This window comes from Oryctolagus cuniculus, chromosome 6 (genome assembly GCF_964237555.1).
Source record: "Oryctolagus cuniculus chromosome 6, mOryCun1.1, whole genome shotgun sequence".
NCBI lineage: Eukaryota > Metazoa > Chordata > Mammalia > Lagomorpha > Leporidae > Oryctolagus > Oryctolagus cuniculus.
In genome coordinates, this window is record NC_091437.1 from 72,824,579 (window position 1) to 72,968,757 (window position 144,179).

The window sequence follows — 144,179 nt, forward strand, 5'->3', positions numbered from 1 at the left end:
GAGTACTAGGGCTGGCAACTTATGGAGAGTGTGTGCTTTTAACAATCTTTCCTGTGCTCTACTGTTGAACACTGGTATTGCTTTTATCTTCTACAATGCACCATGCTGCCCTATACTTCCATTCTTTTGCTCTTGATAGCCTTTTCCATTGAAATATGCTCCTGTCCTTTTTTTCCTCTAAGTCATTCATTTTTCAAAATTGATTTACGTCACCCCCTCTTGGACCTTCCAGAATATACCTGCTTACTTAGCCTTTATAGTAGAGATGAGTTAGCATTGTTCATCTTCCCTGCTAACAGGTTTAGGAATGATGCTTTTTTTTTAAATCCCAAAAATATGTTGCATGCACATAATAGATATGCGACAAGTACTGCACAGCTAAAGTGTTGAGTAGGTATATTTAGATGTATGAGGGCACATCAGGAAGCCCATGGAATGGAATGAAAAGATGCATTTGATTCAGTTCAAAAGTGCTTTAAATTTTTATGGGGATTTTCCACGTACTTTCTGAAGACCCCTTGGTATGCATTTGTCATATTTCACAAAGGGTTAACATCCCTTCTGGTTGCAGTAACAGTGGGAGTTGATATGTTTTAGAAAAATGAAGAACAGTTTTCGACTGAAAACTTCAGTAATTAGACACATTGCCTTAATTCGGCGCTTTTCATCCTAATGGAAGTCCGGCAGCTGTGGCCAGGGAATGTTTCATTACGGGCTAATTGCTCTCACAAGTGCTATTTGAAGCAGAATTGCTCCACCAGCTCTGCAGACAGCAATCTAAGGGAAAGTCTCAGAAACCAAACTGTGTGGGTTGAAGAAAAGCAACACCCTTTCCAAAGTTGCTAAACTGCCCCTTTGTATTCAAGTGATTCATCTTGATAAAGCTAAGTAGGAATTCAGACTTTTCAAGATTTTCATGTTTTTATCTTTTGAGTGATTGGGAACATTCTAGAGTGTTGTGAAAATGTGTCTGGCTGTCCTGCACTTGGAAGGCTCCTGCCCTCTCGCTTATCTCCCTGGGAAATGTCAGCTGGATTTCTTACGGCTCTGGGATCCTTCACTGTCCAGCTGGGCACCGGTGGAATGTCCAGCTCTGCAACCCCAAGTGGTTCTGTTCTTAATCCCACGAGGCAGGGGCTCTGTGAAGACAGAGACGCTCACTCTGGGAGGCTGCGATAGCATTGCATGTGGCTCTGGGTCTCGCCGATATGTGGAACTGGAAGAAAGCCGAAAGAATCTCCTCGTTTGTAGATAAGGAAACCGAGGCCTGCCTGAGAAGGCTCCCTTATGCTGAAGTCATGCAGCCGCTGTGGGGGATGGCAGAGCAGGGCGGGAGCGAAGGTTCCGGGCAGTCAAGCCCATGAGCTTTCCCTTGCAAAGTTTTTCAGAGCAGTTCCTAATGAGCAGAAAATGAGGACAATCAAGAAAACACACAGGACGGCGTGAAAATTTTGGCAAAGAATAAGATGCATTTTTCAGATTTTAGAACAAGAGTTAAAAGCCATCGTTTTCTCTTAAGTCCACGTGGGGCAAGCTTTGATGCAACTTCTCTTGCTGGAATAGGAGATGCATCCTGTTTTGGTGGACATGGCACGTGGACCTGCCCGGACTGCAGATGGCCTACAAGACTCGCCAAGTTGTCGGAGTTTGGCATCGTTTTGTATGCAAGATGTGACTGGGTATCTAACTTCCGTGCACTTTGTGGTAAAAACAAATTCACTTAAATAGCGTCTGTTTCTCTGTGTTTTTAATATGTATCTATTTGGGGAGAAATCAAATTTCCTCAAGCTCTCAATTCCCTTGAACTATATGAAGAAAGTCTAGAACTAGAATGAGAATGAAGTTATAAAATTTTAATACTCTTATTTTTTTGAGAGGGAGGGAGGGAGGGAGAGAGGAAGGGAGAGTGGGAGGGAGGGAAGGAGGAAGGGAGAAAGAGAGAGAGAGATAGAGAGAGAGAGGGAGAGAGAGAGAGAGAAAAGATCCCATTTGCTAGTTTACTTCTCAAATGGCTGCAATGGATAGAGGTTGGCCAGACCAACGCCAGGAGCCATGAACTCAGTCCAGGCCTCTCACGTGGGCAACAAGGATCCGATGACTTGAGCCATTTCCTGCTGCCTCCCAGGATGTGTGTTAGCAGGGAGCTAGAATTGGGAGCAGAGCTGAGACTTGAACCCAGGCTCTAAAATGTAGGAGGTAAGTGTCTTAACCATTAGGCCAAATGCTGGCCCCAGAATTTTCATTTCTTAGGAGGAAACAGCAGAGCAAATGGGAACTGTCCTTCCGGTTGAATTCCTGAGAGTCAGAAACCAACTTAGGTCGGGTTGAAAAGTAACTCTGGTGACTTCCATGAGCAATGGAGTTCAGAGTTTAAATGAGCTGCAGTCGGCATGAGCTACCCCCAAGGACATGGTTTTTGCCCTTCTTCCTGCCAGGGAGGAGCTGCAGGAAGTGGAGGGAAGAACATGCTGGTCCCTCAAGCTGCAGCCCAGGTCCATTCAAGGTATAGGGGCTGTGGCCACTGTCAAGTGTGCTCTTGTCATTATCTATTTCAGACAAAACTAAAGACTGCAGAAACACAAGCCGTGTTGTAGTGGCCTCTGTGAGAGACACTCAGAGGTGTGTCATGTCAATGACACCAAACTTTTTTTTAAGAAGTTGCCTCATTTGCAAATTAGATTTTGAAATTCCACATAATTTCATGATTTCAGTTACTTGCGTTTGTGGCAGTCTATAATAACACAGGCCATTTTGGAAATAATCTGTGTTTAGGATGCTCTCTGATGTTGCTTCAAATTGGTACCTAGGATAAGATGAGTGAGAGAATGAGAACCTATGGGTTCCTTTTTCTCCCCACCTGCCCCTCACTCCCAGGTCCAGAGGCCCTAGAGAGCAGGGCCAGTCCCTTCTGAGCTTGGGGACCTGGATCCTGCAGGGCACCCATCTCTTGGTATCTGTTTTTTCCTTGCCTTCCTGGATCCCTGGGTAGGTGAGTGCAATTTTTTTAAAGATATATTTGCTTATTTGAAAGTCAGAGCTATAGCGAAAGAAGAATCCGAGAGAGATCTGCCATCTGCTGCTTTACTCCCTATATGATCTCAATGGCCAAGGCTATGTCAAGTCAAAGCTATGAGCTTGTGGGTAGCGGGGGCCCAAACACTTGGGCCATCTTCTGCTGCATTTCCCAGGGCATTAACAGGGGGCTGCATCAGAAGTGGAGGAAAAAATAGGGCCAGTGTTGTGGCATAACAGGTAAGCCTCTGCTGTGGTGCCAGCATCCCATTTGGGCACCAATTTGAGTCCTGACTGCTCCACTTCCGATCCAGCTCCCTGCTAATGTGCCTGGGAAAGCAGTGGAAGATGGCCCAAGTGCTTGGGCCCCTGCACCCCTGCGGGAGACCCAGAAGAAGCTCCTGGCTCCTGGCTTCAGCCCAGCCCAGCCCTGGCCATTGCAGCCATCTGGGGAGTGAACCAGTGAATGGAAGACTGACTCTCTCTCTCTCTAACTCTGCCTTTTGACCAAAAAATAAATATAAAAAAATAGGTGGAGCAGCTGGGACCTGAACAGGTGTCCAAATGGGATGCTGGAATCTCAGGTGGAGACTTTACCCACTATGCCACAGCACCAGCCCCGTGTGCAATTCTAAACACCCAGCTGTCAATAACATGACTGGCCCATAGCAGATGTTCAGTCAACTGTCGTGGAAAGTAGAAAAAAACACACTTGGGGCTGTTGTGGTGGTGCAGTGGGTTAAGTCACCACTGGAACTCTGGAATCCCATATTAGAGTGCCTTTTCAAGTCCTGGCTGCTCCACTTGCAATCTAGCTCCCTGCTAATATGTACCCTGGGAGAGATCAGATGATGGCCCAAATACTTGGGACATTATCACCCATATGGGAGATCAGGATGGAACTCCTGGCTCCTGGCTTCAGCCTGGCCTAGACCTGGCTATTGCAACCATTTGGGGAATGAACCGGTGGATGGAAGATCGCTATCTCTCTCTCTCCCTCTTGTCTATATTTTCTTTCCTCTCTGTCATATGCCTTTCAAATAAATAAATAAATCTTTTTTTTTTTTAAAAAAAGGAGTATGTCTCACAGCTATGAGAATGCATGGACAGGTAAGAAAAATGCCCATAAGTTCCAAAATAAATGACACCAGGGTGCTCAGAAATGAGTGGAAAGCTTTCTAGTCCAAGTGTGAAGCACGCAGTTGTGCAGGAATCAGGGACGGCTGGGCAGGACAGGGGCATGGGGTCCCAGCACAAAACAGTGAGTGTTGAGCCTGATACATGTGCAGTGCCCAGAAAACAGAGGGTCCTGCACACTATGCTGGGGAATGTTGCCTTTAGTCTGAAGATCATGAACGACAGGGCACTTTACGACACTCTCAGATTCCTTAGCGCAGTGATCATTCTGGGGCCGGTGTTGTGGTATGGAAACTGGGCAGAGGCCTTGGTAGCAGGTGCATGGGGTGATGAATGCCCACTGGAAGTGTGAGGAGATGCTGAGACCGGGAGGAGGGAGGAAGCCCAGGTCAGGGTATGGAGAGACTGACTGTGCTAGCAGCAGGTGACACAGGGTTCAGGTGTGAAAAAGCAAGTGGGTGGTGGGTCTGCTCCTGAGGGTGGGGAGCTCAAGAGAGGAGCACATTTGAAGTGAGGAGTCAGGGGAAGTTGTGGGTTTGTGCTCCAGCTGAGGGGCTTGGGGGACTCCAGTGGCTCTGGGGAGCAAGCCGAGCCTGAGGTGGTCTGAATCAGGAGCCAGCAAGTGTGGAGTGGCCTCTGTGGCAGGAGAGCTGGGAACTGGGCAGAGGACAGAGTGGCATCCTAGAGGGAGACCAGGACACCTGCCAAGGGAGGGCACTTCCGTGTGACAGAAGCACCAGGGCCAGAGGGGCTTGGCTTGACCTTTGAGATGTGAGATGCTAATTGGCAACTTTGAGCATAGGTTCTAAGATTCCGGTAGCTTGGGGGCTGCACAATGCAACCGAGTGGAGGCTGATTTTGTGTGTAACTCTATGCCACGCTTTCCTCATTTCTGAAATGGGCAAACAGAGTGGACTCCAGGATTCAGTGGGGAAATTATATGCCAAGGGCTTTGTTGATATCCTGGTATTAGGTGAGCACTCAGTGAGAGCTGCCATCCAGGTTATACTCCTAAATGTCAGTAAGGATTTCTGCATGGGGCGGGGAAGATTCTGCCAGTGAGCCAGAAGCTGGGGATCAGCCGAGAAAGGAGAGGAACGATGGGGACAGGGGAGGCTTGACTGGGCGAGGCGGGGTCCTCAGCTTTGGTGAGGGTGAGCACCTCCCCATAAAAGATGTGAGAAGGGAAGGCAGACAGATGCTTATATATATTTTTAAATTTTTATTTATTTATTTGAGAGGTAGAGTTATAGACAGTGAGAGGCGGAGACAGAAAGGTCTTCCTTCCACTGGTTCACTCCTCAAATGGCCACAACGGCCAGAGCTGGGCCGATCTGAAGCCAGGATCCAGGAGCTTCTTCCTGTTCTTCCACGTGGGTGCAGGGTCCCAAGGACTTGGGCCCTCTTCTACTGCTTTCCCAGGCCATAGCAGAGAGCTGGATTGGAAGATGAGCAGCCAGGACTAGAACGGCTGCTCATATGGGATGCCGGTGCCGCAGGCAGAGGATTAACCTACTGCACCACAGCACTGGCCCCGCTTATGTCTTAAGGCACCCTTCTGCCTCCCTGTAGCACCCCTCAAATGTTCTTCATCCCCAAACCCTCTGTGATGAAGTGAGAAATTTCATGGCCATCCTGGGAATCAGCTCCCAGGATTGCATCTGGGCCTGTGTGAAGTGACATTGGTGTGTGTTTATGCAAGGGGGTGGGCGTGAGTCAATGGTTCAGAAGACAACCAGAGTGCTTGCAGAACCACTGGGTTTCCCTCTTCCAGGCCATCTTCAGGCTGCTTTCCTCTCAGATTCTAGGAGGATTGTTCATGCTTTGGCACAGGGAACCTGCCTCAGAGGGCCTGTGACTCACAAGCGCTGCGAGTCAGGTGTTTTGTTGACCCTGCCTGAGCCATGCCTGGCTCTGAACTGGTGACACCAGGTGGTTTGTGGGGCCAGAGCTTGAACACAAGTGTCAGGTGGGAGAGCCACTTCTCCGTTCTCTCTGCCAGAGTTGGTGTGTCTGCCACATGTGTGATGTAGCAAACAAAAGCTGGGCACTGTAAACAGCTTGACATGTGGCACACATTTACACAGGAATTCACATGAAGTCACGGGGAGAGAAGACGTCTTGGCTTCGCATTTGGCCTGCTCTGCCTGTGATGCGTGCAAGTGTCTGTGCATCGGTTTTATGTTTAGATGGTGACTTCATGTGAGCTATGTGTTTGTGGAAAAGCTGTGGTTGTGTTGAGAGATTTCTGTTTGAAATATTAATTAAACAGGTGGGAAGGGCTTGGTGCACGTGTAAGGAAAGAGGGATACATAAATTGTGGTCTTGAGGAATGGCTTCTTGCACCCCTGTCGCAATGAGATGGCCCTTTACTGTGGACACTTTGTTCATTTCCCTCCATTTTCAACTTCCTCTTTTTCTTGCTACCTTCAGGTTGTCAATAGCTGACCCAAGAGTCATCTTAGAACTTCTTAAAAAAACAAAACAAAACAAACAAACAAAAAAACAGGACTCAGGGACTGGTGGTGTGATGTACTAAATAAGCCATAGCCTGTGACACCGGCATTGCGAATCTGAGTTCCAGTTCAAGTCCTGGCTGTTGTGCTTTCAATTCAGTTCCCTGCTAATATGCCTGGGAAGGCAGTGGAAGAGGGCCCAACTGCTTGGGCCCTTATCACTGACATGGGAGTCTCAGATGGAGTTCCAGGCCCCTGGATTTGTCTTCGCCCAGCCCCAGTTGTTGTGGCCATTTTGGGGTTGAACGAGCAGATGGAAGATTCTCTCTCTCTCTCTCTCTCTCCACTTTTAAAATATAAGGTAAATCTGAAAAAAGAGCCCAGAATGAACCATCCAATGCATCTCTTGCTTTTCTTGGCCAAGAAGTGCATCAGGGACCATTCCGGTGCTAACCTTTTTGGACTCTTTCAGGCTTCAGAGTCCCTCAACAATTTTAAAATTGCACACACACACACACACAACAACACCCAAAGCAAAATTCTGTGAAGTGTTGAAGTTTTTGTTCAAGCCAGGCAAGGTTTTCCCAAGAATAACAGAGCAGCCTTATAGCGGAGGTGAGAAGTCCAGTCAAAGCTGTTACTTTTGGCATTTCAGCGAATCTTTTATCCATACGTCTGAAGGGGAGGTCCTGATGGCTTTGCTTTCGGAAAGGCATTCAGACTGGTGTGTCACTGTTGTGATTTTTCTATGGGGAAGAGGACACCGCACAGACCTTTAAGCCTGTAAAACACTGAATTGTGTTCACCGGCCTGAGATCCTGGGGTTGGGGGCGGGACGTGTAATCCTCATTCCGGGGGCGAAATTCCACAACTTGTGATGACTTACATAGCTGGGGTCCTCTATGGGGAACGCAAAGGATCTTGCCCACTCTGTAGCCCCAAAGGTGTGGCCCGTAAGTGGGCAAGCGTGCGGCCAGCTGCAGGCTTAATTCTCCCAGGCCCCCGAGCAGGTGGTTTGAATTCCACTGACAGGTGTTATCTACTTCCTGTGTCAAGGACAGCAGGCTCTCTCCCTCTTGCACTGGAACCAAAATATTTCTTTTTAAGGAAAACTTTTCAAAGCCGAGTAGATTTATTTCTGCCACAATCTGGCCGCTAATTCCCTGTGTAATGTTTGTTACAGCCTTCGTTACACAATATCCAAAGTGCTAGCTCTGCACCTCACAATGTGCCTGTGGAATCACTTGGTTTGTTCTGGCTCAACACTTCTCTCTTGCTCAATCATACGAATCTTGGCAAAGAGAAGGCAGCCGGAGGCCAAGTCCATATGACTTCAAGTTTGCAACGCAAGGAGATGTGGGTGCACGTGTGTGCATGTATGTGTGTGAGCATGTGCTGCCCATAAACTGCCTTTACAAAGCTCTGAGAATTGAAGTAGAAAAACATTTATTGTGTGTAATTATTAAAAAAAAGAGAGAGAGAAGGGAAGGGATGAGAAATGCCCAGGTGTCTTAACCGGGCTTTGCAAAGAGCACTTTCTGGAGATCATAACACGAGTGACCCTGCACTCAGGCAGGAGCCGGTGGGGGCTGTCCTAGCATCAACAAGAAGGACCCAGGGGTCAGAGGAGAGAGCAGGGTCCAGGTGCTCCAGTGTCTGTCCTCCGCTTGTCGTCAACTCTTGGAAGCTCTTGCCAGCCACCTGCTGAACCCTGTGGGGTGTTGGACACCTACAGGAGCCCCGCTGACAGGGGAACTAGGGAGGTTTCAGGAGAATTCATGATAAGAGCCGTGGCAGAGCAGACGATAAGAGCACAGAGCAGCACGGGGCATGACGCTCACCCCCCAGGCCTGAAGCATGACCGACCTTCACCTGGAGCAAACATCCTTAGGGTTCAGGGCCACAGCTGGACTCAGCTGTGGAGGTGACACATTAGAGAGGTTTGGTAAGTGCAGAGTGTATGCCTGAAAATGATGGTTTCTGGAGAGTGTTGACCCAAGTTATCAAAGACTTTTTTATTATCTGGACTGTTTGTACATTTTAAAATACGTCGGAGGGAACAAAACAACTTCCGGAGAACTGGAGTTTGGTGCCAAATTTCTTAAAAGGAAAAAGTGCACAGGGATTTTTATTTTATTTTGGGGGCAGAAGGTGGTTCTGTAGCTTTTTTGTTTTAGAAACTACTTATGACCAGCAATGGGTAAGTATGCAGACATCTTGACCAAAAAATTCATCGTCTTGAAATAATTTGTGCTTTTCATACCTATTTCAAAAGTGTAAACAAAGACAGGAAATGATGTTCTGAGGGGATATGGAGGGATGAGAAAAGTTTACAAAACACACAGGAGTCAGTGGATTCACAAAAAAAATCAAAGTACAGATCGAATAATAAAATAACTAATATTTGTATGCTGCTTCAAAGCTTAAGGATTTTAACATGCAAGTAGACCTGATTAAATGGTGGATAAACTTGTCTGCAGTACTTTTTGATGATGCCTTTTTTTTTTTTTTTTTAAAGATTTACTTATTTATCTGAAAGAGAGAGAGAGAGAGAGAGAACTTCTATCCACTGGCTCACTCCCCAAATGCCTTATGATATCCTGGCTCAGGCCAAGCTGAACAGAAGCCAGAACTCCATCTGGGTTTCCCACATTGGTGGCAAGAACCCAAGCTCTTGGACTACCACCTCCCAAGTGTGTTAGCAGGGAGCTGGATCTGAAGCATGGAGTAGCTGGGACTAGAACCAGGCACTCTGTGATGTGGGACAGGGTGAGAGGCGGCAGCTTCATGCGCTGCCCCTATTTTCTCTTTTTAATTGTAAAAGGGACACACCTGAGGGTACTTCAAAATGTTATTGGAAAATCCAATTGAAAGAAGATTTTAGGGGCCAGCTCTGTGGTGCAGCAGGTTAACGCCTTGGCTTGAAGTGCCAGCATCCCATATGGGCGCCGGTTCGAGACCTTGCTGCTCCACTTCCAATCCAGCTCTCTGATATGGCCTGCGAAAGCAGTGGAAGACAGCCTAAGTCCATGGGCCCCTACACCCATGTGGGAGACCTAGAAGAAGCTCCTGGCTCCTGGCTTAAGATCGGCGAAGTTCCTGCCATTGCAGCCAATTGGGGAGTAAACCATCAGATGGAAGACCTCTCTCTCTTCTCCGCCTCGCCTCTCTCTGTGTAACTCTGACTTTCAAATAAATAAATAAATCTTTAAAAGAAAAATAAAGAGGATTTTATTTTTGGTGCAAATTAAAAAAAATCCATGTGTACTAGGGATCTTTACAAAGTTTATGAAAAATATGCTATGGAAAAACCACAGGGATTTAAAAACTTTTTGTGTCAAAATAAACTCATTTTTTAATCACATCCACAAATCTTTTGAAGTACACTTTCACTATGGAAAGTTTAAGAAAGCATGCATAAAAATTCATTCAGGAATCGCTTCCTTTTTTTAAAAAAATTTTATTTATTTGAAAGAGTTATACAGAGAGAGGAGAGGCAGAGGGAGGGAGGGAGGGAGGGAGAGAGAGAGAGAGAGAGAGATCTTCCATCCACTGGTTCACTCCCCAAATGGCCACAATGGCTGAAGCTGAGCTGATCCGAAGCCAGGAGTCAGGAGCCTCCTCTGGGTCTCCCACATGGTCACAGGGGTCCAAGGACTTGGGCCATCTTCTATTGCTTTCCCAGGCCGTAGCGGAGAGCTGGATTGGAAGTGGAGCAGCCGGGATGCAAACCAGTACCCATATGGAATGCCTGCACTGTAGGCGGCGGCTTTACCTGCTATTCCACAGCGCTGGCCCCTCAAGAATCATTTCTCATGAGGGACAGAGGTAAAGCACTACTGTCAACATTGGGAGGTGATTACTTCTGGGCACAGAAATGTTCACGGAGGATATAGCAGTCTGCTTTTTCCATGTACATCGCGGTGGAAGCCTTCCCCATGCCATCAGCTATCATTTACACAGCATGGCAGGAGGCAGGGGAGCCGTCAGGTCTCTGGTTCCATAGCCAAATGCACCCTTATCTCCGGCTCTAGCATCTGCGCATCTATGTTCCCTCCTTCTGTGTCCTCTGGCGAAGGGTGGACTGAGTAACAAAACCCTTCTCCTCTGACTGTCGTGAAGACTCAACACAACAGCTTGTTGCCCAGAAGTGCTCAGTGCTTTTCAGAAACGGGCATGGACTGTGTGAGCAGACCATTAGGTACTGCTTTCCTCTTGACACTACCTGTCAGGTGCTCACTTTTCCGCCTGTAAACAACGTTCTCTTGAGCACTGTCACGCTGAAGGCTCGGGGGACACCTCTGTGTTCTTTAGGAGCCGGCGAGAATGGATGTCTGGAAGTGCAATTGCTGCATCATCCTCCATGGCTATTTTAGCGGTTCAGTATTTGTGGAAATAAACAACTTTCTAGAGAATTCCCCTCTCCCACTGCTTGTCTGGCTACCCCACGATGGCAAGTGTGTGACTGAATTTCTGAGGACGCGCAAGTCTGTGCAGAAGGAGGTCACGTCCGTTGTAGGCACGTGGCACCGCAAGACTTCCGATTGGCTGGAGTACTCGGCGCTGTTGAACGAACAGGTTGAATCCACAGTTCCCAAGTGCCCATTTCTAAAACAGGTGCGATTGAATCCATTCAGAAACTGCCCCGATTATTGTGGTGCTCTTGGGGGTCTGGGCTGCTCACCCTTCCTCCCTCCATGGTTCCTTCTCTTTGTTGACCCCTCAGCCATTTGCTTCTTCCTTGAGTCCTCCCCTGATTCCACTCCCACCTGGTTGCTTTTCATTCTGCAGGTGCCTAGAGACCTGCTGTGTTCAACCAAATTCCACTGCCAACCATTTTGATTCCTTAGGCACATCGATTGCATCCCATTCTCAGTCGTGCTGCCTGGGATGATGTTGAGGAGGGCTGGCTTGCAGGCACTGTGGTGGGGCAGTCCCAGGGTACCCCAGTATCTCTTCCCCCAGGAGGGCTGTCCCGTCCTTTAGGAAATGTACAACAGTTTTGATTAATTAGTTAGCTCATACTCTCCTTAAGAAATTTACTTATTTGTGTGGGGCAGGGGTAGGGGGGTGAGGAAACCAGCCTTCAAATACCTGCAATGGGTGGGGCTGGGCCAATCTGATGTGGGAGCTGAGAATTCTATCGGGCTTAACTGCCAGTCCCAACAGCCACCACTACCTGACCATCTTCTTGTGAGTCCTTCTGTAGAACTTAAACTCCCTAAGTACAAGGGGTGCGCTCCTTTGCGTGGTGGCTGCATCTCTGCAGCTAACCCCCTACCTGGCATGTGGAAAGCTCAGAGCCATGGGAAGGAAGAGGGGCTGTGTAGGGAGAGGGGGCAGGAAGGGCACGAGGACATGGAGAACACAGTTTCCACAAGCCCTGTGTGGAAGCTGGCTCAGGGAGGGCCTTGTTTCCTTGTGGTTCTGCAGTTGTGGTGGCTCATAGGAGCTGAGGGTGATTGGCAGGTGCTCAGCAAGGAGAGACCCGCCCCCAAGTTGCCTTCTTTTTTGACTCCCCAAGAAGCTGAAACCGGAACTGAAGGAGGAAGCTGGAGAGGTCTGGGTTGGATGGGAATCTCTGCTCTCTCTACAGCAGTCTTTGGAGGTGTCATGCAGAAATACATGTGCTACATCCTTTTTTTCTAGGCTGTGAAACTCCTCAAGTAAGACAGGGGAGGGGATTTGCTAAACATGTGCAATGTCTGAAGCTACTGGCAGCTCTGGTGAGAAAAGGATGGATCCTAAGATTCCATCTGACGTTTGTTACTGTCTACCCCTGAGACCCACTCTAAGTGGCTATGTTTGCCTCTTTGGAAATCATACTATGAAATGGGAAGTAAAATGAAAACACAAAAGGGAAGTGTTCTGAAGAAACACAGTGTCTCATGTATAGCCCTTTACAGAAATTCAACATATTCTATACACATATGTATGGCTGAAGTGTTTTTCTCTCTCTATATATGGCAGTATTGAAACACTTGCAATATACTTGTTCTATATAAATATGGCCTCTCAGAAATGCTGAGACTTCCATGACCCATCTTTATTGATAAACTACATAGTGTTTCTTTAATGTATCTTTTTTTAAAAAAAGATTTATTTATTTACTTGAAAAGCAGAGTTACAGAGAGGCAGAGAGAGCAAGAGATAGGCCTTCCATCCATTGGTTCACTCCCCAATTGGCCACAATGGCTAGAGCTGCACTGATCCAAAGCCAGGAGCCAGGAGCTTCTTCTGGGTCTCCCACATGGGTGCAGAGGCCCAGTGATGTGGGCCATCTTCTACTGCTCTCCCAGGCCATAGCAGCGAGCTGGATCAGAAGTGGAGGCAGCCGGGACTCGAACCGGCACCCACATGGGATGCTAGCACTGCAGATGATGGCTTTACCCATTATGCTACAGCGCCAGCCACTCTTTAAAATATCTTAAAATTCAGGCTTGGGACTCCCCTGAGCCCTTCCTGGAAGAGTGTGGAAACCACAAGGACACAATCGCATCACTGAATGACTGCCTTCAGTTCCCGGGAGTGCTCAGCTGAGGCTGTGCTGCTGGGGACCTGCGAGTTATAGAATTCAGACACCAGATTGTCCTGACACTGTTGCTGCTTGTGCAGCAAGAGCTGTGCAGAGAGGCAGGGGCAGGGGCAGCGGCCGCTCCTGGCACTTCCTGGGGTGAGGGCAGCAGGAGGGCCCTGTACTGGCCAGGGGAGGGCACTAGGACCCTCTGAGCATGTGTATGGCCAGGGCGAGTCCTACCTGTGCTCACACTCCCTCTCTTGTCCTGGGCCGGTGAGACCATCTGGAATGTCTCACATCTCCTGAAATTGTTGCGAACCCAAACAGTTTGCTGGTTAGCAGCTCCACAAACAGCCCGCTTGCATCATCGAATCTGTCACAAGTATATTAAAATAGCACCCAGTTTCCTACATACTCAAGTCAGCGCATTCTCCCCTTCCACACCTCCAAGCCCCTTAAGCTCATAGCATTACCAAGACAACAACTTGGGTTGTAATTTTGATGCTCCTTTTGACCAGTTTTAAGTCACATGTTTCTTTCTTTCTTTCTTTCTTTCTTTCTTTCTTTTTTTTTTTTTTTTTGGCCAGGCAGAGTTAGACAGTGAGAGAGAGAGACAGAGAGAGAGTTATAGACAGTGAGAGAGAGAGACAGAGAGAAAGGACTTCCTTCCATTGGTTCACCCCCCTAATTGGCCGGCACTGCGCCAATCCAAAGCCAGGAGTCAAGTACTTCCTCCCGGTCTCCCATGCAGGTGTAGGAACCCAAGCACTTGGGCCATCCTCCTCTGCCCTCCCGGGCCACAGCAGAGAGCTGGACTGGAAGAGGAGCAACCAGGACGAGTACCCAGCGCCCCAACCGGGACTAGAACCCAGGGTACCGGCGCTGCAGGCAGAGGATTAGCCCAGTGAGCCACAGCTCCAGCCTAAGTCACATGCTTCAATACCCTCCACCCTTGGGTTTCTACTTCCCCTTATTAAGTGTTTATGATAGTTCACTATCAAACATTTCTGTAAACTCAGTCCGGTGGACTTGGGCTGCCAGGAGGACCCTGGCTATGACTGGAGATCACAGCACTGCCTAGCTCTGCCTCACGCTTCTTCCTGCTGCCCTCACCCACAGTGCTGCCTCCAGGAGCCTTCCAGGGAGGGAGCCCCAAGCAGAAGCCTTCTGCTTGCAGCTGGGAGGAGAGTTGAGGTTAGCTTTTATTTTCTCTGAACCTAACATTAACTTCCAAACTGGAGAAGAACAGCTCCACATGACTCTGCCTTAGCCTGGCCATTACTCATGGAGCAAGGCTAATGTTTAAACAACACGGAGGCTGCAAACCGAACTGACCGTGCCAGGAAATGCACCTCCAAATGGACTTCCGTTCTCTTGTACACCCTGAAAGCCTTTGGGAAAGCAATGCAGAACATGAGGGCTAATCCAGACTCCCTACCTCTAGGCTTTGCATTATGGTCTTTGACAATTTGAAATGTAGTTTATATCTAATTTGTCTTCTACAAATTTGTTCATTCTAAGACATTTAATAAGTGCCTGCTCAATCTCAGGTAGGATAATAAATTGTGGTGACACAGAGAAATACAAAACTTTTCACATCCCAGTGAGAGAAGAGCCAGACTCTAATAGGACATTTCAGGAATAGATGGTGGAAAGAGGAATTTTTAAATGTGCATGTATGTGTAGGCACAAAAATGAGCACTGGGAAGGGCTCAGAGTTTGTCCCTTGTCATCAGGGTTCAACACAAGCTTTTCCAGAAAGATGAAAATATAACCCCATAATCCCACAGCATCTACTAATAACCCATCTCATTTGATCAGTATATCCTCCAATATTTAAATTTTTCTATCTTTCTCAGTGGAGGGAGTATGTAGGAGTTGGGATTCACCCTATGAAACTCTGTGATGGGTCATTTTACGACCTTGCAAAATGTCTGTTTTTTGCAAATGTTTGCATTTAAAACATTGAAAATCATATTTTCACAAGCATGAGCAGTTGTCCATCTAAATCTCTATATCCATCTATATCTATATACACAAGGGTATATGTGATGATGCATTTAGTTAGACAAAAGATTCTGCATAGTGAAGGCTGAGGCCAACACACTCAGAAGATTGGAAGTGAAAATGTCCCAATGGGCTTTGCAAATGGGCTTTCTTGGCTTTGTTCAAAATTTATGTGACCCTAAATAAAGTTCTGAATGTTTTTAGCCTGTTTCCCCATCTGTGATCAAATAAGAAAATGAACTCTTACCTGCTCTCTAGGTTTGCTGTGACTATCAGAGGTAATAGTCTATTCATGAGACATACTTAGCAGTGTGCCCTCCATGCTTCATCAATGGGACCACACTGGACTGTAGCCAGTTTTACATGAGATCAGGGGGCTCACAGAGAAACCAGGAGTCTGTGTCTGCACGGAATTACAAGGCTCCGTTGATGTGATTCATCTCTTGACATTTTTTTCCTCCATACCTTTGCTGCTTGTGCTGGAAGATGCCCTTCTCCAAGCAGCCAAGTAGCTTTTCAATTTCTTAGAGAGATAAGGTGGGATGCATGCCGCACAGACTCGACTCCCAGCCTCTCCAGGACAGGTGCTATTTCTGGCTGAGGGTTCTCAATAGAGAAGCTGAGGGACCAACCTCCTGCGTTTTCCATAAGCAATGTGGGGAAGCTCCTTTGGCAGGAGGAGAGCAAAGCCCCCTAAACCACTGTGTTGGTTCATACAATGAATGAATGCCAATCCTGACTCTGGAGCCATCTTAGATAATATGTTTCATTCTTACATATTATCAGTGTTTCAAACACCGTCTGATTGTTTCTTGAGTACAGTCTAGAGGAACACTCTGCAATACTCTGGCCACTGGTTCTGTGTGGCTATTTATAATAAACTCACTAATACTAAGTGAAATGAGCACTTTAGTTCCTCAGTCACACTAACCACATTCAAGTGTGCAGTAGCCAAGTAAGACTAGTGGGTCCATCTTGGACGATGCAGATCCAGAACACTCCATCATCAGAGAGCATTGACTGGACAGCAGTCAGTTTGGGTCAGAGTTTGTGCTTCAGGGCAGCATGATAAAGGAGGCCCCACACTATGCTCCCCAAACTCTGTTCATGCCATACAGCATGACCCAGCCAAGTTGCCTTTCTTTGTTTAAAGGGAGATGGAGTCACTTAGGGTCAGATTGTGCTTCTGAATTCCTTTCTTCATCTTTTTCACTGAGCCTGTACGAAATAACTCAGCTGGCATTTTGAAACTTGGGGTAAAGATGAAGCTGTAAGGAATCTGTCTGAAGGAGTAATGGGAATCCAGAGCTGAAGCCTTCAGCAGAGTGGCGAGTTCCAAAGGAGTCTGGACTGGGAAGGTCAGGGGCATTGGGCTTGCACTCCCAGCAAAGACAGGAGCCTTCCCCCCACACTGCACTCAGCATCAGCAAAGGAAATCTTGGATGACCATGATAAATAGAAGCATGCCATGGCTTCCACAAAAACAGCGGAAAACCCTTTCATCAGCTAGGAGACACCTCCAGACAGACTTCATCCGAGCTTCACGGTCTGCGTTGGAATTCTCTTTGGCTTTATTTTCTTAGAGAAATATGTACAAGACAGTACCCATATTCAAGAAACTCAATATTACATAATTAATCAAGATCTGTTCCCAAATCCTCCTGAAAGAAAACATTAAAAAAAGGCAGAAATCTGCAGTTCACCTGAAAAATGGAGGAAAAAAAGGAAATAAAAAACACCATTTGTGAAAGGGAATGGAAATATCTTCAGTCTAGGATTCCAAGGACATTATTTAGTTGTGAATAACTTTGTATTCTGTTTTTGTCCCTGGAATTCTTAATGAACACAACTTTGACATAGGAGGTTTTTTTGGTCTAAAACCTTATCTAAGAAGTGACTTATATTTTCCTACAACTAGACACAACCAAGTGCACATGGAAGCAGTTTAGTTTTTGGAAAATTCCGGGTGCTGGTATTCATTTCCATAGCATGAAAAAGAGGTCTGAAGTTTACATGCCATTTTTCTGTAACTGCAGGAAATTTAAGTTTTGAGACACATCACAGGGATTATGTGTATCAGTGTGTGTGTATCCTGATAGTTCAGTAAGTGTACAGTAAATACTTGCTGAATAAATGAACTGTTTGGTGGTCCCTCGTGGAATTTGACTAGAAACCTCTGAAACCTCTTGCAGAGACCCGACACCAGGAGTAACAGGAAAACCTGACACAGTTGTCTGGTCTTAACATCGGCAATCTCAGATTTGGGTTCATCTGATACAAAGGCAGGCAGCCCAATTCCAATCCCAATCACAAGCTCTGGCAACTATCTCTTTGTTAATTTTTCCAGTTGACTGCAATGTACCATGAAATTTGAGGAACCGCTTCTATCATTGGATCAGGAGACTAACTTCAGGGATCTGAAACCACCTGCTACTCCATATTTTCCTTCATTTGCCTACATTCCCTCCCTTCCCCACTCATTGTCAAAACTGCAAATTCCCAACTGAGCACCTTGGAAATTTTTTTTAAAGACTCTATTATTTTTTTGAAAGGCAGAGTTAGGCAGAAAGAAAGAGAGAAAGGGGAGAGAGAGAAAGAAAGAGAGAGACAGATAGAGAGAGAGGTCTTCCATCTGCTGGTTCACTCCCCAGATGGCCTCAACTGCCAGAGCTGCACCAATCGGAAGCAGGAGCCAGGAGCTTCTTCCAGGTCTCCCATGTGGGTGCAGGGGCCCAAGGACTTAGACATTTTCCACTGCTTTCCCAGGCCACAGCAGAGAGCTAGATCAGAAGTGGGGCTGCTGGGACTCGAACCGGCACCCATATGGGATGCCAGCACTGCAGGCGGTGGCTTTACCCTCTATGCCACAGTGTTAGACCCTGCACCTTGGAATTTAATCAATATGTGAGTGAGGACCTCAGCTAAGCTCTCTGGGGGCCACATCTGGATGGCTGAGGAAGGCAGGGAAGACACAGGCTAGGGATGTGCTGGCTCAGATTCCCAGTACCAGCTCTGCCCCCTGGCATCTGACTAGGTCTCTACGTCTTAACAGAGACTGTAGATAATTCTGTACCAACTTTGACTAGCACCTCTGAAACAGGCTCACAGGGGAATCCTGCACACATGGGGACTCCCTGGCCTGAGGGAAGATCACATGGATTCAGGTTGCATTGTTGGACCATTACCCTCCTGTCTTCATCTCAACTGGAATTTGACAAGGTTGGGGCAGCTGTGGGCTGGAGAACTGGGGGAGTTCTGAGAAGGTGCGTTGTCCTCTGGAAGGCGGGAGACAATTTTCTCACATGTCCTTTGTCTAGCTCTGCATCCCCTGGCTTTTTTCTCATTCCTGAATGTGGGTTGGCAGCCTTTGAGCTGCCCCCTTGAGTTCACTGGCTCTTCTGGGGCATTCAGCACCCCCTGCTGCCAGCAGTCCCAGAATCTCAACTGAATATGAGAGAGTGAAGAGAGTAGGGTGGCATCTATCAATCAGTTGCACAGTAGAAAGACTAAAAGATATTTATCCTTCGAAGGTGACAGGAAGGCAGAGGCATCGGGTGCATTTGAAAGAAAATCAGCCTGACTTGTGGTTAGTGGTAACTTGGAATTTCTCATCAGTGTTAATTGCCCAAGATAGTGATCAGCACCCACTCCCCCCATTCCTTCATAGCCCTTGGTTCCATCAGTATCAAGGTGATGGGATTTTGTGCACATGATGCTCGGAGTCCACAGATCACACCATGTTCTCAGAGTTGCCATGCCTAAGTGCCCTGCTGAATGAGGACAACACACATGAAACTTCACAGCGAGCTTGTCAGGGAGTTAGAAACCCACCTCCCCACTACACTTGATGCTGGCACCATGGAAGGAACCCACACAGCCCCTGGGGTCCACAGCCCAGGACAGGTGTAGGGTGTGGGCGCCGCTGTATCCTGGGAGACCAGGTCTTGCGATCACAGCAAAGAGAAGGGAAGCAGAGTCGTTCTGTGAGTTTTACTAGGCAGTTTAAATCAGCCATGGCAGACTGGGAGGGAAAGAACCCTGAAAGACCGGGTTGAATGAGTTTGAAACGGCTCCTTCACTAACCAACAAAACTGGAAGAGAAAGGTTATGATCATTGCTCAGACAAGTTCTTCCTTCCCTCCAAGAAATGAGGTGTGGGGTGTGGAATCCATTGTAGCTAATCATAAACAGGTGCACCTCAAACACTGAGTGCCAGCCTGCTCCAACACGCTGGGCGCTCAGCTCGAGCCGCGGCTAATTACCGTGTGCTCTGTTGGGCGCGGGCCCGCGGCGGCCATGCACGGAGACGCCGTGCTGTCCTCGTGTTGAGACCTGCGAGGCTGCCGGGGGTGGGCCCTGCTGGAGCTGGGCACGCCTCCCCTCCCCTCACCTCCCCAAACCCTGCGTGCCTCCCGGAGATGCTTAATCAGGATATGAAAGTATGTATGACACTTAGGCTAGAGAGCTCTGGGAAATGTTTTCATCCTCCTAGCACTGTTTAGGTCTTTGGATTCTGATGCAAACGAGCATGAGGATATGATTTTGGCAGATGAGCCTCAGATTACCTACACGCATGCTTTCTGCAGGATGACAGACACAGACCAACATGTTGCCTCTTGTTGTGTCCCTACCCTATCTTTTCACCTGATGCGTTTTCCCACCGCTGACTCCTCTTTTGTAAGACCTATTGGGTTTCCAGGTTGAAATCCCTGCAACTTAGACTCGGTTCTCACAAATGGCAAATTCCCAAAGCTTGTGAATTCACCACCAAGTGGTGGTGAGAAATTCAGGTGTTTATATACAATAGGTTGATCCAGAGTGAATCCTACTGTCATGCAGAGCTTCAGGATCCTGCAGAGTTGCAGGTGAGGCCCTATGAAGGCCAAGTTTGTAAGCACAGGGCATATTTTTCTTCTTGCAATGAAGGTCTGCACAATTGTTCTAAGTATGAACACCTTGACATCTGTATCCCCTATGGTCCATATCTGTCACCAAAAGCCAATATTTATACACTGTTAGCTAGAATCAATACTTTGTTCAGATTGCCTTAAGATCCACAAAGGTGATAAAACAAACAGGGACCTAAGAATATCAATAGTAAATAAATAACACACTAAGCTCTATTCTTTCTAAAGGAATCATTGTTGAATGAACTTAATTTTAGGATAGTTTAAAAGGTGTAGAAAAGGTGCGACGATAGTACAGATGACTCTTTATACCCCACACCTAGGTTCCCTTATGGCTGGTATCTGTCACCATAAACCATTATTTATGCGTTGTTAATTAGAATCAATATTGGATTCAGATGTCCTTGGTTTTGATTTCCATTTCCGGTTCAAGCACCTCATCTAGGATCCCACCTTAGGTTTCCACCTTAGATTTTCTCAGACTTCTCTCTCTCTCTCTCTCTCTCTTTTTTTTTTTTTTTAGAGATTTATTTATTTATTTATTTGAAAGGCTGAGTTACAGAGAGGCAGAGGCAGAGAGAGAAAGAGAAAGAAGTCTTTCATCCACTGGTTCAGTCTCCTAATGGCTACAACTGCTAGAGCTGGGCTGATCTGAAGCCAGGAGCCAGGAGCTTCTTCCGGGTCTCCCACACAGGTGCAGGGACCCAAGGACTTGGGCCATTTTCTACTGCTTTCCCAGGCCACAGCAGAGAGCTGGATCAGAAATAGAGCAGCCAGGACTCGAACGGGCACCCATATGGGATGGCAGCACTGTGGGTGGTGGCTTTACCTGCTCTGCCACAGCACCGGCCCCAGGCTTCTCTTGTTTTTGATGACAGTGATGTTTTTTAGGAGTATAAGTAATTTGTTGAATTCCCTTCTATCGGGATCTACCTGATGTTTTTTTGAGGATTGTGCTAGGGTGATGGATTTTTGAGAGGAAGATCACAGAGGTAAAATGCCATTCTCCTTACATAATTTCTGGAATGCATACTGTCAACGTGACTAACTTCTGATGTTGACATTGATCACTCTGCTGATAGTGTCCCTCGGAAGTCTCCACTGCAAGGTTACCTTCCCTCACCGTCCCATACCCTGCTCTTTGGAGAGAAGCCACTACGTGCAGGTGCAGCTATTTTCAAGAACAGGAAGTTCTGTCCATCTTCCTCAAGTACGAAGAAACTATGTAAATGACTCAGAATTGCTCTGTATCTGAGATTTGTTTATTCTTTTCCATTTATTTAAACAGGGTGACTTAAAAAGTTTCATGGGAAAATAGAATTAAAAGATAAACTTCTTTGGGCCCAAATTTTTCTTGAAATCCACACAGTTTTTTCATAATATGCATTTCCATAAGCTTTTAAAAGGCTTCTTGTATGCATGGATTTCAATTTTTTGCATCAAAATAAGCTTATGTTTTAATTATATTTGCCATGAACTTTTTGAAGTATGTACTTGTATTCAATCACTTATTGACGTCATAATGAAATCATAGATATTTGCTTTATATTTTCCGTGGTTTAATTTGTTATTCAAGTTCTTCTGGCTTTAGCTGATTAGACCTCTTTTTGAGGTGGTTCCTATTGTCCCTTCCCTGTCATTGTGTGGTTTGTTTGTTTGTTTTTGTACTCCCTTATTTTCCAGCTCCAGAAGAGGCTCTGGGCTCATGTGTATTTTTTACCCCAAGCCTAGAATCAGCCATTTCAATGAATCCTGTTTTCACTTATGGGAGACTGGTACTTAAAAAATCGAGATCTGAGTGCTGGGGGTGCACCTTGCTACTCGGATGCCATTACTTTCAAACCCTCTCGGTTACATGAGTGTGACTATTTTTGTGTGAAACCATCTGCATCTACATTAAGCTAACCATGAGTTCATCTTGATGTCTGCAGTTCTTATCCATTACCATGTAGGACACTCTGCCCTCTTTTACCTGCTTCTATCTTCTCACCCCAATAGTGAGTAACCTCTACCACCATGTACTTCCTTGTTACATTCCAGTGAACAATTCCATATTATTATCTGAAACCACGTGGGAAACCAGCCCTTGAGCACCATTCCCTACAGCATCGTTCTCTAGACAGTTTCTTTGGACTTTGGTCTCAGTCTCCATTCATTCTAAAGTAGATTATGTGAGCACCACCTTTTCCTTCACCACATTCATGGATAAACTTCATTGAAACTGTTTTACACATTCATCAAACAGATTCTTTAGTCACACCTTGTATTTCATCCTGGAGCCCCCTGATCACCTAAATAAATTTTTTTGAAATTTGCACACATGAATGTTCACTCTATCTATGCTGTCAGATTTTATGATTTTGATAGCCATATAGCCACCACTACACTAAAATTACTGTATTATTTATTACTGTATTTATTTATTATACACCATATTCTCTCCATCTAAAAGTACCCCAGTACCTCACTGTTTTGTTATTGCTACTTGAGAAAGAAGAGGAAATCCCATTTGCTGATTTACCCCCAAATGCCTATGATGGCCAGTGCTGGGTTTGGCTAAGAACACAATCCAGGTCTCCCATGTGGGCAGTAGGCACCCACTACTTGAGCCACTACCTGATGCCCATACTTTATCTGTTGCTCTTCCCCTGCCCAAACACTGGAAGCATCAGTTTGTTTTTCAAATCTACAGAATCACCTTTTCCAGAATGTTATATAAGTGGAGTCATGAAGTCTATAGCATTTTCAGACTGGCTCTTTCTACTTTAGTAATATATACTTGCATTTCATCCATGTGGTTTCTTTTGTGGGTTCACATGTAGATGCAGAGCTGGGACTTAAACCAAGTACTCCAATATGGGATGTGGGGTCCAAAGTAGTATGTTAACCACTATGCCAAATGCCAGTTCCTTTGGGTTTTAACCATTTTAATGTGTGTATTGGTATATGATTATTGTTTTAACTTGCATTTCCCTAATGAAGCGTGATGGTGAACATTTTTGTCCATGTTGATTTGCCATCTGCACATCTTTGGCAAAATGTTTGCCTAATTTTTAAAGATGTATTTATTTATTTGAAAGAGTTATAGAGAAAAAGTGAGAGAGAGAGAGAGAGAGAGAGAGAGAGAATCTTCCATCTGCTGTTTCACTCCCCAAATGGCTGAGGCCAGGCCAGAGTCAGGAACCAGAAGGGTCTCCCACATGAGTGCAGGGGCCTAAGCACTTGGACTATCTTATGCTGCTTCCCCAGGGAGATGGATTGGAAGTGGAGCAGCTGGGACACAAACCAGAAGCCCATATGGGGTGTCAGTATCATAGGTGGCAGCTTAATCGTGCTATATCAAAACTGCCCCCACTTTTTAAAAATATTTATCTATTTATTTGAAAGTCAGGATTACAGAGAGAGAGAAAAAAAAGGAGAGACATGGAGAGTAATTAAAAAAATTTATTTATTTATAATTTGAAAGTCAGAGTTACACAGAGAGAAGAAGAGGCAGGAAGAGAGAGAGGTCTTCCATCCGATGGTTCACTCTCCAATTGGCTGCAATGGTCAGAGCTGCGCCAATCTGAAGCCAGGAGCCAGTAGCTTCTTCTGGGTCTCCTACACGGGTGCAGGGGCCCAAGGACTTGAGCCATCTTGTATTGCCTTCCTAGGCCATAGCAGAGAGCTGGATTGGAAGTGGAGCAGCTGGGGCTAGAACTGGTACCCTTATGGGATGCCAGCACTGCAAGTGGTGAGTTTGCCCACTATGCCACAATGCCAGCCCCAAGAGAGATTTTATTTTTAATCTAAGTTGTTTATATATTGGTGAGTTATTTATTTGTTTATTTACTATGCACTTATTTTTATTTGAAATGAAAAGAGAGGGATAGAGGGATGGAGAGAGAGAGAGAGAGAGAGAGAGAGAGAGAGAGAGAGAGAGAGAGATTCTTTGAATTTGCTGGTTCACTCTCCAAATGCCTGCAATAGCCAGGGTTGGGTTGGGCCAAAGCTGGGAACCTAAAACCGCATCCAAGACTCACATGTGTTGCAGGAACTCCATAGTGAAGCCATTGTCTCCCATATTGACGCAATGTCCCAGGGTGCTCATGAGCAGGAGCTGGACTCAGGAGCAGAGCCAGGACCTGCACCTGGACACTCTAACAGGGGATACGAGCATCCCATATGGATCCTTAACTGCTGTGTCAAAGCCATGTGTGTTGTTGGTGAGTTTTGAGAGCTGTTTGTTTACTTTTCCTATATTGCTTTCAGCTAGATATCTGCTACTTCACTCATCTTTTGTCTTCTATGAATTATTTTTCTTGGCTACTTTAAATATTTTTCTCTTTATTATTTGAGTTGAGAAATTTGATTATAATATGTTTTAATCTAAGTTTCTGCATTTTCTTGCCTGAGTTCTATTGTGCTTTTGTATCTGAACATCAAATTTATAGTTTTCATCAAATCTGTATAGTTATTAAGTGGTTATTTATTCTCACCTTTTCTCTGGAACTCCAGTCACACATAGATTAGCCTTTTGAAACTGTACCACAGCTCAATTATGCTCTGTTTATTATTTTAAAATTCCCTTTCTTTCTGCATTTCACTTTGGGTGATTTCTATTTCTGTTTTCAAGTTCACTAATATTTTCTTCAATAGTATCTATTCTGTGATTAATCCCATACAGCAAACTTTTCATCTCAACCACTGTAGGTTTAATTTCTAAAAGTTTAATTTGAGTATTTTATTTTTTGCTTTCAAACTTTTATTTAATGAATATAAATTTCCAAAGTACAGCTTATGGATTACAATGGCTTCCCCCCTATAACGTCCCTCCCACCCGCAACCCTCCCCTTTCCCACTCCCTCTCCCCTTCCATTCACATCAAGATTCATTTTCAATTCTCTTTATATACAGAAGATCAGTTTAGCATACATTAAGTAAAGATTTCAACAGTTTGTTCCCACACAGAAACATAAAGTGAAAAAATACTGTTTGAGTACTAGTTATAGCATTAAATCTCAATGTACAGCACACTAAGGACAGAGATCCTACATGAGGAGTAAGTGCACAGTGACTGCTGTTGTTGACTTAACAAATTGACGCTCTTGTTTATGGCATCAGTAATCACCCTAGGCTCTTGTCATGAGCTGCCAAGGCTATGGAAGCCCCCTGAGTTCACCAACTCTGATCATATTTAGACAAGGCCATGGTTAAAGTGGAAGTTCTCTCCTCCCTTCAGAGAAAGGTACCTCCTTCTTTGATGACCCATTCTTTTCACTGGGATCTCACTCGCAGAGATCTTTCATTTAGGTTTTTTTTCCCCCCAGGGTGTCTTGGCTTTCCATGCCTGAAATACTCTCATGGGCTTTTCAGCCGGATCTGCATGCCTTAAGGGCTGATTCTGAGGCCAGAGTGTTGTTTAGGACATCTGCCATTCTATGGGTCTGCTGTGTATCTCACTTCCCATGTTGGATCATTCTCTCCCTTTTTTATTCTATCAGCTAGTATTAGCAGACACTATTCTTGTTTATGTGGTCCCTTTGGTTCTTAGTCCTATCATTATGATCAATTGTGAACAGAAATTGATCACTGGGACTAGTGAGATGGCATTGGTACATGCCACCTTGATGGTATAGTATTTATTTTTGAAAGAGTTAAAGAAAGAGAGGGGAAGAGAGAGAGAGAGAGAGAGAGAGAGAGAGAGAGAGAGTCCATCTGCTGGTTCATTCCCCAGATGGCTACAATGACCAGTGCTGGGCCAGGCCAAAGCCAGGAGCCAGAATCTTCATCTAGATCTCCCAGGTGGGTGGCAGGGGCCATTAGCAGAGAACTGGATTAGAAGTGAAGCAGGGACATGAGCCAGTGCCTACAGGGATGTCAGCAGTGAGGCAGTGGCTTTACCTGCTATGCCACAGTGCCAGCCCCCGTATCTTTTTATATATTCTGCATATCTGCTTAACATTTTGAACATATGAAATACAGTTATTATACTGTTATAATGTCCTTATTTGCTAATTTTAACATGCAGTTGTTGGTTTTGGTTTCTTGATTTTGCTTCTCATTTTGAGTTACATTTTTCAATTTCTTTGTGTAATTGATAATGTCTAGTCAGATGCTAGACATCATGAATTTTATGTTGTTTGATACTGTATGTTTTATTTTACCTTTAAAAAAAACATTTGAAGGGAGAGAGAGGGGAGGAAGGAGGGAGGGAAGGAGGGAAGGGGGGAGAGAGAGAGAGAGAGAGAGAGAGAGAGAGAGAGAGTCTTCCATCCACTGGTTCACTCTCCAGATAACTGCAAGAGCTGGAGGTGAGCTGATCAGAATGCCAGGAGCCAGGAGCCAGGAACCAGGAACCAGGCGCTTCTCTCAGGTCTCTCACACAAGTACAGGGACCCCAAGGACTTGGGCCATCTTCTACTGCTTTCTTAGGCAATAGCAGAGAGCTGGATCAGAAGTGGAGAAACTGGAACACAAACTGACATCCATATGGGATGCAAGAACTGCAGGCAGTGACTTTACCTGCTACATTACAGTGCTGGCCCCCAACCCTAGTCTTCTTAACCTCCATGGGATCATTTTCATTTTGTCTTCATTTTGTCAACTTAGGTATCTTAGGCTCTGCCCAGGTTTCCTCTTCCTGCACAGGGACCAGAAACTCCCCCAAGTCCAACACCGGGCAGTCTCATAGCTCTCCTGATTGGGTCTCTGTCTCTCAGGGATTGCTCTTCTTTGTTGCCTGACATCAGTGGCTCAATAGGTTTTCTTCTGTAGATTTTGCAAGGATTTTTGCTTGCCAGGAGGGTAAACTGACCCTGTTACTACATCTTGATGGACAGTGAAAGTTGTGGGGGCAATGTTCTGATGCTCTAGCCCCAGGCCCAGCTAGACTTACAGGTACTAAGTAGGGGCATCAGTTTTTGCTCCTTGTGACATACAATGCCAGAGCCTGCAATTTTTATGACCATTGCAAAGATGTTTTAAGAGTAACTTCCATCAGTACTTTTTATAACTGCTTTTGTCATTGTTTAAAAACTGGCTTACTGTTACCACCAAAATTTGGGAAGAAATAATCATGGTTTCTGAAATTTCCATTACTGTGCTAAAAATGACAATTCCATGGACATAGTTGATAGTGCTTTAATGAAAGGCCTCTAGGACACTCATGCTATTGGTACTTTCTGTGGGGTAGTCATCTGAAGTTTGGTTCTTTGCATCTTCAAGTTCAAAACAGAAACTTCAGCCAGAGTATTATGTTTGAGTGACTATGGGAAGAAATTATCTGGTAAGCCAGGTTATAAAACAACAATATATCATGGGTTAAGAGGTTCCCATACTGAGAGGATAAAAACAAAGAAGTATTTTCTTTTCTTTGCCAGAGAGAGTTATTTAAAATGAAATCTGAACAGTGAGACGAGTGAGCCTGGGGGAGAGTGCTTCCCGCAGAGAAAACAGCCCATGCCGAGGCCTGGAGCTTGGAACTGAAGGCGCCAGTGAGGCTGGGCCGGAGACCAGCAGGATGGTGCTGGTATGTGGGACGGAGGGCACTGGGGCCACCCCAAGGGGGTCCACAGCTCGAGCATGGCTCGGCCTTTACTCTAACTTGCAGTCTCTGGCCTTGCAAGTTTCATGAAATGTGATGTATTCGGTCATGTATGAATTGTCAGCTGCTTTCACTGTGCTTCCTTATTTAATCATCATTGAATTCAAACATTCAATGAACCACATCTTTTTTTTTTTTTTTGAGAACTATTTTATTTATTTGAAAGACAGAGTTATAGAGAGAGGTAGAGATGGAGGTGGCGGGGAGGTCTTCCATCTGCGGATTCATGCCCCAGAAGGCTAAACAGCTGGAGCTGAGCAGATCTGAAGCCAGGAGCTTCTTCTGGGTCTCTCACGTGGGTGCAGGGGCCCAAGGACTCGCACCATCTTCCACTGCTTTCCCAGGTGTATTAACGGGGAGCTGGATCAGAAGTGGAGCAGTGGGACTAGAACCAGTGCCCATATAGGATGCAGGTGCAACAGGCTGGGGCTTTAACCCACTGCACCACAATGCCCCTGAACCGCATCTTAAAGGGGAAAATATTATCTCATTTTGGACATCAGGAGACCAGCTGTGAGAGATGGAATGATCTGGAAGTGGCATACGTGAGGAGGTGGCTCACACCTTTGCCCTCTGTTCCTGGTACTTCATACTGCCTCCTGTAGCATCGTCTTTATTTAACTATGAGCATGATTTTGAGAAGTAAACACCCCAATGTACAAAGTCTGGATTTTCTTTTATCATTTACAGTACGCCAAATTTTAAACAGCATGGATGCTGTGATCTCTCACTCTCATTGTCTAGCAAAAGGGCCCTGAGCACCTCTGTGGGTTGGTTAAGGCCAAGTCTGAGGCAGGCCATGTGGGAGATGAGACCAGAATAATCTTCTCATTCACAAAACTCGGAATATACTTAAGATGTCCTGAGGTCGTGACACAAGGATGTAGGAGCCAAACTGGGAGGCTAACGAGGGATAATTTGTGGATCTTTAGGATAATAACTGGAATAGTTAGACACAATCAAGGCCTGCCCTGGGGTTCCTCCCTGACGTGCTGGTCTGAGATAAAAGTCCTATTGTTCACTTGGCAAGTTGAAGTTCTTCCATAGCAGCCCTGCCTGACTTTCTCCCCAAATAAAACTCCAGGGGCCCCAAAGGCAGGGAGTACACCTGTTGTATCCACCACTGGCTTCAATACTGCCATTCAATAAATAATAGCTGAGTAATAAATAGATGAAGAGACAATAAGAATATTATGCATGAGATGGTTATGCTGAAAGAGAAGGATTGATGGGCTCTCCTTGTTAAGGCCAGATAACCCTTGGATAGTAAAAGGGAGGTGCTGCTTTCTCTGTAGAAGGATTCACTGTCACAATTGTAACACAAACAGAGTTTCCTGTCCATACAGGGGATCTGGGGACTCCCTGTAATCCATACCATGGATCCATTAACTCCAGATTCAGAAAGTGTGGTTTACAGTATGCCAGTAACATTCAAATCTAATCAGATTCACATTCATGTGCTTAAAAATGACATCTCATATTTGGAAAAAAAATACAAAAAGAGGACTGGCATTGTGGTGCAGTGGAGGTAAGCCACTGCTTGCAATGCCACATCCCACATCAGAGTATCAGTTCCAGCTGCTCTGCTTCTTATCTGGCTTCCCACTAATGTGCTGGGGAAGGCAACAGAAGATGGCCCAAGTACTTGGGTCCCTGCCACCCGCATGGGAAATCTGGATGGAGTTCCAGACTCCTGGATTTAAACTGGCCCAGTATTGACTGCTGTGGCCATTTGAGGACTGAACCAGCCTTTCAACTAAATAAAAAAAAATCTTTTAAAAAATACAAAAAAGAAAAGATGTTTTGGAGCTGAATGTCTTATGGTATCATTAGAAACAATATTATAAAATTTTATACTTTATTCTAGGTAGTCTACAACGTTTATCAAGTTTTTTGGTTAGTTAAAATCTACTGTCTATTGAGGTAACCAAAAAAATCCAATTTTTGAATGTTTTTTTTTTTTCACTTTTGTAATACACTTTACTGTATTTAAAGCTGAATGTAAAATGTCAACGGTTGTCCAGAGAACTCAGATAAACAGTTTCAGGGACTCTGGAACTTTTTCTTTCTTTTCCTTTTTTTTTTTTTTTTGTTAACTACAAAATGATTACTTCTTATGTATTTTCATGCCCAACTTTTCAGTGCACACTTAGGAAAACAGTGTGATGTGATCCAATAGCAAATACAAACTCACTCAGTCAAAATACACCCCATTTCCATTCTTTGCCCTACATCTCACTCAGCCTTTTTTTTCTTTTCCTTTGCATTCTACAGCCTATTGCTCAATTTTGATCTTGAAATTTCACTGTGTGTGACAGCTGAGTCTTTCCATGTGCAGAATTGAAAGTACATCTCATTGCCATGTTTGTCCTCGTAGAACTTTATCTACACACTACTTGCTGTTAACTGCTATGGAAATGACATCAGAGAGAGTACAATTTTCTTCACAGCCCAAAGACTCAGAGTAAGATTTCACAAAGCTGGATGGCCTTTTGGGGTGTCTATGCAATACCCCAGCAGCTGGAGCCCCTTGGGTTTACATTTCCTTGACATCAAAGGCACATTTGAACACATAATGATGCTCTCTGGAATAGACAGACGTCTTTTGATAAGTGCCGACATGAAGGAGCCTGACATCCCCCGAGCTCATGTCCTTGGCTAGCATAAAGATAATTTAGGATATCAATGTGGTTTTATGCAAGAAAAATTATATTAAAACATTATAGGTATAGTGTTGGAACACTGCAACTTTCTCTCCCACTGTAGCCAGCATGGCAACAGAAGTGGTCCATCCATAACTCAGCTGCATTGCGTAGCAGCAGACCTTGACCTAAGCCTGCTTGTTTTTGTATTATGGCGTCACCCTCCCAGGAAGATACGCTCCTACTCTCAGTCATACACCATGCTGAAGGGGCAGACTTCCAACTAAGGTCTGTCAGGATAAAGATGTTCAGTGCTCATTCTTCTTGGTGAAGAGACTCTTGACCTAATGAAACATACAACCCATTTTGATGGTTGGCCTTGTTAGGAGGGATAAGAGTGATGTATGTATCAAATATCCAAGCAGTAAGACATGGGTTTGCATGACTGTTTTCTTGTTCTCTTGCCTAACAATAAGGAAGGGTTTGAGCTGGCAGATGTGTCTTTGATTAAGTTGAGTATAGCCACAAGTTGGTGGAGCACCCATGGGCTCATGCTTGCTTTCAGTGTGCAGACCTTATAGCCACGTCAAACATATTGGGGACCCAGCTGGTCTCATCACTTGGTCACTGCTCTTTGACACCCAGGAAGACAGTTTTCAACCAGAGAGTACTCAGTAATTTTTCTAAATAACAGCCACCACAAAAGACAAAAGACTGTCCCATTGTTTTACTAACTGCTATAAATCAGGACCATTTGGTGTCATAAGCAGGATGTGCAAAAAAGGCGCAATGATGCCCAGCCTGGGCTCCCCAAGGAATGGCCTCTGCTCACTGCAGCATGGAAAGTGGCCCTGGGGATCCAGTGACTCACATTTCTATGGGACAGAACGTTTCGTGCGTCATTGTGAAAATGATGATGAAGTTATTTAGGACATGCATGGGCTCTGAAGCTTTGAAAAATGGAAAGGGAATGATGACAAACAGCAAGTCGAAAGCTGAAGGGGCACTTGCTGACTTCTTGTCACATTCAGTAATATTGCATCTCCCCAAGGTGTGACAGACCTGATGAGGGAGAGGGACGGGTGAGGCTGGGACTGGAGACGTGAAGGTGGCTTCTGCTCCCTGTATTTCTTCCTCATTTTGGCATCTGCAAAGGCCAAGTTCATGTGTTTGTGTGTCTTGTTTATCTTTGTCTTCAGCGATAGACACAACACAGGTGAGGGACGTTCAGGTCCCTCTGTGGGCTCTCTACTGCAACTAGAATGAGGTTTGTTTCCAGAATGCTGAAATCATATCTAGTGTTCCGCTTTTGAGTAGTTTCCTACCTCCTAGCTTGACTCCTGCCACAGTCATCTCATCATGCTCACCTTGGCATCTCTCAGAAGCTTCTGGAAGTCATTTATTGCAGGTGAGCAGAGTCCCATCCCCGACATCTCACAGGCCTAACTGGGACCAGGAGTGATTTTCCATTTTTCCCTCACCATCTGTTCGTTCCCTGCAGGCTCTGAAGACAAGTTCTGAATGTGATTGATGGAGGCAGAGATCAGGAACATGAAGTTCAAGCACTGAATTGTTTACTTGTTTGAGAGTTGTTGGGGCTGTTTCTTCATGCAGCTGTATGCTCACCTGAAGAGCCTTAGTTCTGTTGTTGGCTGCAAGAGCTGGTCCATGAGACAGGCAGGAAAACACTCATTTTTCCACAGCCAGCCCCTCTGTCTGTGCAGATTCCAAATCTATGAATCCAATCAACGCTCAGATTGAACATACTAGGCAAAAAATTGCATCAGTACTGATAGGGTACAGACTTTTTTTCCTGTTGTGTTTCTCTAACAATATAGCAAAATAACTATTCCCATAGCACTTATATTGTACCAGGACTTGTAAGTAATCTAGAGATGACTTAACATTTATGGGAAGACGTGTGCAGAGCCTATGCAACCACTGTGCTGTTCTGTGGCATCCTGGTGACACTCCATTCCCCGCATTGGCAGATTCACCTAATTCCCCAGAAAGATTCCAGGTTAGTAGGTCAAAAGAAAAAAAATCAAAAGCAGCACTTTCTCCAGAAGGTGACTCTGCTTGTGCCACCTGCCTTCTGACCTAGCCCAGGCTGCCACAGTCTAGGAAGCAGGCTGCAACTGGGGAAGACTACACGGCAGCTGAGACTGCACAGGTGTAGCCTCGTGTTCCTCTGGATGCCAGACTCCTGTGTTGGCTGAAGAAACACACCTTTCACTTGTGGTCCCAGAAGGAGGACAAGTATACTGGCGTGCCAGGTAGACTGGTTCTGGTGGGATCAAGTCGCTGTGTAAATTATTCATTGCAAACAGAGTTTCTGCCACATGTGTTGGGGATGATTTAATGTCAAAAAACATGAAATGGACAGGATTTCATCTAGCATAATCTTTAGGGCTAGGCGTTTGGTGCAATGGATGAGTGGATGAGTTATTGGTTGGGATGCCCACATCCTGTATCAGAGTGCCTGCCTTGGAGTCCCTGCTTGCTGTCTCTGACTCCTGGCTTCGGCTTGGCCTATTGGATGAGAAATCTCTGTGCTCTCTTGTGCTCTCTCTCTCATCCATAACACTTTTTAAAAAAGTATTTATTTATTTATTTATTTATGTGAAAGGCAGAGTTACAGAGAGGCAGAGGCAGAAAGAGAGAGAGAGAGAGAAAGAGAGAGAGAGAGAGAGAGAGAGAGTGAGTCTTCCATCCACTGGTTCACTTCCCAGATGGCCACAATGGCCGGAGCTGGGCTGATCCAAAGCCAGAAGCCAGGAGCTTCTTCCATGTCTCCTATGCGAGTGCAGGCACCCAAAGACTTGGGCCATCTTCTACTGCTTTCCCAGGCCATAGCAGAGAGCTGGATCAGATGTGGAGCAGCCGGGACTTGAACCAGCGCCTATATGGGACTCCAGCGCCGCATGTGACAGCTTTACAGCTATGCCACAGTGCAGCCCCCTTCCCACTCTCCCATAACACTTTAAGAGCAACACTTCTTCAGTTTGGGGCTGGCATTTGCCTCACTCAGCACTGCTCTGCTGGTGCGTTGTGAAGCAGCGTGAGCCCCTGCAGGATATGGAGCTCTCTGGCCCTAGGGCAGGCCTTGCCACTGCACTCAGGAGGCTCCTTGGGCAGAGGTTAGGTTCCCGTGACAGGGGCTCTGCACTATGTAACTTCTTTGCCATGGAGAGCAACAGCACCCTGGGAAAGAGAGTTACATTCTATTATTTTAGTGTTTTTTTTTCCTCTCTCATATTCAATAGAATGCTTATGTGAGGATGTTTCATAATGTTCATGGAAAAATGGAATTATGAGATAAGTTTATTTTAATTTTTTTAAAAGATTTATTTTATTTATTTGAAAGACAGAGTTACAGAGAGAGGTAGAGACAGAGAGAGAGGTCTTCCATCCATTGGTTCACTTGCCAGATGGCTGCAACAGCCAGAGCTGTGCTGATCTGAAGCCAGGAGCCAGGAGCTTCTTCCAGGTCTCCCAGGTGGGTGCAGGGGCCCAAGGACTTGGGCCATTTTCTACAGCTATCCCAGGCAATTTCAGAGAGCCGGATCAGAAGAGGAGCAGCCGGGACTAGAACCGGCACCATATGGGATGCCGGTGCTTCAGGCCAGGGCTTTAACTCACTGTGCCACAGCACCAGCCCTGAGATAAGTTTATTTTAGTACAAAAATTTTTGTAATCCATACATGTTATTTTTTCATAATAAGCATTTTTCCTGATTTTTGAAAACCTCCAGCATGCCTGGATGTCACACTCTTTTTGTATCAAAACAAATTTACTTTTTTTTTTTTTTTTTAGAAAAAAAATTATTTACTTGAGAGGCAAAGAGACAGACAGAGAGAGGGAAAGAGAGAATGCTCCATCGACCAGCTCACTCTCTCAATGGACGACAATGGCCCCAGGCCGAGCCAAAGCTGGGAACTAGAAACTCACCTCCCTGACGGGAATAGTAACAATCCGCGTAGCTAGGCCATGACCACTATCTCCCAGCACGTGGATCCGCAGGGAGCCAGCCTCAGGAGCCAGGAGCAGACAGGTACTGGTTACATGAGCATCTTAACTGACCTCTTAACTGCTAGGCCAAATGCTCACTCCCAACTTATTTTTTAATTCCATTTTCCACGAATTTTTGAAGCACTCTCATATCAGCTTTAGATTCTGCCTTTGCAGACTGATCCTGTCTGTTTTCCTTTATTAAAAAGGCATTATGGTCGTAATAAAGCAGAATCTCATCATGTCTCCCTGCTCTTGAGCAGAGGGCCTGTGGACTCTTTCAATATTTATTTGCTCTTCGTCTGCCACAGTAAATGCTGACAAACTGCAGGGAAAAGAATAAATTTTAACATTAAATTTCTGAGGTTTTTTTCCCCCTACACTTAAAAATCTAGGATTGTTATTCTTCATGGGTTGATTGCCAAATCGTTCTTTAAAATTATAGCATTTGCTTCCTGTTTTCAAGGGTTATCTGGAATCAACTATTCAAATATAGACTCGTTGCAAAACATGGTGCTTAAATTAGACTTTGTGGGGACAGCAGGAACAGCTCTGTCTCAAGGCAGGTGTTGAGGTTCAAGGGTGCAAACACAGCGACCACAGTCGGCAGCAGGGCCCCAACTCCCACAAAAATACCAGGTTGTCCAGGGACCCAAAGCTTCTCCTCAAATTGGTGTCCCCCTACCTCTGACATATGGAAGTCAGCTTCCACCTGGTGAGGTCTCAGGCGCTCAGGCATGTGTGTCTGGAAGGTGGGCCATCGCCTGGGTTCCTTATCAGCTTGATCTTGCCCAAGCACAAAGAGGGAGAAGAATTGGTGTTCTTTCCACGTTTGTGTTCATAAGGATTCTCCCCATGTTGCATTTTCTGTGGGAGTCACCGAATCATGTTATTGCGTTGTTACTTTTCCCTTGCAGTGGCAAAGGCGCATTTTGTTCTCATTAAGAGTGCCTTCAGACCCTGGTCCCCGTCACTGCTCCAAGAATAATAGCTGGATTAGTTCAATGCCAGAGATTTTGGGGGAAAAGGAGCAGAAATAGCCACTTAAGCATGTGGTTCTATGAGCCACAGTGAGTAAGGACAAGTGTTGAACAGTAATCTCTCTTAGCAGCCTTCCGCTAAAATGCCAGGCCAGCGACTTTCCTTTACTCAATACCAAAACCACTAATGTGATACTGGTATTAATGGAGCGATCCTTCCTGGGGGTGTTTCTCTTGCTTGACCTCTGGGCTGCCGGCCACGTTGCTAGCCAGCAGCGTCGACGTGTAGACCTCAGTGGGAGAAGGACCAGCATTATTTACAATCTGTGAACAGACGGAAATTTATCTGCCGTGGGCAGCGTCTTGCTGGATGGTCCCCAAACCCTGCTACTTTACCTCAAGGACAAAGTGTCCCTGGACTGTGCAGGCAGTCCATGTTGCCTAAGATCTCACTTCCTGTCTCTGATGTCAGGTGCTCTGCCAGCCGAAGGCTGGATGATGTTTCCCATGTGTTATGGTGACGGCATTTTCACAGTCTTTGACCTCAAGGTTACTGCATGCCATCTATGTGGACTCCTTGCCCTGGAGCAGTGGCTGCTGAGTCAGGTAATCAGCTCGTATTCTACGGCTGTGGGTTATCCTGAGAAACCATCAGCATCGGGGTTTCCCATCCGATTCCTAGGAATGGTGTTTGGTTGGTGGACATCAGCTGTGGTTGTGCTGTGTGGCAGGGAGTGAATGTGTCACTGTCTACACAGCCTGATGCTGCGTGAGTATGCACAACAGGATTTGAACCCTGTGTCTCTAGGGTTTTTGAGGGTCCTGATGAGTCTGGTCAGCAATGTGATCTCTTGCTTCTTTTCGTGATCTTGGAATCCTGCAGTGAAATGATTTCTACAAATCTCCACTCCCCACCTCTGATTCATGGCTGAACATCTCAAGCTAAGTCTGCAGGAGAATCTGCATTTCAGCTCACACCACGATGCTGGCTGCATCCTGCATGGGTGCTGGGAGCTCTCTTTGCACAGCCCTGCTCTGCATTCTGTCCTGCAAAGGTGGACGCTCGATAACCTGAGCTGCCGTGAGGAGCAGGCTTCCAATCCGCCTGTTCAGAGGGAGGCTGGGCTTCCTTTGTCCATCTCCTTCTCGCCTGCAGGCCATGCCTGTGCCTCCCAGCTCAGCAGCCCAGCGTGACTTTGGGTCCAGTCATACAATTGCTGCGCAGTTTGCATAGAAGGGTTAGGAAATCCTTGTCATTCCTCATCACTATTAAGCAATCAGTTGCCCTGGAATCCTCCTTAGGCTGGACCGATAAGCTGTCAGCACTTTGAGTGGCCTTTCCCTGACATGCAGTGCCTGGTCTCCTGTTTACTTAGGAGCCTGCCTGGCGGTCAGAACCTGTCAGACCCTATGGCTTCACGGGTCGTCTCCAGCCTGCTGGCTGGTCCTCCCTCAGGTACACACTGGGAGCGATAAAGAGAAGCCAGCACAAGATGTGCAGATGGACTGACTCCCCATGCTCCAAGCAGGGAGGAGGAAGTCTGTGTTGCTGAGCACCGCAGCCATGGGAAGTGCGGTGCGACAGGCTTGCTTGCCTGGCCTGGGGCTGGCTTTTCTCTCCAAGAGAGATGGAGAGCAATTAGAGTCTGGAAGTATAAGCAAGCCGATCTGCTTTGTTTATACAGAGAGTTTCCCCCAGAAGAGAGGCAGAAGCAGAGACATAAGTAATGAGCACATGTGTTTGGAAAGAGTATAAGGTACTTATAAATATTATAGTGGCGTCGCTATAGTTAAAGGTCTGGCAGCATTTCCATTATAAACTCTCATTGTCAGGGGTTTCAAGCCCAGCTGTAAAAATTCCAGGCTGCAACTTGGCATCCTAGGATGTGTCTGGGAGCAAAGCTTCCGGCCTTGCCCTCCTGCAGGTCTCTGCTGAGATTCCCACACAGCCATGCTCATGCCTCTGTCCCTCTGGTCCTGCCTGCCTCTACCAGGAGGCCGGGGGGGTGGAGAAGTTGAGTCTCCAGTGTCTATGGTGGAGAAGGTCTCTGGTTACTGCAAAGGGGAGGCTGATGAGAGGCGTGTGCTGATTTCATTTATATGTGCTTTGGGCAGGTGCTTGATCTGCATGAGACACCTCTCCTGTTGTTATAAGCGGCTCCTGGGACTATAACCACCAAGGGCCAGATGTCACTGCAACACATGTGATAGGGCTAGGGATATGCAGCCAAAATCACAATGCTGGTATCTAAAGGCTGCAAATTTTATCTAGCCTGTTTCTTCAGGGTTCAACAGCCATCTTTAAGGGAAATCTCCCAAAGAACTAGTCTCTAGAGAAAGCATTGTGCTTTATCTTTTTGTAAAAAAGATAGATTAAAAAAATCTATTTGAGAGACAGAAGGAGAGAGCTCCTATTCATTGGTTTACTTCTCAAATGCCCAAAAGGGCCAGGACTGGTTCAGGCCAGTCAGGGGTCAGGAATCAATTCAGGTTTCCCACATGAATGGCAGGGACCCATTGCTGCCTTCTAGGGTCCCTCGTTATTAGATTTTTTGTGTATGTGTGTGCTTTATCTTTGGTCTATACTGCAAATGATCTAAAGGAAATTCATTGGCAAATTTGGTACAAGGTTACATACAGAATATTAACACAGAAGTAGAGTTTGGATCCATCTGTGAGCTATATTAAACTAACAAAGCAACTTGTTTTCAAAAGGATTTATTATTTATTTGAAATTCAGATTTACAGAGAGAGAGAAAGAGAGAGAGAGAGAGAGAGGCCTTCCATTCGCTGGTTCACTCCCCAGATGGCTGCAGTGGCTGGGGCTGGGCCAGGTTGGAGCCAGGAGCCAGGAGCTTCATCTGGGTCTCCCACATGGGTGGCAGGGGCCCACACACTTGGGCCATCTTCTGCTGCTTTCCCAGGCCATTAACAGTGAGCTGGATCAGAAGTGGAGTAGCCAGGATACAAACAGAACTGGCGTGCACATGGGATGCCAGCGTTGCAGGCAGTGGCGTTCGAAGTCACACCACAACGCCAGCCCCCAAAACAACGTTTCCCTCTCATCTGCTGACAGCAGAACCTGGGAAATGGAAATCAACAAAGACTGCGTTTGCTAGGCGTTAGTTCACAGTGAAGACAAATCTGAGCAAGGAGCTTGTCCATCTGTGTGCAGACAACAGCCTCACTCCCTGCGAGCCAGTGCCCACCACATTCTCCACTGAGGGCACAGCCTATGTGGACCTCGCCAGAGGCTGGAAACGGGCTCTCTGCTGCGATCTCATCTCCAGTCTTAGAAACTGCAGTTCTTTTATCGTTAAACCATTCCCGCCTTTGTTGCCTCCCTGTAGCAGCTACAAAGGACTGAGTATCCTTTCCTTCAATGTCAGATTGACAGGTAATGGGTCTTCAGAGATATTCTTTTTTTTTTTTAAGATTTATTTACTTATTTGAAAGGCAGAGCAATGGAGAGAGAGAGAGAGAGAGAGAGAGAGAGAGAGAGAGAGAGAGAGAGAGAGAGGCATAGACAAAGAGAGAGAGAAGTCTTCTGTCTGCTGATTCATTCCTGAAATGGCTGTAACAGCCAGATCTGGGCCAGGCTAAAGTCGGGAACCAGGAACCCCATCCTCATGTCCTGCCTGCATGGCAGGGCCCAGGTATATGGGCCATCTTCTGCTGCCTTCCCGGGCATGTTAGCAGGATGCTGGGTCAGAAGCAGAGCAGCAGAGATTAGAACCAGCGCTTTGATAAAGGACACTAGTGTTGCAAACTGCGGTTTAACCTGTTATGCTACAGCGCCAACCTGAGAGATTCTGAACGTTTCGGTCAGACAAGATCCTTAAGATAATTTTTCAGGAAGATGAATGAAGCCCAGAAAAGGGACCATCTTTCTGTGCTCTCAGTCATGGAATCATATTCGACCTTAAGCCACTGTCACTCTCAGAATTGCCATGTCATGGCTACACAGGTAGAATCGAACTTAGTCAAAGGGAAGATCACTAGCAACCACTGTTCCGCTTTGTTCCTTTTAGTGAAACTGGATTTAAGTGATGTGCAGTGAATTGACTTGAGTCCCTAAGAAAAAAAGGAAACAAGAAACTTCAGTCTCAGCTGAGCGTTGAGTGTGAAAATGAGAGAAGCAGAAAGCCCAGCTGTGCGAGTGACACAGAGCTTGACTTGGATTTTCAGGTTTGGATGCGCTGGTTTCTGTGGAGGTCCTAGGAGATGCAGAATGAGGGCAGAAGCTGCCGTTTGTATTACGGGGGCATGGCGTGGTGGGGTGCGGGGGGCACAGTAACCACTTACTGAAGTTAGAGTAAATCAGTGGTAAAATTCAAAGTTCCCCTCTGGGGCAGAGTGTGATAGGCAATTTAAAATATTTTGAAAGAAAATTGCATGCAAGGAAACATGCTTCTTCTCCCATCAGCCACAGCCCTTTCCAGGCTGGGACTCGCTGATTCTTTGTCTGCTTCGTTTTTGTTTTGGAGAGAAGTGAAAGCTTCGCGGTGGTCTCGGGGCTGTCTAGCCCCCTTCCTCCTCCTTCTTCTGCGCTGGCTCCTCTCCTGTACTGGAAGCTTCTATTTCCTTCTCCTCTTCCTCATTCATCTCATTCTTGGTATGCTTTTAATAGTTAAGACATTCTAATTGACAAGTGGTAACTGTACCAATTTATGGGCCGGAGCATGGCATTGCAGTTGAATGAGTCATTTAGAAGACTTGACATCATATAGAATGTGTTTGTCACCCACAATGGAACCAAAATAGAAATAAGTAATGGAAAAAGTCTCCAAACGCTTGGGAACGAATGAGCACATTAAAAATATTAGTTTTAATTGACATATAATTGTACATATTTCTGGGGTACCATGTGACATTTCAGTGTATTACTGATGTATAATGAACAGATCAGGGTTATTAGCATATCCATCACTTCCAACATTGAAACATTCAAAATCCTCTCTACCAGCTATTTTGAAATAGACAACTAAATGTTGTCAACCGGAGTCATTACACCGCTGCACTGTAGAATGCTGGGACTTAGCCCTCCTGTAAAAAGACCAGCTTTTATACAAGGTCAAGGTGTTTAGCTTTCACCAGTAAGTGAGAACATGTGGTTCTTGTCTGTCTGTGCTTATTTCACTTAACAGGATCATCTCCAGTTCAAACCATGTTGCCTCATCTTCGTTTTCAAGGATCCATGAGCAAGCAAGATACATAAAAACGTTTTAACTCTTCCTTAGGTGTGAGAGGAGCAGGCAGGTGGAACAAATGACACCACCTGAACCGCTTTACTCAGGGTCTTGGGTCATTTATCGTCAAGAGGGATATTTGAAGTTGATCCTTTGCAGCTTAAGTCATGCAAATTTCTATCAGTTCCTTGCAGCCAATAATTGTCTTCCATATTAAATACAAGCTGTCCACTCTACTCTGTAGTGGGACAGATAGGTTTCCTTTCATGAGATGAAAGATTAACATGGCCCTCAAATAATTCCCAAACTGAGTTTTTTTCTTTTACCAAATTTACTGATGAAAACTACTTTCCTTCCTTCAGTCACTATTTGTTGCTTTTCCTGTCCAGCTGAAGCAAGGCCTTCATCCTACAGTGTCCTAGTGCATTGGGTCATCAACAACATGGAACATCAACTGGACTGTTTTTTAAAAAAGTTTTATTTATTTATCTTATTGTATTTGAAAAGGAAAGAGAGAGGGAGAGAGAGAGAGAGAGGGAGAGAGGGAGAGAGGGAGACAGGGAGAGAGAGAGAGAGAATCTCCCATATGTTGATTCATTTCCCAAATGCCCTTGACTGCCAAGGTTGGGCCAGGCCAAAGCCAGGAACCAGGAGCTCAAACCAGGTCACCCATGTGAGTGGCATGGACTCAACCACTTACATCACTATCTTCCACATCCCAAAGTGTGCATTAGCAGGAAGCTGGAATCTAGAGCTGAGCTGGTACTCAGACCCAGGCTCTCCTGTAAGGGATGTGGATGTCTCAAGCAGCTTTTAAATATCAGCACCAAAAACTTACCCCTGAGCACTGTTTTCATGGATTTTTGTTCATGATGAGCAACCAAACTAGAAGTAGATCTAGTATTGTATCACTGGGTAAAGTTTTAGTAATTATATAGGAGTACCTCAAAAAGTAGGCGGAAAATTAAAAATAAAAAATACATTTATTTTGGTGAAAGAAAAATTGCTGAGGGGTTGGCATTGTAGTCTAATGGGTTAAGCCACTCCTTGCAATGCTGGCATTCCATATCAGAACAATGGTGTGCATGCCAGCTACTCTGCTTCTGATCCAGCTCCCTGCTAATGCACCTCAGAAGGCAGCAGGATATGGCCCAAGTACTTGGGCCCTGCCACCCATGTGAGAGACCAGGATGGAGTTCCTGGCTCCTGGCAGCCCTGACTGTTGCAGTCATTTGGGAGAGTGAACCAATGGGTAGAAGATCTTTCTGTCTGTCTGTCACTCTGCTTTTCAAATGAATTAATTAATTACTATCTTAAAATATTTTTTGAAATCCATGTATTTGGAAAAAAAGATGCAAGGGCTTTAACATATTTTGGCAGCAAAATAAATTTATCTTTTAGTTCCATTTTTAATGAACTTTAAAAAATTATATATTTTTCATTTTAAACACACACAGAGAGAGAGATAGAGAGAGAGAGAGAGACTTTATCTGCTGGTTCATGTCTGCTGGTTCATTCTCTAAATGCCTGCAGCAGCCAGAGCTGGGGCAGGATGAAGGCAGGAGCTGGGAATCTCAACCCAGGTCTCCCACAAGTGCTGCCTCTCAGGTGGATGGGAAACAGAATAACCAGGACTTGAGTCATGTGACAGCACAGGGGAAGCAGGTGTCCAAAGCAGCAACTTAACTGCTGCACCCAAAGCTTGCAGTTCCACGAAGCTTTTGAGTTTCCCACATACAGCTGGGGATAGTGTAATAATTTCACCCTACTTAGATTCATGTGCTCCAGGGAGACCTCTCCAGCTTCCAAGTAGGACTCACTCATGCTGGGACTGGGCTTCACACGCTTGCCCCTAAGAGGGCGCAGAGGGTGAGCAGCCCTGCCAAGGGGTTGCCGGACGTCTCCTTTCCCCTCTGCCCTGCCCTTTCCCCCCATTCCTTAAGTTTGCAGTTAAGTCTGAGTTCCACTGCATGATCTACAATACGGCATATAGAAAGTCGATTCTTGATTCTGTAATAAATAGAAGTCTTGTTCCAGGGAGGTAGGCCTCCCTCCTCGTGATTCCTTAGGAGTACAGGCAGGGACAGGTCACCAGCTGAGGTTCAGCTTGCACAGGCTGGCTCAGCCCCAGCAGCTGGCCTTTAACGCTTGCACACAAATCCCCAGGCACCTGCAAGCTTGCCCTGGCTCCCGCCCACACAGCAGCAGCAGCTCCCTGAGGGCCTCACTGATGACACGCATGCCTCAAGGAAGCACTTCACACATCCAAAGGAAGGAACCATCTACCTGTCTTTCCACCTGGCGTGGGGACTCCCGGGTGCTCCCCAGCCTCTGTGCAGACACACGGGCAGCTCTGCCTGTCTCTCCCTAGCTGGGTATGTGGTTCTTCAGGGCTGTGATCTTGTTCCCTTCATATTTGGTAGTGACCATTGCTTACATGATGCAGTGTGCATTTGTCATCTCAGTCAAGGGCACTCTGGGGCCAAGAGGCTGTGAAGAGCAGGGTGCACTGGCAGGGTTTGTGGGAGGCCTCCACAGCAGTCAGCCTGGGCTCAGACTTTGAGGCTGAAGGAGTTCTCAGGACTGCACCAACAATCTGGAAGCATACCTGAAAGGGATGCTCTGGTCTGTATTATGAATACTGTCTGAGAACCTTGGAAGAAGAAATGATCCAGGTCACACATTCCTCTTTCTCTTTCTTCAATCCAAGCTTGGCTTCCTTACTCAGGCAGAGGTTTGGTGGGCTAAGATACACTGCTAGGGGAAACAGGCTATGTTCTACCAAGTGAAATTATAAAACAAAGGTTGTAATTTTCAACTATAAAATTTAAATAGCTTCTCCAAATCAGTGGTGAGATTAAGCACTGAATGTTGCTGAAATACTCAGGGCCATACCATGAACATGGTACATCTCTTATCTGAAATGCTTGGCACCAGAAGTGCTTTGGATTTGCATTTTTTTCAGATTTTGGAATATTTGCACACACATTATGAGATATATAAGAGACGGGCCCCAAGTGTAACAAGACATTTGTGTATGTGTCATATCCACCTCGCAGACACAGCCTGAAGGACATTTTGAACAATACTTTGAATGCACTTGTATTTTGAGTGGGCCTCATCATAAGAGGTCAGGTGGGGGATTTTCCAGTTGTGGTTTCATAGTACATTCAAAATATTGCAGATTTTAGATTTTTGTTTGGATTATAGATTATCAACCTATGCAATATTAATAACATGGTAAAATATTAATAGTGGGTAGCATTTATTTAGAACTCTTTATGTTCTATGTTTTTTAATAATAAAACTGAGCCCTCCTCTGCACAGGGGCTGTATCTGATTAAAGTCTTTGCCCAGAATGGTACTTGGCAGATACTAGGTGCTCAATACATTTTGTTAGATAAGAAATGCAATGTTAATCACTGCTTGGCCCTGACTCAGGAATGAAAATCCTGTTTCCCTTGAAGTCTGACCCTGTAATACCAAAACTCAATATACTTCTCCAAATTGCAGGTCTCTGGTGACATTTTTAGGCTATGCCTAGAATAGGATTCCAATGTTAATCTCCAAGTTCTGTGAGTTCTATGTAAAAACTTGAGAATATTGGGGCCAGTGTTGTGGCACAGGGGTTAAGGCATCATGTGTGCTGCATTGGAAAGCAATGGAAGATGATTCAAGTGCTTGCACACCTGCCGCCCATATGGGAGACCTGGATGGAATTCCAGACTCCTGGCTTTGGCCTGCTCCAGCCCAGCCATTGCGACCATTAGGGGAGTGTACCAGTGGATAGAGGTTCTCTCTCTCTCTCTCTCTTTCTCTCCCCCCTTGCCCCTTTCAAATAAATAAATAAAAAATCTTAAAAGAGAGAACATTGTAAGATAATCTGAATATTGGAATTGGATTTAAGTTGAGCATACTGTGGCTATTTTAACCTAAAGAAGAAAAGGCTATTTTCAAATATATGTATGACAAAGTTGTAATTTAAAAAAATAGATTCAAAGAACTTGAAGGATTGATTAAAAACTGAAACAGATTCTTTGACTTTGCATATTAAAGGCAAAAATTATGCGGTAGTTTCTCTGTGTAAGCAGAACTTGCTGAAGTCCATTCAAGTACTAGAATTTTACGACTTTTTTTAAGCTAAGTATTCTCTCTAAAAAAACAAACACAATTTTCTTACATGACAGTCACACAGGAGATTATAACTATCTGAGAGTTTGAAGATGTAATCATTTTTACATTAATAAAAATGGAAAATTACACATTTCTTACAAAAAAAATCATAGAACTTGGAAAATTGCCAAGGACCTGTTGGCTGAGCTGGGAAGCTAATCTGATGGGCTCACTTCCTTGCATCGGCATTGTTTTAGACAGAAATAGAGTTTAGTAAGTACTTCACACAATGCCGCCCCTCCTCTGTCAGGACAGAATCACGGTCGTTGTACTCTCTGTTGATTTCTCCTTCCTCATCAAATGGCCAGTGGCCAGCGGGTAGCCTTTGGCAGCTCACAATGAAACAGGAAATGGTTTGTGGCAAATATTTCCTTTCAGTGTCCTGTTCTCACAATGACACTGGCCACATGAAGATGGAGATCCTTGGGGTGGGTGTTTGGCACAGCAGTTATGATGTCACCTGAGATACCCACCCCCCTTATTGCAGTGTCTGGGTTCAAATCCTGGCTCTGGTCCTGGTTCCAGCATCTTTGTCATGCACATCCAGGGAGGCTGCAGGCAGTTCCTCAAGGGCTTGGTTGCCTGCCACCCACCTGGGAGACCCAGGCTGAGTTCCTCTTTCTCAGCTTTGGCCAGGCCTAGCTCCATCTATTATGGTCATTTGGGGAGTAAACCAGTAGATGAGGACTTTATCTTTCTATCTGCTTCTGCCTGTTTGTCTGTCTATTTCTCTACCTTTCAAAACAATGCAACAAAAATAAATAAGTATTTTAAACAAGAAGAAGATACTCAAGTGAAGAATGGCGTGATCTAAAATGCTTTAGTCTTGTTTGAGAAATGCCATGCAAATGAATTCTTGCTTTTTCCACATTTTAAAAATGAACAAAATTGACAACACATTACCTTAAATATTTTAAATCTACAATTTCTTTTTTTTTAAATTTTTTGACAGGCAGAGTGGACAGTGAGAGAGAGAGACAGAGAGAAAGGTCTTCCTTTGCCATTGGTTCACCCTCCAATGGCTGCCGCGGCCAGCGCGCTGCGGCTGGCACACTGCGCTGATCCGATGGCAGGAGCCAGGTACTTATCCTGGTCTCCCATGGGGTGCAGGGCCCAAGCACTTGGGCCATCCTCCACTGCACTCCCGGGCCACAGCAGAGAGCTGGCCTGGAAGAGGGGCAACCGGGACAGAATCCGGCGCCCTGACTGGGACTAGAACCTGGTGTGCCGGCGCCACAAGGCGGAGGATTAGCCTAGTGAGCCGCGGTGCCGGCTTAAATCTACAATTTCAATAGAATAGTATTTTATCATAAAATAAAACTTTCTTTCATGCCAGATATTGGATTCTAAAGACAAAATAATAGCCAAACAGCTCAGTAGTGGAGCCAGACTACATAAACAAGTGCAATTCAATATCTGATGGGTACAAAAGGTTTAGAACATTTACAGCAGCGTTTTGTGTCCATATCAACTTACCATTTATGTGGCTACCATCCTGAGGCACAACCATTAGGAGTCTGCAAAGGAGATCAGCATTAAAATAATAGAAAATGAACTCACATGTACAGTATTGTCAGCATTAAGTTTTTGTCCGTCCTAAACTTTCACTTGGTGAGTATGATCTTTGAACGATTAATGCACTTACTCAAGCTATGGGATCTTCCTCAGAACCTTCACATTTGGAACTTACGTTGATTATTGTCTCTTGTTTTGCCTATCTTTTTCAATATGACATATTGTGTCTTAGAATCATACTCATGAGATAAGACTTTTTATTTGATATCCTCTTTGCTTTTTTAAAAACATAAGGGTCAAACATTTCCTCCAGGACATGTGCACAGACCCCATGTTTTCTACTCACTGATGGTGGAATCTAAAGTTCTTAAAGTTTCGCACAATATTTTTTTTTATTTATTTGACAGATAGAGTTAGACAGTGAGAGAGAGAGAGAGAGAGAGAGAGAGAGAAAGGTCTTCCTTCCATTGGTTCACCCCCCATATGGCTGCCACGGCCGGAGCTACGCTGATCTGAAGCCAGGAGCCAGATGCTTCTCCCCAACCCCCGTCTCCCATGCGGGTGCAGGGGCCCAAGCACTTGGGCCATCCTCCACTGCCCTCACGGGCCACAGCAGAGAGCTGGGTTGGAAGAGGAGCAATCAGGACCAGAACCCGGTGCCCACATGGGATGCTGGTGCTGCAGGCAGAGGATTAACCTGGTGAGCCATGGTGCTGGGCCAAAAGTTTCACACAATATTAAGCATTAAGCACTATCATCCATACCATGAGAAAATTAAGTAGCATCTTAGCTGTTCATATACTTTGTAACATAATTATTTCTTGACCTTTTTCAGGGCAGTAGAACGGATTTTCTCCCTGTGAGTCTCCTTCCTCATGTTTTATAGGTGTGTGAAGAGCAAAAGTGAAGAAATGAAAACAATTTGATGACCTTTCATTCTTACTGGGTCACTGCCCATGCTTCCAGCTGACTCTGAAACTCTGATTGCTCTCATGTAACTTCACCTGCATAAATGAAAGCTGGTATAAAATTTATGGAAACTATCACAATTATTCAAAGTGGCCAAGGTGTGGATTTATCTGTCCTGTATCCTTCAAAGTTTTTTTTTTAATTTTTATTTAATGAATATAAATTTCCAAAGTACGATTTATGGATTACAATGGCTTCCCCCCCATACCGTCCCTCCCACCCGCATCCCTCCCCTTTCCCACTCCCTCTCCCCTTCCATTCACGTCAAGATTCATTTTCGATTCTCTTAATATACAGAAGATCAGCTTAGTATACATTAAGTAAGGATTTCAACAGTTTGCTCCCACACAGAAACATAAAGTGAAAAATAATAGATGATTTTTTTTAAATGATGATGAAATCAGATCAGACCTATTGTCATGTTTAATCCCAGTGAGAGTCAAGTTGGGAGTTGATAATTTCTTTTTTTTTTTTTTTTTACAGAGGATCAGTTTAGTATACATTAAGTAAAGATTTCAACAGTTTGCACCCCCATAGAAACACAAAGTGAAATATATTGTTTGAGTACTCGTTATAGCATTAAATCTCAATGCACAGCACATTAAGGACAGAGATCCTACATGAGGAGTAAGTGCACAGTGACTCCTGTTGTTGACTTTACCAATTGACACTCCTAGAAAGCCATTCAGGTGTCCTAAATCCCCAGGTGGAGAAATAGCGCTCCATGCCCTTTCCTCCTCAGATTCTATGCTCAACCTGGAAGGCGCTGGAACTTCTTCCTCAAGCACCCATCGTGGATTCATTCCCATTTCCACCTGATTGTCCTAAATCTCAGCAGCCTGATGTTTATCACTGAAGACAGAGGTTGTCACCTGTTCCTATTTTAGGTGGAGGACTTATTTTCTTTTTGAATATTTAGAATGCATGATTAAAGGAAGAGTTGATTCTATCTTGCAAATGTTATTGTAGATCAGAAGACTTGAGTACAGAAATAGATTTATGAATTGAAAAGAGTGAGCTTGGTGTTGGTTGCTCCATTGGAGGAATTATAATTCTTCTACTGAATTAGAATTCATTCTACTGAATGGAAGAGGAAGGCATAGATAAGAGAAAAAGAAATCTTTTAAATCTCAGAGTTAAATAATGTTAGACACTTATGACACTTATATTTGATTTGTATGAAATATTCTGCTCCACAATTTAATAATCAAAACTTCCGATATTCTTAAAGCCAACAAAGATCAAAATTCTGATTTTATTATTCTCCCTTAAATTCATTTTCTATTCCCATAATATATTGTTGGGGAGATTCTGTGTAGAAAGTTATTGCTCTGCTGTGAATGTGTCTCCAAAGTTCAAGCGTTGGAAACTCAACCGCAATGCATCGATGTTGAGCTGTGGGTCTGCTAAGTTGCGATAGGATCAATGCCATGGTTTGGATGTGGAGTGAGTTTGTCCACCACAGGTCCATGTGTTGGAATCTTGGTGTCCAGTGTGGCTCTGTTAAGAGATGGGGCCTAACGGGAGGTCCTTCAGTCACTGGGCATGTGCCCTCAAAGGGGATTAAGGCAGTTCTCCGGAGACCCCTGAGTTACTTCTTGCAAGAGGGTTGCTGTAATGGAGTAAGCCTGGCCTCTCCCAATCTGTGGCTTCCTGGCTGGCAATGTAGTCTCTCCCTCTTGTACCTGCTCCCACCACTGTGACACCATTCATCCTAAGGTCTTCACTGGTGCGGAGCTGATACCACACTGTGGGGAGCAATCCGGACTAGACTAAGTTACTCGAATTGGGACTTATTCTATGCATCTGCTCTCCCACAATATGGCGCTGGGAGAGAAGTAAACAGCTTCCGCACAGCTGCCTCCAGTTCAACTAATAAACTGTAGGACTTGCTCCTGATTGGAGGAGAGCAGCGTACTCGGCGTGTGGGCAGCCGAGTTAGGATTGGCGGAGGAGGACTATAAAGGAGGAGAGAAACGGCATGCACCAGGAACATCTATGGGGAACATCTAAGGGAACGCCTGTGCAGCCCCCGAGAAGAGCCGGCCGGCGGTGTGCCGCTCCCCTGCGGAAGTGGGGAATGTGGCCAGGGGGAACTGCCCTTCCACGGAGGTGGAAGGGATAGTAGCCAACCCGGGAAGAACCAGCAGCAAACCCGGGGAGGGCCGAGCAGACGAAAGAACAGCGCAGGGTTCAGTGTTGCTCCTCCACGAAGAGGGGGAGCGACATAATGGTGCCGTGACTCGGATAGGAAACCTGACTCGGATAGGAAACCTAGGACGGATAGCAAATTTAGGAGGGAAGAAACGGGAAGAAACGGGAAGAATTGGGAAAATATCGGAGAGAGAGACTAGCAAACAGCCTAGGGAAAATATTGGAGAGAGAGACTAGCAAACAGCCTAGGGAAAAGCCGGACGAAAAAGGAGCCGGAAGAAGCTATTGAAAGCCTAGGCATAGACTCGGATACGGACTACGGGGGGAAGCTGGGAGAAATCTCTAAGGTCGAAAGCGAAAGTGAAAGCTAGAACAAACAGACTCGGATGCGGACTGTGGGGAGAGGCCAGGAGAAATGAGGGAGGAATATCGTTGGAGGAAAGCTTGGGGAAACATACCGGGTAGAGAAAAATGTTAGGGAAATTGAAGCCGCGGGGGGCAGGCCAAGGCAGACACGAAAGCCACTTTGGGATTCTCAAGTTAGCCTGGGAATAGGGGGCGAAAAGTTGAAACCAGAAGCTGAGACGTAAGCCAGATTGGGATCCGTCTGATTAGCCCGGGGAGCAAAGGACGGGAAGCCAAACCGTGGGGCGGAGACGTACGCTGGGTTGAATTCGCCAGGCTAGCCCGGGGAACTTAGATTGAATGCTAGTGGCGGACACGTAAGCTACGCTGTGTTACTCGCGGAAGCCGCCGCGTGCAGAGAGAGCACGGGGCGTGAATAGATAGGGAACGGGGCTGGCGTAGGCCGTGGTTCAGACGCGAAAGGGTTAAGCGTGGAGACCGCGGAGCGCGCGAAGCCAAGCCGCGCAAAGCCGGGAAGCTGCGCAGATGAGAGAGGCGCGGGCTGAAGCGGCTCAGCCGGGAAGCCGCTGAGAAGTAGCCTCAGGGCGGGCAGCGGGAAGCTGCGGGGATAAGAGAAACAGAAGTTTGGAAGTGGAGTGAGAGAAATGGGAATGTTGGCAGACAGAAGTAAAATGGGAGAAATAGGAATGCCCGGAGATAGAGAAATAGAGAAATAGAAAGGCCTCCCCTCAACATGGCAACGAGAAAGTTTGGATTCGGTCTGCCTAATCAAGTGAGGCGATGAGCACCTGCGGGCAGCTAGCAGCTTATGCGCCGCAGGTCACCGAAGACAGGCACGAATTAACATCAGTAAGGCTTCCCCACAATACAACAATATTAAGCTTGGATTCGGTCTGCCTGATTTAAGGCGGTAAGCGCCAGCAAGCAGCTCGACCAGAGTATGAGCTGCAGGTCACCGAAGATAGGCACAAACCAACACTAATAAGTCTCCCCCACAATACGGCAATGAGAAGGCTTGGATTCGGTTTGCCTGATAGGTTTTGTAAACACCTGCAGGCAGTTCTAGCAGAGCAGAGTATGCGCTGCAGGGCACCGAACACAGGCACGCATCAGCGCCTAAAAACCTCCTCACAACATGGCGAAGAGAGGACCCGGATTCGGTTTGCCTGATGGATAGGACTTGTAAGAGCCTGTGGCAACTCTAGCAAGTAGAGCAGAGTGTGTGCCGTGGGACACCGAAGACAGGCGCGTATCAACGCCAAAAAATAAAAAGAAAGGGGGATCTGTGGGGAGCAATCCGGACTAGACTAAGTTACTCGAATTGGGACTTATTCTATGCATCTGCTCTCCCACAATATGGCGCTGGGAGAGAAGTAAACAGCTTCCGCACAGCTGCCTCCAGTTCAACTAATAAACTGTAGGACTTGCTCCTGATTGGAGGAGAGCAGCGTACTCGGCGTGTGGGCAGCCGAGTTAGGATTGGCGGAGGAGGACTATAAAGGAGGAGAGAAACGGCATGCACCAGGAACATCTATGGGGAACATCTAAGGGAACACCTGTGCAGCCCCCGAGAAGAGCCGGCCGGCGGTGTGCCGCTCCCCTGCGGAAGTGGGGAATGTGGCCAGGGGGAACTGCCCTTCCACGGAGGTGGAAGGGATAGTAGCCAACCCGGGAAGAACCAGCAGCAAACCCGGGGAGGGCCGAGCAGACGAAAGAACAGCGCAGGGTTCAGTGTTGCTCCTCCACGAAGAGGGGGAGCGACACCACACCCTGCCCTTGAACCTCCAGGACTGTGAGCTAAACAGAGCTCTTTTCTTTATGTAGTTGCCTGTTCTCAAGTATTTCATTATGGTAATGCAGAATTGACTAACAGCTCATGAGTGGATTAGTGTTCTTATTGCAGGAGTGATTCCCTCGTTGCCAGAGTGGATTTCTTATATGAGTGAGTTTGGCCTTCCCTGGATTGCTTTGGCTATATGATACCTTTCACTGCAGTAATAATGCCCCAAATCTTTCTTCATTTTTTTTTAAAAAATGTGTTTATTTATTTATTTGAAAGGCAGACTTACAGAAAGGCAGAGGAAGAGGCAGAGAGAGATTTTTCCATCCACTAGTTCACTCCCCAGTTGGCTGCAAAGGCCGGAGCTGTGCTGATCCAAAGCCAGGAGCCAGGAGCTTCTTCCAGGTCTCCCATATGGGTGCAGGGGCCCAAGCATTTGAGCCATCTTCTACTGCTTTTTCAGGCCACAACAGAGAGCTGGATTAGAAGTGGAGCAGCCGGGACTTGAACTGGTGCCCATATGGTATGCCGGCACTGCAGGTGGTGGTTTTACCCACTACACCACAGCACCAGCCCCCTGAATCTTTCACTTTCCAGCCTCTGGTACTGTGAGCCAAAGAAACTTCTCTTTCTTGCAAATTATACAGCCTGTTAATAATCTGTTAAAATAATACAGAATGGACTAGGACAGTTACCTAACAATTAAAAAAAGAGAACTGTATAGAGATGATAAAAGAATACCCTAACATACAGGGGTATGGGATCAATTTATATGGGTCCTGGGCCCTTGTGGACATTCTAAGTTGAGAGCTGGAGAGGCCTACATAGAACCTCTTTCATTGTCAATCCCAAATGTGAAAGCCTAACGGGAAAAGTAAAATATGGGCTCCTTGCAAAGCTTCCACACACAGGTGTCTGCACACGTCACGGGATCAGGAAGTTACTTATGTCATGGTCAGCACAAAATCTCTGAGGCGGAGGCTCTGGGGACAAGTTTATAAAACCACTGGTTCTTGCAGGTAATGGGATAAATGTGGCATACAACAGATGCGCTTCATGCAATTGAATCACACACTGTTATCAGTGTGATTGCATACAACCCACTTACATACATTTATTTTGATTACTTCAATTTCCTTGGCAATTTCATGTTGAGTTACCCAAAAATGTATTCCTCCTCCATGCCCACACTCTTCATAATTCTGACTTGGTAACCTTTTTATTTTCTCTAGAAGATGGATATTTCAGTAATTGGAAATGAGTTAATGTGAGCCCAGATCCCAATCAGATCCAAAATTTTAAGTGCTCATAAAAATCCGAAACTCCGCAATAACACTAAATCCCCATAAGCAGAGGAAAACAATCCACATTTCTGTGGCACTGAAAGTGAACTTGCAGGCATGTCTGCCTAGATTGTCTGCTAAGCCTCCTACTATATTAATGTAGCTTTGGAAGAAAAGGGCTAAGTTAGGTTTAAAATGTCACATTCAAAACATTGTGAGGATAAGAATTATAAGCCCTGGGCCAAAAATCACCAATGAAAAGAAATTATACTGGTTGTGTAAACACTGTGCTCTTGAGGCAACAAGGTCACTTTTTTTTTTTTTTTTTTTTTTTTTTTTGGTGCAAAAGAAAAATCCTGTTCCATTCAAGAGGGATGGTGAGGCCTCTCTTGGAAGAGCTGGGAGTCACTCTGAAGAAGGGGAAGCTGCAGGTAGCACATCCATGCGTATGAAGTTAGGGATGGAAGACCTGTCTCCCAGTTGGGCGTTCTGTTACTGTAGGAAGTCTAGTTTACCACGAGAGGGTTTTAGCCTGCCTGAGTGCTTCCCCTCTGGCCTCTCTTTAGGTGAGGGATTAGTCCACAATGGTTCAACAGAAACACTGGGCCTTTCCCTATCCTTCAGTTCTGGGGGTCAATCTTCCTTTCTAGGAGCCCCTCCATCACTCTGTGTTTACCCCCTAGAACAAGATGGTGGCTTTAAGCCCCTAGCCCTGTGCAGGTGCACCAGCTTGTGGGACTGTGTGGCCATCCTGCTGCCAGGAGGGTGGTTCTGCTCTGTGAGGCTTGAGTCTTCCCAGCATTCTAGGAAAAAAACGCTTCTGCCAGTAATTTACAAAGGCTTTGTCTGCAATGCATTGACACCCTGTACACAGGAAGTGCAGATTTCATTACAATCATGAATGCGTACATAGCTTTGGATTGAGAATTAATATTCAAGGTTGGAGCCAGTGCTGTGGCGTAGTGAGTAAAGCTGTTGCCTGAAGCGCCGGCATCCCATACGGGTGCCGGTTTGGGACCCGGCTGCTCCACTTTCAATCCAGCTCTCGGCTATGTCTTGGGAAAGCAGTAGAAGATGGCTCAAGTTCTTGGGTCCCTGGACCTGGAATACTTTGGATGGGGCCCCATCTCCCGCTATTGCAGCCGTCTAGGGAGTGAATCAGTGGATGGAAGACCTCCCCTCCCCCCGCCTCCGCCTCTCTGTAGCTCTGACTTTTAAATAAATAAATAAATATTTAAAAAATAAAATAAAATAATAATATTTGAAGTTGACCAAAAAAATCTAGGAAAACAAACTTGGAGTTCTCAGGGGACAGCTGCTATAAGCAAATAACATAACTGAACTGTCTTTCAAGGCCTGGCAAAGCTAGCAGCAGTGGGAAAGCAAAGGGCTTTGGCTACTCCCTTCTTCCCCAAGTGTAAGACATTAAAAGTGGAGGTGACCCTATTGTAAGGTCAGTAGAATCGATCTGCTGGTTCCCTTGAGTTCTAGAAGCTTCTAGAAGGAAATATGGATTAGGTGAAGCTCAGTAAATATGGAACCAGGGCAACAATCCCAGGAGAGGCACTTGTAGCACAGCCGCTTCTCCACTTGAGGGGTTTCATCTGGACATGGCCGTGACGTGCCAGCCTCGTGGCGATATATCTGAATGAATCCCAGTCCTCAGCGGAGCCAAAGCTATGAAATGCAAGGTATTACTCGAGTTACACAGTCTCATGTTAAATTGAAATGATACAGTTGTCCCTCAGCATTTATTCATGGGGAAATCATAGCCATCTTAAAATAAGGACATGGGACCACGAGAGAGCAGCCAGTGCATGCTCCTGGGGAGTGATTCCTCTGCAGGGTTGGGAGAAGAGCTCCCTGCCTGATACAGATACGTTACACTGAACTTCCATTATTTCCCATTGTTATTTTGCTTGTGGAAGTCTGTGAATAAATCCTGCTATTTTTCATGATGAATTAGTAAGCTGAAGTTGAAATCAATGGATCGGTTTTAGACACAAGTGTATAGTTTATACTTGCTTTGCATTATGCTTCCTTCAAAGCCAATGTTTTTGAGCAGATGTTACTAAGACTTTTCCAAAATGTAAATAAGTGACCCCTGGAGAAAAAGAGCAATCATAGCATGGAAAGTTTTCAGGAAAAAAAACAATTTGTTTTTCAGAAAATCATGAAGGAAAGAAAAGGCAAATGGGCTAAGTGGGCGTTGGGCTGAGAACATTTCTGTAACTAACTGTAACATTCTCTTTCTGGTAGCACTGTAATCATGTTGCTGTACCTTTGGTTTTCATATCTTAGTTTTCTTTGTATTTGTTTTTTAATTCTGATCCCTATAAATGAAAATTTGTGCTTGATTCTGACTTGAAACTATACTTGATTTTGTACTAATAGTTTTTATTTATTTATTTGAGAGTCAGAGTTACAGAAAGAGAGGGAGAGACAGAGAGATCTTCTATTCCCTGGTTCACTCCTCAAATGACCACAATGGCCAGGGTTGGCACAGGCTGGTGCCAAGAGCTTCATCCAGATCTCCCATGTGGGTGATAGGGGCTGGCCCCTGTACTAATAGCTTTAAAAAAATCTCTTTTTACCCCATTTCTGTTTCCATTATAAGGTGTTAAAGAAAAAAAAAGCATTGATATTTCTGGAAGTTCTGTAGTATTTTGTTTCTTTCTCTTTAAAAAAAAAGATTTTTTTTTAATTGAAAGGCAGAGGTATAGAGAGAAAGAGGGAGAGACAGAGGGAAAAGGAGAAAGATGTTACATCCACTGATTCACTCCCCAGATGGCCACAATGGTCAAAGCTGGGCCAAACCAAAGTCAGAGGCCAGAAGCTTCATGTGATCTCCCACTTGGATGGCAGGGGCCCAAACACTAGGGCCATCTGCTGTTTTTCCCAGACCATTAGTAGGGAGCTGGATCAGAAGTGGTGTAGCCTGGACAAGAACCGTTGCTCATATGGGGAGTCAGCATTGCAGGTGGCATTTTACCTGCTATGCCATGATGTCGGCCCCTGTGTGGAATATTCAAGTGCATTCCTAGGGACAATTATAATTACTATTTTAAGAGATGATCTGGAGCTTAAACAAACTTGATATTTGCCAGTAGATTTTGAAATCCATTAATTCTGTAAAACACTTAGCTTCTACTACTCAACTCTAAACCTAGAAATTCTAATTTTGTAGAAGTATGTACTCTATAACTTGCCATTGATTCCTGGTGCAACGAGATCACCTGTGGAAAGGTGAGAGTTTGTAGGAAACTCAGAGAGAAAGGGAAACATAGAGTGATGAGCAGTGACCAACTAGTGTTTGACAACAGCCATCTGTCCCAGCCCCTGATCCCTGAAAGTAAAGGCATAAGGCAGCCAATGGAGGAGTTTCATTAAAGACAAAGAATCTGGAAAATGATCTAGTTCAGAAAACGGGAGTCTGTCGCTCCCCCTCTTCGTGGAGGAACGACACTAAACCCTGCCTGGGCTTCATATCCGAGTCACGGCACCATTATGTCGCTCCCTCTCTTCGTGGAGGAGCAACACAGGACCCTGCGCTGTTCTTTCGTCTGCTCGGCCCTCCCCGGGTTTGCTGCTGGTTCTTCCCGGGTTGGCTACTGTCCCTTCCACCTCCGTGGAAGGGCAGTTCCCCCTGGCCACATTCCCCACTTCCGCAGGGGAGCGGCACACCGCCGGCCGGCTCTTCTCGGGGGCTGCACAGGTGTTCCCTTAGATGTTCCCCATAGATGTTCCTGGTGCATGCCGTTTCTCTCCTCCTTTATAGTCCTCCTCCGCCAATCCTAACTCGGCTGCCCACACGCCGAGTACGCTGCTCTCCTCCAATCAGGAGCGAGTCCTACAGTTTATTGGCTGAACTGGAGGCACCTGTGTAGAAGCTGTTTTCTTCTCCCAGCGCCATATTGTGGGAGAGCAGATGCATAGAATAAGTCTTAATTCCAGTAACTCAGTCTAGTCCGGATTGTTCCCCACAGGAGTCATTCGTCTTTCCCTGCTATCTCTCCATCTTTCAGTATGTGTGGCATATAGCTTGTAGGACAATTATAAAACATGTTAAAGAAGGGGAAGTTGGAGGGGTACTTTAAAAAGTGGCGGATATACAGGAAAGGGAGGAACCAGCCCACAGCAGAGAAAGGAATAAGCCTGGCATCAGATCAGGCAGATTGTCCTGGGTCTCACTGACCTTGGCACCACTCAGTGGGTCATACTTTATGTGGATGGACTCTCTTCAATTCTTCCTGCATCTCCAGGACATGCAAATGTTTCTCTCCTATCCCCACATCGCTGCATTCTTTATATTCCTCCAAGTTTTATTTTATTAGTGGATTTTTAGTGTGTGTTTATTTGAATCCATCTTGACATTGTATCTTTCATTATTAAAGAAAAATACATTTTTGCTTTTGCCTGAACTTTTGAACCCTTGGTCTCTGGTATGATACTAGGGATTTCTTGACACAATCCTCAATCCTTCTATATTTTAGAAGCAGATTAACCTAATTGAGTTTATGAGTCACATGAAGTCATCCTCATCAAATATCATTAAAACATGAGAGTGCACCCTCAATGCCATTTTATTGGTGGGATTTTACTTGGAGAGGTCATTCTGATGAATGTAGTCCACATCTGCACCAGGAACGTATTTCAAAGCGGTATCATTTTCTTGAGTTCATTTTCCTGTCTGTTTGAAATTTTTATTAAGGGAAACACACTCAGATGGAGCTAAAAATAAAATAAGAGGAAAGACATACATTCTGCTTAGTGTATTTCTTGAGAAATCACATGTGAGAGAGTAGACAGCTTTTCAGCAGGCTCAAATGTCCGCAGGTGCACCTGTCACCAGCTACAATGTCCCTTACACTATGGATGGAATCATGTTCAGTGTGTAAGAGTGCAGACTTGCCTCACCTTCATGACACCTGCCATCATAGCACTTTGCTAGAAAAGAAATTATTCAAGATGTAACACACAATGTTCTTTTAAAGTTACTTATTTATTTTTAATTATTTTTAGAATGGCAGGGAGAGAGAAAAAAAGATCACCCCCAACTAATGGCTCACTCCCCAAATGCCATAACAGCTAGAGCTAGGCCAAGCTGAAGCCAGGATTCAGAAACTCAATCCAGGTCTCCCTTATGAGTGGCAAAGACCCAATCACATGAACCATTACTACTGTTGTCCCGGGTCTGCATTAGCAGGAACCTGGAAGCCAGAGTGGAGCTGGGAATCAAACTCAGGCACTTTGATATAGAATGTGGGCATCCCAGACCACACCACTTTTAACATCTTTGATATATGGGCATGAATTCATGAGGATTTCATTGAGTTTTGAGTGAGAGAAATCTCTAATAATAAAGAAACATGTGATCACAGTAAAGTCCAGCAATGAGACAGGTGTCAGGCTGGTCAATTTCCCAGCTTATGAACCAGGTTTCTCCTTCTGTATTGGCTCCACTCTCCATGCTGAGGATTAGATGGTTGTAACTCTTTCTGGCATCACACGCAGTCTGAGAATGGGCAAAGGCAGGAAATGAGCCACATTTCCTTCCTGGGAAAGATGACCACTTTTCTTAGCATCCCCAATAAGATTCTCTCTTACATTGCATTGGCCAGAAATGGATCAGATACCTTCAAAATCCCTGGGCAAGGTAGAGCTACCATTATCACTGGCTTGGACTGGCCGCCACTGACACTGAGGCCTGGGAAATGGGCAAAATCACCCAAAGTGGGAACATTTGAATTAAATATCCATTTGGCCTCCCAAGGAGAAATGGAAGGGAAGACAACCCGGGGTTCCTGCAACATTCACAATTTTGAGAAATATTTTCTAACTCCTTAATTCCACATGACACAAGGAATTTCATATTCAAACACAAAAATCATGACCTGCTTTTATTTATCTATGTCTGATTAACTCTATATTCAAAGATACTTCAAAAACTTCAGAGAGGAAAGAAATAAAAGATAAGTTTATTTTGATGAAAATTTTGTTGAAATGTATGCATATGAAGGATCTTCAAAAAGTTCGTGGAAAATGCCAATTTTGGAAAAATTATGCATGAATTACAAACTGTTTTGCACAAAAATAAAGATAGAATTTTGAATTTTTAAAAAAAATGTATTTGAGAGGCAGAAAGGCACAGACAAAGGGAGATTCCACTTGCTGGTTCATTCCTCAAATGCCTCTGACAGCCAGAGCTGGGCCACTTCAAAGCCAAGATCCAGGAACGCAATCCAGGCCTCCCATCTGGTTGGCAGAGACTTGAACCATAACTGCTGCCTCCCAAGGGCTGCAAGTATAAGACTCTGGAGTCAGGAGCCAGATTAGGGATCAAACCCAGAAACTCCAATGTACATGCAGGCACCTTAAGAGGTGTCTTAACTGCTGGGCTAAAAGCTCACACTGATAATCTTTCTTTCTTTATTTTTAAATTTCATTTTCCCATGAGCTTTTGGAAGTGCCCTCATATATAATGACCTCATATATAATACCCACTGGTATTTCAGAAGCTTTAACTACAAAGTAAATAAATGTCAATTAATGGAGAATTGTCTCTGAGTAGAAAAGAAGTTTAAATTGCTGTCATTTACAAAGCAGATTTGTTTCTCATAAAATGTATATGGCACAGATATTAACCCATTTTCCATGTAGAAAAATTAAGGCTTAGAGAAAGTCTTGAACAATACCTCATGACTAGCAGGAATCCAGGTTCAGTTTCTGAGTTGAGGGTCTTAATTGAAATGAATTAGTGAAATCTGGGGTTCAAATTTGCCTTCTTTTTTTCTTTCTTTCCTTTTTTAAATTTAAAATGCATGGAGAGAAAGAGGGGGGGAAGAGAGAGAGAGAGGGAGAGAGAGGAGAGAGAGAGAGGGAGAGAGAGGAGAGAGAGAGAGAATCTCTTTTCTTCCCATCTGCGGGTTCAAATCCTCAAATTCCCATAACATCCAGCATCCAGGGTTGGGACAGGCCAAAGCCAGGAGCCAGAAACTCCATCCAGGACTCCCACCTGGGTGTCGGGAACCCAAAAGCTTGTACCACCACTGCTGCCTATCCAAGGTATGAGCAGGAACCTGGATCAGAGGCAGAGTAGCTGGGCCTTGAACTAGACACCCCAATATGGATGCAGGGATCCCATCTTATCTCATGTGCCCAATGCCTGCCCCAAGGGGTTCACAGTTTTCATGTGGTTCTTAAACTTGGACTTGAAAGGTCTCAGTGATCTGCTTTAGCAGGTTTGGCAGAAGCTCAGTCTCCATCTTTGCACAGAGCAGCACCTTCTATCATCAGTTTTCATGCAGCTGGGGACCAGATTCCTTCACAGGCAGTGTGGGGATCTTCCATCTGCTGTAACTTGATGTTGACTGAGAGTTTCCCATAACACACAAACAAGCGATGTCAAAGTTTACCAGTGAACAAAATGGTTGTAGAAACTAGGCTAGATTGCTGCTTGGGACACTAGATGTCTAAATGCCCCAGTGAAATACACACAGGAAGTTCCACGTCATGTACTGAGTACTTTGGTGACGATAGCAGAAGCTTCTAACAGCATACAACTTTGGAACTTAAACTATCTTCACGAACAGCCTATGGAGGCTGCAGGACAGCTGCAAGTTTCCATTTTACAGATGAGAAAGCTCAGGTTCCAAGAAGAAGTTCCCCAGATATGTTCACAGCTATCGGAACTGGGATTTCAGCCACATCTCCCAGCTTTTGGTTCAGCATTTTTTTTCACTCTGCCATGCTGTGGAGCCATGAATTGGAAGAGTTGATGGTTTCTGCAGTGGATGGAGCCAATTGCACCAGCTCTACAGAGCACTTCAGTGTTGCTCGGAGAATTTATGGAAGTGGGAAAATGTTATACCCTAGGGCTCCACCTCTAACTTGTCCTTCAAAATCTGATTGTTACACATCTGCCAGCACACTGCTGATTAATGTATTGTTCAGATATGTCGTTGGTTACAGGTGCTTGGGACATAGCTAATCCATTTCTCCTTAACTCATTGATATTCTCTTGCCTGATGGGTTTAGTGTAGAGAGTGAAAGTCCTAATATTTCTCAAGTGTTTCTCTTGGAGGTTGTGTTTCAGTTTCCACAGATGCGTCCACAGGATGTGCACTTAAGCATTTATCTTTATGAGAAGGTGGTGTGAGCATATGTTTTATTGAATGAGCACTTTTGCTCTGGACAGCTTCAAATAATCCTTGGAATTTACTCTTGTGGATACTCTTGAATAAATATTGCTATCTTTCTCTTTTTGCACATGATAAACAAATGGACGAAACACAAACATGTTGTGTTCTGTAAAATTTAGCATTTTATAGGCCAGTAAACTGGAGGGGAGGTGATTGGATGCTGCTCATGGGGCAAGGTGCTGATTGTGGCCGGAATGCTCATCAGTCCTCTGGGTTTCATGTGTGAGTCTCTCTGGGTAAACTGAGAGGTTGTTTGTCAATTTGGGATGGTGGCATCACACAGGTGACCACTGAGCCTTCCCTCTGTGCCCCTATGAATTTAATGTGTGACTTGAAGCCCACACATCCTCCTGTTCCTGGTTAAGGCATCCACAGTCATTGTTAATATGTGGGGTCTGGAGGGTGCAACCTGTTCATCCACTGCCACCCACTAGAACATCTGTGCCAGTGTTCAGGAGAGGTGCATGCTGGTAGGGGTGTAGAGGTGGCCTCACACATGGCCACTGCCTGGCTGGGGAGCTGTGGATGTGGCACAGTGGTCAGAGTCTGGCCATAAGGGGAGCATGGGTGAGTCTCCCTTCTGCTGCCTGCTGCTCTGCCCGGTGGACTCCCTGTGACAGAGGGTGTGCCAGAAACACCTTCCCATCCTAATGCCATAGCAGAGTACCTGACCCTTAGTCATCTCAGATATATTAGCGCCATCAATCCCACTGACACAGTGTTGTCGATAGTCTGGGACACACCCAGCTTTACAAGCATTGCCTCACTTCATTATCACAATCAACTGGGAAGTTAGGTGTCAATGCCTATTGTGTATAACAAGAACACTGGCTCTTTTTTTTAAAAAGGTGTATTTATTTATTTGAAAGGCAGAGAGAGAGAGAGAGAGAATCTTCCATCTGCTGTTCACTCCCCAAATGGCCGCAAATGGCTGCAATGGCTGGAGCTGGGCTGATCCGAAGCCAGGAGCCAGGAATCTCTTGTAGGTCTCCCACATGGGTGCAGGGGCCCAAGGACTTGGACCATCTTCTACTGCTTTCCTGTGGGGAGCAACTGGGAGCAACTCGGACTAGACTAAGTTACTGGAATTAAGACTTATTCTATGCATCTGCTTTCCCACAATATGGCGCTGGGAGAGGAGGCAACAGCTTCTACCCAGCTGCCTCTCACCAACTTGACAAGCTGCAGGACCTGCTCCTGATTGGAGGAGAGCAGCGTACTCGGCGTGTGGGCAGCCGAGTTAGGATTGGTGGAGGAGGACTATAAAGGAGGAGAGAGACGGCATGCAACAGGAACATCTAAGGGGAACACCTGTGCAGCCCCCAAGAGAGCCGGCCGGCGGTGTGCTGCTCCCCCGCGGAAGTGGGGAATGTGGCAGGGGGAACCGCCCTTCCACGGAGGTGGAAGGACCAGCAGCCAACCCGGGAAGAACCAGCAGCAAACCCGGGGAGGGCCAAGCAGACGAAAGAACAGCGCAGGGTCCTGTGTCGTTCCTCCATGAAGAGGGGGAGCGACATAATGGTGCCGTGACTCGGATATGAAGCCTAGGCAGGGTTCTATGTCGTTCCTCCATGAAGAGGGGGAGCGACACTTTCCCAGACACATTAGCAGGGTACTTGGTAGGAAATGGAGCAGGTGGGACTTGAACCGGCAACATATCAGATGCAAGTGCAGCAGGCAGCAGCATTACCCACTATGCCACAGTATAGGCTCCAAGTTTTTCTTCTTTTCTTTTTTTTTTTTTTCAACTTGAGAGGCAGAGAGACAGACTGACCAAGAAATCTTCCATCCACTGGTTTACTCCCACAAATATGTTTACTCCCACAAATGTCCACAATATCCAGGCCTGGGTCAGACGGAAACCCAGAGCCAGGAGCTCACATGTGCGTGGCAGGAACCCAAGTACTTCAGCCATCACCTCTGGGGCATGCATTGGCAAGAAGCTGGAATAGAGAACCTAAGCCAGAACTTGAACCCAGGTACTCCAATTATGGAACATGGGTGACTTAAATGCTGGGCTAAATGCTTGCCCTAAGAAGCAGAGAGAGGTTCTAAGAATTCTTGAAAACATTTTCTCTGTCTCAAGATAGAGCAATTAGCAAGCCTTGCCTCCCGTACACTTGACTCCCTAATTAAAGATGGGCAGTTCTAAATCAATGCATAGATTTTCCCTGCTAGCATGACCTTTGAATAACTTGGAGTCATTCTTGTCTCCTGAGTTGTTATCTGAATGAGCAGACTTCATTTGTTCAGGGGGGCTCACTTTTGACTCCTCTTGCCTTCAAGGCTAGCCTTTGTGCAAAGAACAAACAGCCCAGCGATGACTCCTCCCTCAGCCACCTGGTGGAAGGCAGGCAGTGGCCTGGAACAGACATCAGACATTGCGTATGGTCTCTTCCCACATTTGAGGTCATCAGGGGAGGCCGGGAGGAACCACACAGGATAGCTTGGCCTCTTCCCCCCTTGCTGCACTTCACTGCACGCACAGGTCCTCCTCCCACTTTTGGAAACGCCCACTCCCTCAGCCTCTGGGCTCCAGCAGCATTCTTGACAGCTGGGCTTTGAAGTCCCTTGGACTTGATCCCTGCTCTACCACCTGTTACCAGGAGGTGCTGAGTACCCTGGCGGTTCTGAGGCTCTGTCTCCCCACTGCAGTGGAAGACAACTACAGAGCCAGTTGCATAGGACACCACATGGACTGGGCAAAGAGGTGCTCCCTGCAGGGCCAGGTGCCCCTCTAGACTGACGATTCAGGCTGCCCTCCTGGGAAGAAACTGGGCACTAAGTACATTGGAAAATTCCTGTTCTTTTTCTTCTGAAATAGCACAATATGTATAGATGTGTGTGTGTGTGTGTGTGTGTGTGTGTGGTGTCTAAGCACTTTTTTCATAATAAGCATTTTTCATGCACTTTATAAAAAGATTTATTTGTTTGAGAGGCAGAGTTGCAGAGAAAAGGAGGGAGATAAGAGAGAGGGAGAGAAAAAGAGAGAGAGAGAGAGAGAGAATCTGTGGGCTCACTCCCCAAATGGCTGCAAGGGCTGGAGCTGGGACAGTCTGAAGCCAGGAGCCATGTGGGTGCAGGGGCCCAAGTACTTGGGCCATCTTCTACTGTTTTCCCAGGTCATTAGAACAGAGCTGGATCTGAAGTGGAGCAGCCAGGACTCAGGACCCATGATGCCATGGCACTAGCCCCTTTTCATGCACTTTTAAAAGACTCCTCATATGCATGGATTGCAAAAAATGTTTTACAGCCAAATGAACTTTTAATCCCACTTTCCAAGGGCTTTTTGAAGTACCCCCCTGTGTATGTATATTTAAGAAAGTAAAATTTTAGAAATTCTTAAGTTGAAATCCTGAGGTATATAACATGGTTAAATATTTAGGCAAGACATACAGTAGTTCCTGCTTTATCCACAGAGGATGTGTTCCAACGTCCCTAGTGGATACTGCAAATAGTAGCACACTTCATATTCCCCTCATTCTTTTTGATACATACATACCTGTGAGAAAGTTTAACTTACAAATCAGCACAGCAAGAGACTGACAACAATAACTACTAGTAAAATGGAGTAGCTGTGACAATGTCCTTTCATTGAAGTTGTGGGAATGTGGTCTCCTCTCCCTGTCTAAGTATCTTATACTTTTACCTTTTCATAATGGTACTTTACAGCTTCTCTTTGGCATCTCCAGAAGCTGGTACCACTATTCTGCTTTGGAGCTATTATCAAGTAAAGTAAGGGTTTACTTGAATATAAGCATTGGGATACCACAGAAGTCTATCTGATGACTGAGACAAATGTTAAGTGATTGCGGGCCAGGTAGCATAGACAGTGTGTGTATGCTGGACAGAGATGATGTGTGTCATCCAGAATGCAACGCAATTTAAGTCTTATAAATTGTTTATTTCTGGAATTTTCCATTTAATATTTTCAGATCGTGGTTGGTGGTAACAGAAACTTCAGAAGGCAAAAGCACTTCAGAAGGTAAGTGGTACTCTTTAGTTAAAATAGACACACAGAAATGTCACTTTCTTGTTAGCAAGAACACCAGAATATAGGCATCCAAACCATTTTTGGCAAATTATCTTTTGGTAAATATCACAAAGGAAATTTACTTCTTAACTAGAGCTGTTTCTTTCCATAAATACACTGCTTACTGTCTCCTGAGGGAAAATGTTTAGGAAAATAGCTCTCCTTTGGATTGGCTAAAATTTTTACACATACAAATGAGAGGTGTGTTGGTGAGGATTTAACAACTAGCTGTGAGGTACTGATAAACATTTAATAACCAGCTGTGCGAGAAATAAAGTGTGCATGCCTACACATGTAATTTTATTATAAGTTGTCTTTGTATAAAGATACATTGCTTGCAATTTATAAATAATCATAAATATATATTATTCCTTATGATACATTCCATTTGATTCAAACAGCATACTTTCATTGATTCTTGCCAAAATCTTCTACTTGTACCACGCACATGGGGCAGATGATATACAAATGTTATTCTGACATGCATGTTGGTTCATAGTTTCATAATTATGCAAACAAGTATGGGAAAAATGAAACAAGGAAGATGTATATTGGAACTTTATTTGCTTTTCAATGACAAATATGATTTTTTTTCTAAAGATTTATTTATTTATTTGAAAGGCAGAGTTACAGAGAGAGAGGGAGAGAGCTTCTGTCTGCCGGTTCACTCCCCAAATGGCCGCAATGGCCAGGGCTGGGCCAGGCTGAAGCAAGGAGCCAGGAGCTTCATCTGGTTTCCCACGTGAGTGCAAGAGCCCAAGCACTTGGACTATTTCTGTTGCTTTCCCAGGCACATTAGCTGGGAGCTCAATTAGAAGTGGAGCAGCCAGACTCGAACTGGCACCCTTATGGGTTGCAGCTGTTGCAGGTGTCGGCCGTACCCATTAAGCCACAATGCTGGGCTGAACATGTCTGATTTCTTTGCTAAACTGGTGAAAAGCTTCTAAAAACTGGAAGAATATTTTCTCAATTTGTCCTAATAGTGCATGATGTAACAACTATATACAGAATGCTTTGCAGTTTACTCTAAGCATTTTCTCCTTCCCTTTGCTAGGTTTAGATGGCCAAGAAAACAGTAAATCAATCTCTGATTCATGCCAATTCCTGTGGTGTAAATACTACCACTCTGGCCAGTTTCTTGCTAACAGTGAGATACCACTGAGTGAGGAGATAGACTGGACGCAGTGTATCTTATACCACATTCATAGGATAGCTGTAAATGACTTCAGGAGCACAAAACATAGCACGATATATAGGAAGCATTGAAATTTGAGTTCTTATTCCCTTTGCCTTTAATAAAGTTCGTTAGCTTATGTTTCTGTAATTTGATATTTAATAACGGCAGAATTTAACAAGTAGCTCACAAAATTCCTGAAAGCTTAATAGGTGTTTCTTGTGAGCCATTAGGAGCCAGATCCAACACATTATTGACTTTTGTAAAAACATAGATTTTTACAGTAATTTTGATAATCACTCAGTTGGGGTTGGTGAGTGGCACAACAATTAAAATTAAATAGAAGTTTAGTTTTAGAAAAACTAAAAGACATAATATTTTATTTGCTGAACATATTGCATATCTGGCTCTCCACAGGATCTCTTGGTTGCATTCCTTTTGTGGACTTAACCTTAGCATCTCACAACCTGTCTGGTGGCTTTGCTAGAATGGATCAATACAGGTGTGCATGTTGCTACAGTGAGACAATATGCTGAGGCAATTATGAATAGTTGATACAGTGGGCTGCACACTGACAGTGAATGTGGAGTTCCACAGAACACAGATTGTAAATTCCATGTGAGTGAGACCTGAGCCCTTCTAAGTACTTGTAAAATAAGATATCCTCATATACCTATTTGTGGTCATTTGCACCTGAAGTTATTATAGTCTGTGATTACAATAATGTTTGATTCAGTTAAACCACTTGACAAAGGTAAAACTAATGGAGAGGTTAATAGAAGAATGTAGAATTTAGATGGGTAAATGCCAGTGGGTGAATGCAGATATAAAGAGAATACAGAAAATATTATCGAAGTGTGAAATCTTTGAGTCTCAAGGGTATGTTGAAATTTTCTAGGGAGTTTTCTGTTCTTAACATAGAATAGTTTGTTCTGTACCCACTTCTTTTGGTTCTTGTCTCTTATAAATCATTAGTTACTTATCTATGGATGCAAATGGCTGTGTGTGTCCTGCGTGCAAACATGCCAGATGCCAGGCACCAGGGCTTGCACCTGCACTTCTGACTTTTCAAATGAAGGGGAGTGAGGGGTGTGCAGAACAGACGAACCCCACTGGCTGTCAGCTGGAAGACAGACAAGGGGAACCCTGGCTCTGGGATGGAGACATCCCCACAGACCTGACCAATATCCATGCAATCACATTTTGGGCTAGGATGGTGGTGGGAAGGTGCCTCCCAAGTCTGCATTTGGGGCAGTCCGTGGCACATGGCTGCTTTGCACCTGGAGCTATAGCCACTGCTCTGTGCAGGTGCTGTTAGCAGTCACATGCAAGTACTCCATCTTTCCTCCTTTTTCTGAAAAGATAAATATTTCCCCCAAATTTAAATTACTTTTCTCTTTGGTGATCTACTTGTATTTATGCTATCATATTTCCCCTTCAGCAGTGGGCTGGATGCTGCTGATTCGAGGGAAGGATTCTCTTGGCTGGTTGTCCTGCTCAGAAGGGTTAGGACCCCGGGTAGTGGTGCTGCTGACAGAATCCCCTCCAACCTTGACCTGTAAGAACCACTGCTCTGCCGGGGAGGCACTGTCATTCATACTTTATGATCCCAGGCCTCAAAGACACAGGTAGACCATGTGTACAATAAACACAATTAACAAATTCATGGGGAGACCGCCCAGCCCTCCTTGGCGTTGTTAAACCTGCAGCTTCAATCAGTGTGAAGAGCTTGATTGCTCAGTTCCCATGCTGTGAGAGGAATTCCCAGATGTGCTCTCCCCCAGAGAATCCTGTAGTTTACTTTAATTGGTCTGTATGTGGAGAGAACACATATTGCAGTTATTGTTGAGGAGGTGGAACTTGGAACCTTTTGTAGGAACAGGTGTCTGTTCTAGAACCAACCAGTGACTGTTGGAAAATAATTCCGATTGTTTATCTCTCTGCACCTCCTCCTCCTGCGGCCTGAAATGAAACACACCACAAACAACACAATCATCGCACACAAGTGCTGGGAGCGTGGACACACGCAAGGCCACGGCAACCTGGCAGTGTCCGCTTCCCAGGGCGGTTGCCACATTTCTACAAATTTCATTTGATGACTGTGGTTTTTAAGTGGGCTTGATGAAAAGGAGGTGAGATTGTTTAAACTCCGGCCAAAGTAATGAGGCCTTTTTATGGCAAGCAACGTAAAGGGATGTAAACAGTATCTCAGGGGACCAAAGCAGCTTGAGCGAGAATGCCTTTAAGAGATGGTAGCCTGAGAAACATAAAGTTGACCCTGATGTTAGCTAGCAGCAGCTGCGACTCTAACCGCATGACACACTGCTGTGAATTACTCGGCTGCAGCTCAAAACCATGCCTGTGAGATCGTCATGAGTGAGAGACCTGCGGTCTGTGAACACAGGGAGGCTAGATCCTGCCCTCCAGAGTGACTTGGGGGAGAAATGGGACTCAGAGGCACAGCATCTGACGGCCTCATTGTAGTCATCTGTCTCTCTGCGTAGTGGGTAACAAGGGCAGGTGCGCCTGATCGGTGAGAGGAGGCATGAGGAGGAAGAGCTTTCCAGATGCAGAGCTGGGAGGGCGAGGCTTCCAGCTCTGCCAGGCAGTAGAGGGAGGGCAGGGGAGGGGTACTCACATGCTTTGGCCTGTGTGTGTTTTGGGAGGGGAAGGACAAGGACACACCTCCTTCCCAATGTCTTCTTGCAAGGTGTCTGGCCATGAGATTCAACATAAGTAGCTTGGAAGCTTGAGGTCAGTGCTTTAAGCTTTAAAGCACAAAAGGATGTTTGAAAGCCTAGTGGCCTTTGCCAAGGTTTCAGAGCCAGGGTTTTGCCAAGTGCTTACCCGCCATAATTCATAAGGAACCTCAGGTGTCTGTGGTTCACCTGCAGCCCCCTGTGAGTCCTATGAGCCAAAGGTCACCATTTGCTCCAGCTCTGGATTAGGGCTGCTTTGAGATAAAATTTTCCTGGGTGGGTAAAAAAATCAGCAATAGGAAAGGAGATTTCACCTTTTTCTGAGGGTATGCATTTCCCCAAACAGGTGGATAATAAGATCGAATTTTTTGCAGATAAAAAAGTGCATGAGGCAAAATGTCTCCCTGAGTGTGCCTTGGCCTAGATTTCATTCCTTCATGATTGTTTTTCATCTGCTTTTCAGAGATGAGAAATTTGTTCTCGCACCTTTGGACCTGTCAAATGGAAAATTACTTCCAGTTGACAGCTCTCAAAGAAAAGAAGTGACATATTTGATATTTAAACACCGCCTTGACTTCATTATTGGGGAGGATTCTTCCTTGCAGCCCCTCTTCCTAAGTCCTTCAGCACATTAACCCACATACTCACATCAGGAGCCATACGGGCCTTGCACGGGGCTTGCTCCGGTATGGAAAACTGTAGAATCCCTGGGAGCAGAAGCCCTTGCCTCTGGCAGCTCAGTCAGGCTTCTGCACGCTCTGAAAGAGAGGCTGTGTGTGGAGGAGGATATGCCTGCAAGTTCAGGGTGGAACAGGCCTGGTGGCAGCTCCCCCTGGCCATGGGAGTCTGCGTGTGTTCCCTGCATGCTGTGGGTCTCTCTGAGACAGCGATCTGAACCACTGGTTAACCAGACTGGGGACCAAGTATGCTAAGCATCACAGGGTCAGGAAGTCGCTGCCCGGATCTCAGGCCCCTTGGGTGGAATCCTTGAAGGGTTTTCTGCCTTAGGACACAGGCTACCCCATGCCCCCTTCTGTTATCTGGGTATTGCTGGGAAGTGGTGCTGGCAGAGGGGGCTGTGGTAGAGAGTGAGGTCTGGGAGGGGCACACCTCTGGCCTGGAGCCCCGATGGCCCCTGTGACCCAGTCCCAGGGGCAGCGAGGAGGAGTGGGGAGGCCAGGCTCCCGGTGTTAGTCCGGGGTGCAGGGTGTGGCCTCCTTGGGCTCCTCCGCAGCGCCGTGCGTCTGAGTCTGTGTTCACCGCAGGCAACTCGGAGCAGGCCCGGACTCGCTTGTGTACACAGCTCTGAGGAGAATGACAACGCCTCTGATGGGCAGGTGCCGTCGGAGACGCGGCGCCCCGCGGGAGCAGGTGAGCAGATGCTGCCCCAGCAGCCGCCTCCTCCTGAGCTCCGCTGGTGGGGCGCCACAGCTCTCGGGCTCCACCAGTGCCTTCTAAGCGAATGGCAAGCAGGGCCATTACAAAACCACCGAAGACCCAGAGCAAAATTGCAGCTGAGTCCTCCACACCCTATATTTATCTGTCTCTGTGGAAACATCCTTGGGTTTATTTATGATGTGGGCACTCTGGAAGAAGACTCGTCCAAATGTAAAATATTATGTTGATGTCTTACTTCAGCAAATCTATCCCATGCAATGGATTAGTCGTGTGATTCTGCAGATGTCGATGTGGTGGAAAATCCTGCTTTAGTTAGCTTTATAGCCTGCTCTTGGACACTTGAGTGTAGGACAGAATCTAAAGGTCTTGCAGTCCACCCTCAGAGGCCTTGGATCATTTGAGTTGGATGTCCTGTAGGCACCAGCTGTCTCTCATCACAAATGCCAGGCCCAAGACAGTCTGAGACTAGAACATCATAACTCACACTACCCTTTCTCCCCTGGATTTGCTTTGTTCTTATTTGAAAGGTAAAGAGAGAGAGAGAGAGAGAGAGAGAGAGAGAGATTTCCATCTATTGATTCACTCCCCAAATACTTGCATCAGTCAATGCAGGGAGTCCAAGGAACTCAATCTAGGTTTCCAGTGTGGGTGGAATGCACCTGCTTGAGCCATCACCTGCTGCTGCCCAGGGTGCACATTGGCCCACACTTATTTTTATGCCAAACTTTAGGTCATTTGAGCCCTCTAATAAATTCTTAACCAAGGAGAGCATGGGTACTACTTGTTTCAATATAATGTCTTTCCTTTAATCCTGTTCTATTTGTGCATTTATAATATTGTGAGACAAGTTTAGAAATCCCCAAAGTGCCCTCAGACATACCCAGTCACAGATGGATTCTGGGCTTTCCCTCTTCTCAGCTGACTGCCTTCCTCCATCCCAAGACACCTCAGTCCTGGCACCTGCTGCCCCCTGCCACAGTGTAGGGCAAATTCCCCCACCCCGATTCCAAGACTGGCCTCTTCCTGTAAATGCCTACAGTGGGATATGTCCATTAGGACAAGAGCATCCTGCATCCCTCATGGGAGCATGGACTTGGCCTTGGCTCCTACGCATCAATTGTGTGATCATCCAGGGTCACTCTTCCCCCAAGGCAGAGCACTGCCATGTGCAGACGGTGAGGGTGTGAGCCACACACTGAGCCTGGAGCTGCTGTTTCAGGTGGGGCAGTGTCCTGTCTTCACTCTGTCTTTATCATGGTGGTGAAAAATCTGTAGCCCCATCTCACCTGTGACTACATACACTTGCAAGAGTGGCCCTGGCCTGGCTTCAACATTTTCCCTGTAGAACATAAATAGACAAATGCCTTTGTGAAGAAGAAACTCATAAGGAAAGACGAGCACTGATAGGTCTGATAGTGCCATGAGGGATGGAGCGCACTGGGACACTTGATGGTGTGAGGTAGGGAGCTCGCTTTGCTTAACACAGACATTAACCTTGACTCATGTGGCTCAGTCCATTTTCTACTCATCTGCACCTGAGGCTACCACTTCTTGGAGCTGTCTGGTGCCCTATTTGAGAGCTGGTTCTGCAGGCAGCACCATGGGTCAGAACTGTTGTGCATTGGCTGTGAGCTGAATGGCTTGTGACCGTTACCAGTCTTGCATTCTCATTTGCACCCCAGGAACATAACAGTGCCTGGCCTCCCTCCTGCAGGGCCAGCCCCTTGCCAGGCCTGTTTTCCCTGACTAAGGACCAGCATTTGATTTACAAGGTGTGCACTGTTTCCCAGATCCTTATGCCCCAGGATACCATTTTGCAGCTTCTGAAATTCTCTTCTTTTTCCTGTAAGTGTGACTTCAGCACTATCTCCAGAGCTGTTTCCAGACATGAAACAGGTTGACACTCCTGTTTCAGCTGGTGTGCAGCTAGCCACTCGGTCGGCTTACTGCTGCATTCCACAGTTAAGATTTTCTCGAGAAAGTCTTGTTTTCTGAGTTGAGTGTTTAACCAAGTGGTTAAGACATCAGTTAAGGCCCTTGTGTTCTGCATCAGAGTACCTTCGTTCACTGCCTGACTCTGGCTTCTGATTCCAGCCTCCTGCCAATGCAGACCCAGGGAGGCAGTGATGATGACTCAAATAACTGGATTCCTGCCACTCACATGGATGATCTGGATTGAAATCCTGGCTCCCAGCTTCAACCTGGCTCAGTCCCAGCTATCATGGGCATTTGGCAAATGTTCCAGCAGATGGGAGCGTGCTCTCTCTCTCTCTTTCTGTCCATCTGTCTCAGTTTCTCAGATGAATTAAATTAAAAATTGTGGATTTTTCTGTGCTTTTTAAAAAGGAGACACACTTTCAGGGCTCACTTGACTTGTGCAGGTCCTTCTGCAGCTCCTGTTTTCTTTTTCCGAGCAAAGAAACATGTGTTGTGACGTCATCCATTCCCAGGTTTGCTTTTTATATCTCCACCTGGGGAGGAGAAGCCACGCCCTGAGCTGGAGGACCCTTTGCAGCACAGCACTTGTCCAAGCACTGCCATGGAGGGGCAGCTTGCAGAAGCCCAGCAGCCTTCACCTCTTCTCTCTCTCTCTCGCCCCTGCGGGGGTCTCTGCAGACAGCAGAGCGTGTCATGGTCCAAAGTCCTTGCCAGTATGGCTTCCATCTCTGTTAAGACAGATCCTGTTTTGTTTTTACTTTCTCCTTTCGTTAACCTGAGAACTCCCCATGCCACAGTTTTTATGGGAGATATTCCTTCTATTGTTTGATGAAAGAAGAAGCCAGAGGGAAATATGATTCAAGAATAGGGTGGCAGAAATCTTTGTCCCGGAGTATTTCCTGAAAACTCTGTCTTTTCTTTCCAGGTTTCAAGTTTCCAGGCAGGTTGCACGTTACAGAGACAGGTGTGTGGTGGTACATATACGTGTGTCTGTGTGTGTGCCTGTGTGTGCATGCATAGGAAAAAACAATAAAATCTTGAGATAGCCTGTTTTCAGGAAGTCTTGTTGCTATGACTGGTGCAAAGAATAAAATTACTTCTGTTCTCCTCTCAACTTAAAAATAGATTTTTTTTGTTTCAGTTTATACAAGTTTAAATATTGAGCAGGTTGGTGGTGATAATGATGTAGTCACTTCATTAAAAAAAATTCTTTGAACTTTTTAAAGCCCTTTGTGTTTTCCTAGCAGTTACTCATAGAAGGGCTGGGATGGGAAGAATGCAGGCAGGCCAGTGCCTGTGCCTGGAGAAGTCAAGTTTGAGCAATAGTGTACCTACAGACTCGGAGAGGCACTTTTTTGTGCCCTGGTGCTGGTGGCAAGAAGTTGAGCAGGTTTCTGGGTACATCTCGTCTCCAGTGAAATGAATGACTTCCTTTCAACCTTGTGTTTGAAATGGGTTCCTGACACGGTGTTGGTGACCTGATGGGCTGTGTGGAAATAGGGTCACTCCATTCCAACCAGTCCCTGCTGCAGCTAGTTTACCTGGAGCCGTGCAGGGGCCCTCACATCGTGTTGGCCCCTCCTTCCCTCCAGAGCTCCCAGGTCCTCCCTGAGTGGACACTCCTGGCCGCAGCTGCCCTTGCATTTGTGACGTGCTGGTGGCTGGGTCTGGTGTGGGCAGATGGCCAGGAGATGCTATCTTTCTAACATCTGCCATCATCTCATCTTGGCTGTGTGGGAACTAATGGTTGCGTTTGAATAATTAGACCCTTGCACCATGGCACAACAAAAGCAGGCATTGCTCCATGAAAGCAGTCATAATTACTGTGGCTCTCGTATTCAAAGTCCCTTTCATCCTTGCAGATCCTGCAGCACTTGGGAAGGTCTGGGTGCCTGAGCTCTTGCTCAGGCCCCTGGAATCAGGCCCTCTGTGTGGAGCTGCTTTTGGGATCAGAGTGCCTGTCAGCCGGGGCTACCTTGCCTTGCTTGCCCTCTGCTTCTGGAGCACTCTCATCATGCCCTTCTGCTTGGTCCCATGTGGATTTTGCATATGCCACCAGGCTGAGAAGTCTCCCAGAGCCAGCGTTACATCTTTGCCACATTCCTTTCTCTGACCCAGGCTTGGAGCTAAAGTCTCCTGATCTCTCTGTGCCTCAGTTTGTTCATCCGTGAATCACTGCCATCTGCCTCTTCTTCTTCCAGGGGGGTTGTAAAGATCAAATGAAGTCGTAGATATAAAAATGATTAGCAAAGTATTAAAAACACCACACGAATAATAAAAATTCTGCAGTTATCCCAGTTGTGGCAAGGATGCTCTTTAATCAGCCCTGCCAGCCATCTGACTCAGTATGTGGCCCGCCAACAAACATCGTTTTGGAAATGGGTGTAATTTTCATGGTGGATGGTCCTAACACTAGAAATTTTGGTCTTCGGCATCCTGGGAGGTGTCTCCTTTAAATCAGTGAGTAGTCTGTTTTTTTTTCTTAATCAGTTAATCAATCAATATTTATAAAATGCCTGTCTATAGCAATCAAGATCCTACATCTGTCATGCTGAAATATAAATATGCTTGGAGGCAGTGGGGAGTACAAGCCCCTGTCTCTTAGATCTAAACAATTTGTGCCAAATCAGGAGATACAACAAAAGATGGTGGGGTGGGTGATTGGCCTAGCAGTTAAGGTATTGGTTAATATGCCTGTAATCCACATCTGAGTCGCTGGTTCCATGCAGATTCCTGACAAAGCAGACCATGAGGTAGCAGTGATGGCTCAAGGATGTGAATCCTTGCTACAAATGCCAGAAACTTGGATTGAGTGCCTGGCTCTTGGCCTGGCTGGCTTGCTTCTGCCATTGCAAGCATTTTGGGGTCAGGAGAGAGGTGAACCACTTGATGGGAGAGCTGTCTCTCTCTTTTCTGTTTCTCTCACTCCCTCTCAAATAAATACATTATTTAAAAAAACACCACCACAATGGCATCAAGATCTGAAGGAGGGAGTAGGGAGTTCCCATCTGCCTGTCTCATTTTCAAGCTTTGTTTGAAACCTGGGGCTGGGAATGTGTCACGGAAGGAGTAGAATTTGACGCACATCTTCAAGTATAGATAGACTCTGAGTCGACAGAGGAAGGAGGATGGACTCATAAAATAATTCACCGCGGGTGCTGATCTGAATCATGTCTTGGAATTTTCTGGAAGATGCCAGCCACTGACCGCGTTCCTGCATGGCACGCCCTTGTGCTTAATCTGTGATCCCCACAGGCCATGTGGGGAGCACCCATGCAGGTGGCCAGCTGCAGGAAAACCAGAGTCACTGAGGGGTGGTGGCTGCACTGCATGCTGGGTGACAGGGGCAATGGAGGCAAGCTGTTCACATGTGGCTGCCCCTGAATGGAGAGCTTGCTTAGCCTCTCATTTGGAGTTTTAAGCGTGGAGAGAGGAATTACCCAGATGAAGAAAAGGAGCCAGGAAGATCAGGAACCCAAGAGGAAGCAAGGTCAGTGCAAATTGATAAACTGGGTGAAAGCATTAGGAAGAAGGTTTTGAGGATGTTTATGATAAAGTGAAACAAAGAGAAAAGTGAAATGAAACTGGAGTTTGAGAGGCAGAAATTCTGGAGAGTGTATTCTGTGTTTGAAACAACTGAGATTAAGATTGTGGAGAGGAACGCATTCCCGTGAAGGCCAGGTCCCTGTGTAGCATGCATGTTGAGAGGCTAGCTGAGAATGCAATGTCTACACAGACATCCGTCACTCACAAAGGCAGAGGAGCTGAATTCTGGGGAACCTGGGGCCATTTCCAAATTTCTGAGCCCATGAGTTTAGTTTGAAAACACTCTACCTTCCAATCACTTTATTGGGGAGCTATTCTATGCCAGACAAGGGTACCAAGGTGATTTAGGATCCCGAGCCTCAGTGACATCCAGTGCAATGCTCTCTGATGCTGCAAGAGAGGCATGGGCAGGGAAATTGGGCCAGACTTCTGGCAGAGGAAAAAAAAGGTTGAATTTGAGGTGAAGGGACAGCAGGAGTCTCCAAGCAGAGGAGGATGGGCGAGGACAGGCCTTTCCTGACAGCACTGAGGGGTGCCAGGGAAACTGGGGAGGCCAGGGTGTCAGCGTCATAGAGCAAAAAGGAGTTGAAGGTGTTCTGGAAATCCACTGCTTTCTATCAGCGTTGTACCATGTGCCGAGAATCTGAGCAACCTTAGGGAAGCACTGTGCCCTCATATCTTCTCCAGACGTTGTCAGTGTCTATGGATGTGACCCACCTCCTGAAGAGGCAGGGTCAGTGATACTTCTACTGTATAATTTCTGATCCTGCTGACCTGCTCCTGCATCTCTCAAAGAGTTGAGTTTGTAGTCAGCCATGTACTGAGTTTCCAAGCCCTCAGGATCCTGACTTTACCCAGGAGCTGAAGCTCAACAGAATCATCATCCCGATGGAATCCTGCAGTTACTACACCTGCAGGGGAGTAATCTCGGGACTCATAAATTATCTGATAGCTTCACTTTTGAGTTTCACAAGGATGCTTATTTCTTAACGGATTGTCCTAACTTGTTCCATCCTTATCATTAACATACCCTTTGTTGACATCAAACCAAACCTACTGTAAACTTCAACTACAGTCTGTTTACCTTGGTTCCAGTTTTTGAGGAAATACTCAGTGGCATAAACTTCCCTATGTAGAGTTCATGTAAAAGCATTGAATCAGCTCTCACTCCTCTCTAGAAGAAGGACCTATCCCAGGAACTGATCCGGGCATGCCAGTTCTCTAAGAGGGCATTTTCAATTTTACATGCTGGCCAAAATGAGCAATACTGAATCCCTTACAATGATGGATGGGATAAAAACAGTGACTCCTGTTCTGGATTTTTTGCAGTAAGTCTTAAGCCATCGGGGTGCATCAAGACTTGGGTAGCTGAGGCAGCCCTTCTGTTATATTTGCTGAACGCACCATGGTGGCACACCAGCTTTCCTGCAAAATCTTAGGCTTAGCGCACAAACTCTGTTGTGAACCAGTAAGAAAAGAGATTGTCCAGTAATCTCACGCCTGGGGATCTAGTCCTTTACTCACATGCAGTCACAGATTGACAGCTTCTGTGTGTCAGGCCAGAGCAAAACGGTGTGGAGCAGGACAGGCAAGGGCTATGTTCTCATGGGTTTACATTATGGTAGAAAAAGAAAAAAAGAGAAAGAAATAATTTTAAAAAGCACAGCCAAGAGTGACAGCAGAGTGATGTGAGACTGTGCTGGCCATGCCTAGCCTCCCCTGTGGACTTGGATTTCAAGCCCCACCCTCTCTTCATGGTGCTAAAGTGAATTAAGAGAGGAAAATACAAGGATGGCATCATTGCACTGTACTTTTACCTTTTACGGTTTGGATAGCTTCATGTAGTGCACAGCCTTCCATTTGCTCACAAAATAACGGATAGAAATAGTGGCAGAGGGTGGGAAGCTTGTGGAGAATGCAAAGGGCTGGATTTGAATGTGTGTTTGGGGAAAGGGTCCCAATCTAACGTCCCCACTCTGGGAGGGAAGTGTCTCTTAGTATTAGGGGGTGTCCCCACTGTCACTGCTCTTCTGATACATCTCAGCCCACACTTGCCCCCTGTGGCACCCACAGCCTCCACCGGCCACCCCTCACTCCTGAAGCAGCCTGTGAGTGTCCTCAGAGTCGCCAGCATCACAGACTCCAGCACACCACTCCCTCCCTTGCATCCCCTCCCACTGCCAGCCAGTCTTGCAGGCAGACAATGAAGATAGGACAACTATTCAGAAAAACGCGTGGCTGGGGAGCACAGGACATGTCCCGACTGCACCTGCAGGTTTGCTTTTCCTGAGGCCGCCGGGCACTGGCTGCGCTGCACCTGCCGCGGGCCAGCGCCTGCCTCTCACCACATACCTGGTGCTGGTGCAGGCCCTGGCCTGCTCCACATCCTGCCCTGCCCGGGAGTCTACCTCCCCACAGCGCCCTTCTCAATAGACTGGTGAAGGGGCGCTGTCACTCTGTGCCTGCCACTGGGTTTCCTATGATCAGGGGGCCATTCTCTTTGCCCTTCTTCCTCCCCCAGGTTGTGTGAGACCTCACTTGCTTTTTTCCAACCTGCTGTCCACCAATTTCCTTCCTGATTTCCGTGTTTCAAGAAGCCAACTGATCCCATGTACAAGGGCTTCTCAAAACTGTAGTAGAAAATCAAATTAAAAGTTTGGGAGTAGACATTTGGCACAGTCAATGTCACTGCTTGGGACACCTGCATCCCATATCAGGGTGCTAGTGGTGAAGTCCCAGTTCAGCTTCTGATCCAGATTCCTTGCTAATGTACTCCCTGGGGTACTTGGGTCCCTGCCACCCACATGGGAGACTGGAATCAAGTTCTAGGCTCCCAGCTTTGTCCTGGTACAGCCCCAGTTGTTGTGGACATTTGGGGAGTGAGCCAGTAGCTGAAATCTCTCTCTCTCTCTCTTTCAAATAAATCAATTAATTTTTAAAAAAGAAATACATCTATTTTGGTGCAAAACATTCAAAATCCATGCATAGTTTTACCTAATATGCATTTCCCATAACCTTTTGAAGACCCCCTCCTCTACGGGTTTATGCTCTCTTTATACCAGCAGGTGATCTTGGAAGAGAAATGAAAACAATCATTCACCTAAATAGGAATTCCTTGGAGTCACAGACTCTTTTGAGATGTGACCGGTTGTTCTTCTCTATCAGAACCAATGTAGATGTTTTCATAAAAATAAAGCTTGCTTATTACTGAATGTTGAAAATTTTAGTAGGGGCCGGTGTTGTGGCACAGCAGGTTAAATCATAGCATGCAATGCCAGCATCCCATATGAGCACCTGTTTGGGGCCCAGCAGCTCCAGTTTGATCCAGGTCCCTGCTAATGTACCCGGGAAAGCAGCAGAAAATGCACCAAGTGCTTGGGCCCCTGCCACCCATGTGGGAGACCCAGATGGAGCTCCTGGCTCCTGGCTTCAGCCTGGCCCAGCCATGGCCACTGTGGCCATTTGGGGAGTGAACCAGCAGATGGAAAATCTCTCTCCCGCTTTCTCTGTACCTTTGCCTTTCAAATAAATAACTAAATTCTTTAAAGAAGAGAACATCTGAGTAACTTTTTCCAGCTCTGAGAGACTTCTCCAGGATGGGCTTGTGCACAAAGACTGGGTAAGGCATACTGAGAAATAAACGGTGGCACATAACTTGTGAGTAGTGCACTCGGGGGACAGTGGGGCCACAGGCTGGTCTCCTGTGCACGTGGTCCCACTCCACTGAGCTCGAGGCCACCTGTGTGATTCACTAGTGGAGATTAGACACCAGGGGACTTTGCTCTTACTGATTGTGTGTGCACCAGTGCCCTTGCTGACCCAAGTAGTGAAATACTCTAAATAATCTCCAGCGACAGCAGTTGCCGTCTTGCTTCCTGCTTTGCTGGATGTTGCCACACAGGCAGGTGTATTTCCACAGCACTCGGCTGGGTCTCCAGGGCTGGGAGAAGGCCCTGCGGCAGCACACGTGGGCAGGCGCTGGGGCCTGCGGTCCCTGTCTGCGGACATGTGGTGGCACAGAGAGGGCGGGATATAAAGGCACCCTTCAGGGAAGGACCAGAGAAAGAGCCATTTTCTGCTGTATGCTCAAGTGTCTTTTCGCCTGACAACCCACACGCAGGGAACTCTGTGTGCCGCGTGGCTGGGCCTCGTGCACAATCAGGGCAGTGAGGAGCAAGGAGGCAGGAGGGAGGTACAGAAAAACAAGAGGCCGTGTGTCTTGGGGAAGGCATATTTTCCTGATGGATTAAATCACAGCATGAGGCACCCAGTAAGCCACAAATTACCAGGGCAGAGGGCTGCTTGGCTGTGCACCCAAAGGCCTCGGGCATCTGTGGGCTGTTGCTCCCTGAGTTTTTCTGCAGGGAGACCCATGTGGGAATCCATGCAGGGATGAAAGCAATGCAAGACCACCCTCTGCTCACCTCAGACAACCACCATGGTATTCACACTGCGGAGGGTGGGGGAACCCAAAGCAGGTACTGCATTCTGAGAGCTTTCTGTCCACATCGTGCACCCTCAGGTGTGTGGGGACGGGCCCTGTACCACACGCGGATGGCGTGCACCAGGACATCCCTGGCCCTGTACCACACGTGGGTGGCGTGCACTAGGACATCCTCTTGCTTCCCACACAGCTTGCTGGCCAGCCTGATGGTTACAATAGGAGGCTCTGCTTACCTCCTTCCCTGCCCCGGGCCCATCACAAGTGCTACCTCCTCTGGCTTCTGCTCTTCCACACACCCAGGAACCTCTAAATAAGGGTGAGGTTCATGCTGCCCCGTCTCGTTCCTCACCATTTGATTGTGCTCTGTTGTTTGTTGCTAGTCTCTTTCACTTCACTTCCCCTATCTTCTGCTCACTTCCATCTGACTTGCTGTTTGTGGAAGGACAGCTATGTGCACTTCTTCCATGGGGGCGCCTACAACGATTGTGGTCCCGGATCAGGACCCTCACTTTAACTGTTGGTAAGGACTTAACAGGGTGTGAGCGCATAAGGTTTGTGTGGCCTGGTTGACTCAGGGTTTTCCGCTCCACGCCCTCAGCAGAATGCGTTAGGCAGCCAGCTTGTTCATCCACTCCCAGGGCCGGCAACACCGGAGGGCTGCCTCTGGGCAGGTTGACCTTCAGCAACCCGTGTTCAGGGGCAGCCTTGGGCCTGACGCTTGCGCTCAAAGCCCTGGAGGCAGAGCTGCTGCTTGTGATCTCCTGACTGTGTCCAGCTCACCTTTATTATCTGGGGTCAACTTTCTCACAGTCTCCTGTGAACTGACTGGAAATGGTCAAGAAGGCCAGCCCATCAGCCCAGGCACATCAGTCTGGAGGATTTATCAGCAAAGCAAGCACGGAGCACAGAAACAAGCAGGGAGAGGGTGTGTGCATTCACGGAGGAGGGGTCCAGCCAGCACAAGGACGGCTTCAGCAGTGTGTGTGTGCCTGCACGAACAACCCCCTATGCCAACACACGCTTGCCCAGCCAAGAATTGAAATGGGGACCAGATCATAAAATACTCTAAAACTCACACAGCAATAAATTGCACTTGGGTGGTTAACAGTCAAGGGCACTTCAAAAATTCTGTGAAACATGAAATCAAACAATAAATTTGTTTTGGGGCACATTTTTGAAATCTGCATAGTTTTTCTCCCAATGCACAGTTCCATGACCTTGATGAAGACTCATTGTATGCATTGACTTCAATATATTTTTGTATTCAAATAAACATCTTTTTTTAAAAGATACATTTATTTATTTGAAAGACAGAGTTACAGAGAGAGAGAGAGAGAGAGAGTCAGAGACAGAGAGGTCTTCCCTCCACTGGCTCACTCCCCAAATGACCGCAATGGCTGGAGTTGAGCTGATCCAAAAACAGGGGCCAGGAGCTTCTTCCAGGTCTCCCATGTGGGTGCAGGGGCCCAAGGAATTGGACCATCTTCTACTGTTTTCCCAGGTGCATTAGCAGGGAGCTGGATCAGAAGTGGAGCAGCAGGGACTCTACCCAAGCCCATATTAGGATGCTGGCCCTGCAAGCTGCGGCTTTAACCCACTGTGCCACAGTGCCAGCCCGGTAAACTTATCTTTTAATTCTGTTTTCCACAAACAATTCAATACCCTCATAGGTATGGGAAGGATTTTTTTCCCAGATAGTCTGAGTGATCCTGGGACACTGTTTTTATAAAGGAGGACACCTCTGGATTCTCAGGCAACGAGCATGGGGATTTGACTGACAGTCCATGTTCCGTGGAAGCAGAGGATCCTGTTCTTCGCTGAGTATTTTGGCAGGGGAGGGATTTGTGCCTCATATAAGGAGGAATCTCTTAATCACCTCCTCGCAGCAGCTGAACTGCACCTGCCTTGGCTCTTCCAGGCATGCCCACTCAGGACGCGGAACCCTGGAGGAATTCCAAGCCTGCTCGGAACTGCGAGGCAGGTGGGCCGACAGCCAGCGGCACTTACCCAGCGCCGCCTGGATGCTGCAGTGGGGGACCAAGGCAGAGATGGCTATCTGTGCTCTTCTTGAGGTGACACTGAAGGGGAAGACAGGGCAAAAAGCCCTGTCAGGCAGCCAGAGCATGCAGATACTTATAGGATCGATCATCTCCGTGTAGTAATGATACTGAGCGACTCATGTGTGCCAGGTCCCACTCAGAGTGCTCACGAGGAGGTACTCTGCTGCTCCCTCCACCCAGTGCAATTGTGTAACGTGGTGCACAGGTGTCCCAGGCACCTGACAGGGTCCCAGGGGAGGGTCTGGGAAATAGGATACAGTCCCGCCCGACTGCAGAGACCACCCAACCTCTCCTGTTGGGGGCACCCCAAGGGTGCTGGTGCTGAGTGGGCTGCTGTGTTGCCAGAAGGGTTTTGGTGGAGGAAGCCTGATCCGTGGTGTGGCCCCACCAGAGGTGAATTTGGTGGATCCTGGCGGCTGCAGCTGCAGAGCTGTGTCAAGAGCACAGGCTCAGGGCCCAGGGTCAGGAGGCAGCTGCAGGCCTGCTGAGGTTGGGCAGGGAGGGGTGGCCTGTGCCGTGCAGCAGCCACCTGCAGCTGGGGACAAGGAGCTTTGTTCTTGCAGGATGGAGCAGCAGGAAGCTTCAGTTCTCTTAAAATAAGGGGTGGGGGCTCTCTCTGTCTCTCTCTCTCCAGGTCCTAGGGTCAGGTCTTAATTTATCCTATATTCTGATTTTATGCTAGAACTGTTCACCACCACCCCCCACCTGGCATGGCTCTCTCACCCCTCTCAGCGTCTGAAGGGATTGTGTTCTCTTGCATTCTTTCCCTGAAGCAACAGGTCCCGACAGGGCGTGCGGTTGGAGCAGCCGCCTGCGCGCCTCAGGTGGACGGAGGCTGCCACTTGGGGAGGGTGAGGGCCACAGGCAGCCAGGGAGGATGAACTCAGCCTGGACAACCTGGGCCCCCTTGGCACAGATGCTGCTGTTCCTGTGTTCCCACCCCATCCAGATGCTGAATGCTATGGGCGAAGCTGTGCTGCCTCCGCGGGGGGCGACAGAGGCAGCCACAGCTGGTGTTCTTGCATCAGAGCCCTCCTCCCTCACTTCCTCATTCTCCTTGGCCCTCCGGCCCCTCGGGCCCTAGGGCTCTGGGTATCTTGGGACCCACGCTGCTCTTTGGGGTACTACTGGGAACGATCTGCTTGCTCCCTGCTGTCTTCTCTAACCTTGGTTCTGGTGGCACGGCTGTGCCCCATCCTTCTCTTTCCTGGCTGTCTGCCCCCTGCCCTGGGTCAGCGTCAGTGCCTCGCCCTTCTGTCCCCTCCTCCTGGCTCCATTGGTCACCTTCAGTGCGACAGCAGCTCCCACCACCTTCATTCACTCTCTGCAAAGATACAAGGCCCTCACATTTCCCTCATGCCAGGGATCCCAGCCCTGGAATCCACCTGGGTGGGCGTCCCCTTGGACTGAGGACTCAGAGCTGAACTAAGACACTTGGCTCTGTTGCTCTCTGCTCCTTGCAGCTGAATATGATCCCTGCTTATTTGCAAAGCAGCCTCTGATTACAGCCTGGGGAGCGGCTGAGAGGTGATTAACAGGGAACTCCAAGTGCCTAAAGGCAGGAGTGTCCTAAACCCTGCCTTGTCCTGGGAGGCACAAAGAGAATTTGGGCCAGGTTTGGAAGTTCTTGGACTGTGAGCACTGGGAAGCTCAGAGTGTCACTAGGAGAAATGGCAGCTGAAGGAGGAAGAGACTCAGGGGTAGAGGACAGTGGGCAGTGGCCAGCTGGGAGGACTGACCTGTGGCCACCACAGGCTAGGACAGCAGGCTGAGACAGAGGGGTGGCCAATCAGGAAACCTGGGGCTGCCGTGGAGCTGGGGCTCACCATCACTGTTCCTCAGGCAAAGGCTCAGCCCACACTTGCCCCCTGTGGCACCCACAGCCTCCACCGGCCACCCCTCACTCCTGAAGCAGCCTGTGAGTGTCCTCAGAGTCGCCAGCATCACAGACTCCAGCACACCACTCCCTCCCTTGCATCCCCTCCCACTGCCAGCCAGTCTTGCAGGCAGACAATGAAGATAGGACAACTATTCAGAAAAACGCGTGGCTGGGGAGCACAGGACATGTCCCGACTGCACCTGCAGGTTTGCTTTTCCTGAGGCCGCCGGGCACTGGCTGCGCTGCACCTGCCGCGGGCCAGCGCCTGCCTCTCACCACATACCTGGTGCTGGTGCAGGCCCTGGCCTGCTCCACATCCTGCCCTGCCCGGGAGTCTACCTCCCCACAGCGCCCTTCTCAATAGACTGGTGAAGGGGCGCTGTCACTCTGTGCCTGCCACTGGGTTTCCTATGATCAGGGGGCCAGGAAAGAAAAAGTCTGCACCTCCCACCCCTTAAGTCTCCTGTTTACCTCTGTTTTCTTAAAAAGAAAAAAAAATTATGACATGAAAACTTTGCCTTATTTAGTTCACCTTTTTCTTTTTCTACTTCTTCCTCTTCCTGTTGTCTATGTTTTTCCTCTGCTTTTTGTCTCTTTCTCTCTTAGCCTTTGTTTGTTTCAGGATAACAGGCACTCCGATTTCCTAGGTCCTATGCTTCTTGGAGAGAGGGACAATTCCCCTCAGCATATTTTTTTGCTGTCTTTTAGGGTCTACAGCTATTGGGCCAGCACATACTCTACATAAATCCAATCAGGATGGACTTGGAGCTCCTTGGGAGGAAAGAGAGTGCCCTCACTTCCTTGTTAGGGACCCACTAGCTTTCCCAGGGCTCTCAGCTCCTCTCTGCATTTACATAAATCAAAACACAGCAGCAGGGAATGAGCAATGCGAAGAGGGAAGCAGCCTGTGTTGCCTTCGTCAGATTTACGCTGTCCACGCTGGGAACCCGACAAGCTGGGCTTGGTGGGAATGTGGTCAGCTGGAGCTCAAGTAACCTGGATACAGTTCTTGATCACTCAATGGAATTTTAGGCTTCTAGGCTTGCGTACAATTCACGTATCCCATTAGCTTCTTTTTGAGATTTCAGCACTTGAAAGCCTGCGTAACACATTAAGTCTTAACTGCAGCTGATTAGAACCATGATTATTAGGAGCGTGGTGCCAATTGGTTTAGTGTTGGTGGCATCTTGGTGGGATGAGAGAGAAAGAGAAGAGCTCTGATGTGTCCGTTTAATGGGATAAACTTTCGCGTGTGTCTGTGTACTTTTCTTTATTGTTTCATTTTATTTGAAAGGTAGATATGGACACACCGACAGAGGTTTTCCATTGACTTCCCAAATATTCACAATGCCTAGGCTGGGCCAGGCTGAAGCCAGGGGCCTGGAACTCAACCTTTGTGTCCTACGGGGGTGGCAGGGACACGAGCACTTGAGTCTTCATCAGTAATCTTTCCTGGGTGCACATTCACAGGAAGCTGGATTGGAATTGGAGCTAGGACTGGAATCCAGGCACTCCAAAATGGGGCGTGGGCATCCCCAGCAGTGCAGCAAGTGCCTGCTCTGTGCCTATGTGTTTCAAGCGTGTGATGGGGAGGATGGGTGTGTATGTGTTTTGGGGTGGGGCCATCTCACTAACACTGATCCAAGAGGGTAATGCTCATGAAAGTTCTAGTGATGTTTATACTGGAGCTCTACCCTAGTTCCATGAGATTCATTTCTCTAAGTAAAATCAATTATGAAAGATATTTGAGGAATAGTGTTCAATTTACTTGAAGTTAAGAGACTTGAGCTATGTCACACATTTAGCGCAAGGTACAATTCCAAAGCCAGTGCCTCTCATTTCCAGGTGTTGGTGACTCTAACCATTAGATATGAGCTCCTATGGAGAACAAAGCTACTCCAGGTCAGGGCAGTCAGGCCATTGCCCAATGCTTATCTGCAATGATCAGTGCATTTATATTACCTTACCATTTACGAAATGATATACCAGACATTGTTGCATCCAGTCTTTCCTTACAACAGCCCTGGGAGATGGAGGGGGAGAGAGCAGGCGGGAGTTCCATTTCACAGTGTGATTTGTGGGGTAGTTTTTAGCCCAGCAGTGGGTGACCACACATCCTGCTGTGCCTGGGACAATCTCAGGTCACACAGTCCCGACTCTGTTATGAACGTGTCCTTTCACTGTCAGCATCACCCCAGTTTGGATGGTAAGTGCAAGGGGTTCGCCTGCCTCTGTAAGTCACTTTTCACTGATACCAGACTTTCATGTTCCTGGGATCTGTGCAAGGCCATCGCATGACAATGAGTGGCAGTCAGAGCCATAGCCCAGTTAAGGCCTGGGCTGCAGACTCAGACCTGGTGCTAAGCCAAGATCCACTTTGTATCTATGGACAGTGGCGTCTGGGAAGGGCCGTGGCTGACTCTTGGGTTTGGCTCTTGCTGACGTGGCCTTTTATCATTGATATCTTCTCCAGATAGAGCCCTTTTCTGACTCCACCCAGCATGGCCCAAGGAAACACTCCTTGTCCTTCTTCAGTTGAGTGGCCGGGTCTCTGCCATCCCCTTCACCCCTCACCCACCGGTGGTGGGCTCAGCCTCTCCTCCATGGTCTGCTGAAACTCTCGCTTCTGCCTCCCTCCCTTGACCTGGGAACCACAGAGTGTCACAACCTGGAGACCATTCCAAGGACATCTGGGCTGTGGGTGAGGCAAGGCACAGCCTAATGTCCAAATTGCTATTAGTACCAAATTTGCAAGACTTCCCATCCAAACTGGAAACTTCCAATGAAAGAAAGAAAATCCCAAGCTGTATTTGGACAGGAAGAATGGACAGACAAGGGGTGGCAATGACCTCACCGACGATGTACATACTTTACATGGTAGCCCCGCCCACAGCCCTGAGGGCCTTCTGGAGGTTCTCCAGGAAGCTGGAGGCCCTTGGTTACCACACAGTTCAGGACCATGGGACAAAAGAACTGATGTTGCTTTAGACAGAAGACCTCGAGGTGGGAACTAGATGACGTCTGAATCTCGGCATTGTTTGTTACACAGCACGCACCAGGTTTTGCTCAAGCTGGTGTCCTCAGTCTGTGGGTTGGAAGTAATCAATATTGTTTGCTTACCACTTACAAGAGTTGTGAGATAATAATGTAGACGGCTTAGCGTAGTGTCTTGAACGAGAACACTCACTGGGTGTTCATATCACACCCTTTTCAGAGTGAGGATTGTGACAGGCACTCAGCATGGGGTTAAGATGACGCTTTGGACACTTGCATCACACATTGGAGGGTCTGGGTTCAAGTCTGGATCTGCCTCGGATGCCAGCTTCCTGCTAATGCACATCCTGGGAGGCAGCAGGTGACGGCTCAAGTGGTTGAGTCCCTGCCACCCACATGTGAGACCTGGATGGAGTTCTTGATGGGCATTTGAGGGGTGAACCAGCAGATGGAAGATCTTTGTCCATCTGCCTCTGTTTCTTTATCTTGACAATAAACTGTTTTACAAAGAGCACAAAGAGATTATGAGGGTTGTTTTATCCTGTTTTCTGATTCCACTGCACTTCTGAAGGACTGGTGAAGGGAGACTTGACCAAATGGTTTTAATTAAACTTTTGGGCTGCCTTGTGCTCTGGGGCTCTGTGCTTCCCAGGAGGCAGGGACTTACACAGAGGCCTGCAAACCCCCCTGCTGATTTCCACACTGTTCTCTCCCTTGGTGCTGCGTGGCTAAGAGCTGCAGTGTCCTCACCAGAGGACAGGCTGCTTGTGGCTCCCTTTCTCTACACAAGGACACTGGAGACATGGGCAGGAGATGGGAAGGCGGGCTTCAGGTTAAAGGGAGGACAGTCTGTATTGCACCCGATTTATTCAAATGTCCTTTAATTTGACAGCCTCTCATCCCAGGGAAGTCTGTGTGAGCCTGGCTGGGGCCACATAATAGCAGCAGTGTGGAGCTTAACAGGCAGGGGAGAGGTCAACATAAACAAGAGGATGTGTGTCTTAGGGGGAGGAATATTTTCTTGGCGGATTAGGTAGGAGGCAGAAGGTACACAGCAAGCCACAAATTACCAGGGATGCAATCGCGAGCAGTTAAATGCTGCTCAGGGTAGTGACACCCTGATAAAGACATTTCCAGTGAAGAAGTGCACCTAGTTTCACCCTGTTAGATTTCCTCCCATTTTTACTCTCTCATGAAACTGAACAAGCTTCCTTGAGCTTTATATTATGAGACTGGGACTCTGATTGACTTGGTCTGTGTTTGGGTTGGTTTCTTCCACAAAGGTTACTTAAGACTGGAAAGCCCTGCAAGTGGTCGTGTGCTTCCCTCTCTAACAGATAGCAGCCGCTGAATCAGAAAATGCAAATATAAAACTTCTACCTCTTTCTGATGTGTTACTAAACCGTCCTCACAATTTGCTAATTGTAATTAATATATGTGTGTGATAAATTTCTATTTTATTATACACATTTTATAGTCTTTCTGTGTCTAATGAAATTACAAGCCCTCTCTTGGCCGTGCTCTGTAAGAATTAGCCTTTGTCCCAAGATAACTGCGCAGAAGTTAGGGGAAGATTCTGTAAGAAAGTAGGACGTGGTTGATCTGGAAAAGTGGGGAATCTGGAGAAGCTCAGGGGGACACTTTCCAGATGGTTGGCTTCACAGGTTCAACACAGTTTTGAGTTCAGTTCCCTTTAACATCCTTCTTTAATTAAAAAAGACTAAACCAGGCAGGGCCCAGAGAGGAGCTGAGACCATGAGTCCACAGAGGGGTGGGGATGACTTCACCAGCATATGGTGCGGAATGGTCATTTTACATCATGTGTGGGGGGAGCGCATGGACAACCGGCTAGAATACATTAACCCTCCTGCTGTCATGCAGAGTGGGAACTTACTGGATGTTTTGGATGATTTTATGGTGCAAGCAATTGCAGGCCTGGTTTCCTACAAGTGCAGTCTTGTGCAGAGAGATATTTGTGGGTTAAGAATGCAGGGCTACCAGTTCTCAGCGGTGGTTTTTAAATCCTGTAGTTAAAAAAAAAGAAAAACACTTGTTTCCCAAACAGAATCTCTCCGTGCTGCTGGCAAGGTTATCTGGTGCCTCTTTTGAAGGGGTCCAGCTGGGTTTTCTGCTGGTGCACCAGGGTGCTGGAAGGGAGAAAGGTAAGCCAGTGAGAGGAAGGCTACATTGCATCTTCCCAATTATAACCACTCACCCAGAGATCCAACCCACCACCCCCAAGGCAGGCAAGTGACTGGGCTCACCCACTTGTACCAAGAAGCGTGGGAGTCAGACCATGCCCAGCAGTGGAGAGGTGAGGGCTGGGTGTGCAAGCCTAGGAAAGGGCTCTTCCATAAAGGTGATGTGAGTGTATTCAGATGCCCCTCCTATCAAGTGAGTGCATTTTCAAGACTAAACTAATTTATGAGTTGTTGCAGTGATGAAATAAGGATGCTCCAGCAATCCAGGTGTAGTACGAGAAGAAATGATGTGGGCAGGTTATGATGAGGAGGCACAGATCTTGAGAAGCTCTTGAGAAGAGCTTTGTGTTCATACAATCAAGTGCAAGCATCACCTTAAAATGCACTAGAAGTAATTGTTGGCTACCATTTTTATAAGGCTTAAATAATGTCATAATCAATCTATAATAAAACATTAGAACAGATACATAAGATTAATTCTCTATATGACAAAGTTAAATCATGCTCATAGTGGTCCATGACATTGGCAAGGGGACTACAACATTCACCATAAAGGAGGGGACTGGCATTGTCATGCATCAGGCATAGCAATTAAATAGGGAACCTATAAAGGAGGGGAAAAATTATACACCAGCAAATTGGATGGCCCTGAAGAGATGGATAAATTCCTACAAACATAAAACCTACCAAAACTGAATTAAGAAGAAATAGAAAGCCTTAACAGACCATTAACAGATAAGGAGATCACATCCTACATCAGAATACTCCCAACAAAGAAAGGTCCCAGAACAGATGCTGCACAGGTGAGCCCCATCAAACATTCAAAGAAGAATTGATATAAATCCTTTTTAATTTGTTCCAAAAAATACACAGAACACTTACAAACTCATTTTATGAAGCCAATGTCATCCTGATTCCAAATTAGACAATGACAACACACACAAAAAAATTCCTGATAAACATAGATATAAAAATTCTTAACAAAATACTAACAAACAATTCAATAATTTTCAATTTCAATAAATTTTCAATGGAAAAGACCATACAACAAGAACAAGTGAAATTTATTCTTGGAAAGCAAGGATGGTTCAATATATGCAAATCAATCAATGTGATATGTAACAGATTAACAACAAGAAATAAAATAATTGACCATAAGAATCTCAATAGGTGCAAAAGCTTTAAAGTTTACAATTCACATATGATTAAAATTCTCAACAAAATAAGTATAGTAAGAACTTACTTAAACATTATAAAAGTGTATATGAAAAGCCCACAGCTGCCATTACAATCAATAGAGAAAAATTTAAAACTTTCCCTTCAGGAACTGGTGGGCAAAGATGGCCACTCTTGCCACTTCAATTCAATTTTGTATTGTAAGTCCTAGGCAGAGCAATTAGAAATTAATATGTCCAAATTGAGGAAGAAGAAATAAAATCATCTGTTTGCAGATGACATCATTATGCATGTAGAAAATCCTTAAGATTCAAAAAAAATCTATAAGCATTAATAATCAAATTAAATAATGTCATAGTATATAAAATCAACACATAAAAATCACCCATATTTTTACATGCAAACAATTAACTATCAGAAAAGGAGATGAAGAAAATAAGTCCCATTAACAATAGCAAGAAAAAGAATATAATACTTAGTAGGAAATTTAACTACAGAGGTGAAATGACTTTTACACTGAGAAGTATAAAAACAATGGTGAAGAACATTAAAGAAAGCACAGATAAATGGAAAGTCATTACATAATCATGGCTTGGAAGAATTAATGTGGTTAAAATGGCTCTATAATCCATTGTGATCTACAGACCCAATGTAATCCCTACCAAATTCCAATGGAAATCTTTATAGAAATAGAAAAAACAAATTCTAAAATTCACATGGAAGCACAAGTTACTCCAAATAGCCAATACAATCTAGAGCAAGAACAACCTTAAAGGCATCACATTTTCTGACTTCAAAGTATACCACAAAGCTACAGTAATCAAATCTATATTGTACTGGCACAAAAACATACATATACAATAATAGAACAGCATTCAGAATCCAAAATTAATATAGGAAACTACAGTCAACTTATCTTTGACAAGGTACCAAAAATATACATTGAGGAAAGGATAGTTTCTTAACAAATGGTGCTGGAAAACTGGATTTCCAAGGAGGAAGAATGAAATTGGAGCCTCAGCTCACATCATATACAAAAATCACCTCAAAATGAAATAAGAACTTAACTGTAAGACCTGAAACTATAATTCTATTAGAAGAAAACACAGGGAGAAATCTTCTTAACTTTGCTATGGGCCATTTATGGGCCATTTTTTTTTTTTTTGGATATAATTCAAAAGCACAGGAAACAAAATAAAAAATAGGCATAGATGATTGACTCAAACTAAAAAAAAAAAACCTGCACAACAAAGTAAACAATCAACTGTGAAAAGGTAACAATTAGAGAAAACATTTGTAAACTATGTATCTAATAACTGTTTAAGGTCTAAAAATATAAGGAACTCCTACAACCCAATACCCAGAAAACAGCTAAGAAATAAGAAAAGACCTGAACAGCCAACTTCTCAGAAGATGACCTACAAATGGCCAAAGGGTGTATGAAAAATTATTCAGCACCACTAATCAGTGGAAAAATGCCAATCAAAGCCATGATGAGATATTACCTCATGCCTTTAGAATGGTAATTATCCAAAATGGAAAAGGTAAGTGTTGGCGAGGATGGGTAGGAAAAGTAATATTTGTACACTATTGATGCAGTACAAACCAGTACAGCTATTATGGAACACAGTATAGAGTTTTCTCAAAAAATTAAACATGAGATTATCATATGTTCCAGCAATCTTACTTCTTTCCAAGGGAAGTGAAATTACTATCTGCATTGCAAAGAACTATCTGCATCCCTATATTCATTTAGCATTATTTTAAAGTAGCCACAATATGAAAACAACCTAAGTGCCAATCAATAGATGAATAGATAAATAAAATTTGATATATATAGGAAGATATGTGTTTGTGTGTGAAATATTATTGCACCTTTAAAAATAGTGAAATTGTTATTTGTGGCAACATGGATGAACCTGGAAGGCATTATAGTAGGTGAAAAAAGCCAGACACAGAAAAAACAAATACTGCATGATCTCACTTATCTGTGGAATCTAAAATAGCAGCAGGAAGTAGACTGCTGGATGCCTAGGACTGGGGGAGGGGAACACGTGAGATGTTAGTCAAGGGGCACAAAGTTTTTTATGCAGGATGATGAAATCCTGGAAATTTAATGAAGAGCAATGTGACTATAGTTAGAAATACTGTATTATACACTTGAAATTTGCTAAGAGGGTACACTGGACATACACTAAAAGACAAATATGTTAATCAGCCTGATGGCAGCAATGTTTTACAATGTCTATGTATATCAAAACATCAAATCATATACCTTAAATATATATACTTTTGTCCATTATCCTTCAATAAAAATGGAGAAAGAAACCCAAAAGCATTGTGTTTCATTATCTACTACTGCAGAGAGAATAATTATGTCAAAGCCCATTTGTATAAGATCCTTTTTTTTAAATTTTTTTTTTTGACAGGCAGAGTGGACAGTGAGAGAGACAGAGAGAAAGGTCTTCCTTTTGCCGTTGGTTCACCCTCTAATGGCCGCCATGGCCGGCATGCTGCGGCCGCGCACCCTGATCTGATGGTAGGAGCCAGGTACTTATCCTGGTCTCCCATGGGGTGCAGGGCCCAAGCACTTGGGCCATCCTCCACTGCACTCCCTGGCCACAGCAGAGAGCTGGCCTGGAAGAGGGGCAACCGGGACAGAATCCGGCGCCCCGACTGGGACTAGAACCCGGTGTGCCGGCGCCGCAAGGTGGAGGATTAGTCTAGTGAGCCGCGGAGCCAGCCTGTGTAGTACTCCTTTTCACTGTGTCTACTGACTGGGAGAAAAGGAGCTCACATCACCCTAATCAATCCCTGTCTCTCTCATGCTTCATCTGATGCCACCAGTACCTGCACACGGTCAGGTGTGAGAGAGGCAATTCTGTCTTTAGGAGTCACAGCCATTGGGCCCAAATAGTACCCCTTGATGGCAAAGTGTCCAAGGGGGAACTGTCATAGTGCAGGGACACCGGTCCTTCAGAGCACTCAGGCTGTGGCATGCAATAAAAAGGAAGGTCAGGCTGGAGAGACTGGGAGCCAGAGGAGGTGGGAGCTTTGGCGGCCAACTGCAATATATATATATACACACACACACACACACACACACACACACACACATGTATCTTAATTGGTCCCTGGATCTTTCATTTTATGTATCTCCCTCAATGACTAGCAGAAAGGTGTTTCAATGATACACACCAGTATTGTTATTCTTTTGAAACCATCTTAATTATTTATTGACTCAGAAAATTTAGTAGTTTCAATGACTTTTCAGTATACAGTATACCTAGTTAGTGCCTTTATGACATGAAGAGTATTGATATTTATAATTCATGATTATATAATTTGTCCATTCACTGACTGAATCCAGATGTTTTATGACAGTTATGTGTTTACAAGGATTGTCCTGTGATGGAATACCTCTAGTGATGTTAACTTGTCTTGCCAAACTCAACAACATCTGATGAGGAGCTTCTTGCATTCCATGTATGAATATTTTACTTGCACTTCACACCAGAGGTAAATCAAATGTGTAAGTGAATCTCACCTCTCACCCCCAAACACAAAATTCAGCATCATCTTTCTGAGTCAAGCAAAAAATAAAAAAATAAACAACGCATATGTGCCTTTTTTTTTTTACTCACTTGAGACAACACAGACATTTAGACATTCACATATCACTGAATTCATTTGGATCTTTGAACACTTGCGCTTCAAATTCCATCTGGCTCTGTAAAATAAAAGTGTCCAACTCAGTATGATTTCTAAAAAAGACAGAACCACACAAAATGTTCTGTATGCTCCTTAGTGTGATGTAGAGAGACACAGGGGAGTAGAGGGAGAGCCGGCAACAAGACCTTATGGATTTTATGCATTTTTTCACACACAGATCTCATCAGCTCTGATTACATTCCAAGAAAAGTGCTTGGTTTTGAGCCACAAAGAGGAACAAGAGCACAAGCACCTGCTCTACGTCTCCAGGAACCCCATGTGAGTGGGGACACTGGCCAGAGACTGGGAGCCTGTTAGTGCAGTGAGAGTTGCAATGATTCTCGGCACAAGGTGGACTCAGGAGTAAAGCAGGATGAATGAGGACACAGCCAGGCCTCGGTGGGGGAGCAAAGTTGCTTCCTTAAATAGCAGGGTCAGTCTGAGAGCTGAAGGCAGGGAGGGTGAGGAAGGGATGAGATCCCGTCAAACAAGAACCCAAGAGCGTTTGTGAGATTTTTTAACAAGGAAGGCAGGGTGACTTTGACAGTAGTAGATTCAGGGGTGGGTGAGAAGAAGGTGGTACTACAGGTTTTACATCTGGATAATTTTTTCAAGACACTTGATTGTGAGAAGAAAGTCATTGACAGAAAACAGCAGTCAATATTGAATTAAGGTAATGTCCTTTCCACCCTTTCTCTCTTTCACTCCCCTTCTCCTCTCTTGTTTTCTCCTTTTATTTTCTCTCTCCTTTGCTTTTTCGGATGGGATGATCTGAAAACATTTTAAAGGTGAATGGTAAGATTTAATTAGAGAGGGAAGAATTTCAATGTGTTGGGTAAATGTAAATAATGAAGTAAATCTTGAGAAGATTTCCAGAACTCCCCACCAGGCACTCAGTCCATCCATCCGTCCGTCCATCTATCCATCTGTCCATCCATCCATCCATCCATCCATCCACCTATCCATCATTAGGCATCTATTCAAAGGCTGTAGGGAAATACACTGAAATGAGGACCAAGCTCTCGACCTCAGGGAACTTACATCTATTTAGTGAGGCAGAAGATAGTAAATATATTTAGGTAATGAAAATAACTGAGAAGAAAAGTAATGCAGGGTTGGGGGAAGAGTCAAGATGAGGCTCTATGAGGAAGTGTCCTTTGGTGGAGATGGAGGAAATGAGAGACTGAGACATATGAGGGTCTGGGGAAAGGACTTCTGGACAGACGTAGCAGCAAGTGCAATGGCATGGATGGAGGCAGAGCAAGATGGCTGACACAGCTCCAGTAGCAAGAGAGAAACAGAGATGGTAAGAGATGTGGATGGAGTGAAAGGGCTCACTGTATCAATTTCAGAACTCACTGGAGGGTTTTGAGCAAGGCATGGCAGCATTTACCTTTGACTAACAGCGGAAGCAGGAAAGCTGATGGTCTGGGCTAGGTGACACATCATGGAAGCTTGATGTAGCTTAGTGGCCAACAGATGTGTGCAGAAGAGGTTATATTTGAGTATATATTTTGGAGGAGTAGCTAATCATGCTACAAGATAGAAATTAATGATGGCTCCTAGGTTTTTGACTATGCGACTGAGTGTGTGAGCATACCACTTATTCAGACAGGGGGTAACTCGGGGAGGAGGATGTTTAGGAGGAAACCGAGAGTTAGTTGTGACCATCAAGTAGGCATCAGTAGGCAGCTGGAGATACAAACTAGACTAATTATAATTACATACAGATCACTCCACCTGCCTTAAATCCCCCAATGAATGCTTATCACCTTCATGACAAAAAGCAAGTACCAAGCTCTCAGGGCTTGGTCCTTCAGCACACCCATAACCTTGTCACCAGCCTCATCCCACACCGTGTGTCCTCCTGACACAGACTTACTTGCATCTCTTTCTTGCTTTCTTTCCCCCCTCCCTCTCTCCTTCTGTGGATATCCACCATTCCTTTTGCTTAGATTATTCTCGCGCACTTTGACCAGGTCATATTGTCCTTCGAAACCCAGTTCTTCCTACAAGCCTTCTGTGTCCTAAGAACAATTCCAGACAGCTGGTTTAGGTGCCCATCTGGTCTACTATCACAACACTACCTATATCTCTGTGGACTCAGCACCATGGGACCCAGGGACGTCACCCATTAGCGAGTGAACTTGGACAGGCTGCTTCAATTCTCTGAGCCTCCACTTAATACTACCTGCTTCACAGGATTGTTAAAAGGATTAAATGAGGCGATATATCACAGAGTGCTTATGACATTGCCTGGCATAGCTGAAGCACCATAAAAGTCATTAAATATTATTATAATAACACTTATCATACTGTTGTGTAATTGTTTTTATGTTACATTTTCCCAGGCAAATCTGAGCCGTTAAGGATAGTCAGGGAGCCTTTCATCTGTGCTTCTGGTGAACACTGAGCCTCATTAATTATTTCTAACATGAATGAATGAGTTAATAATGAAAAAAAAAGCCAATACTGGGCTACAAAAGTACTGTGAGATAAACCAGCAGGTTCTTCCTCAGTAGACTTTATCATCCACCAGAATGAAACCAGAATGCTATGGGTTAGGGCAGAAATTTGGTGGAGCAGGTAAGATGCTACTTGGGATGTGCATATTGGAAGACTTGAGTTTGAGTCTGGCTCTCCAATCTACTTTCCTGCTGATGCACATCCTGGGAGGCAGTCGCTGACAGCTAAAGTACTTGGGTCCATAACACCCATGTGAGAAACCTGGCTTGAGTTCTGCGCCCCTGATTTTGATCTGGCCTAGCCCTGGCTATTGCAGGCATTTGGGGAGTGATTCAGCAAATGGGAGCTCTTTGTCTCTCTGTCTTTCAAATAAAATAAATAGAAATTTACAAAATTAAATAAAAATTTCCTGTGGTTTCTCATAGGTTATATGTTGGGTATGGTTCAGAGAAAGTGGTATCACTACCTTTGGATCAGGTAAACATGGTCCAAAAGCTTCCAACAGAAGGGTTTCTTCTCTCACAGCCTTTTCATAGTCTGCAAAAGACAGCTTCCCGTCGTGATCATGGTCCTGGGGCCAGTGAGTGGGTGAGGGGACCAGCAATGCATCAGTTAACATGCAAATACTTAGCAAAATAAATATTCTTTTAATTGTCAAGTGCTAATAGTAGAAGAGTGCCAGCAAATGAGATTAGATAGCAAAATGGAAAATAATTATTATAATAAAGATAAATTCAATTGTTTCAGTTAACTAAACAAGAAACTGAAAATTATAATTTGAATTCTTATTTCTATCCCTTATCTGTTCTATACATTTCAACATCAGACTCTAAATTATCTGGAATTACCATTTTCTTAAGTGTTGTTTCAACCAAATCTTTAATTCCTTCATCAGGATCTTCCTCTGAGGGCTGTTTGAGAAGGCTGTTCTTCAGCATGTGAAACATTTCCTCCTTTGAAATGAATCCATCTCCATTCAAATCAAACACTTCAAAGCAATCTTTAAAACAAAACAAAGCAAGCAAATGGGGTGATGTTGGGTGCAATAGTTAAGGTGTTGCTTGGGACAGGTTCTACAGTGCCTGGGTCCAAGTACTAGTTCCATTCCCAATTCTAGCTTCCTGCTAATGTGCACTCTAGCAGGCAGCTGGTAATGGTTCAAGTATTTGTGTCATTGCTATCCATGTGAGACACCCAGACTAAGCCCTGGCAATTGTGGGCATCTGAAGAGTGAAACTGTCAAAGAGAAGTCGATCATCTCTTTTTGCTTTTCAGATCAATCAATCAATCAATAAATAAATTATAAATTTAATAGTATCACTTAAATAATATTTTCTTGGATACATTTCTCAGGCACATTTCCATCTTTTAAAAAATTTTTTTTAAAGATTTATTTTATTTATTTGAAAGATAGAGTTACAGAGAGAGCTAGAAACAGAGAGGAAAGAGAGGTCCTCCATCTGCTGGTTCACTTCCCAGGTGGCCACAAGGGATGGAGCTGCACCGATCTGAAGCCAGGAACCAGGAACTGCTTCTGGGTCTCCCACGTGGGTGCAGGAGCCCAAGCATTTGGGCCATCTTCTACTGCTTTCCTAAGCCATAGCAGAGAGCTGGATCGGAAGAGGAGCAGCCGGGACTAGAACCGGTGTCCATATGGGATGCAGGCACTTCAGGCCAGGGCATTAACCCTTTGTGCCACAGTGCCGCCCTGACATTTCCATCTGGTTGATGCTTTATCAACCCCACAACCCTTGGCACAATCTGATTTTCACAATAAATGTTAATGTACACTGGTTCACTAGTTGAATACAGTTCAAAAATTCTTAGAAATGGTTTCCTTACACTCATCTATGAAAAAGCATACTACGAAACAATAGCTTTTTATCTTGAAACTCTTGGAAAACTTACTGAAATATGTAGCATTCATCAGAATTAATTGAGAATCAAGACTATAAACAGAACATTTGAATCAATGCTCTGGTTTCATGGTTACAACTCAAGTAATTAAATATATAAAATGCATAATACACAAATGTATACACATGTAATTAGCATATCTAGTAATACATATTTTTAGCATAAATTATTCCTCAAAATTGTTGGTTTTCCTTTCCATTAATTTTCTTTCAACTCTGTTGACCTGAATTCACTCCATATAAGAAGCTACTGGGGATTCCAGTCAACTGAACAACCAGCTACTCAATCAAACTGACTTCATTGGCTGGATTAGAGGGCGTTGATTTAAATATTCTAGATATATTAATTACAATGTACAAACCAATAGGATGACTGCAATCTTACATCTCATTTTTTCTTCCAAAGATCCTCGAAGAAACAGTGATAATCCATTAACCCACTCTGATACATTTACACAGCCATCGTTGTCCTTATCAAAACCTCGGAATACTAAAGAAAGAGAGATGTGCAATGTCACAATTCTCAGTACTGAGTCCACATTAGTATTACTTTTAAAATTCAGAGAGCATTTCAAGATCAGGTGGTCCAATGTCCTCACTTGATACAGGAGGACACTAAGAAACAGAGACACAGAAACCTCTTTCATTTAAACATTCAAATTTTCTCTGTGTTTTGAGATCAAAGAATAGTTGGATATCTAAATGCATTAATTATTTATTAATAACATATATTTGAATAATAAATATGTGAATTATATTAGATATTTGGATGTAATAAATAATTTATATTTTTGTTACTTAAGCAAAGTACTGCTATTACCTAACTGAAGGAATTGTGTCTTAATTTTTGTTGGAATATTTTCTGTGGGTAAGGAAATTCAAATGTCCTTTGCAACCTATTTATTATTATGCTTACTTATTAGAAATAGAAATATTTTTTATTTTCTGATACAATGTTAGGGAGACCTAGTTAATCTGATTTTGTTTCCTCCTTAAATGCATAAAATAGAGGATACTTCCTCCTTTTCTATTTTCTTTGCAGAATTATTTTTTTTATATTCAAGTGAATTAAGTTTTCTATCAAGAATATGATGATTTCCCCAACTTTTGTGGCTGGATGTAGCTACCCCGAACTTGCTGTCTCTTACCTCTGTCCATAATCATGTCATCTGTCATTCCAAATGTCACATACAGGATGTTGCGAAAGGCATTACGATCTAATCCAACGACTGCACCTGGTCGCTCTGCCACATCTCCCACCAAGTTATAGAAAAGCTTTATAAGACAGCTTACTTCAAATTTGTTAACTGTGAATAAATAAAATTAAGATATGACAGAAGGCATCTTTAAGTCCTCACAAATTTTACATTACTGAATTTACAGACAAACAGCATCAATGACATCACATATGTAGCTGTGAACAGAAATCTCTTGTGTTGAGATTCTTGACTGATAATAGAAGATATCAATGCTTTGTTATCCACTAAAATAAAAGAAGTAGTATTCCCTCCTAATAGGAATTGGATATGAAATAGATGCAAGTAAACAAATGCTCGGAAAAAATAATATTAGACAAGTCAACTGAATAAAGATTGTGGTGTCAAGTCCTAAACTTTACAGGGCCATTAGAGCTTATGTAAGAATGGTGGGGTCAGCATTGTGGAGTAGCAGGTTAAGCAACCCCTGCAACACCCCACATGTGTGCTTGTTCTGATCCATCTCCTAATGTGCCCATGAAGTCTATAGAGGACAGTCCAAGTGCTTGGGACCCTGTTACCCACTTGGAGGCCTGAATGAAGCTCCTGGTTCATTGGTTCAGCTTGGTCTAGTCCTGGCTGTTGAGACCATTTGGGGAGTGAACCAGTGGATGGAGGATCTCTCACTCTCTGTCTCTCCCTCTCTCTAAGTAACTCTGCCTTTCAAGTAAATAAACAAATAAATCTTAAAAATATAATAAAATAAAAAGGTAACAATTTCTACAGCATTTTGATTATAGATGTTCATGAGCTCTACAAGTTCACTTTTCCTTGGAAATAGATTCTGGACTCCTGAGAACTAATTAAAAAATTTTATTTTACTATAACCTTAGTGAATTCATGAGCTAGATTTTGAAAATTAACATATAACCATTCAGTAGTACTCTGGGGAAGAAAGTTTTTGCTTGACAGATAGATAGACACACAGCTACTTGCCCGCACACATAATTGTATAAAGGGTGGTGTTTATAAACACCGAGTTAATTATTTGTGTTCCAACTGCCATTTGAGGTATGTAGGTGGAAGGGTTATTGCCTGGCGTTAAGAACATAAAAGTGAGACTAAATATGAAGTATGGGTGTGGGGGGAATTTTATTTCAAAACCAGGAAAAACTATTATTTAAAAAAAAGGGCAAAATCTGTGTAATGTAAGATAAGACACTGCATAAGAGTGGCAGTCACACCTCATCTTTCAGGACAGGCTGGGCGTGAGTGTAATTCCTTGTTGGGAGAGCCACATTTTAAGAGCAAGGTTGGTAGCGGCCATTTTGGGGGGGGTGTGACCCAACGGAAGGAAGACCTTTCTCTCTGTATCTCTCTCTCACTGTCTAACTCTGCCTGTCAAAAAAAAAAAAAAAAAAAAAAAAGCAAGGTTGGAGCATGGTGGGAGGAGGGGTAGGATGGAAAAATATCACTACGTTCCCAAATCTGTATATATGAAATACATGAAACTTGTATAACTTAAATAAAACTTTTTTTAAAAAAAGAGCAAGATTGAAAACTTTGGAAAAGGAAAGATTTAGTATATAAACAAAGGAATGTAATGGTTATGATTTTAAAATAACAGTTCCCTACTGTGGAAAACAATATGATAGTTCCTCAAAAAATTAAACAAAGAATTATCACATCATTCAGCAATTCCAAATATGTATTTTAAAAGATTGAAAGCAGGATCTCAGATACTTGTATAATGTTCACAGCAGCATAAACTTCAATAACCAAAAGATAGAAGCAATCCTGGGATCAATGATTGATGAATGACTAAAGAAAATGTGGTGCATTCACACAGCAAAATATTATTCAGCCTTAAAGATGAAGGGCACATGCTACAATGTGGATGAACATTTATGGACATTATGCCAAGTGAAATAAAGCAGACACAAAAGGATAAATACTGAATTATTTCACTTATATGCAGTACCTAAAATAGTCAAATTTATAGAGACAGAAAGTAGAATGTTGGTTACCAGGGTTGTGAGGAGTGAGTGGAGAGTTAGAGTGTAATGGGTGCCAACTTACATTTGCGAAAGAGAGAAGGTCCTAGGGGTAGATGGTGGTGACGGTTACACGACAGTGTGAATGAACAGTAGTTACCTCCTGCCCATGGCTTCACTGCGCACAGTTTCAGTTACCCATTTTTAACCATGATCAGAAATTTTAAATGGAAAATTCCAGAAATAAACAATTCCTAAATTTAAATACTTCTCATTATAGTACATTGCTGTATTATAGTGATCATTCTTTTTTTTATTAGTTATCATTCATTGTTAATCACTTCCTGTGCTTAATTTATAGCAAAATTTATCACAGGAATGTATTGGTAAAAATATAGCATATTCAGAGATTGATACTAACCACGGTTTCAGGGAATGTACTGGTGGTCTTGGAACATATTCATAGAGGGTAAGGGAAATTACTATATTTAATGCCACACTTAAGATGATGAAAATGATACATTATGTGAATATATATTTACATATTAAACCACACAGAGAAACAAAACTGTATCAACACCGACAAAATGCATTTAGTGTTTGGGGACGAAAATCCTGCATGAAGAATGATGTCCTCGATGACACATTTCTCCATCTCAGCTGAAGTAAAAACTATAGAGCATTACTTCATAACCCATAGATCAAAAGTCAGCCATAAGAAAATGACTTTTGCTGAAATACTTCTTAGGTTGTAGAAAACAAGGATAAGCAAAATTAAGGGAAATCCAGGCATGGCTTTCTGCGTCCAGGAATGCTCTATCCTATCAGTGGAATGGCAGATTAGCCAGAGACCCACGTAAGGTCCATTCTCCGATTCTACAAAACTGATCCATTTCCATTCCATCCTGGTGGCATGGCCATTTGCCAATTGAGAAGAAACTGACTTTAGGGGAAAAGATCTCTAAGAAAATTTAAAATTATTATAATGACTTCTAACTATGTCTACAGTACAACTGTTATTTTTTACTCATAATCATAAAAGTTTATAAGGCTCAGCTTATAAATTTTATGTAAGGACAAAAATCAAGAGTTGACTCTTTTTCCCTGCTATGTTTTCACTTTTTAAAAAAAATATATGCTCATTGAGGCTGGTGCTGTGGTTTAGCAAGTAAAGCCACTGCCTGCAGTGCCGGCATCCCATATGGGCTCCGGTTCGAGTCCTGGCTGCTCTACTTCTGATCCAGCTTTCTGCTATGGCCTGGGAAAGCAGTAAAAGATGGCCCAAGTCCTTGGACCTCTCCACTCACATGGGAGACCCAGAAGAAGCTTCTGGCCCTGGCTTCAGATTGGCACAGCTTTGGCTGTTGTGGCCATTTGGGGAGTGAACCAACGGATGGAAGACTTCTCTCTGTCTTTCTCTCTTCTCTCTCTGTCTCTCCTCTCTGTGTGTGTAACTCTGACTTTCAAATAAATAAATCTTTGTTAAAAAGTGCATCTTTCAATTGTTCACAGAATGTTTGCTGACAATGCACTGCAAACTTGAAACATAGACTAAGTCAAATTCAGTATTGTATACAGCAGTTGTTGCATTGCTTGTATTTATCAAAAATGTTTACTAGATATTTGAAAAATATCTGTTTTTCCAGAAATGAAAGTAGTTTAATTAAAACAATAACAAAACAAAACCCTCATCAGATCATAAAAACCAGAAAAACATCTTAAATTATAGAATACCCTTTTTCTAAGAATTGTAAGATGTTTATGTGCACCATGGCTTTTCTTTATGACACCACCCCATGAAGTGAGCATTTTTCACTGCTCATTGCATCAGATGCTAATGATGACTAGAAGGTGTTAGCCCTGTCAGCTGTACAACTACATTAAAACATGTGCACTCCTCCTCTGCACAGCAGGACTGTCCTGGGACTCATGGTTTCTCCTGTGCCCTTAAGTGGCCCACAGTTCTGCAATCAGCACACAACTTCTAAACTTGCTTGCCACATAGTATCTTCCTCATCTAAACCATATCATGACTCCCTTGCCCAGGCACGGTTCTGTTTTTCAGTCTGAATACAATCATCAAGTTGGCCTCTGAGATCCCAGAACTGCCCTGTTCAAGTGCTATATCTCTGAAAAGTGTCCCTTTGTAAGGTCTCCTTTAACTTAGCACCCCACTCGCAGGAACACAGTGCAAGGCTGCAGGCAGGAGCTGATTCTTTCCCTTGTGTTTAGCATTGCTAGTCCTTTGGTTTCCAGCCAGGCACTGCGTTTAGATTGCCAATGCTGGAGTTTTATCTTTCTCAGTTGTCACCTTCTTTTGGACTCATAGTGTTCTTGCTCTGAGATGCAGATGTCTGTGCCACTGAGAAAACCGTTTCTCCTGTGGGCTCTTGGTGAGCCTCCAGAACTTGGACCTGCAGGGTGAGGGGCCATGGTCTACCTCGGCTGTGCCACTGTTCTCCAGTCTGGTGATTCTTAGTACTTATTTTACAACCTGCCTGGAGCTAAAAGCACGTCTTGTGGGCACACGTGTCACGTTCTATAATGTGAAATAAAATTAAGATGGGGCTTTGAGAAGCAAGTAAGTGCATGTAGGGGAGTGTAGGATGTATATGGATTCCTGAGACCCAGGGAATGGGTGCCCACCCCAAGAAACCAGCACCCCGGGGCTCCCTTGCAGACTTCTACAGCTGCGGCGCTTCATCCTCACTTAGGCAAAGATGGGGAGCAGGCACAGCCGCGGACCTGGCCCAGAACTCGGCTTGTCCAGCACGTGGTTCTTACTTACAATGCTTGCAATTTTTAGTTAGGGTGTCCGTCAACTTCTGCAGCTTCTTGCGGTTCATGCCAGACACTCAGCGAATCTGGTCGCAATAGTTACTGCCTTAGGACGCGGCCACTCTGACCCTAGCTAGTGCAGGGGCTGGAGCCGCCGGCTGTCTCTGTGTGAGCGCTTGCGCAGTCCTAACAAACAGTGTGGCCATGGCAACGGCTGGACCGGCCGTTGATTGGCTCCCGGGTTGAGGCTCACTTGCTACAGAACCGCCCACTAGGATAGGTAGCCATGGCAACGACTGGGCCTGTCGCTGATTGGTTTGCAGACCAGAGCCCTTGGCGCGTGCGCGCGGCCCCACTTAGCGGGCCTTAGTCAGGTACTGCCTTTTTTGATTGCTAACGCTGGAATTTTAATTTGCAGTTTTCTCTGTTTTTTTTTTTTTTTTTTTTTTTTTTTTTTAGGGTTCAGAGCCCCTTTGTTTGACGTTAGAGTAAGTGACCATTACCGTGTGCGCTCTGTGCGAGGGATGTTTTGGATAGTGAAAGTCACATGTCTAGGGGAGGCTTCAGTCTTCAGGGAGACCTGGAGGAGGTCTTGCAAGGAGCCTTACAATTAACAGCAGGTGTGTAAACCTACAGGTTGTTTTTCCTGGCCTTGTGCAAGAGGACGAGGAGCTTCTGCGCCTTCTATTAGGTTATCAGCCTTTGTGCTACGGTGCCAGGAAGGAGTCTTAACACGTGATATCTTCAAGCATCTGATGGGGTTTCTGAGCGCCAGAGGCCACAGGAGCAGGTTGGTTCTCTGGCTCTACCCCCATCTCATTCGTGGGACGTGGAACATAGGCGAAGCCACTGGCAATTTTATAAGGAAGGAAAGGGACAGTCTTCCAAATAGAAAAACAGGCTGACAAGAGCCATTTGAGTGTGAGGGATTGTCCAGCCTTGCTTTTCTGGAAAGTATCCCGGTAAACATGATCGATCCTTTTCTCATTTAAAGACAGATTCTGCGCCTACCAACAAAGGATAGTCCTTCTATCTGTAGTATGGGAGGATTTGCTGCTTTTTCTTAACCACAGATGGGATATCCTCTTCAAGACAGCAGTGAGAAAGGCGTGTCTAACTCGGACGGAGCACAGAAACTGCAGTGTTCTCTGGATTGCCTGCCTGTTTAACTCTAGTGGGGCAGAAGCCTTGGGAAGTAACTCTTTTATAGTGTATATACTGTCACCTTTAGGCTGAGGGCAGAAATCTACCAACCAGGAGTAATAATCCCAAATGAAATAGTTCCAGTGTTGAGTTCTCTGATTTTCCTTTGCTGTTTCATTTATTTGAGGAATGAAGGAATGAAACCAGGGCTGTGGATGCTTGGGGAAGGCAGGGGCTGTATTACCCTAAAGCAAACTCCCTGAGACCCGCTAAGCAATATGAAATGATCGTGATTATGAGTTTACAACAGGCCTCTGGTTAAATAGTATTCCTATGGGTCCACTTGTCCAGCAACCATGAAATAAATGATAGAGAGCAAATGAAAAGGACTGGACATAATCTAAACATACTTACTTGTGAACCCCTAGTGGATTTTGTTAGATTCCAGAGTTGTAGTAAATGTTTAATTTGAAGAGAGTCTTTTAGTGCTGATTTCCAAAGGCAGGAAGCCAAAAGAGTTGTCAGTCAATAATAGGAGCTATGTGCCCTCTCCCATCTCCAGCTGGTAAATCTGTTAAGAACCATTGGTGAAGTGTGCTGAATGCTCGCTCTGCTGACAGGGAGAGTGAGCAGGCCTCCACTGGCGGTGAGCACACGGAAGGTGTGTCTGAGCTTGGGAAGAAGCAGCAAACCCTGGGCGCTTGCGGGGGGAGCATCTACAGGTGTGTGGATCTTACCACTTCACAAGCTTCAGGCCTGTGGACACATCTGCTATGTTGCCTTATAGTGGGGAGACCATGGTAGGGGGCAATATCACAGACTGTTGAGATTAATATAGGCACAAATTCCTTGTTGTGGGGACCAACTTGCCTCTTATAAGCTCCTTTCTTCTGTGCTCTTCTTTTGGCAAATGAAGGAAAAGCAAAAAGCCCAAATGCATTGCCATGCAAAGGTCACCGCTCTAAGAGAGGGGGCCCACTGCATGATCTTGCAAATCCTTGTCTGAGAGAGCATAGTATTTATTTGAGGCGTGTTTTGTCAACCTATGAGTGAACTTCAGAGCTTTCATTGTGTTCTTGCGAAGTTTGGGAACTTGATATTTTTAGACTTCAGCCACAAGCTGTAGGTCTCATAGAGTTGGATGATTGCATTTCAAGGCAAGTTGAAATTTCGTTTGTAGTTTTGAGCTGCTAGTGCTGAGTAGACACGGGATTGCTTTCCCCCAAGGGCTTTCTTAGAAGTAAGGCAATTAAGGCTGTACGGTTACCTCATATCAAATCAACCAATAATGGAATAATAACAAATTGTATTTAATTCATTTTGTACACAAATTTTACTGTGTGTGAAATGATCATAAAGCTTTGCAAAATTTAAGCAACCTAGAGATGGATACTTTTGTCAATACTAAAGTACATCAAAGTGATTGTTAATGCTGTAATGTTTCCTTTAATTTCGTGTGCCAAACAATCTTCCCTTTGACTTGCTATTCACTGGAATGTTGCCATGACAAACAGCTTAGACCTTGACTTCATGAGAGCGTTTTATTTAACGTGGACTTTTTATGATGAAGGCATTTGGAAGTTGTTTAGGAAATGACATCATAGAGTTGATTTCCAAGTATATTACAAATCTATTATGAAATTACTTTGGTAAAGGGAAAATAGAAAGGTTTTTTATCTACGTAATTTAAATTCAATTTTGATAATTTTATTGTATAGACATACTGATGAAAATGCAGAGTGAAGTTTAGCCAACTGTTTGCGTGTGGAGTGTCCACTACTATCTCTGGCCACGTTCTCCTTTGCAGTAACTTGACAGTAACAAGCTTCTCTCTGCCCTTCAAACCCACTGAACCCATCTTCCTCAAACCTTTTGGGTAGACCTCACCCTAGCCCAGCACAATGCAACTGTTCAAAGAGCTCTCTCAGCTTCCTGATGCCAAGAGAATCCCTTCCTACCAGTCATTCTCTCCCTAGGGACCATTGGACCATTTGCCTTTTAGGGAACAATTTAATTTGCTTTTCCTAATCCCTTCTCCACAGGAGACTATACATTGCATGAAGCCTCTTTCTCTTCCTCTAACTAAGTCTATTTTAATCACTGTGTTTCTGTATCTGTCTATCATCTATCTGTTCCTCTAAAGTTTGACAACAGCACCTGTGTTGGACAGTGTGTATTAATGGAGAATGGGGAAGGGGGGCTGGCCCCTGCAGGGATGAGTTGGGCCTCAGTTCCTCCACAGCACTGGCTGTGCAAAAGCCCCATAGACGGTGAGGAGCACTACAGATGGAGGGTGCACAGAGTTCACAGTGGGGACTTTAAAAGGATCTGGGCAGTAGAGAAGAGTTCCTTTCACTGAACTTTCTCCCCAGATACTATCACCAGTGGTAGCATCTTTCAAGACTTTTGTTTTAGGCATAGTCAAGTGAACAGTGGATAAGCAAATGCCTAGGGTTTCCTAAGGTGATGATGATTTTTTTTGGACAGGCAGAGTTAGAGAGAAAGAGACAGAGAGAAAGGTCTTCCTTCCATTGGTTCACCCCCCAAATGGCCGCTACGGCCAGCGCGCTGTACCAATCCGAAGCCAGGAGCCAGGTACTTATCCTGGTCTCCCATGCGGGTGCAGGCCCCAAGGACTTGGGCCATCCTCCGCTGCACTCCTGGGCCACAGCAGAGAGCTGGACTGGAAGAGGAGCAACTGGGACTAGAACCCTGGGTGCCAGCGCTGCAGGTGGAGGATTAGCCAAGTGAGCCGAGGTGCTGGCCCTAAGGTGATGATTTTTATATTTTATGTGTAATTTGCAGAATTGTACATTAAGATGTGGCTGTGCTGAGTAATTGTTGTGGTAGTAATAATGTCCACAGGTTGCATGTGGACAGAATCTGGCTCCTCTAAGCCCCAAAGAGCTGACCAAGAAATTCTGCAGCACTCACTGGGCCTGATCCATGGAACCTTGGGTTGTGAGCATGTGCACTCAGGGTCGTGGCCTCTGAGGTAGGTGCAGAGCTACCTTGGGGATGGCAGACTTCTGTTCCTTTCTGACTGACAGGGGCCTTGTCCATTATGTCTCTCACCTGGGAACTCTGTGGCACCACACACCTACCCTACAGAGTAGGACACAGACTCACCCACAGGCCAAACCAGGCCCTTCCTGGGCCTCTTGGCCATTGCTGACCTGGAAGTGCCTTGTCAGAGTACTTGCATCCAGGCCTTTCGAATCATTTCCCCAAATCTGTAGTGTTGGTCACTCCATGAAATGAGAACCCCGGAATTCCCTCAAACAGTCCTACCCTTTTATGAGACTTCATTTCTTAGCCCAGCTCTCTCTAACCTTTCCAGCCATGTTCAACAAAACTCCTTTTCATTTGTGAACATTTGTCTTTTGTGTTCCATTTTACTTTTTGAAAAACATTTATTTATACATTCATTCATTCAAAAGACAGAGTTATGGGGAGAGAGAGAGAGATAGCAAAAGAGAGAGAGGGAGAAAGAGAGCTCCTCCATCCAGTTGTTCACTGCTCAAATGGATGCAAAGCCCCAGGCTGTGCCAGGCCAAAGCAAGAATCCTGGAACTCCATCTGGATCTCCCACATGTGTGACAGGGACCCATGAGCCATCTTCCACTGCTTCTCATGGGACTTGAGCCAGTGCTCCAATATGAGATGCTGGCATCACAATTGCTGGCTTAATCCACAGGGCCACAGCACTGCCTCATCATTGCACAGAGTTGTGACTTCACCTTTTTTCTCTAAATCTACTTGTGTAGATGTTCTACAGCAAAAGCTCTCCATTTCCTATCACTCATTCGACTGGAAGGAAATCACCATCCTGGTGCTCCTGAGTTGCTTTTCCGTAACACAGTAGCTCTATCCTTTCTTCCCGTCTACCCGTCTCAGACTGTGGTGATGCTAGCTGCTGTCGCTGCTGTAGCTCTTGCTTTGATCCATCCTCTTTGCTCCTGCCTCATTTCTGCATTGGCTCTTCGTCTTCCATCCTGTGTTTCCTAAAACTATCCACAGGATTGCCAGAATATTCCATCCGTGGCTTCCTCCTGCTTCCCCATGCCTGCAAGTTAAGGTTCATGCCCACAGCTCTGGTTCTACAGTTCTTCAAAACCTAGCCTCTGCCAGGCTTGAAAAGATTTCTGATCAGCCTCTGTATATTTAAAGTCTGGAGCTCAAGTGGCTGTATTAGATCATGGGGTTCCCTGGGAACTTGGAATCACTCAGAGTCACTCCTGTTGTGGGCACTCCCTCATAGCAGTATGAAATTAGCTTCCGGCTTATTATTTCAGTGATATTGGAGGGTTTTTAAATACTTTTATTTACCTAGACTCCTATTAGCATGAGTTTTGAAATGAGAAAGTTGGATTTCATTTTCTTTAAGGGTCCATCAAGCTTTGTGATTCTGGAAAACAAAAGTAAAGTTGGCATCCGTACACTCTCACTGCTCGCTCCCTGGGTTGAGCCTGATGAAAATGTGAGCTGTTGACCATTTTGACCCATAAAAACCTGAAATTTCATATCCATGCTTGGTTGTATCTTTTCATATTTGCTCAACATTTCAAATTGGTTAAGCAAAGCCAAGATTTTATCTGCAAATTTAACATGGCTACATTATCCTTCAGTCATTCAAATTCCCCGTGATTCCCACTGTAGATTTATGGTGTGCTATAGGAAGCAATTTGGGATGTTTTTGTTTCAGCTTTCTCCGTGCTGGTGGGGAATACCAAATGGCTGTATCTGGAGCAGGCGCTGCTCTGTTCTCATTGTCCCAGGAGGCTGCCATCTACAAAGTCTGCTGAGATTTTTTTTTTCAGCCTCTCATTAAAATTAATGTTGCCAACCAAGCCATTCAGAAGACCCTTGTCTAACAAGTGAGAAATGCAACTGTGTTTACAGAAAACTATCTTCTTGGCTCTGCTTGGAATTTCTAACAGGGAGTTTACATTTAGGGCATTTTCTTTGTAACGCTAAAAATTTCAGAAAATCAGAAAAGGTTATTTCACACTCAGTTGCAGAAAGGTTTTTGTCAATGTTGTTGTCTTCATATTTGTGAATATCACCTCAGCCTGTTTCAGGAAAAACTTTTTTTTTTATGTGAAACAAATTTTGGCATTAGTTTCCATGTGTTGCGCTGGTTGCATTCGTTCATTCATCATAATAAGAGTTCTGGGAGCCCACTGGGAGCCAAGTGTGCTGTGTGAGGCTCCAGCGATTGTGACTGCTGTGGCGTGGTGGGCACTGACCTTCCATGTTGGAGCATGGGTAAAATGGAAAGTGCATATGTGAGTCTGGGAAGACCGCGCGCCGTGCATTGTTGACACCAAGGAGTTCAGCCCCTGGGATTTACTAGTCCAGGCAACACTTTCTAAAAGCTAAAGTGTGGGGGGCTTGTTTTGTTCACACATTCTGATGTGATGATGAGAGAAGATGTGATGTGTATTATTAGGAAAGAATGGGACCTCTGGGGGAGTGGGGAGAACAGAGAGGTGTCAGACCCCATGTTACCTTACAGTACCTGGACTGTTGATGTGATGCAGGTTACTAATCAATTGGTTTTAAAATAAGGAGTTTATCCTGCTAGGCCCATTACCTGCCATTGCATGATCAGAGAGATGAAAAGCACAGGAAGGACTGAATGGGCCATTACTGACTGCACGTCCGGGAAATGACAAAGTCAGCCCTCCAGCCACAGGGAAACTAATTCTTCAACAACGTGGCTGTGCCTGGAAGCAGAGTCCCCACCCCCACTGCCTGCAGCTTCCAAGTGGCTGGCACTTTGGTTTTGGTTTCATGAAATCCTGAGCAAAGAACCCAGATGAGCCTACCAGGACATGGGTTAATCAGCAGAAGTTGTTATAAGCTGCTAGACTTATGGTGACTTGTAATACGGAATGGAAAATAAATACACCATCTTTTCCCATATTTTAAACTTCAACATGCACTACAATTATTTTTAAGATTTTTACCCAAATCCCAAAGAATCACAAGAGGTTGAGCCACAGCTTGTGATGCTGGGCATTCCATGTAAGTGACAGTTCAAGTCCTGGCTGCTTTGCTTCTGGCCCAGCTCCCTGGGAAGGCAGTGCAAGATGGCCCAAGCACGTGGACCTCTGTCACTCATATAGTAGATATGCAAGACGTTCCTGGATCCTGGCTTCAGCCTGGCCCAGCCCTGGCTGTTGCTGCCCTTTGTATAGTGAACCAGTGGGTAGAGAATCTCTCTTAGAATTAGATCTCTGGTCCATACACAAAACTTTTGTATATGTTGAAGTAAATGTTGATGCTTATTAAATACTTTAAATAAAAGGCGATCCACTTTCCATTTCCATATTGACATTTTTGTCAATTGAAATGTAAGTGTGGGTTTGGTTTTGCGGTGTCTATTCTGTTCCATTGATCACTATGCCTATCCTATGCCATTATCACACTATACTGATTTTGGTAGTTTTATTGTGAGTCTTTAAATCAGATAGTATAAACTATTTAGGGTAGTTATTTTTTTAAAAAATGTTTTGATTATAAACACCTTTTTTATTGCATACAAATTTTAGAATAAGCTTTTCAGTTTCTTCAAAAATGCTTGCTGACATTTTGATTGGGATTGCATTGTATATATGTAATAATTCAGATAGAATTGACATTGTAGCAATATTGAATTTTATAGTTCAGGGATATGGTATATATCTATATTCATTTATTGAAGTCTTAGTTTCTCTGAACATAGTTTTGATGTGTAAATACACAGGCCTTCACACCTTTTGTTTCATATATTCCTGAATTATTCATGCTGATATGAATGCAATATTCAGCAGACTTATTTGTTCTTTGATAGTACCAGGAACATAATTGTTATTTGTATACTGATCATATGTTTGGGAACTGTGCTCAACTCACATATTCCTCCTATTAAATTTTTTATACTACTTAAAATTCCCTATATTGTTGATATTGTCTACAAGTAAAAAGGTAGTTTTATTTCTTTTATTCAAACTGTATGCCATTTGTTTTTGTCTTTTTTTTTTTTTTTTTGACAGGCAGAGTGGACAGTGAGAGAGAGAGACAGAGAGAAAGGTCTTCCTTTTTGCCGTTGGTTCACCCTCCAATGGCCGCCGCGGCCGGCGCGCTGCGGCCGGCGCACCACGCTGATCCGATGGCAGGAGCCAGGAGCCAGGTGCTTTTCCTGGTCTCCCATGGGGTGCAGGGCCCAAGCACCTGGGCCATCCTCCACTGCACTCCCTGGCCACAGCAGAGGGCTGGCCTGGAAGAGGGGCAACCGGGACAGAATCCGGCACCCCGACCGGGACTAGAACCTGGTGTGCCGGCGCCGCTAGGCGGAGGATTAGCCTAGTGAGCCGCGGCGCCGGCCTGTCTTCTTTTGTTATCCTGGCTATAACCTGTAATACAACGTTGAGTAGAAGTGTTGCATAGTGGTCCTGGCCATCTTACTTCTGGGGGAAGAAGGGAAGGGAATTTTTTCTTAATTAGCTTAGAGTCTTCATTATAGTGTTTACAAATATGAGTAAGATCCCATCCGTGGCCGGTGCTGCGGCTCACTAGGCTAATCCTCTGCCTGCGGCGCCGGCACACCGGGTTCTAGTCCCGGTCGGGGCGCCGGATTCTGTCCTGGTTGCTCCTCTTCCAGGCCAGCTCTCTGCTGTGGCCTGGGAAGGCAGTGGAGGATGGCCCAAGTGCTTGGGCCCTGCACCCGCATGGGAGACCAGGAGAAGCACCTGGCTCCTGGCTTCGGATCATTGCGGTGCACCGGCTACAACGCGCCAGCCGCAGCAGCCATTGGGGGGTGAACCAATGGTAAAGGAAGACCTTTCTCTCTGTCTCTCTCTCTCTCTCTCACTGTCCATTCTGCCTGTCCAAAAAAAAAAAAAAAAAAAAAGATCCCATCCGTTATTATTTTATTGATACTTTTTATCATGAACAAATGGTAAATTTTCCATGTTTTTTTCTATATGGGTTGAAATGATCATAAGTCTTTTCTCTTTTTGTCTGCTGATATAAAATATTACATTGATTAATTTTTGAATGTAAAAACAATATTGTATTACTAAACTAAATACTTGGTCATAATGTGTTATCCTGTTTATACATTCTTGTGTTCAATTAAAAATATATATGCAGCAAATTTTTACTTATTGGAGAGTTAGAAAGCCAGAGAATTGAGAGAGTGAGACACACACACACACACACACACACTCACATCCACACACACACAAACATACAGATTTATCCAATCTGCTGTTTCACTACTCAGAGGCCCTCAGTGACGGGGACCAAAGCTGGAAGCCAGTGATTCAATCCCATGCGGGTGGCAGGGACCCAATTACCTGACCTCACTGCCGCATAACAGAGTCTGTATTAGCAGAAAGTTGGAGTCTGGAGTCAGAGCCAGGAATCAACCCCAGGTGCTCTGATAGGAGACACGGGCATCTTATCTACTAGGCTAAACACCTGCTTATAGTTTTGCTATATTTTTGTTAATATTTGCACCTGTCTCCTTGAGAAGTACAGTTTACAGTTTGGTTTTCTTTTAACATAGTAGGCTTTAGTATCATGTTGATGGTGATAAATCATAAGATGATTTTAGAAGTGTTCCTTTGATTTCTATTTATTGTAAATGCTTATGTAGCACTGGAATGATTTTTTCCTTATGTGGTTGACAAAATTTGATTGCAAAGTTTTCTTATAGGGAGGATTTTAATCCAAAACTTCAATTTTTAACACACAGATGTAGGATACTTCAGGCTATTTGTTTCATTCTCAATGAGCTTTGGTAGTTTGAGTGTGTTAAGCAATTTGTCCATTTCATAGAAGATGTAAAGCTTATTGGCATAAAGTTGTTCATAACATAGCAATAATGCCCTTTTAATGAATGTAGGATCTATAGTGATGTCTCCTTTTTAATCTGTATTAGTTATAATCTGTGTCTCTTTCTTCACAGTCACTCTTCTTAGAGGTTTATCATTTCCATTAACTTTTTCAAAGAACTAACATTTGGTTTCTTTGATTTCCTCTATTGTCTTTTTATTTTCTGTTCCAGTAATTTAGGCTTCCAACTCTGGTTTCATTCTTCCTTCTTAATAAGGATCTACTCTGCTCTTATTTTTCTAGTTTTCTTGGTGAAACTTAAATATTGATAAGAGATATTTCCTTTTTTCTATGCTAGATTTTAATATTCTAGGTTGCCCTCTAAGTTCAAAATAAATGTGCCTCCCGTAACCGCTATGTTATGTTTTTATTTTCATTTCCAGTCAATTTGAGTAGATGCTAACTGTTGTGAATCTTTTGTTGTTTTTATGCTGGCTTTTTCTGTTATTTTAAATGGAGTTGGATTTTGTTCTTGTACCCAGCTATGTTACTTGGAATCTGTTGGATTCTTTGTTGCTTTCTTTGATACCTTGCTGGAATAAATCCAAGGCGGTTCTTTTCTAGAGCAAATATTCTGCCACTGCAAGGTGATGCTGCTGCAAGGACTCCAGCTGATGCCCCAGTTAAAGTTCATTTGGTGAGGTGGTCAGACTTGTGAGACCATGAAGTATTCTTAACCTTGCATGAGCTCTGCTTTTGCTGCCTTTTTTTTAAAAAAAGATTTATTTATTTATTTGAAAGTCAGAATTACACAGAGAGAGGAGAGGCAGAGAGAGAGAGAGAGAGAGAGGTGTTTTCCATCCGATGGTTCACTCCCCAAATAGCCGCAATGGCCAGAGCTGCGCTGATCTGAAGCCAGGAGCCAGGAGCTTCTTCCAGGTCTCCCATGTGGGTGCAGGACCCAAGGACTTGGGCCATCTTCCACTACTTTCCCGGGCCATAGCAGAGAGCTGGACAGGAAGTGGAGCAGCCGGGTCTTGAACCGGCACCTATATGGGATGCCAGTGTTTCAGGCTAGGGCGTTCACCCACTGCACCACAGCACTGGCCCCTTACTGTCTTTTTTTGATACTTTTTTTCACAGTCCTGGATAATTCACTATCCTGCTTGTACAGATCAAGAGTCAGACAAAAACCAAAGTGACCTACTTATCTGCAGTGCTTTTCCCAACTTCCAGCCATCCTGGGCTCCACTGAGTCAATCTGTGGCTCGACTCACAGAGAGCCCTGCCTGCCCTTGCACTCTGGCCAGGGAACTATCGCTAAGGAGTGAGCTGTGACCATAGTAGGGCTCAGCCGTTTGCTTGCCTTCTCCCTGGAACCAGTATCCTCTGCTGTTTCCTGTCCAAAGCCTGAAGCATTTTGGATGCATTTTGCCTGCTTTTCTGCTCATTTAAGTCAGTCAGGAGGGCACATCTGATCCCTGTTATTCCACTTGAGCCAGAAGCAAATTCCCATTATGTTTTAAAAAGGAGAACTACATGTTAGGTGCTTGAAGCCTGAGGTTTTTGGAAGTTGTAATGGAATAATAATAATTCTCTAATTTATGATAGTCTCATGAAAAGCTGCCTTAATATACTTTTCAGCATTTAAAATTGTTCTGGGTCTCCACACTTTTATGGTTTCCTTGACATCCCTTTGAGAAACAAAGTGCCCACACTTCCAAATATATTCTTCAGATACTTATGCATGTTCATAGACATTTATTTTATATTAATGTGTTTGTACATCATAAAATATACACGTGGAAATATGACAAGCTAGAAATAAAAAGTTTAAATGTTATTGTTGATCTCACTAAAAATTATTCCTTAGTGAGTAATGTGATTGAGTGTACTTTCATTTCAAAATCATTTGTGGAGTCAATTTGTCAATTTTTATGTGAAAAACCTGCTGTAGTTATGATTGAGATAGCGTCAAATCTATTGGCTAATTTTAAGGAAACTGAGACCATAAAAATATTGAATTTTATGGAGCATATGCCTGGGATAGTCCTTTTGTGTTAGTCTTCTTTAATTCTCTCCATAATATTTTGCACTTTAAAAAACTGATGCCTCAGTGTCTTATGTTTTTGCTTCTATCATATATGTAGTTCTTTTTTTTTTTTTAAGAAAATTACACTTTAGGAAGTTAGAAATCATTTCCAGTTACTTGTTACCAGGACCTAGAAATACAATTGATCTTTGTTTGTTGATCTTGTGTTTTGTGAACTTGCTAAATATTCTGCACTTAGTTTAATTGCTTAGTAAACCCCTTAGGAGTCAATCGTGTTGCTTAGGAATGGGGATGACTCTACCTCTTCTTCTCTCAACTTAGTGTTTCATTTATTTCTTTTCTTTGGTTTTGTTGAACTCTGGCATCCAATGATTGGTAAAATCAGTGTGACAGATAAAGGCACATAATCATACCTCTCTCATTATGAGTTATTGTTAAGATTGCACAACATTTTAAAGCTCTTATGTTTGTAACCTGACTACATAACTGACTTAGTTCTCTTTGAATTTAACTTCCTTACTGGAGCACTTTACCTATGAATTGTGCGAAAGATTTATATGATTGTGGTGCTCTCTCTAGTGCCTTTCCCCGATATTTTTGTTTTGTTTTCATTCTGGTTAAAACTTAACAGTTTTTAAGTAAAATGTTGCTTTTATTTACTATTTCCTTTCACATTTGAGTATAATTTCTTTCACATATCTGCCCTTTAGATATCCACAAAACGTCCATCCTGAAACAGAATTAAGCAAAACCTTTGCGCTCATGTTGGAAATTTATGGTGACAGCTTGATTCACATCTATAGTTTTTCTTGTAGGCATGGGAATCCTTTGCATTAAGTTGGGACAATCTAACAGGTGCTGGCCACTGAAGTATGGGCAGGAGTGAGAGAACCCTCACCCATGCCTGGCCACATCGTATCTCTGATCTTCTACCTTGATTTCCCTCCCTGGTGCAGCTAGAAGCAAAGGGAATGCAAGATGCTCTATGGTGTGGGAACAACGGTAGCAGCCTGGGCCCAAGGTTAATTTGCAGGGGCAGCTGCTTAGGAGTATCCTGAATGGACCTGCAATGAGTTAGTAAGAAAAGGTCTTCTTTTCTTTCCAGCACAGGAGTTTGCAAGTTGTATGTCACAGTGCACCTAGCTGGACTGACCTTTCTCTATACAGTGGAATAGTGTAGCAAATCTCTCAAGTAGGTAATAGAATTCACTATCTGTTTTGAGGATAGCATTAAAACATAACTGTTTTATGTGAATCTTTAGTGGTACCTGCTGATGAATAACTTGTACAATTTCTGTGCATTATTTCAACAATGCTTGCACTAGTGGGAAGAACGAGTGACTTCTGAAAGCTATTTGCTGTCCCCCCCCTTTTAGCATTGAGACATCCCGAAGTAGACTAGTTATGCTAATGAAGACTTTGTAAGCAGCACTAATATTGAGTATTCATAACTTTAAATATCTTTCAAAAGTTGTAAAGATTTCTTTCCATATTCCAGATACTTGTTTTTAATTGTCTTGCTAATGCTATAATTAGTTTAAGTCTCTGCGCACACTTAGGGCAAGTTTCCTCTGCAATGTCTCATTTGTGCTCTCATAAATTAAATAGTCTTTCTGAAAAATTTGTGTTTCTTGCGGCAGTGGTTTACATATCTGACCATTGGGGATCTCACTTAGCATTGTGGAAAGTGAGCTTGGGGGGGGGGGGACAGCTTTGCCATGCTCTTGCTCTTGATTTGGACTTTGAGTGTAAGTGTTGCCCTCAACTCAGGATTTCTGAGGTGGAATGGTGCCCATGTCTTTGTCTTTTTGTCAGGATTAGTCTAGTTAAGAGCAATTCAATTAATCCACAAATGTATTTAACAGAGGAATATTAACTGCAGCGCTCATGGCATTCTGAAAGCAAATCAATGAAGGCTGTGCCGTTACTTCCTCCACTTAATCAGAATACTCATCTTAGGATACCCATGCACTGAATGCTCGTGTTCCCCTAGAATTAAACGTTGGAATTCTGACTCTGAGAGCTCCCTCACGACTTCTTCCACAGCAGGAAGGTGGTCAGCCATGCAGCAGGAAGAGGCTCTCGCCAGTCACTGGATGCAACATGACTGATCTTGGGCGTCCCAGGCTCCAGCACTTGAATAACAACTGTTTGTCATCTGAGTTTCCCAGTTTGTGCTGTTTGTTATAGCAGCCGAAAAGGACTGAGACAATCACGACTGTCTACATACAGGCGAGTATTTTACTTTGAGACCCTGCCTCCATAAACTTAAACAAAAGCCCTAATTGCAATTGAATGGCTGACATCAGGGGAAATTCGCTCAAGACTTTTTCCTGCTGCTGTCTCATTTGTTCCTCCTAGCGCTCTGGAAGTGCCAGCCCTCCATCTTCACACAGGAAATGGAAGCCACCCCACAGGAAGCGCCTAAAGCCTCTGTCTTCCCTCCTGCCAACCACATGCACCCTCCTTCCTGTCTTGGGAGAAGAAGTGTTCACTTCCTGACAAGAAGAATCATCTTGATGTTTCTAAAAAGCACTTAAATTCTCTTATTTTTTTTTTGAACCTTACTTTCAAGTGTTCTTTTGAATGATGTCCTTGAAACTTTGTAAATCAGTTTTCTTATTTTTTTCATTTCTATTGTTTTTGAGCATCTGCCTACCTCCAGCCGCATTGTGTTCTGTAAGGTGATATCATGTCCTGTACTAAAGATATATCATGCTAAACAATAAAAAGTCCCAACTCGAGCTCTAGTGATCATGACATCATTTGACATGTCAGTGTTTGGTTTGAACTTGTAGATAATTAGTTTCCTCCAATTTTCTGGCTGCTCATCATCCTGCTGCTTAAGCTCCAGCAGCAGCTCAGCCTCAGGATCCCTTAGCCTCACTTTCCCTTCCACATTACCCAGTGAATTTACAATGAATCAAAACAGCGTTATTTGTCCTCTATTTTAGCGTAGCCATACACAAGGTTCAGCTACAATGGAGAGTTAAACCAAGAGATTCTTCAATAAAATATTGATTTTTTGCAGGGCCTACACGATGACATTATTTTTTTAGGTTGAGCCAAATACATTTTTTCTCTTCTTCTTCATTCATCCCTAGTAAAATCAATTTCTGATTGAGGTCAACTTTTCAGTTTGGCAAATCTAACTATCTCTTATTAAAAGTCTGATTGCATCCACGTGACTATTGATGCTGTTTCTGCTTCTTTCCCCCAACTATATGGTGTGTGGAAAATGTGCATCAATTGACTCTGTGTCAATAAAACTTCACAACTGATGTGCCTTTTGTATTCCTCTGAAGCAGGCCATTCAACTCAGACCCGTGGTCCTAGGAAACAATGTGTGACGAATGCTGATTTTAGAAAGCATTGTTCACAAGCATTTTTGTGGATGGTTTAGGGGAGAAGGCTGAATCAATGGTTAAGTGACAGGATTGCTTCATCATTGCATGGGCATTAACTGGTTGGTTTTCTCCACGTGACCACAGATAATGCATTTAAGAAACTGACTGTTGAGGTTGGGAAGTCTGAGTATTCATAAGTTTAGGGATTGTTTTGGGACTAGCAGGTACTTGAGAGATTAGAGACCTGTAGACCTCACTAGAAAGAGAGTGATTCAATAAGTGTCTACTTGCGGGCATCCATTGGCTCCTCATTAAAGAGTTTCTCAGTGATTGGACTGTGCTGCTGTCAGCTAATTGGGGAATTCTGTAATTTCAAACTCAATCAGAGAACTTTAAACTTTTCTCCTTTTAGTGGTCAGAGAGCTATGTGTTTAAACAAAACCTGAGCCAGGGTAGTAAAAGTGTTTTACATTGATTAAAACCTACAATTGTTCTTGTTCTTGATTTCAAGTTTTTCAAAGTTTATTTCACCTAACAGCCTTTCAAATAAAATTTAAAAAATAAGAATCAAAAAAGTGTATTTCAAAGTCTCTTGTTTGAATTGTTGATGTCTATCATATGTATATGAAAAGTTATTTTTGTTGATGTCTATCATATGTATATGAAAAGCTATTTTTGTAGTTGTGTGTGTATTAATCAATATAACCAGGTAATAGTAAATCAAGTTACTCCTTATTTAGATAAAAAATTAGTTCATTTTGGTGTTTGCTTTTTACTAGCAAAGCTTTGAACAATGGACAATCATAAAACAGAGGGTAAATGGCTTATAAAAGCCCTTTATGATGCCAGGAACAACAGCACACAGTTAAAGTACTCCCATTCTCCATTTTGGGCTTTGCATAAGGTCTCCTACATCTTTGCTTTAAAAATAATACCAGCTCTAGTAGTAAAATTGCGAGTTTTGTACAAACAGATACATTTTGAAATACTTTGGGGGTTATCCTGTTAACAATTGCTAAAGTTGTTCTGCGTGTGAACCACTGCAAGGAAATGTAAGCTACATGGTCTCCATGCGGTGAATCTTACCCCAGCTGGCTCTGGTGAGGCTGCCAGCACTCCCTTGTTGCAACAGGACTGTGGGACCTATTTCAATGTAGACGGTAGGCCAGACTTGGCCAGTGCTCACCCTCTCCAGGCCATCTCTATTTCTTGGGCCATCTTTGGGGCAGAATGGTTTGGATGTAGTATTCCCTGTGACTTTTCCCTCCTTGGCACACAGATCTCTGGCCTGTGTTAGTTCACCAGCTAAGTGTAGTGGCTGTATTTACATTTACGGAAAACAAGCTGTAAAATAATCCACGTGTTTACCTCTGTGATGGTCCTACATTTATTTTGCTTCTCACCACCACATGGGGAGAAGTATGATGGCCATATCAGGGGACAATTTGTTCTTCTGGAGAAATGGGGATTTCCAAGAAACAAAATGCACCCTACACTGGTTGCTTGGTGCCTCCCCATATCTCTAATATTTATACTGCCTCGGGACTCCAGTCTTCTCTCATAGTCATTTGACTTAATCATATGATTTAATTCCCAACCATATTTTCTGAAGATATTTTCTACCTCCCTAGGGAGAAGAGCCAGTGATCGCAATGGCCAATTGATTCGCCCTCCAACCAGCTATGGAGGTGCAGAGTGCTGGGCCGATGAGCGGGGCACACTCTCCAGTGCCCTCGTTTCTCTGGGTGAGATTGGGTGATTGTTTCTCTCTGATGACTTCTGGTGGATCCCATCAGCTAAGCCTCATGTCTCTCAGCTCAAGCTGAGGAGCTTCAGAAACCAAGACACATTCCTATCTTTTCTTTCTCCTTTTCATCATGTTCCAGTGTCAACTGCTTCAGTTCAAGCTCCATAAGAACAATTTTCGGAAAAGCTACCCTTGTGGAATGGACTCCTGGCCCAGTCTTGTCTCCTCCTCACCATTGAGGCTTGTGGCTGGGCACATGGCTGCCTTGTGGAACAGAAGGGTTCTGTGCCTTTCCAAGTCTGTGACTTGTGATATCCACAGTTGACTTTCCCTTCCTGAGGACTGAGACAAAAGAAATTCCTGCCTTTGGACTCAATCATGTAGATAGCAGTGGAGAGTTCAGATGGAGGAACTCTGGTCTCCAAAGGCTCTCAAAGAAGGACCCATTTACTGGCCTGGACAGCTTACTTTGGATTTGAAAGATGTAACTGCTTACCCATAATGAGCCACTAGATTGCTGTTGAATCTCTTTATTCCAGCAAGGAGGCTTTCCTGAGCTAATATAGCTTAGCATGCTTGATAGTGTTCTAGGACCAAGCCAACTGCCCAGTTGGAGCTCTCCTGAGTGAGGCAGGCACACAGAGAGCTGAAATGCTTCCTGTGTTAGATAGATGGAGGCAACACTGCAAGGAAGGCAGATGACATTTTCAGGGGAAGGGTCTGAGTTTAGAGGGTCAAGGAAGACCTCACCGGAAAAGGGACTTTTGAACAAACATCTCAGAAAGAGCAGAGAGTGAGGCATATGGAAGAAAACTGGAAAGAGAAGATGGAGACTGTGTCAAGGCCCAGCTTCAAGAGCAAGGCTGGGTTGATTGAGGAACTGTGACTGGGCCTTCATGCCTGGAGCGTGGTGGTATCAGTTATTGATCTCTACAAAACAAATCACCATAAGCCACAGTCAGTACTGATGTTCCATTCTGGGCTCAGCTCAGCTGAGGAGTCCTGTGGATTTCAGGTGCATGTAGGGCTTGAGACAACTCTGCTGGCTAATGGCTGGTCTCTCTCCAGGTGGTCTCTCATCTCTCAGGAAGCCAGTCCAGCTTCTTTACCAGGAAGCACTGGTGGCAGAGGGGCCCGAGCGGAAGCTGCCAGCCCCTTGAAGATGTACCTCCAAAGACTCGCATACTCTCTCATGAGGCCCACCCAGACCCATGAGGTGGTGAAGCCGCACTGCTTGTTGGGAGGAGTGGCCACCTGGGGGCATGGACAGAACCACTGTATCTGTCTTCTTGGATGCTCTGTTGCAAAAATAAATGAAGACAGCAAGCTGAGAAGAACCAGGGCCCCATCACATGGTCATGGGGGTCTTTGTGAGACAATGTCAAGCAAGACACCCTTTTCCAGACTTTGGCCAATTCTATTAAAAAACTGATGAAAATAGATTGAGTCAATATCATGGATGGCAGTTCCCCATTATCCACAGTTTCACGCTCTGTTTTCTGAAATATTGCTACAGTACAGCAAGAAGTCAATGTATTTTTTAAAAGATTTACTTTTTATGAAGCATATGTTACAGAGAGAGGGAGAGACAGAGAAAAAGGTCTTCCATTTGCTGGTTCACTCTCCAAATGGCTGCAATAGCCAGAGCTAGGCCAATCCGAAGCCAGGAGCCAGGGTCTCCCATGTGGGTGCAGGGCCCCAAAAATTGGACCATCTTCCACTGCCTTCCCAGGCCATTAGCAGGGAGCTGAATTGGAAGCGGAGCAGTTGGAACAGAAACCAGCGCCTACATGGGATGCTGGCGCCGCAGGCAGAGGCTTAGCAATAGCCCCAGACTCAAGGTATTGAGAGAGAGACAGAGAGACAGAGAGACAGAGAGAGAGAGAGAAACACTACATTCGTGAAATTTTTAGTACAGTATATCATTATAAATTTTCTATTTTATTAGTTGTTCTCATTCTCCTACTGTGCCTAATTTACACACTAAACCTTATTATAGGCATATATATATACATATATGTATGGGAAAACAAGCACATATGGAGTGTGGTACCATCCACAGTATCATGTATCCACTGGAGGTCTTGGAATGTATACTCTGTGGATGAAGGGTTATCTATAGAAGGGTACATCTAGCCAGTGGCCAGGAAGAATGCAAGTACTGGTAAACCTATCACCCACACACCCACATTTGGACTTACTCTGCAGGCACTGGGCCAGACCGTCTATCCATCATGCCCCTCACTTCTGAGTAGCATGGCAGCCTGAGGACACGAATGTCCAGGGATGTCAGGGGACTCCTCCAGGCTGGCACAGGTGGCATGGCTGAGGATTCTACCCACAGCATCTGCCTGGAGTCTGAACCCTCCTGCACAACGCTCTGTGGCTGAGACTGTGACAGGGTCTAGAGCAAGCAAAGGCATGAAGTCAGGGGCATCACCCTGGGGACAGGCTCCCTAGGCAGAAAAGAATCCTAAAAATAACCCGGAGGGAGGTTCCAGAGGAAGAGCCTAGGGGCGTCCCCCAGCGCCTGCACTAATAAGGACTGTCTTGGTCTCAGGAAGTACTTTGTTTCACAAACAGCTGGTGCTTTTCCAGCAAGAATTGGCGCTGCTGGCCTTTCTCCTGGCGCTGAAAAAGCTCTGGGGCCTGCAGGTGGGAGGGAGGCCTCCGGAACTGGGGGCAAGGCTCCTCCTTGCCTCCTGGTGCCCAGATATTTCTGCCTGGGGGTGAAGGGGACAAGAACACCAGCAGGAACGGGGGCGGGTAGCCCCTCTCCCTTTCCTTAAGTTGGACTTATTGGTGTTGAGCAAGCGTCTGAAAACACAGCTGAGGTAATTGGACAAGTAGGTTAAGGATAAAGATTTGTTCTAGGGGCCGGCGCCGCAGCTCACTAGGCTAATCCTCCGCCTTGCGGCACCGGCACACCGGGTTCTAGTCCTGGTCGGGGCGCCAGATTCTGTCCCGGTTGCCCCTCTTCCAGGCCAGCTCTCTGCTGTGGCCAGTGAGTGCAGTGGAGGATGGCCCAAGTGCTTGGGTCCTGCACCCCATGGGAGACCAGGATAAGTACCTGTCTCCTGCCATTGGATCAGCGCGGTGCGCGGGCTGCAGCTTGTCGGCTGCGGCGGCCATTGGAGGGTGAACCAACTGCAAAGGAAGACCTTTCTCTCTCTCTCTCTCTCTCTCACTGTCCACTCTGCCTGTCCAAAAAAAAAAAAAAAAAAGATTTGTTCTAGGAAGAAAGCTTGAGCTCCCCTAATTGGAATTTGCAAGCATCTTAATCTTGTTTTAAGAGATTAAAACAGATTTTTGTTTTAACAGGTGAAAACTCGAAAGGTGGCAATGAAGGTCTGTGGTTTGGTTTTAACATTCGGTGAGTATTACTGTTCTGTGTGCTAGGCGCTGCTCCCTGTTCATGAGAACCCCATCGAGTAGGGACTGAGTCAGTTCAGCATTTGAGAACGCTGGAGCGTGGATGGGCTAAGAAAGTTGCTCAGCTAGAACAGGAAGGAGAGCAGCTACTGAGGGGCTGGTGCGTAAGCTGGATGTGTAACAGGTGTGAACACATGGATGCTTGCATTTTGCACATGTATGCATGCATGCACATGTGTGTGGTGATTTTGGCAGGCATGCCTTCTCCCACGACACCCCTATTGAAATTTTCCTGGCTTCCCCTTCATGTGTGTGTTGGGGGTCATTTGTCCTTGGACGTCAGAGTTTTATTTATCACTTGCCATTTCTTATCGGCCGCAGTGCCTGGAAGGCTATTTCTCTGGGAAGATGGATGTGGATAGAGCTTTTTGGGTAAAGAGCCTGTTCTGTTTCCACTCCCCCCACCACTGAGTGCTCACAGCAGACATGGATATGCTGTCATTTGAGCCCTAGGTCCTGCTTGGAGTCTGGTTTGCAGACTTGGCCCAAGTGCAGATTTATATGCATTGCATAGCCGACTTCGCTCTGCAGAGGGAAGTCTGAGGGGAACCACAGAACCTACATGACTGAAAAATAGCCGTGCAGGTAAGCGCACTTGCATGCTCTGTGTGTAATATCACATTATATATTACATTCTAGATTTGACCTTCCCTGGTAGGAAGGAATCACCTTTTAAAAAACAGATCAGAAAAGCATCTGTATTTACAGCAGAACTACATCAAGTCAGCCTTTACCAGGTCGTGTCATTGTAGCTTGGCCACAGTTTAAATTTGCAAGGTGCTTCAAGAATTATTCACCTAAAGTTCATAATATAAACAGCATTGGGGCTTACATAAAGAACTTTTTTAAAATTTATTTATTTATTTATTTGAAAGTCAGAGTTACACAGAGAGAGAAGGAGAGGCTGAGAGAGAGAGAGGTCCTCATTCTGCTGGTTCACTCCCCAGTTGGCCACAATGGTCGGAGCTGTGCCAATCTGAAGCCAGGAGCCAGGAGCCAGGAACCTCTGCCTGGTCCCCTACTTGGGTGCAGCCAAGGACTCGGGCCATTCTCCACTGTTTTCCCAGGAGCTGCTCCACTTCTGATCCAGCTCTCTGCTGTGGCCTGGGAAAGCAGTAGAAGATGGCCCAAGTTCTTGGGCCTCTGTACATGCGTAGGAAGTCTGGAAGAAGCTCCTGGTTCCTGGCTTTGGATTGGCACAGAGGCAGCTGTTGCAGCCAATTGGGGAGTGAACCAGCACATGAAAGACCTCTTTCTTTCTCTCTCTCTGCCTCTCCTTCTCTCTCTGTGTAACTGACTTTCAAGTAAATAAATAAATCTTTTTTTTTTTTTAAGAAAAAAAATAGTTACACACAGAGAGAAGGAGAGGCAGAGCGAGAGAAAGAGAAAGGTCTTCCATCTGCTGGTTCACTTCCCCATTGACCACAATAGCCAGAGTTGAGCAGATCTGAAGCCAGGAGCCAGGAACTTCTTCTGGGTCTCCCACGTGGGTGCAGGATCTCAAGCACTTGGGCCATCTTCCACTGCTTTCCCAGGCCATAGCAGAGAGCTGGATTGGAAGTGGAGCACTCGAATTGCCACCCATATGGGCTGCCAGCACTGCAGGCAGTGGCTTTACCTGCTAAGCCCCTACATAAGGAATTTTAAAGGCATCATTTCTGTGTTCTTTGGTATATGTGAGGGTATTTCAAAAAGTTTGTGGGAAATGGAATTAGAATATATATTGATTTTAGTGCAAAACAAATTGAAATCCATGCATAGTTTTTCATAATATGTTTTGTGAATGAATTTTTGGATGCACCCTCATATCTTATATCCAAATCTTGTCATTAATTATGGTATAGAATTGGTTACTCATTAACTTCTTGTCAATTTTTATCAGTTCAAATTATGAGTTGTGCAGTCACTGTAAATAACCAACACTACAGTTGCTTAAAAGTTACTATAATTCAGCATCGGCGCCGTGGCTCACTAGGCTAATCCTCTGCCTTGCGGCACCGGCACACCGGGCACACCGGGTTCTAGTCCCGGTCGGGGCGCCGGATTCTATCCCAGTTGCCCCTCTTCCAGGCCAGCTCTCTGCTGTGGCCAGGGAGTGCAGTGGAGGATGGCCCAAGTACTTGGGTCCTGCACCCCATGGGAGACTAGGATAAGTACCTGGCTCCTGCCATCGGATCAGCGCTGTGCGCCAGCCGCAGCGCGCCAGCCGCGGCGGCCATTGGAGGGTGAACCAATGGCAAAGAAGACCTTTCTCTCTGTCTCTCTCTCTCACTGTCCACTCTGACTGTCAAAAAAAAAGTTACTATAATTCAGAATGTTTTTATTTAGATCTTATCCCTTGATGCTCTATGTTGGCATTAAGTGTGATCCATATATTTACTTTGGGACACTTGTCAGACTGTTATTTTGTTCCTCATCTTTCAAAAATTTTAAAAACAATAGAAATGTGTTTTTTTAAATTTCAAAAATAAAAATATTAAAATAATATTTGTATATGTTTATTATCTCTCAACAAATTACTTATTTTCTATACTGTTAGTGCTAATTCTTATTTAAACGTTTGTTTTCATGGAAAAAGGGATGATCTTTCTGGAATGCTTTTAATTGCCAATTACATTTCCTTTACAGTATTTTCTTTATAGTTCTAGGGCTATTAAAGTTGTGTTTCATGGTGGTAGTTGAGGACTACTGTGTGCTTTTCAAGGAATTTGTCCATTTTACCTGAGTTGTTAAATTTGTGTATGTAGAGTTGTTCCTTTTGCTCCTGTATCATTTTAGTACCTGCAGGGTCTTTAGTAATATCTATCACCTGATTCATCCCTGAATTTGCACTTGCATTTTTTCCCTCTATAAATCTTGCTCAAGATTTGTCAATTATGTTGATCTCTTCAAAGAAAAACTTTTTGTTTCATTGATTTTCTCAATTATCATTTTTTGGTTTTCAATTTCGTTTATTCCTATTCTTTTCCTTGCTTCTGTTTTCTGTGTGTTTGTTTCTAAAGAGTCTTGAGATGGGAGCTCAGACTATTATCTGAAACTTTCCCTCTTTTCTAATGAAAGCATTTATTGCTATACATTGCCCTCCCAACACTGCTTTAACTGCACCTCACAAACTTGGATGTGTTATATTTTCATTTACTTTAGTTTGATGAAGTTTTCACTTTTTAGGAGTTTTTTTGTTTTTCTTTTTGACTCATGGAATATTTAAAAGTGTTTTAATCAAGTATTTAAAGATACATTTCTTTTATTAATACGACTTCAGTACCATTGGGAATGGCAAACACATCCCGTATGATGCCAGTTCTTTTAAATTTCTTGTGTTTTGATTCCTGACCAGGATATGGTCTCCCTCGATATAGGTGGTCAGATCTTGTTGGTTGATGGTGCTAAATTCTATGTTCTTCCTGGGTTTCTGTCTAGTTGTTCGATCAACTAGATCGAACATCTTCAGCTCCAACTGTGAATTTTCTGTCTCTTCTTTCAGTTTTATCAGATTGTGCTTCACATATCAGACACCTTCGTGTTAGGTACAAAGACATTTAGAATTGCTCACTTCTTGATAGTGCGTCCACTCTATTGTTTTGTGACATTCTTCTGTGTCACTGGTAATTTTCTTTGCTCTCAGATCTACTTTAGGGGCCAGTGCTGCAGCGTGGAAGGTTAAGCCTCCACCTGCAGTGCCAGCATTCCATATGAGTACTGGTTCAAGCCCGGGCAGCTCTACTTTCAATCCAGCTTCCTGCTAATGTACCTGGAAAGCAACAGAAGACAGCCCAGTATTTGGGGCCCTGCACCCACATGGGAGACCTGGGAGAAACTCTTGGCTCCTGGTTTCAGCCTGGTCTAGTTCTGACCAATGCAGCCATTTGAGGAGTGAACCAGAGGATGGAAAATCTCTCTCTCTCTCTTTCTCACTGTATTTCTACTTTTCAAATAAATAAATAAATACTTTTTAAAAATATATAGTTATCAGATACAACTTCAGCTATTCTTCCTTTATTTTGATTATGTTTGCATGTTATATCATTTTCCATCTTATTCTTTTTATTTATGTCATTGTGTTTGAATTTAGTTTCTTGTAGCAATATATAATTGAGTCATGTTTTTATAATTATTCCTCTAGTCTCTCTTTCTTGTTTTAAAATGATTTATGTACTTGACAGGCAGAGTGAAAGAGAGAGAGAGAGGGAGAGAGAGAGAGAGAGAGAAATCTCCCATCCATTGGTTCATTCAACAGCCAGGTCTGGGCCAGACTGAAGCCAGGAGCTAGGAGCTCCATGCTCTCTCCCACATGATGGCAAGGTCCCAAGTACTTGGGCCATCACCTGTTGCCTTCCTAGTTGCATTAACAGGGAGCTGGATCAGAAGTGGAGCGAGCAAGACTCAAATCAGCACTCTGACATGGGATGCCCATGTCACAAGTGATGGCTTAACACTGTTCCACAATACCAGCCCCTCTGCCAATCTGCTTTAATTCACACGTTTAGACCATTTCAATTGAGTGCAATTATTGAATTGCTAAGACTTAAGTCTGCCATTTCAATTTTCGTTCTGTTATTCTGTTTTTATCCTTCTTTGCTCCTGAATCCCATAGGTTAAGTGGACAGTTAAACCCAACAATGGATGCTGAGTTTCTTCTTTGCTCAGGGCTTGGATGCATGTGACACAGGACACGGAAGTTGCATTGGTCAGTTAGGGTGGCTCTAACACAGTCCCACGGACCAAGAGCTCAAACAACAGGAATTATCTTCTCACAGTCTGGAGGCTGAAAAGTCCAAGGTCAAGGTACCAGTGTGGTGGGTTTCTGTGAAGTCTGTGTCTTCGGCTTGCAGATGGCTGTCTTCTCCATATATCTGCATGTGGTCTTTCCTCTGTGCACGTCTGTGTCCTGATTTCTTCTAAGGACACCGGGCCTATTGAATCAGGGCCTACCATAAATACCTCAGTTTTACCTTAACTACCACTTTAAAGACTCTGTCTCCAGATAGATCAGCATTCCCAGGTTAGGGATTCAACATATGAAATAATTTTTTTTTAATTTATTTGAAAGGGTGAGAGGAAAGGGAGGGGGAAGAGAGAGAGAGAGAGAGACAGACAGACAGAAACATTCTAACCCACTGGTTCACTCACCAAATGCCCCCAAGACTGGGGCTGGGCCAGATAAAAACTAGAATCAGGAACTCAAACTAGGTCTCCCACATGGGTGACAGGAGCCCAACTAACTGAACCATCATCTGCTGCTTCCTGAGGTGCACATTAGCAGGAAGCTGGAATCGGAATTAGAACAAGGACTGAAACTCAAGCACTCTGATTGGGATGTGGGAGACATAAAAGGCATCTTAACCACTATGCCCAATGCCCACACTCAACAGAGGGATTCTTAAGGAACACATTCAGCCCATAACAGAAGCATAAGGCTATCACTGCCCTTGGTGAGCTCAGGGTGGTGCCAGTGGGTGAGAAAAGCCACAGCAGGGGGCACAGCAGCAGGACTCATGTATCTACTGCTTCTGGATTCAAAGAGGGGCAACCAGGCCTGGGCTGCACACACGGGGTTTGCTAATAGAAGTAGCTATGATGCTGGTGTTCAGAGAGGTTAGGCCAGATTTTAAAAGGGGTGGCCTCTAAGCTAGGGGAGGACTCCCAACTCTTGCTTTGCACACCCTCTTGCTCTAACCAAGTAAGATATTCTTAGGTTGCACCAAAGGGTGCTGAGAACTTGCCAGGATGTATCATCTAGTGTAGGCAGACAGCTCCAAGCTTCCAGCAGCCCAGGGTTGTCCAGTGTCTGCTCACAGCATGTATGTCATAATACTTAAAGTTATTCATGGGGTTTTTCTGCCTTTTTAAAGGGAGATTTATTTATTCATTTGAAAGAGATACCGAGAGAGAGAGAGAGATATTTTCCATCTGCTGGTTCACTCCCCAGTTGTCCACAACAGCCACGGCTGGGCCAGGCTGAAGTCAGGAGCCAGAAGCTTCATCTGGATCTTCCATGTGGGTGTAGGGGCCCAAACACTTGGCTCATCTTCCACTGCTTTTCCCAGGCCATTAGCAGGGAGCTGGATCAAAAATGGAGCAGCTGGGACCTGAACTGACGCCCTTATGGGAAGTGTCTTAACCTTCTGTGCCACAATGCCAGCCGCTGATTCTTATATTTTGATGAAATAGGAAACAAATGATATGTTGCAATAGATCATTTTAAGAATTTTTGTGTGCTAAGGATATGCTTCAGTTTTTTGTGTGTTTGCTTTTCCTACTTAGTACAACATATGCAGTTAGATTTAGCAACTGGATTTTCTTGGAATTCAAAAATGCATGCAAACCAAAGCTCCAAGCATAAAATGCTTTTGTTTTCTTTTTTTTCCCCTTGCTTTTTTGCCTTTCACCTCAAACACAGACACATTTTCTATTGGATTCAAAAAGTCAAGTCCCTAAGCAGCACTTGGTAGGGAAAAAATAGCAGTCCCAAAGCCTGCTTCCAAACATGTTTAGCCAACGCTTTCTCATTTTAATCTTTCATGTTGATTTATTAAGTATTCAAAGTCCATCCCAGGACCCATCCCAGCACCCCCGGCCTGGGGAGATAAATACCCTCCCCGATGCTCGGCCGCATGTGGCAGTCTATTCATGGTGAGTTTTTACTGCACCCCTAAGGAAATAAGAGCACTGTGTATTCTAGGGAAAAAAAACACTCCTTTCACACATCCCTTCTCCCAGGCTGTGTGCGCGCTCCGCGCGCTCCTCGGTGGCAGCCAACACAGTGGCCTTCTTTGGAGCCGCCCCTCCTGTCTCCAGCAGCAGACTCAGTGTCTGTGCAGGGAATTCCTGTTCCTGGCCCAAACCCACAGGCCCTCGCTCGCGAAGGCCACAGCACACACTCTCTTTTTCTTCCTTGGATAAGGATCAGTGCTCTGCAGACTCTTCCATGGAACTCAGAAAGAAAAAAAAAAATAATGCTAATAATAAGAGAAGCTTTCATTCCCATCTTTCACTGGAAACTTCGACTTGGTCTCTGTAAAGCAGACTTTCCCCTGGATCTTTCTCCCAGAGCAGCAGACACAGATAAAAAACACGTACCTGCCAGCCTCTCATTTCTTGAGTCAGAGCTGGCTGTGGAATCTGTAATTCATCCTCCTGTCGACAGCCCAGGGAGGGCTGCTCCCCCCAGCTTCACACCTTCCTCTCTCCCCAGGTCTTCAGTGAGTGCCCAGGGAGTTACCCTGCTTTCCAGCTGAGCCAGGCACTGCTGCAAAGGACTTCTGCCCTTGGGATCACCATCAGTCCACCCAGGAGGCTGGGGATGGTTTCTAGCACGGTGCGTTGGTGACACAGCAGTGGGCCCTGCTGTAGCCCCCGGGACAGCGGCAGTGACTCCACGCAGGCTGGGTGGTGAGGAGCAAACCCAGGCCTCCAGAGGCAGCGTTTCTGCTTCTGGTTTTGCTGTTAACTATCTGAATGACAAAGGAGTCAGGTGAGACCCGTGGGCCCCACACCTTCCCTGGTTCATTATAGGCGCCTGGGGGACCTTCTGAAACACAGAGACTCCCAAGCATTGCCCTGGGAGAGTCTGACTCTAAATGAATTTGGGAAGTACCCCAGGGGAAGTGTATTTCTGAACAGCTCCAGATGTGATTCTGACTTCAGCAGTTTGGGAACCATTGGCTTTTATGAATTCTAGTGCTCTGTGTGGCCCAGAGAACTACTTGCCTGGGAAGGAACGATCTGGAAGAGGAATCCCTCCATGTTCAGCCAGTCCCTGCTATGTCTCTCTATTTTTGGTGGAGTCATGGAGCATAAAACCCTGATGCCCACAGAGCCCACATTACAAGGGATCCCTTGCATTCTCTTGAGGGAGGCACTGGGGGCAATCGTGGGGTGGGGGAGACTCTTCTCCAAAATGCACTTGTGCTTCCCTTGGAACAAGAGAGCTGGGGACAGAACCCTGGGGAGACTTCCTCCTGGGGATCTCACATCTGCATCTGTGTCAATTCTTAAAGTTCCAAAATGTCCCTCGGCAAAGCTCAACACCTTGAAAACCAAACCCTCCTTGTCACATTGAACTCTTTCCCTAATCTTGGCCACACACACCCACTCCCTGGGGGAAACGTTTGAGTCAAATATGCTGGAACATTTCTCTACCCACAGGTCATGGGCAAGCCTGTGTGTGTCTGGGGAGGGGAGCTTCATGTCAGTGAAATGACTGTTCCCTTTGAATAACCATACATGCTGCTTACGGTCAATGGTGTAGTGAAAAAATAACACACTTTTATACCAGCCTCAACAGAAATGAAAGTGGGAACCAGGGCGGTAGGCACACTGCGAGGCGCATTAACTTTGATGGTCAGCAGTATGCATTGCTCAGTTGGGTGGATGACAGAAATTGAGGGTCGCTTCATTGCAGAGTTAACTTATTTATTCCACTTATTAACTATCTACATAGATTGAACATTCCTAAACAGAAAATTCAGAATCCGAAAATTTGAAATGCTCCAAATACTGAAACATTTTGAGCATTGACATGGCACCACCAGTGGAAAATTCCAAATGAGTCCTCTCCTGGTTCAGTGTACACAAGCTTTGTTTCATATGCAAAATTGTTAACAAGTACTATGTAAAATTACCTTGGGCTATGTGTATAAGGTGTATATGAGACATAAATGAATTTCATGTTTATACTTGAGTACCATCTCCAAGATATCTTATTACACATATGCAAATATTCCAAAATCTGAAAAAGTTCTAGAACAGAAACATTTCTGGTGACAAACATGTAGGAAAAGGGATACTTTTTATTTATTTATTTATTTTTATTTGACAGTTAGAGTTAGACAGTGAGAGAGAGACAGAGAGAAAGGTCTTCCCTCCGCTAGTTCACCCTCCAAATGGCCGCCATGGCTGGAGCTATGCCGATCTGAAGCCAGGAGTCAGGTACTTCTTCCTGGTCTCCCATGTAGGTGCAGGTGCCCAAGCACTGGGGCCATCCTCCACCACCCTCCCAGGCCACAACAGAGAGCTGAACTGGAAGAGGAGCAACTGGGACCAGAACCCGGCGCCCATATGGGTTGCTGGTGCCCTAGGGGGAGGATTAACCAAGTGAGCCATGGCGCGGGCCCCAAAAGGGAATTTGCTTAAGATAGTTGGACTGAATTATCACTTAATTGATTAAATTAACATTTGTTTGTGGTAGCTTGGTTGAATTATTAACTTGCGCTGGCCGCAGCGCACTGGCCGTTGGAGGGTGAACCAATGGCAAAGGAAGACCTTTCTCTCTGTCTCTCTCTTTCTCACTGTCCACTCTGCCTGTCAAAAAAAAAAAGTAAAATTATTGGTTTTTATTTATTTGAAAGAGAGGTAGGGAGGAAAGGAAGAGGAGGGAATGGGAGAGAGAGAGAGAGAGATCTTCCATCCAGTGGTTCATTCTACAGATGTCTGCAACAGCCAAAGGTGCTCCAGGCCAAAGCCAGGAGCATGGAACTCAATCTAGATCTTCCACACGGGTGGCAGGGATGAAGCTACTTACCCATCATTGCTGCCTCCAAGGGTGAACATTAGCAGGAAGCTAGAGTCATGAGCAGAGCTGGGATTCCAACCCAGGCACTGTGATTATGGAGTGTGAAAGCCCCAGCTGATGTCTGAACTCCTGCAACAGATTTCTTTTCCTTTAAACGTATTTATTTAATGCCTTTCTGCTTCAATCAGAAAACTGGGAATTCACTTTAAGACTGGGAAAATATGAAATCACTACTTCTCAAAAATGCCATGATCTTTGCTTAAAACTAACAAACCCAACCAATCAATCAAAAAGCTAAACCAGCTAAGGGATGAAAAGAAGAGAAAGGGCAAGATCAGGGAGCTCTGCAGGGGGAAAGGAAGCTCTGTGCAGATCTGGTGTGGCCACAGGTGTTAAGGTGACTGCTTGGGGACCAGTTAGGTGTGCTTTTCCTATCTCCTCACTACGTGCAACTAGACACAGTGGGCGCCGTGCATCCTGTAAGCACAAGAACAATCACAAAAGTGGAGAGGACAGAGCAGCCTGGCTTGGGACTTCAGGGCCTGTGGAGGCTGTGGGGAGTTCCCTGGAGCTGTGATCTGGGTGTTTGTGTACTCCCAAATTCATATGTGGAAACTTAACCTGTGGAGGTGATGGGGTGAGGAAGTGGGGCCTCTAGGAGGTGACTCCTGTCCTCTCTTGCCCTCTCCTCCACAGGAGGACGCAGAGGAGACCGTCATCTATGAACTAAGAACGGGCCCTCAGCAGGCATAGAATCTATTGGCACCTGCATCTTGGACTCGCCAGCCCCCAGAACAGTGAGAAATGAAGTCTGGGTTGTTTATAAATTGTTGATATGCTTGTGACATTTTGTGATAGCATCCCAAATGGACAAAAACAGCAATTGGTACAGGAAGTAGGGATGCAACTAAAATAAACACCCCAGATGAGCAAGCAGTTTTGGATCTGGGCAATGGGTGGAGGTCAAACACTTGAAGTTTGTGCCAGAAAAATCCCACTGTAGACTCCTCAGACATGTAATGATAATGACAAGTGAAATGAACAGTTCTCCATGTATACACTTGACAGCTTAGATGGAATAGACCTAATCCTCAAACATAAATCCCTACTATTCACCACCATAAGAAACACATCATATGAATAGCCCTATAACTACTAAGGAAATTCAGTTTGTAATTAAGAACCTCTCCCCAAAGAACTTTCCAATGCAGATGGCTCCCATGGTAAGTGTTACCATACCTGCAAAGAAGAATGAACACAAACTGAGATCCACCTAGTCCAGAGAACAGAAGGGGAAAGAGCATTTCTAGTCATTGTACTGAAATCAAAGTCAGAGGAAACAGTACAACAGAAGAAACTGACAGACCAGTATCCTGTGGGTATTGACTCAAAAGTCTTTGAACAGAAATCAGAAATATGTGAAGATGGGGGCTGGTGCTGTGGCGTAGCTGGTAAAGCTGCCACCTGCAGTGCCGGCACCCTGTATGAGCACCAGTTCATGTCCCTGGCTGCTCCACTTCTGATCCAGCTCTCTGCTATGGCCTCAGAAAGCAGTATAAGATGGCCCAAGTCCTTGGGCCCTTGCACCCATGTGGGAGACCCAGAAGAAGCTTCTGCCTCTTGGCTTCAGATTGACACAGCTCCAGCCATTGTGGCCAGTGGGGGAGTGAATCAGTGGATGGGAGACTTCTCTCTCTGCCTCCCCTTCTCTCTCTGTGTAACTTTCAAATATATAAGTAAATCTTAAAAAAAAAAATGTGACGTGAATGATACACCATAACCTAGTGTGGAGGCAAGGCTGGATCAATTGCTGAAACCTGATCACAGTTCCATGTCATATTAATAAGCTAAAGGATACGTATCACAGTTAAATCAGCAAATAAAATTTAATGCCCATTCATAACAACTAAAAAAAACCCTCTCAGACAAATATAACTATAAGGAAACTAATTTTATAAAGATTATCACAAAAATTCTACAATAATGGTGGAAGACAGGTGATTGCTTCCCCTTATGGTCGAGAGAGTCTAGGATGTCTGCTGTCACTGCCTTTGTTACTCTCCTGTTTCCAGCAGCTGGTCTAGAACATTCTTCTTGTCATCTCACTGGCCCACATTGGGTCACCTGCCTCTTCCTGACCACACCAGCTCCCCTGAGGCAGGTGGACGTCAGCAGCATGTGCCCTCAGGAAGAACAGAGAGATATCTGTTGCCCAGAAGGCAGCCAGCACAGCACACTTCCTGTGCACCAGACATGAGGCAGGTGCTTCAGGTTGTTCCTGCAGCGCTTATGGACTGGGCTGTGGATTGTCCAGATTATGGACACAGGTTCCCTCACACCCACGGCTAAGCTCTCAGGGACAGCGCTGGGACCTTCATTCTCACAAGAGCCTTGACTTCCACAGCAGTTATTTTGTGTGTTTGCACTGTCTAAAATAACAGGTTAAAGTCTACCATGGAATTAATTCTCTTGTTAATTATTTTTTGAAGAAAGGTGAAGCCTTCAGCCAGTGTGACCACTGGGGCTGGATGTGGATGAGGTGTGGGGTGGGGCTCAGATGCCTTGGCAGTGTCCGGGGACTGCGCCATCACTTTCAATCTGAGATGCATCCTGCGGCTGTGAGTAGTTTAGGCACCACTGGCACAGGTGGGAGGAGCCTAGAAGTGAACCTCACATCCTGGCTGGTGTCTCACCTTTGAGCAAGTGCCACACTGTGGGTTTCCCTTCTGAGCACCAGACGAGCAAGGTTCTTTGCTGTCAGGTGTGTAGAAAGAGGCCCTGACCATCCGCATATTCTGCGTGATGAGTTCCTGAAGGGGCGAAACAACTACATGGGTATAACTGTGGCCACAGACCTTGCAATGAAGTACACCACGCCACAGGACCCCTTTCTGTAAGATGGAAAATCGGAGGGCGTAGGAAACATGGAAAAATACGAATCCTTACACTGGCAATTTTATTTTTAATTTTTAAAAGATTCATTTATTTGATAAGGCAGAGCTACAGACACACGCACACACACACACACACACACACACACAGAGAGAAAGAGAGAGAGAGAGAGAGAGAGAGAGAGATCTTTCATTTGTTAATTTACTCCCCAAATGGCTGCAATGGCTAGGGTTGGGCCAGGCTGAAGCCAGGACCCAGGTCTCCCATGTGGGTGCAGGGGCTCAAGTAGTTGGGCCATCCTCTGCTGCTTTCCCAGGCACATTAGTAGGCAGCTGGATTAGAAGTGGAGCAGCTGGACTTGTACCACCACCCATACAGGATGCTGGCGTCGCAGGTGGCAGCTTAACCTGCTGTGCCGCAGTACTGGATCCTTACAGTGGCATTCTGAACAGAAGCAGAATGTTCCATTTTGTTGCATCAGCACTTTCAGAGCCCCCCGGTGAGTTGCTTATTGTTCTGTTTGTGGTTAGGTGGTGTTTGATAGGTGCACTGTAGTGTTTGCCGGTCAACTTCCGGGTCTGGTGTTTCTCTCACAGCACCTGGTTATTCCAAGGATTCAGCAGTGCAGATAGGGCAGATGAAGGATTATTTAAAAGCAGCAAAACCTGAAGCCAACCCAGTTCCAGTTTTTTTCTTATTAAGCTCTTCAAAGCAGTTTTGGTTTGGCCTCGGCATCTGTTATGGGAAAGGGTTTGGATCAAGTCATATTTTATCTGTTAAGTGCTTCCCCATCTTGGTCTGCAAAGCAGTGCCTCAACTCCCTGTGGGTATCTACCAGCTGAGACTAAAAAGCACCAATTGTACATACAGAATGCGCATCAGCATTTACAAAACAAGAGGACCAGGAGAGGGAGACTTTTACATTCCCATCAATGCTTGAATACGTTCACTTTTTTAAGAAATAAATATAATTTGTGCTGAGGATCCACCTTGGCTAAGTGAGCCATGCATGCGTGCATATATGCACATGTGTGTGCGTGTGCACACTCGTGTGCCTGGACGTGAGGAAGGGATAGACGCATAGCCGTGGAGACTGTCATTGAATTCAGTCACCTTCCACGTAGCTGTTCATTAGGACATCAGAGCACCGCCCACAGGGTGAATTCTTCCATCAGTTTCACACAGTTCCTTTCTGAAAGGTTTCATACACGCGAAAGTTGTTTGAGGCTAAGCCAGGTTGCTCAGCAATATTGTGTGTTTGCTTAATTTTATTTATTTATTTTTTATTTCATAGCTCCTGAGACCTTAGGCAGTGAGACTAATTCATCAGAAGGTTCCCTGTGTTTCTTTGGGGTTTATTTTACAGCTTGAGAATATTTTCAGTAAATTGGGCACTCTGTGAAATGTATATGTTGTTTATGAACACTGAATAGTATTTCACTGTCAGGGGGTAGCTCTTCTATCAGAGTTTCTTTCCAAAACACCAGCCAGGCGGTGTCATTCACATGCTTGCTTTCCTACTTTTCTTCTGCCCTCCTTTCTTATTTACAAAAGGTTGCTTTTTTCTTTTTATTTTTTTAAGAAACTTATTTATTTATTTGAAAGGCCTACCAAAGAAAAGACATAGTATTAGTGGCCTAAAATTGATTATGAACAAACACATTCAAATAGGGGAAAATTGTTGGAAGAGACAAGGAGACGGATAGGGAGAGGGAATATGTATGAGAAAAAGAAACTTGAAAGCACAGGAGGAATGTAGAAATCCATTTCTTTATATTTTAAGTATACAGTATATATACAAGTTACAATTATTTTTATTTTCAAAGACATATAGAATTTATATTCATTTCTGAATATTTCTAATGCTTGAAAATTAACATGCGATTCTGTGACTTGTACAAGATCCAACAAGTGACTGCTATCTATAGACAGCCCTGATCTCAATGAGCATCTCTGCTTCCACCTCACAGGGCCAGGAGTTATATATGCCTGCTCCCCACTGTGTAGAATAGCAGTTTGTTTACTTTGCCCTAGAAGTGCTGTCATCTACTCTCTCAGCATTTAGGGAATGGGCTCCTATTAAATCCACCACAGAGACTCCCACTCCGAGGGATCCCCAAGTGACAAACCCTGACAAGTCACCCTAGAGCAGCATCTTACCTGCCGACACCCGGTGCCACTGAGATTTGTCCTGGGGCCCAGCCTGACCAGTGCTCCCTCATGTGCTTGTGTGGCCTGGTGTCCCATGGTGACACCCGGTGGATGCATGGTTAGTGCATGGGAAGGCCCAGCCAGGCCAACCTGTGCCATCCAATTGTCTGCAGCTCTGTCGCTTTCTCCCTGTACAAGAAGGGTCAGCACAGCATGCAGAGTAGGGTGATCCCGGGGAGAGGTGCCCACTTTCCAATGCACAGACCTTGGAGACTTACTGCCCAGTGGCAATAATGCTTGACACTTCCCACTGGCCAGGCAACTCATGGCCCCCCAGTTACTCTGCCCCTCCTCAACTGTGGAGAACATGGAAACAGAGCTCCTGAGGGCAGGCTGTGTTCCTGGGAAGAGATCAGAAGGAGCCTCAATGAGCCCTGCCCACTCATTCCTGGCCCAGCTGCCTATGGAAGGCTGCTGAGGTCCAAGCCTCAGTTTCTTAATCTGTAAAATAGGAAACCAGATAATGCCCACATAATCAGACTCTTGTGGTCCCTGAATGTAATAACTAGCACCAAACATTTAGTGCCAGGTACAGAATAAATGGCTGTCACATGTTAGCTCTATTATTATTATCTAGATCTCATTTGCTTACCTTCCCACAGGAATGCCATTAGTAAGTGATTCGGACCATAGACATCATAAATCTTCAAGTTCTAAATGTTTTCAAACTTCTCAGCAGCAGGATACCCTTTAGTGACAAACAAAATCATTACACAGTGAAAAGCATGGAATTGAAGACCACAGATAGTAAAAATGACAGCTTCTGTGTTGTTATTTAATAGTTTTGAAAGCTGCCATCATGTTTACAGTTGGCATTTTAAATGTCGTCTTCTGTACAGAGAAGTCAATTTCTCCAAGGTTTTTGGGACTCCTAACTACTGTGCTTCTTCTGCCAACAGTTTTCAGGATAGCACAGCACAGGACATTGTTGTCAACTTATAGATGATGTTTTTAAAGCTAGCACAAATCCTCAACATTATTTCTTCTGTTGCTTACATGTCAAAAGTTCAGCAAAATAATATCTAGTTTGTCTGCATTTGTATAAAAATGCCAGATGGAAGAGATCTGTGTATTTGTGTGACTTTGAACTGTGAAGATGCTCCATCATCTTAACTTCAAACAAACTCAACAGATATTATAATTTCTGCATTATTCATCACCATTTTCAGAAGATGACTGTAACTGTATTTTTGTAGCCATCTGATCAACTACCACACTTATTTTAGTGCTCTCAGTAGAAGCTTTCCTAAGCTCTTTTAAACTGAGGTGTTCCTCCCTTAAGGGCTCTGCAGCACGTTTCTGTGCATAGCCCTACAAACTCATTTTAACAAGGACTGAGTTTTGCATATATTTTCAATACTATTAAGTCATTCATTCTTTGCACACATAAAAAAATGTTTTCTTATCCTCAATGTGTTTTACTTCAAAAATGTCCCAGGCAGAGACCCCAGAATTATTTTGCAAAACTTCATGGTACACATTCCTTTGAGGTCCTAGATCTTTTTCCCTCCCATATTTGGAAGGTTTCTGCCATTCTTCTTTTGTCTCTGACAGGGCTTGAAGGTCACCGTCTGCTGTGTCATTTCACACATGATCACTATAGTCATTAACCAATCAACTCAGGCAAGGTACAGTCAGCTGACCCCAGAATCCCTCCACCAGACACAAAGACCCTTCTATAATACAGTACAGTACTTGCACATAACTTACACACATCCTGTTGTGTGCACTGAATCACCTAGCAGATTACTTATAATACCTAATACAATGTAAGTGCTGTGTAAATCGTTGTTATACTGTATTGTTTGAAAACATAAGAAAAAAGTCTGTGTATATGCAGTACAGATACAATTTTTTTCTGAATATTTTCCATTCAGGTTTGTGGAATCCATCAATGTGGATGCAGAAGGCTGATTGTAGTTAATTTCATACAAAGTTCATCTGTAGCATTGTACTCACCACTACACATTTTCTTAAATATCTTCTTTTTAATCAGCAACTTATGACTAGGGATTATTTGCAAAATAATTAGGCACAAAGCACCTCAAATTTACAGCACATTGTATAAACACAATAAAAACAAAGATTGCACAAAGCTCAGAAAATATCTTTAATCCAATCTTATTGGATAAGTGTTGTGTGTTCCCTTGTTATTGCATGGATGGTTGGGAATGAGAACAAGGCTGAGTGAGCTCCCTAGGGACTTCACACCTGGACCCATGATGCTCACAAGGTTATGATGGTGGGACCTTAGGGACTGAGTGGCCAGAGCGGGCAGGGTTTGATGGGTACCAGGAACCTCTGGGACAAACCACTACAGAAAAATGCAGTTTGAAAACTGTAGCTTTACTTGAATGGATCAATTTGTTAGAACATGTCAACAGATAAAGGCAATCAGTTCTACTGGAAAAAGCAAACACTCAGGAGTCAGACCCAATCTCAAATCCTGTATTTGTGACTCTTAAGTATTAGGATATAATGTTTATGTTACTTTAATGCAGTTTTATTTTGGTGGATTGAATTTACCAGGCATTTCAAGTTTATAGGGTTGTCATTTCAAATGAAGGCTGAGTTTTAAAAAGATATCTAAAGTTGGAGTAACTACTGGTGAATAGGGATTTCTACTTTATTAATAATAGAAAGTCTCTAAATACAATAGCTTTTTGTAGGTACTTTGTTTAAAACCCAATGTTTTAAGTTGTTTGCATTTTATGAATCATTTGATTTTCCATTTTAAATCTTGAGTTTACATAGGAAGAGAGGATGAGAAATATTGACAATCCTTCTAGGAACTGATATTCTAGATGAAATCAGTATCTGACAGAATAACTGATCAACACCAGCTAGACTATGTGGTATCTCCTTTAATCATCCTAGAAGTTGTCTTCTTTTTTGTTTTTTTTCTATTTCTTTTTTAAATTTTTAATTTTTTTTTTTATTTGACAGGTAGAGTTATAGACAGTGGGAGAGAGACAGAGAGAAAGGTCTTCCTTCCATTGGTTCACTCTTCTAATGGCCGCTACGGCCGGTGCTACTCCAATCTGAAGCCAGGAGCCAGGTGTTTCTTCCTTGTCTCCCATGCAGGTGCAGGGACCCAAGCACTTGGGCCATCCTCCACTGCCTTCCTGGGCCACAGCAGAGAGCTGGACTGGAAGAGGAGCAACTGGGACTAGTACCCAGCACCCCAACTAGGACTAGAACCTGGTGTGCTGGTGCCGCAGGCGGAGGATTAGCCAAGTGAGCCATGGTGCTGGCCTGTTTTTTCTATTTCTTTTTTTTTTTTTTAAGATTTTTTTAAATTTTATTTAGTTGACATGTAGAGTTACAGACAGTGAGAGGGAGAGACAGAGAGAAAGGTCTTCCTTCCGTTGGTTTACCCCCCAAATGGCCGCTACTGCCTGTGCACCACGCTGATCTGAAGCCAGGAGCCAAGTGCTTCTTCCTGGTCTTCTATGTGGGTGCAGTACCCAAGGACCTGGGCCATCCTCCACTGCCCTCCCGGGCCACAGCAGAGAGCTGGAGTGGAAGAGGGGCAACCGGGACTAGAACCCGGGGCCCATGTGGGATTCCGGTGCCAGAGGCAGAAGATTAGCCAAGTGAGCCACAGCGCCGGCCCCTGTTTTTTCTTTCTTAAGAAGCTCTGTCCTACGTGACAGGGCCCAGGTAAGGGACACAAGGGGGACAGATGAGCATTGGAAACACTGGGGCATGACTTAGTCCCACATGGACAGAAATCTTGTGCTCTTTCCCCTCCTCCTGCTCTCTGTCTCTTGGTAGATTTCTATCCCTGCGTCCTTTCTTCTCAGAGTCAAACTCCATCTAGAACTTTTTGCACTTCTTCCTCTGTTGACCTTGACCTCCTGGACTTTGTGACAAGAACACAGAAAATAGCAGAAGGCGCACAATCTGGTTGCATTTTGCCATCTTTTCTTTAAAAGCAAAAAGCAAAACCCTCAAAACATAAACTGCTCAATTGTCACCTTCAAGTTGGTTTTGTGATTTAGTCTGTTGGTGTCACTGAGTTGGTGCAATTTTAATTACTAGCTTGTTTTTGAGATGCAGTGCCTCCTGATGGCTTCTGTGTCATGGGAGTTTGCCAGAGGAATTAACTGTTTTTTCTTTAAAATACTACATATTGTTCTTTGGTAAAAGTTGAGTAATCGCCAACAGGCATGGAATTGTCTGGTGGTGTTTAATGCCTGTGTGCTCAGATATACATTTTCTACTCTGCTGCAGAAGAAATGCTGGAAAAATCACATTTCGTTTTGGGGGGACTACGAAATGGAAATTCTGTATAACCATTCCTCCTATTCAACCGCAAAGGGCGTGGATCCCTTTTTCCTAACGGTCTGTTTGTTGGGCCCAGAATCCAGTCTCCTGTCAGGGAAACATAAAATAAAAGCCATCGTGCATAACCATGGAGTTGACGTGTTTATTTTTGTATCAGGCAATCCGTCCAACAAGACTTTGGAAACGTTTTTTTAAAATTGGCCTCTATTTGCTACCGCTGCGGATCCTGGTCTTGAC

At 44.8% G+C, this 144,179-nt stretch overlaps 2 protein-coding genes and 2 long non-coding RNA genes across 11 annotated transcripts in view; 3 read left to right on the forward strand and 1 right to left on the reverse strand.

The window, feature by feature from the left end:
- The first annotated feature begins 11,685 nt into the window (after positions 1-11,685).
- On the forward strand, positions 11,686-74,938 carry LOC127490566 (uncharacterized). Its single transcript, XR_011389468.1, has 6 exons — positions 11,686-11,798; positions 47,018-47,198; positions 47,843-47,987; positions 64,820-64,869; positions 66,509-68,223; positions 70,056-74,938. It is a non-coding gene; the product is annotated as an uncharacterized lncRNA (long non-coding RNA).
- Positions 74,939-86,872: 11,934 nt separating this feature from the next.
- CLXN (calaxin) lies at positions 86,873-104,693 on the reverse strand. Of its 5 annotated transcripts, XM_002710494.5 has the most exons (7): positions 104,498-104,693; positions 99,668-99,826; positions 98,905-99,009; positions 97,452-97,603; positions 97,070-97,174; positions 94,071-94,156; positions 86,875-89,196 (listed from the first exon to the last, which is right to left on the reverse strand). In XM_002710494.5, the coding sequence occupies exons 1-6, from the start codon at positions 104,553-104,555 to the stop codon at positions 94,097-94,099; spliced, it is 639 nt and encodes a 212-aa protein (XP_002710540.1). In that variant the 5' UTR covers positions 104,556-104,693; the 3' UTR covers positions 86,875-89,196; positions 94,071-94,096. The 5 variants fall into 5 exon arrangements, with proteins under 5 accessions (XP_008253731.1, XP_002710540.1, XP_069931924.1 ...); XM_008255509.4 differs by lacking the exon at positions 97,070-97,174 and having other exon boundaries at positions 86,873-89,196; positions 104,498-104,692; XM_070075823.1 differs by lacking the exon at positions 86,875-89,196 and having other exon boundaries at positions 90,296-94,156.
- Positions 104,681-120,381, forward strand: LOC138850072 (uncharacterized). The gene is made up of 3 exons (XR_011389469.1): positions 104,681-104,861; positions 105,124-105,277; positions 118,556-120,381. It is a non-coding gene; the product is annotated as an uncharacterized lncRNA (long non-coding RNA).
- A 1,104-nt stretch (positions 120,382-121,485) lies between these two features.
- The window catches only part of LOC108176498 (uncharacterized), a 93,807-nt gene continuing 71,113 nt past the window's right edge, over positions 121,486-144,179 (forward strand). Inside the window, exons 1-4 of one of the 4 annotated variants that reach the window (XR_011389471.1) lie at positions 121,486-121,601; positions 124,925-124,976; positions 132,231-132,353; positions 135,246-135,346. Coding sequence is in view for 1 of the 4 variants with exons in the window: in XM_070075825.1 (XP_069931926.1) it covers positions 132,339-132,353 (15 nt within the window). In the remaining 3 variants the exon portion in view is untranslated. Of the gene's footprint in view, positions 121,602-124,185; positions 124,438-124,924; positions 125,621-132,230; positions 132,354-135,245; positions 135,671-144,179 lie in introns of those variants that run through there. The other 3 variants (XR_011389470.1, XR_011389472.1, XM_070075825.1) reach the window with 3 other exon arrangements.

Bases quoted from the DNA above. Each gene is read 5' to 3' on its own strand.
- CLXN (XM_002710494.5), bottom strand. From the start codon at position 104,555: ATGAACCGCAAGAAGCTGCAGAAGTTGACGGACACCCTAACTAAAAAT. The intron at 99,827-104,497 runs GTAAGTAAGAAC...ATTTATTCACAG, and splicing joins AACTAAAAATTGCAAGCATT to TTAACAAATTTGAAGTAAGC. The intron at 94,157-97,069 runs GTAGTGATACCA...TTTATTTTACAG, and splicing joins CATGTTTACCTGATCCAAAG to AGCCAGATGGAATTTGAAGC.